Here is a 144,179-nt window from a genome sequence, read left to right on the forward strand (position 1 = left end):
AACTACAAATTACTACAACAATACTACAGTCTACAATTTTCACAATCAGAAGAATCCAAGGGACGATCCTGGCAGGGTCGCCACGTGCATGGGGGCTTAATTAATTATAATTGAAAATACTTTTTAAATTTTTTGTTTTTGGTAGCTGTATGTCCGATTACGCTGTGTCTCTTAATCGGTTGGCCCTGACTAGAATTATTACGCTATCTGACTGCAACAAACAAAGTAAGAAAATTTTCGTAAACAGAGTTAATTAATTAAGTCCCCAGCAACTATAAAACCTACAAAACCAATAAGCACAAAAGCAGCTGTTCTGTATGTGGGAGTGTGACTCAACGTCCACATCTGGCACGGTTCTTCTCCAGCAAGACAAGAATTTTTAAATACCAACTATACTGACGTGACAAAAGAAATTTAGAAAAACTATAATTACGCAAGAAAACCAGAATTCACTCTAATACAAGAACACAAGCCAGATGCTTTGTTGACTGAACCTGTAGTTACGCATTATTTCAGACACACAAATAATAAAAGAACATTATGGTTTTTACCTTCATATATATTCACGAAATGCACTCTGATCATTACAACAACATCTGCTATCTCTTCCATCCAAATAACTGCATAAAACATGGAACAACACTCTTTACTACAACATATCGCTCCGACTTCACGACAAGCACTGCCCACTAGCACATCTCGGTACGAACTCTTAACACACACTGTCCTCTACGAGCTCTCTGCTAGCACTGACTTCTACGATCTCTTAACACGCACTGTGGAGGCGGCTTAATAGTACTCTTTGGCGCAATCTCTGGCGCAGTGGCTCAGTGTAGCCACCTTTCAATGTGTAGAATACAAGAAATGTTCAAAGGAGGCGACTGTTTGTATCAACATGACAATCCATCCTGTGATGAAGCAGCAACATTGAGGGAATGATTTGTTAGCAATAACATTCGTGAAATGGACTGGCATACCCAGAGTCGTGGAACGCCTTCGGGATGAGTTAGATCGTCGACTTCGCCGCAAACCCCTGCGTCCCGTCCAATATCACTATCCTCTCAGGTTTCGGCTCTTAAGGAAGAATGTGCTGTCTTTCCTCCATAGATTATAGGACTGAACACTGTTCTTCTACACATTAAACTTACATAGATTATATTGTGCATAATTAGTAATCTTTGCACTCAAATATTGTAATTAACATTTTACATACACTACTGGCCATTAAAATTTGCTACACCAAGAAGAAATGCAGATCATAAACGGGTATTCATTGGACAAATATATTATACTTGAACTGACATGTGTTTACATTTTCACGCAATTTGGGTGCATAGATCCTGAGAAATCAGTACCCAGAACAACCACATCTGGCCGTAATAACGGCCTTGATACGCCTGGGCATTGAATCAAACAGAGCTTGGATAGCGTGTGCAGCTTCAACACGATACCACAGTTCATCAGGAGTAGTGACTGGCGTATTGTGATCAGCCAGTTGCTCGGCCACCATGGACCAGACGTTTTTCAATTGGTAAGAGATCTGGAGAATGTGCTGGCCAGGGCAGCAGTCGAACATTTTCTGTATCCAGAAACTCCCGTATAGGACCTGCAACATGCGGTCGTGCATTATCCTGCTGAAATGTAGGGATTCGCAGGGATCCAATGAAGGGTAGAGTCACGGTTCGTAACACATCTGAAATGTAACGTCCACTGTTCAAAGTGCCGTCAATACGAACAAGAGGTGACCGAGACGTGTAACCAGTGGCATCCCATACCATCACGCCGGGTGATACGCCAGTATGGCGATGACGAATACACGCTTCCGATGTGCGTTCACCTCGATGTCGCCAAACACGGATGCGACCATCATGATGCTGTAAACAGAACCTGGATTCATCCGAAAAAATGACGTTTTGCCATTCGTGCATCTAGGTTCGTCGTTGAGTACACCATCGCAGGCTCTCCTGTCTGTGATGCAGCGTCAAGGGTAACCGCAGCCATGGTCCCCGAGCTGATAGTCCATGCTGCTGCAAACGTCATCGAACTGTTCGTGCAGACGGTTGTTGTCTTGCAAGCGTCCCCATCTGTTGACTCAGGGATCGACACTTGGCTGCACGATCCGTTACAACCATGCGCATAAGATGCCTGTCATCTCGACTGCTAGTGATAATGATGCCGTTGGGATCCAGCACGGCATTCCGTATTACCCTCCTGAACCCACTGATTCCATATTCTGCTAACAGTCATAGGATCTAGACCAACGCGAGCAGCAATGTCGCCATACGACAAACCGCAATCGCGATAGGCTACAATCCGTTCTTTATCAAAGTCGGAAGCGTGATGGTACGCATTTCTCCCCCTTACACGAGGCATCACAACAACGTTTCACCAGGCAACGTCGTTCAACTGCTGTTTGTGTATGAGGAATCGGTTGGAAAGTTCCTTCATGTCAGCACGTTGTAGGTGTCGCCACCGGCGCCAACCTTGTGTGAATACTCTGAAAAGCTAATCATTTGCATATGACAGCATCTTCTTCCTGTCGGTTAAATTTCGCGTCTGTAGCACGTCATCTTCGTGGTGTAATCATTTTTAAGGGCCAGTAGTGTAATAATAATACACATGAGAAAAATTTATGCCGCCTATGCTGCCAGTATCGAGCTCAATATAATATTTCGCATCGAGATAAAAGCTCTCGTTCGTATTGAATTTATTAAATTTTTTTTCAATATTTTCACTGGGGACAGCACAGTGTTCATCTGTGAGTGGGCGCTGGGCTGACTAATTTTTTTTATCCAGTGAGCTTACGTTCATTAACGTTGAAACTAATCGTGTACACGTCTCCTATTAAATGATTCGTTCCTTAGTATTTCCACAAAATATCGGACGAGCTAACTAAGTAACTAACGTATGCCTTTGGACACCCTTTTGGTTTATTTACAAGGCACTACGGGTGACGTAAGCAGGCTAAGCACGCTAGTGTCTAAAATTAAAGCAACAAATTTTGCACGGTTGCGTTTATTTTCCAGCAAAACAGTATAAACAGTTGATAGGAAAGTAGAAACACTGTAAAGAATACAGGACATAAATAACTGCAAGATACACAACGGTAGACACAAATGTTCTTCGTTTTTCTCCAGCTTAATAGATTTGCCTTCATTCCGACAACTGGTTAATATGCTCAGTATGTGGAGTGAACACTTATGGCAGCAATACAGGCCTGACAACGACGGGGCATGCTGTGAATGATGTCATCAGTCTAATGATGAATCAATAACGTCCATTGTTTCTGCAGAACTGCTCGCAAGTCTTGGAGAGTGTTTAGTGGATTCTGACGTGATGCAACCCGCCTCTCTAGTGCATCCCAGACATGCTCTATGGCTTTCAAATCGGGAGAGCGGGCAGGCCACACCATGCGTGCAGTATCTTCCATTCCCAAGAAAACGTCAACCACCCGTACTCTATGAGGGCAAGCATTATCGTCCATTAATACGATATCTGGGCCCACAACACCATGCAACAACTGCACATTGCTGGCCGCTGTGGCCGAGCGGTTCTAGGCGCTTCAGTTCGGAACCGCGCTGCTGCTACGGTCGCAGGTTCGAATCCTGTCTCCGGCATGGATGTGTGTGATATTCTTAGGTAGGTTTAAGTAGTTCTAAGTTCTAGGGGAATGATGACCTCAGATGTTAAGTCCCATAGTGCTCAGAGCCATTCGAACCAGCTGCACATTAGGTCCCAAGATCTCGTGACGACACCTGGCAGCAGTTATACCTTGCCGATTCACCTGTAAAATTTCATGAAGAGATGTTCGAGTGGTCAACATAACCCCTGCCCACACCATTAGGGATCCTCCTCTACATCGGCCTCTTTCCACAATCTTCGGGTCCCGAAATCGTGTTCCACCTTCCCTCCAGATGCGAATTAGTCGAGAGTCACTCTCCAGACCAAATCGAGACCCATCCGTGAAAAGAACGTTTTCCCACTTTTCGACCGTCCAGCATAATCAATGTATTAGTCCAATCTTTACTTAGTTATAACATATAACAGATATAATAAGCTCTTGCTCCGAAGAACTTTTCTCTCCTTCAGTAATTCACTTTACCCTCTGTATCTGAATCTCTCTCTCACTGCTTCCATTGTCCCTCTCACTTTTTCATTGGATTAATTTATTTATTTTCTCTCTGCCTCCATCCTCCATCCTCCCATACATATTTTCCATGAATTAAGGTTTCATTTGCATGTTTCCTTTGATATTTTCCAAATGGACAATACTTTGCCAAGCTCAAAAAATTCAATAGATTAATCCAAATAAAACCAACATTTTGTATCCATGTCAGAGTGATATTGCATATATCTGTTTACATCATTAAGAGCATGTTGACGATTCCACTCTAGACGTTCCTTCCTGTGACGAAGCCGCATGGTCTCAGGCGCCTTCTCACGGTTCGTGCGGCTCCCTCCGTCGGAGGTTCGAGTCCTCCCTCGAGCATGTGTGTGTGTGTTGTCCTTAGCGTAAGTTAGTTTAAGTTAGATTAAGTATTGTGTAAGCCTAGGGACCGAGGACCTCAGCAGCTTGATCCGATTGGAACTTACTACCAGCACCATTATTCTCCGAAGACGTTGTAATGTCTCTTGCAGCGGTCTCTCCGCGATATTTTCAGAAATTTTATAAATTATATAACTCAGTACATATCACGAAATATCTCTTCTTATCTTACCGATTATCAATGCAAAGTAGTTTCAAGCCCAATTATTCCATGGAGCGTCCATTTACTCCATGGAATAGCTTCTCTGCTATCTATGTTTTCTCTTGGGAAAAGAATGGAGGTCTTCTTGCCGATTAGTCGTGAGAGAAGGAGGATGTATATGTATGTATTGTTGGGCTAGTCGCCATCTTGATGAGATTCTGTATGAGAAGGAATTTAATACATGAACTAAGCTAAAGTAAGTGTGTTCGCGTATTATTTAACTGATTATTATTGACAGTGTCTGCTTACTACGCTGTGTTGCACGGGATCAGTGGGGAACGTCTGATTTACACTGGACGAACCTGCCGTTTTGTATGCTCAAGATTTCCAGTTACTTCAAATAAATAGGCTAACACGGTCTTACCAGCAGATCTCCGGTCTTCCCCATGTGATCACCGAAAGTTAATAATTATTACAAATGTTTCCAGGAGATCGACTGACAATTTTCGTCGCACCGAGACTTCGAAATTGCTTCACTGCCTTATGGAATTTAAGTTAAGCTCAATTTAACCAGGGTAGAACAGTACTGAACTGTGTGAATGTGATAAGCCTGCTTTGTGAATGAAAATCCCATTAATATACGCATGTTTTTACAATCCTGATCAGTGAAGCTAAATCAGGCCGGTGTGAGAGAGTTTTAAAATTTTTAGATTAAAAAAAAATATATTAAAACGTGTCAGATGTAGACACACAGCAGATCTCCGATAGTAAAGGCCACTCTCTCGAAGCCTTTTGTACACCGTTTGCGTCGATACAACACGTCCGTGCAGTACTAAAGCGGTACTGTTACGGTGTTACAGCCAAATAACGGCCGTTTCTTTCTCATGTCAGACGTGGTCGGCTCTGCCCTGGTCTTCGGGATACTGTCGCCACATCCGAGAAGCAATAGAACGATTCACATGAAGCCATAAGGCCGCATCAGTTTGCTACGGTCCTGCTTCCATTCTTCCTATGGCGCTCCACCGCAGAATCTGGTAGGAATGTTTCTGTGCTATACTTCACTGACTGTGACTGTGTAAACAGCGACTGCGGATCTGGGACTACCCGCCAAACAATACCCCCTCTGATAAATGTCCTGGTGTCATCGGTGGCGTAGTTGTCCGTTGACTGGAATGCCATCTTCTGGGAGGAATACAACTGTACGGACATATGTTTGTATGATTATATCGTGAATTAGACACAGGACAGGAAAATAGCGCTTTGTTGGTTTAATTTTGGACACCAGTGTATATTGTCCGATGGGAAGTTCATTCACGAGAATATTCCAGAAAAATCTCACAATCTTACTATTAACATCTCTCAGAGAAGTCGAAACAGGCTGAAAGTAGGAGAATGCAGAATAACACAACAGAAAAACTGTGTAATGTATCAGGAAATTTGGCGCTAGAGTCAAAGATGCCATTAAACAACGACTTACATCCGATGTATATATTCCATGCCACTTGGGACGGGAAAATAGCGCTTTGTTGGTTTATTTTGGACACCAGTGTATATTGTCCGATGGGAAGTTCATTCACGAGAATATTCCAGAAAAATCTCACAATCTTACTATTAACATCTCTCAGAGAAGTCGAAACAGGCTGGAAGGAGGAGAATACAGAACAACATAACAGAAAAACTGTGTAATGTATCAGATAATTTGTTGCTAGAGTCAAAGATGCCATAAACAACGACTTACGTTAGATGCATATATTCCATGCCACTTACTATCTAAACAAGAAGTCATACCGAGAGAAACAACAAGGTCACTGTTATCAGTCGCCGGCCGAAGTGGCCGTGCGGTTAAAGGCGCTGCAGTCTGGAACCGCAAGACCGCTACGGTCGCAGGTTCGAATCCTGCCTCGGGCATGGATGTTTGTGATGTCCTTAGGTTAGTTAGGTTTAACTAGTTCTAAGTTCTAGGGGACTAATGACCTCAGCAGTTGAGTCCCATAGTGCTCAGAGCCATTTGAACCATTTTTTTGTTATCAGTCACTGTTTATTTATGTGCACAACGCGTTTCAAAGGTTTGAACCTGCATCGTCAGGTAGATTTATGTGTGTTAATACGACATGTGTGTGCTGTGTTACGACTTTAGTGTAACCTGTGGCATTGTCTAGTGGAGGAACAAAGCGCTGTCTCAGAACACGGTTTTCGAGAAGGTTTTGATTAAAAATTAGGCGCAAATGTAAATGTGAAAATAAAACAACCAAAATAGAATATCTCCAGTGGTTTCGGACTCCTTTCTCTGTTGTAATATTTCACATATAAGGTCACACTCTATGTAAATGAAGATGGTATCTGGAAACTAGCAGGTGCAAAGATCATATAACAAAAACAGCAACATTATATCAAAGTGCAAAGAACATATAGCAAAACAGCACTACTATATCAGAGTAAGTTTTAAGATTTGATGAATACATATGTTAGAGGAAATACTTCAAGTGAGATACAAATCCTTTTCTATGAAGACTATATGCCTCAGATTTCGCAAGCGTTTATGTAATCAGGTGACGTGTTGCGAACCCTAAGCGCAATAATTATGTTGCCAACAGTGCTAAAATTATACATAAATAACAATTTTGGCTGCGATTCAGAGACAGAGGATGAAAGGACTGCGAGAAAGAGCTAAGATTTGGACATGCTACAGCTGTAGGTTTGTTAAATGTACATCTGCTACATGTTATAACTAAGTAAATGCTAAAGTAATACATTGATACCGAATTAAAGATACGCAGATAGATATACACTCGATGATGTAAACAGATATATGTAATATCAGGCTGACATGGATACAAACTGTAGGTTTCATTTGGATTAATCTACTGAATTTTCTAAGAGAAAATATTGTCCATTTGGAAAATATCAAAGGAAACTTGGGAAGGATACAATAATTCATGAAAAATATGCATGGAAGGATGGAGTGATGGAGGCAGAGAGAAAATAAACAGCAAAATTCAATGCAAAAGTGAGAGGGAGAATGGAGGCAATGAGAGAGAGGGTGAAATGAATGATTGAAGGAGAGATAAGTTTTCCGGAGCAAGAGCCTAATAAGATTATATCCGTTACAGGTTATAACTAAGTGAAGGATGGAGTAATACATTTGTTATGCTTTAAAAATGTGCAGTAGCTATACTATTTATTCTATTAATTGCTGTACATATAATCCCAAGCTGACAGGGGAGCAAGCTGTTGGTGTATTGGTATATTTGTAAAGTATCAAAGTAATCATTTCAGTCACGATTTGTTGATTAAATCGCTGTGCGTTTCAGGAAATAAATCGCCGCCTTTGGGCGATGAAACCCTCAAATCAAGTAATACACTGCCAACAGTTCAAACCCACGATTTTCTAACGCAGAAGGCTGTGCAAGTATTTCGCGCTTACGTTTATTGTCAACACATGCACCCTACCGCTATCTCCGCCGAGTAACGTGAGCCGCGTATCGCAAGAGCAGCTGACCGCGTTTCTCGCATTACACGAAACACAGACGAAACCCATTATTAATGCTGGACGTTAACGCAATCAGTCGCGCTTGCGTTAAACATCAGTAGGTCTGCAGTTCGTTAAAACACTTTTGGCATATATTATGATCACAATCAAGAGCTGTTAGATTAAGATTGTGACGAAATCGCTATCGGAAAAAATTTGTGAGATACGTGCTAAAAGAATCAGAAATAGTTAACTTGACACTAGAAGGAGCCACGGAGGAAATAGTGTAGGGCGAGACAGAAATTTGGAGACATTAAAAAGAATTTCAAAAATACTATAAAAAGTTGAGACGTACACATGAAAATCTTAGCACAGGACAGGAGGAAATGGAGGAGATATCCACCTGTCAAAAACATAATGACGTAAGAGAAGAAGGTAATAGATTTTTCAGTTCTCGAATTTACTTCCACGTATACAAAAATGCAATAGAAAAAAATGAAAGGTACAAAAAGAAGTGGAGTCCTTGCTCGCCGCACTTGCTTGGCGATCATCACAAAAAGTTCTATTGTCAACTCTGCGAAAAGGGTTAGTATTTCCATCGAAGGATCGTAGGATGCGGGTCTATGATTTTGTCCATACGTCAGGTTGCCATCACCCATTAATACGGTACCATCTTGAGGAGAGAGCACATAAACATTTGAAAGGTAACATTTTAGAACTGGGGGGGGGGGGGGGGGTTAGCAGTGCCACGGCGAGCCTTGGGAAAAAAAACCTCTGCAACTGTCTCGACGCGTGCTGGGGCTGTTGGCGGACTTGGACAGCGACAGTTCGTGCAGGGTGCTAATAGCATTATTAGTAGCAGGGAAGTTACGGTTGTTGCTATGCATCACCGTTGTCTCTTGGGCCAATTTCAGCGGTCTCGATCCTGTAAAACACCAAAGTCATTGTGGTGATTAATTTGATTATGAAATAAGCCGTTCATTGTAATGTATCACCTGAGATTTGTTTAAGATTCCATTGTTGTTAGCTTCCCTGTTACAACTGTTGGTTTGGCTGCATTGATTGCATAGCCAATCAGACACGCTGTGGTACGGGTGTGGTCGAGCTAGTGTTGTGCATGTTTTAAAGTTTCAACTACCCTTAACAGTTCAGTATTCCCTGTTAAAGAGCGTCTTTGGTCTGTTACGCATACACTTATAGTGGTCAGCTAAATAATGCAAGCTGCATAATGCTCGGTACTTACAGTGGTGTGACGCAATTCTGCAGTGTAATATAGAGATTCAGTCACGAAATACATGACAGACGGCTTTTGGAACGTAGAAATCGAAAATAAAACTCCTACCATACAGAGACGATGTTTAACTGTTAGTGCAGAATACTAAATAATGGCAAAATGTTTTAATGTATCCAACACAGGCTGCTCTGTGCAATTCCGCGAACAGCGAGATGCAGCCAGACATCAAAACAACAACAGTAGACGTCAGTCTACGGTCGTCTTCCTCCTCCAGACTTTTAAATAAAGTAATTTCAACATCCAAACGCGACAATAATGTCTTTTAAATATTTAGATTATAAAATTCAATATCTTGGCAACTTCGCTAATCAATTTTTTTATTTTTTTATTTATTGTTCCGTGGGACCACATTTAGGAGAAGTCTCCATGGTCATGGAACGAGTCAATACATGAAATTATAACACGATTGTAGAAACAGATAAAATGAAATATAAGAAACATATTCAGGCGACAAGTCGTTAGTTTAAATAAAGAAAATCAAGAATGTAACACCGGAATTTGCTTAATTTTTTAGCTCTTCCAGGAGCTCCTCGACAGAATAGAAGGAGTGAGCCATGAGGAAACTCTTCAGTTTAGACTTAAAAGTGTTTGGGCTACTGCTAAGATTTTTGAGTTCTTGTGGTAGCTTATTGAAAATGGATGCAGCAGAATACTGCACTCCTTTCTGCACAAGAGTCAAGGAAGTGCATTCCACATGCAGATTTGATTTCTGCCTAGTATTAACTGAGTGAAAGCTGCTAACTCTTGGGAATAAGCTAATATTGCTAACAACAAACGACATTAAAGAAAATACATACTGTGAGGGCAATGTCAAAATTCCCAGACTATTGAATAGGGGTCGACAAGAGGTTTTCGAACTTACACCATACATAGCTCGAACAGCCCGTTTTTGAGCCAAAAATACCCTTTTTGAATCAGAAGAATTACCCCAAAAAATAATACCATATGACATAAGCGTATGAAAATATGCGAAGTATACTACTTTTTGTGTTGAAATGTCACTTATTTCATATACTGTTCTAATGGTAAATAAAGGGGCATTTAGTTTCTGAACAAGATCCTGAACATGGGCTTTCCACAACAGCTTACTATCTATCCGTATGCCTAGGAACTTGAACTGTTCCGTCTCGCTTATAACATGCCCATTCTGTCTGATTAAAATGTCAGTTCTTGTTGAATTGTGGGTTAGAAACTGTAAAAACTGAGTCTTACTGTGATTTAGCATCAAATTATTTTCCACAAGCCACGAACTTATATCATGAACTACATTATTTGATAATGTTTCAATATTACACACAAGATCCTTCACTACCAAGGTGGTGTCATCAGCAAACAGAAATATTTTTGAATCACCTGTAATACTAGAAGGCATATCATTTACATAAATAAGAAACAGCAGTGGCCCCAGCACCGACCCTTGGGGAACGCCCCATTTAACAGTGCCCCATTGGGACTGAACATCATTACCACTCTCAATATTGCGGAGGATTACCTTCTGCTTTCTGTTCTTAAAATAGGAGGCGAACCAATTGCAAGCTACTCCCCTTACTCCATAATGTTCCAACTTCTGCAGTAATATTTTGTGGTCAACACAGTCAAAAGCCTTCGTTAAATCAAAGAAAACACCTAACGTTCGCAACCTTTTATTTAATCCGTCCAAAACCTCACAGAGAAAAGAGACTATAGCATTTTCAGTTGTTAAGCCATTTCTAAAACCGAACTGTACATTTGACAGCAAATTATGTGAATTTAAATGCTGCAGTAACCTTGTATATACAACCCTCTCGATAACTTTAGCAAACACCGATGGCATAGAAATAGGTCTATAATTGTCAACATTATCCCTGTCTCCCTTTTTATAAAGTGGCTTCACTACCGAGTACTTTAATCGGTCAGGAAACCGACCACTCCTAAAGGAAAAGTTACAGATATGGCTAAGTACTGAGCTAACATACGTGGAACAATACTTCAGTATTCTGCTAGATACCCCGTCATATCCATGAGAGTTCTTGGTCTTTAGTGATTTAATTATTAACTCAATCTCCCTCTTGTCAGTATCATCGAGGAGCATTTCAGGTAACAGTCTCGGAACACTTTTTTCTAAGAGCGCTATATGATTCCCTGTTGGGACTAGGTTTCTATTTAGTTCACCTGCTATACTGAGAAAGTGATTATTAAGTACTGTACATATTTGCGACTTATCAGTAACACGGACATCCCCACTACGCACTGATTCTATATTCTCGACCTGTCTCTGCAGACCAGCCACTTCCTTTACGACTGACCATATGGTTTTAATTTTATCCTGAGACTTAGCTATTCTATCTGCATACCACATACTTTTTGCCTTCCTAATAACTTTTTTAAGCACCTTACAATACTGTTTGTAATGGGCTGCTGCATTTAGATTTTGACTGTTTCTAACGTTTTGATATAATTGCCACTTTGTTCTACAAGATATTCTTATCCCTTTAGTCAGCCACCCAGGCTGCCTGTTTGTGCTAGTACCCTGTTTTGAACGTTCTAACGGAAAGCAACTTTCAAAGAGCACGAGAAAAGTCTTGAGGAAAGCGTTATATTTATCGTCTACTGTATCAGCACTATAAACATCTTGCCACTCTTGTTCCTTGATAAGGTTTACAATTTTAATAAAATATTATGTGGCAGGGACACTAACTTTTATAATCTAATCCGATGGAAAGGGCACTGGTCTCCCCAAGGGGTACTAACAGCCTTATTTCGCGGCCTAAATTTTTTATCTGATTGTGAACCCTAGCTATGAAAAGACACTCAGCAATTGGAGGTAAGGTGGTTTTGTGACCCACAACTTTTTGTGTACCATGTTTCGTTCATTTATTGCTAGGCCTGGATGTGATTTATGCTGTCTGGATAAATGGTGTGCCTGCAGCCTGTAATACAAATTTTTTGTCATATTTATTGAACACTAGAGTTTTACCAGCAATTACAAACTCATTTCTAGTTCACTCTTAACACGTCTCGCCTTGTACCTCATTCTCACAACAGTATTTGATAGTACTGTCAAAGCTTGTTTGACAGCATTAAAAGGTGTTCTTGATAATACGGTACTTCGTACTAGGGTAATAGCTCACGCGCAGTGGTTGAATCGTACGTGAAACCGCCTGTATTATTAAATATCTTCAATAATCATTATCTTCCTGCGGAATTATGCTTGCTATAAAGTTCCTAAGGGATGAAATGCATTGAAAAAAGAAAAAAATCTGCGCTAAGTTATCTACTATTATAGTGGATACGTTAATGAAGTAACTTTGCAACTGCAATTTTTTTAAGCTTTCGTTTTGGTTATGATACTTCTTCCCAAAGTTTTTCACCAACATTCTAACATTTCTGATGACCGTAGTCACTTATTTTCCGATTGTTGTTGTTGTGGTCTTCAGTCCTGAGACTGGTTTGATGCAGCTCTCCATGCTACTCTATCCTGTGCAAGCTTCTTCATCTCCCAGTACCTACTGCAACCTACATCCTTCTGAATCTGCTTAGTGTATTCATCTCTTGGTCTCCCTCTACGATTTTTACCCTCCACGGTGCCCTCCAATGCTAAATTTGTGATCCCTTGATGCCTCAAAACATGTCCTACCAAACCATCCCTTCTTCTAGTCAAGTTGTGCCACAAACTTCTCTTCTCCCCAATTCTACTCAATACCTCCTCATTAGTTACGTGATCTACCCACCTTATCTTCAGCATTCTTCTGTAGCACCACATTTCGAAAGCTTCTATTCTCTTCTTGTCCAAACTAGTTATCGTCCATGTTTCACTTCCATACATGGCTACACTCCATACAAATACTTTCAGAAACGACTTCCTGACACTTAAATCTATACTCGATGTTAACAAATTTCTCTTCTTGAGAAGCGCTTTCCTTGCCATTGTCAGTCTACATTTTATATCCTCTCTACTTCGATCATCATCAGTTATTTTACTCCCTAAATAGCAAAACTCCTTTACTACTTTAAGTGTCTCATTTCCTAATCTAATTGCCTCAGCATCACCCGATTTAATTTGACTACATTCCATTATTCTCGTTTTGCTTTTGTTGATGTTCATCTTATATCCTCCTTTCAAGACACTGTCCATTCCGTTCAACTGCTCTTCCAAGTCCTTTGCTGTCTCTGACAGAATTACAATGTCATCGGCGAACCTCAAAGTTTTTACTTCTTCTCCATGAATTTTAATACCTACTCCGAATTTTTCTTTTGTTTCCTTTACTGCTTGCTCAATATACAGATTGAATAACATCGGGGACAGGCTACAACCCTGTCTCACTCCTTTCCCAACCACTGCTTCCCTTTCATGCCCCTCGACTCTTATAACTGCCATCTGGTTTCTGTACAAATTGTAAATAGCCTTTCGCTCCATGTATTTTACCCCTGCCACCTTCAGAATTTGAAAGAGAGTATTCCAGTTAACATTGTCAAAAGCTTTCTCTAAGTCTACAAATGCTAGAACCGTTGGTTTGCCTTTTCTTAATCTTTCTTCTAAGATAAGTCGTAAGGTTAGTATTGCCTCACGTGTTCCAACATTTCTACGGAATCCAAACTGATCTTCCCCGAGGTTGGCTTCTACCAGTTTTTCCATTCGTCTGTAAAGAATTCGCGTTAGTATTTTGCAGCTGTGACTTATTAAACTGATAGTTCGGTAATTTTCACATCTGTCAACACCTGCTTTCTTTGGGATTGGAATTATTATATTCTTCTTGAAGTCTGAGGGTATTTCGCCTGTCTCATGCATCGTGCTCACCAGATGGTAGAGTTTTGTCATGGCTGGCTCTCCCGAGGCCATCAGTAGTTCTAATGGAATGTTGTCTACTCCCGGGGCCTTGTTTCGACTCAGGTCTTTCAGTGCTCTGTCAAAGTCTTCACGCAATATCTTATCTCCCATTTCGTCTTCATCTACATCCTCTTCCATTTCTATAATATTGTCCTCAAGTACATCGCCCTTTTTTCGATAATGACTTTAATAAACTCTATGGGCCACTGTTTATCCCGTCGTGCGCGGTCCACAGTTTTCGTGATTTGGAAATTTGTTTCTAACTTTGCGATTGGGTGCCCTTCGTGTCATCAGAATCGCCAGTTAACCTAAGGCAGCGAAGTCATGCGAACCATCTGAATTCTGTAAGCTTTGTGCCCTGTGTTGTCAAATATTAACTATTTATGCATTGCTTTTTTCTGAGAGGGTGATTTGGGACCATTTGCCCAAACGAGCGTGCGAAATCCCCTGAAAACCACTCTCAGGGAGGTAGGCGCACCAGACCAAAGGCCATTAACTGGCCGCTAGGAATCGACCAGAGATCTGACTCACCTCCCGATCTCGCAAGCTATCGTGCTACGCGATAAGCTACATAAGTACTCCGACGACTGCGACTGTCAGTTGCGAAATTATGTACAGTGGAACATCCGCCGTGTAAATTTATGAAATATAAGGAGCTATTAAAAAATTTCATTTCGAAGGCAGTACAGTCCAGAATCGGCATGCTAATCAGGCAAAATCGCCGTTAGATTTGAGACAATCATCCCACAGAAGCATCAGGCTGTAGATACCCGTTTCGTAAAACACCTTGTCGTGCTGCGTGAGGAAGTCCGCAACTACCTGCTGCATATCCGCGCCCGAAAGCAATCGCCGATCCTTCAAGGCCTTTTTTTAAGGGACGAAGGCGTAAGAATAGCATGGGGAAAGGTCAGGACAACAGGGTGGCTGTTCGAGTGTCTCCACTTGAGTCGGCGTAACTTCTGCGTGACGACATTTGCGATACGGACACGTGCGTGACAACGAAACAGCAGCACCATTCCACAACGGTTGTTCTCGATAGACATGCTGCCTCGTACGCATTCTTCATTGTACGATGGAGATCTACCGGTGTTGGTCCTGTATGGATGCGTTTGGTAATAACGTCGCCATAGTTCACGTTTCGGCATTTACCACAAGCGCTTTGGAAAGACACGAATCCCACATTAATCTCTTGCCTACTTTTTGATTACATACCCTTATCGGAGTCACGCTACGTTGTGTGTACTCTGCAGCAGCGCCCTCAAACGGAAATTTTCACTATTAATTTTTACAAAAATGTGCAAATGTATGTGAAATCTTATGGGACTTAACTGCTAAAGTCATCAGTCCCTAAGCTTACCCACTACTTAACTTAAATTACCCTAAGGACAAACACACACACAACCACGCCCAAGGGAGGAATCGAACCTCCGTCGGGACCAGCCGCACATAATGTTTACAACTTCAGGCACTTTTTACTCGTATGTTTTAGCACGATGAGTTTCGGCAACGTGCTACCATCATCAGGTCCCTGCGTCCGCAGCTCGCGGTCTAGTGGCTTGCGTTGGTGCCTCTGAATCACGGGGTCCCGGGTTCGATTCTCAGCCGGGTTGGAGATTTTCTCTGCCCGGGGACTGGGTGTTTGTGTTGTACTCGCCATTTCATCAGTAGCAGCAGCGGCATTCGTGACAGTGGCTAGACTGTATTGTGTAAAAAATTTGACTGTGTAAAAATTGGAACTTTGTACGGGCGCTGATGTCCGCGCAGTTGAGCGCCGCACAAACGAAACATCATCGTCATCATCAGGTCCGTCTTGACAAACGAGTCGTGCTAAAAAAATATTAGGGAAAAGTAGCTCAAGCAATAAAAATTAATTCATAAATTTATTATACAGTCGCTTATCTCGACCACTTCCATAGAACATGGATAAATTGACGTTCACAATGTAAGTTTCTTTATTTGTAACGTTCTGTCTGAACTGCAGTTGCTATAGAGAAACAGCTACAGCTATAAACACCGCGAAACAGACGCGATGCATTAGATACAAGCTTCATTACGTATGCAGCTCGTTTGCGTCGATAAGACTCTAGGACACGAGAAGAAACGCCCGAGAAGGAGTGACAAAGACATATCCCAGACGGCGGTAGCACTCTATCCGTGGAAGTCGAAATGTTTCAGCCACCATGGTTTGGCACGCATCCAAGTGATATCCTCATACGTAGGCCTCAGGAAATACAATTTCTGGCAACGTGCCTCGGTGCTAGCGTAATTAGCTTGTTTTTGTTGACGATAAATGTCAGCAAGTTTTTCTCGATTGCAGAATATCTCGCGCTTTATCATCGGCAGGCGAACTGATTTCGGGAAAGAGGCAGCCTTACATAAAACGCTGACCGCCGCGCACATACGTCACGGGCGGCCCGTTGGACAGTCGCGGCCGACGGCCGGCGTGGAGGGGTCAGTCTCCAGTCTCCGTGGCGCCGGGACACCTCGCGGAAGCGACCGCAGCCACCAACCACCAACCACCAACCACCATGGTCGCCAGCGGCGTCACCAAGCAGTATGCTGCCGCACTGGCCGGTAACTCTCCTCTCTCATTAATTACTCCATGGATAGGCCAACGTGTACTGTGCTATATAACTAACCAGTTACTACTCTCTCTGTGTAACTGGTCCGAGGCTCAACCAGTGTGCACTTTGCACCATTGCGGAAGAGCGTAATCTGTGTTACTAAACGGCTAAGATCAGCTGATGCCAATGTCAGGCTGCCTGCTTAAGGAACTCTAGCGGCAACAAAACTTTGATTTTCAGTACTTCATATAACTGTTCACCGGACTTAGAAATTTAAAAAATGCCGTCTAACCTTTCCATTAAGAGGCATAATCTAACGTTAAAGGTTCAACGCAATAAGTCAAGTGTTAAACTCAGTAACCGTCTACGTGTCTTTAGGCAGTGAAATTCACGGCGCGCACATTAAAGAGACTATATTCATTCAGTACCTGAGAAGACGGGCACTTAGCAATGCCCAACAAATTACACACATGATTTTAAACCTTTTCGAAATTTTTCAAACCATCACGCCCCACAAAACAAGAGAAAGTGAAACGTTTTCCAGTTACTACATTGTCGCTGTTCATAGAAGTAGAACTTCAGCATCAGAAACAACGTTATAGTTTAATATTCACATCACTGACGTCAATTTGCTGTAGGATTTTGACACACATACTGTGTTCGAACATTATGTATTACTTCGAATAAAACGGTCTGTTGACGCATAGTCGAAACGGATTCAGAAACATACTTCTTGTGAAACACAATTAACTCTTCATTCGCAGGACGTAATGAATGATATAGACAGGGAACCTCAAATTGATTTCATATTTTTAGGTTTCCCGAAAGCTTTTGACGCTGTTTCTCACAAGAAATTTCTCCTCAAACTGCGTGCCAATACAGCATCGCGACTGCATTCGTGATTCCCTAACAGGAAGGTCATCTAACGTAGTAATCGACGGAAAATTTTTGAATAAAACAGAAGTGATGTCTGGCGTTCCCCCAAGGAAGTTTTATAGAACCTCTGCTGTTCCTAATCTATATGTACGATCTAGGAAATAATATGTGTAGTCCTCTAACTTGTTTGCAGACGACGCTGTCATTTGCCGTCTACTAAAGTTATGAGAAGGTCAAAAACAATTGCAGAATGATTCAGACACGGTATTTTTATGGTGCGAAAAGTTGAAATTGTTTTTGAATAAGAAAAATTGTGATGACATTCATATGGGTACGAAAAGCAAATTCTGGTTACGCGAGATCGAAAAGCCCATCAATTCACCTAAATACCTAGGAATCACAATTACGAATAACTTAAGTTGCAACTATTGTTCTACTTAAGAGACTGCCTACACTATGATTATCCCTCCTCTACTAGAGTATTGCTGTACGGCGTGGGATCCTTAACACACAGAATTGACGGAAGGTTTCGAAGAAGTCCAAAGAAGTGCAGCTCGTTTTGTATTATCGTGAATTAGCAGACAGAGCGTCAAGCATTGGTAATCACTTTTTAACAATAGTGTTTTTCGTTGCGGTGAGACCTTTTCAGGAAATTACGATCACCAAAGTTCTCCTCCCTCCTAATTGAAAATATTTTATTTTTGCCAGCCTACTTAGGCAGAAATTATCATTGTTATAAAATAAGAGAAATCATAGCTCGTACAGAGAGATTTTACTGTTCATTTTTCCCATGCGCTTTTAGAGAGCGGGACAGTAGAAAAATAGTCTGAAATTGGTTGGAAGAACCCACAGTCAGCCACTTAAGTATTCGTTGCAAAGTAGTCATGTAGTTCTGGATGTAAATGTACTTCTTTACTACTAACTCTGTTCTCAACACGTTTTCCAGATGGTATCCACGTATACCACTAAACGTTCCTGCAAAATTATATCAGTGTACGACACAAAGTCCAGGAGATATAACGTCGTAAACATTGAGATGTTTGAAAAACTAGCTATTCTTAAAATGATGCACAAATAATCCCGATTTTACGCAGTATTTGATAATGAGAGCACTTCGCGACTTCCAAATTCAAAAAATGATTTCAAACATTTTCTAAAACGTTCTCGATTGCCGGCCGCGGTGGTCTCGCGGTTCTAGGCGCGCAGTCCGGAACCGTGCGACTGCTACGGTCGCAGGTTCGAATCCTGCCTCGGGCATGGATGTGTGTGATGTCCTTAGGTTAGTTAGGTTTAAGTAGTTCTAAGTTCTAGGGGACTAATGACCACAGCAGTTGAGTCCCATAGTGCTCAGAACCATTTGAACGTTCTCGATTACAGGCCTTCGATACTGTGTGATATATGGGAGCTCGGTTCTTTAAAGAATCTGGAGTCAGGTTTTTGGTAAGAACAAACCCATGTCTCCGTAAGTAATGACAAAAGCGCTTCAGTTGGTAGGTCTCTCTCTCTCTCTCTCTCTCTCTCTCTCTGTCTATCTATCTATCTATCTGTCTATCGCTCTCACTTTGAAATCATCATGGACTGTTATATATTGATAGTTCTGGGGCACTCTAGATTTTTTCTAATCACCTAGAATTGGTGTAACACAATAATAGCGATTTCGTCTAGGTATTGCCATCTTCAAATTTGTTACATACTAAAGGGATGGCGCAATTTAATCGTATTCGCGAGGACATCTGTTCAGATACCCATCCGACAGTCCAGATTTGAGGTTCCATCAGTTTTCACAAACAGATTTTGTTGAAAAGGAAAGGTCTGTTTCCTTTCCCGTCCGCCCTCAATCCGAACTTACGTTCCCTCTCCAATGACCTTGTAATCGAGGAGAGTTTAAACACTACACTTCTTTCCTTCCTTTTATGGGTTAATTGTGAAGCTCATCATTAAGTCCACTTGAACGTTACAAGTTTCGTTAGGCTGTTTAAACAGCCACTAACGCGTTGCACTCCTAACTCATAACATTGCAGGTACGAAACTGGATGTACCAGCCCGAAAAAAGGTTATTATATAAGATTCCGATATAGACAGCTAGTAAAATCATTACAAAAAGCTTCTTTTAAAAAAAACCAATCTAGTTTTCCACAACGTAACAGGAGTGGCACTTTTCCTTTTTTGGCAGCAGCTGGATAGATTTATAAGATTTCATATATTTCATTGCTGTTTTTTCATATGATTTTACACACTCGTAAAAACATTCAGTACGAAACTCTCAGGAAGAAAGATCTAAGGTAACTGCAACCAAAGATAAGGGGGCACTACAAAAATTCCTGACTAGATAGAGTGCATCACCAGTTGTACAACTGCATGACGTTAGTTCGAATAAAATCAGAATTCAATTGCGTAGTGCATAAACAGTATGCGCAGCTTCTACAAACGAAAGTGTCCTGCTGTTTCGCTTGAAGGTTGTCATTAGCTACATAATTTGGCGTCTTAAATGCACAAGGTTATTCGGGAAGTAAGATATGATACAAGGCGGTAAATATTCCCAGACAGAAATAAGAAATGTGTTTGTTATTCATATAAGTAAATCAACATCTCTGCTGTTCGTAGCTGTGTAATATCCAAGGCACGAACTGGACAAGTTGGATCAGTATCAGCTGGACTCACATTTCTCAAAACCAAGCTTCAAAACTGCTTGCACTCTTTTAGATTCTGGTTTGGCTTGATTTCCCTAAATTACTTAAGACAAATACTTATATGGCTCCTCCGATGAAGTCCCTTTGTGGACGAAGCCCATACACCCATGTTACAGTTGGTACTAGAAAGGGACCAAAAGGCGTAGGCCTGTAAACAAATTCCATCCAGAAAACTTTTTTAAATAGCTTTCAGCGCCTTTTTAGATGCATTTCTTCCAGAGCATGCCACTGCGTTTACGCAATTGAACAAGTTTTATTTTCGGTAGACTCCCAGACCTAACATTTTCAAATCTAAGTTAAAATATTCCAGTATGATTTGTCTTCACTGCGATTTACAACAGATAATTAAGGATCTTCAGAGCTTGGACAGATAGAAAAATCTGAAAAAAGACAAACAAGAGAGCAGTGCAGTTAAAGTAACGTGGGGTTACACTGCCTGGGACGTGTAATGTGTTGCAACATTTGTACGGTATATTAATTTTTAATTATTTTAATTTTATTCTACATTGCAGTTCATTGCAGTAACTTAGAACTTTATACTGTACCGTATTACTAACTTGTAAAAAAACTGCAGATATTTTATTAGATTTTTGTTCAGTACGTCTAAAACCGCAGCAAAAGAACCAAAACCCGTGTTACTGCTGTCAGCAGTGCGATTACATAAAGTAGTATTTTAACGAAAAACTGCTAGTTATTGTAAGATGCACACGTCAATAATTTTCTCAACTAACAGCTATGTGCCTATCTTTGCGCTATGTTTATAGTTTTTCAAGGTCACATTATTTATTAGTGTAATCATCAAGCGTCATGCGTCGTCTGCGTCACCCAGCATTGTCAAGAACGTGGCTATTGCGACCTGTACAGTAATGATATATTTTTTTCTACCAATATCAATTTTTAAGCGAATCATCTTCACAGAAGAAGAGGCAGAAGAGAAAATTCCTAATGTCATAAAAATAAAAAAACATACAGAATGTAAAAGAATTAAAAATTAATATACCGTACAAATGTTGCAACACATTACACGTCCCACGCAGAGTAACCCCACGTAACTATAACTGCTCTTCTCTGTTGTTTGTCTTTTTGTAGATTTTTCCATCTGTCCAAGTTCTGAAGATGCTTAGTTATCTGAATTGTAAAATACAGTCAAGACAAATCAGATTTTTAATGAATATTGAGATCACGTGCGCAAACCAGACTATGTCAAACTTCATGAGATAGAGGTACCCTCACACTGCCATACGTCGCACCCAAAATTCCTTAATTGCCGCTTTAAGTCTTATTTCTCATGGTAAAAAAATCACCGTCGATCACTCCGGTCTCGAAAAAGGACACAAAAATTACGATTTAATGACGTCCCTAGAACGATAAAGTTTTGTGCCCGGAGGACAATACGAAGTCAGGACGCACAGCTCGTATGAAACACAAGTGGTCACACGTTATATCTCGCACGTCATTGGCGCAGCGAACAAGCTGATTTCACGTGCTGCGATCTCCGAAAGGCTTTCGAAACCATTGACTGATAATAAAGATACAATCATACGCAACGCCTCGACAAGTGTGTAGCTGGCTCGATATCATTACGAAGCGATATGAAATGAAACGTGCATATCAAGTAATTGCTGATAAGGAAAAATAAATGACATCAGTTTATTGCGAGAATTTTTTAAATGTATAGTGAAAAACATGATTCCTATCCAACTTTCGTTTTAACACGGCTCAAGTGAGTGAGATCATTTCGTGGTCGGTTCCAAGTAGAATATTGAAGAAACATTGAGGCATCCTGTTGGGTTTGTATTTCTTTTATAGCAGATGACCAAAATGTCATCCGCTGTGATGTACATAAATTGTGGTCTACTCATAGGAAACTGTCGTACAAATACAGGTTTCCAAGGGAAATTCTTACAATTCTTTGGCGTCTGCGATCAGCGCACTGACTCCAAGTGATCGATAAATGGCTGTGGTGAACTCTATAGGACGTCAGTAGCAAATTGTCGGATTGTAAGACATCAGATCCTTGCATCAAAATACATGACGTCCTGGAACGGTAACTCTAGGTTTATCGAAAGAAATCATACTAAACTCTCCGTCGGTGGCAACCTTTTCGTAAATTCGTTCGGTCGCAATGTGCCAAATAAGTAAACAATTTCAAACTGAAATAAAAAAAGGGTTCAAATGGCTCTGAGCACTGTGGGACTTACCTTCTGAGGTCATCAGTCCCGTAGAACTTAGAACTACTTAAACCTAAGTAAGTTAAGGACATATCACATATCCATGCCCGAGGCAGAATTCGAACCTGCGACCGTAGCTGTCGCGCGGTTCCAGACTGTAGCGCCTAGAACCGCTCAGCCACACAGGGCGGCCTGAAATAACACCCACCACCTTTTAGTTCTAGCGAAGTTTCCTTCGTATTTACCTTCTTTAGGATCGAGATTAACGAATTAATAAAGTAATTGAAAGGAAAAGTTTTTATTACCCAAAACACACGATTCTGAAAATAACCATATTTCAGCTCTCCATTGTACTTGATTTAAAATTTTGAATGAATTGTGACCTAAACGTTAAAAGAAATCATAAAAAAAACATGAAGGCGCTTCAGTCTGGTTCTAGTGAGCTCAGTCCTCAGATTTGCTGGATTTAGGCTCCTCACGAAAAGTTGGAAGGATGGCAACTTTGCGCTCACTGGCACGAGACAGACATCTCGAAACCGTAAGCCTCCTGAGACCAGCTTAAGTCGGGCTGGGAATACTCCTTTGCCTCTTGAAGGGTGGTTCGACCTTATGATCGTAGTTACCAAAATGCCTTGTGGGGCCGAACTTCTTCAGGCAGATTTAGACGCTGGAGGGGATTCCATGGCTCTTCTGGCTCCTTCTCTGCAGCTCTGGAAGAGCAAGCCCATAGACTAACTTTTTGAAGAATGCCCTCTTGCGCAATGGTTCGAAATCATTGCCAAGATAGATGAACAGGGAGTTGAACCCAGTCCCATTCATCGTCGAATAAAAGATTACCACTGGCCAACGCATGTTGTTTCTGTACACATGTGCTGAAGACATTTAGGCTGCAGTGTCCACTCCACCCTCTGCAGAGTTGTAGAATGCTATGATCTCTCGCCTTTTGGCCTTTCCAGATGAAGTCTCAATAGTATCGTCATTATGAAGCGAAGAAAAGAGGATCACATTTTCTGCTCTCTGGGGCAGTATGAGACCACTGTTTTCCCATTGTTGACCCGAACATACAGACACGTACACAAAAGCTGGTGGCTACTGTTTCTTGTTTTCCTTTAGCATAGCAAAGTGGGTGAAATTATGCTTTTTGAGTTCATCAACAGGAGTAAAGTCGGTAAACAAGTTGTCTGACGTGTTATTTTGTCCACTTTCCATTAAGGGGCTCCGGAACGCCCTATACTTGCAATGTTAAAATAACGCTTATAAATTACATCTTTCCTCACAAAGTATTTGAGGTAGGAAGTTGAACTTTTTACAGATTATTTATTGGAATATGGGCTACAACTTAACACAGGGATTTTACAGAATTTTAGTTCAGTTATTAAAGATGATTTTTTTCAATTGTAATGAAAATTCACAACATTTTTTTGCTATTTTTTATTTATATATTCTAAAATATACAGTTTTTTGGAAAAAGGCTGTGTTAAATTATGCAGAAGGTACTGTGTAAAATTTACTGAAAGTTTGAAACAAATATGTTTGGAAGATCCTTAGAAAACATGTAATTAGTATGAGATAATAAAAGTTTTGGGAATCGAGCGACAAAGATTGGATTAACTTTTTAGTGCATTCCAGGTCCATAGGATGGATTATCTTCGTCCTCTGAAAACTCCTCCTCCAGCTTCCTCTTGTTCCTCCTCCTGTTTACTCTTGCTTGTATTTCTAGACTCTTTACAGCCATGTCTGCAGCCCGAAGGCGTTCCTTGTCTAAAGCAAGCATCGCTCGTTGCTGTGTTCGTAGATTTTGCTACCATTTTCTTCAGTTGTAGTTACTGCAACACTGTTCCAAAAGGTGGTCATGTATGAACACTTATCACATTTCAGTTGTATTTCACTAGCAGGTCCTACGTGCTTTATTATGGAGAGTTCCAGACCAACTTCACTACAATGAATACATCTTACACAGTTTGAAAAAATTCCTTTGAGAACTGACATATCAAATATTTCATTCACATCCGATTCGCCCATAAAACATTCATAGTTTTCACTCATTGAACCAAGCTTCTTCTGTGAAGTATTTTCTTTCCCACTTTGACTGCTATGGGCTGGTGTACTTGAGAGGTTAGGTTCACTCACTTGGTTATCGTCTTTATTGTTTACAGTAATAACACATACCTTTGGCTTTCCAACATTTCTCCTTTTCTTGAAAGCCTTCAGAGGATTTCTAATAACTTTGCTTTTACTCATTATTATACTTCAACAAAACAGAGACTCAAGAAACAGAATTAATTACGAATATTTTCGAGATAACGACAGAGTAAATAAACATGAAACAATCGACAATCACACCAGCGATATATATTGAACCATCACAGGTTAGCCACAACACATACTTTATCTCACATCACTAAAATGTATCTGATGAACACGGACGTTAATAATAACACCCTTTGACAGAAGTTTAACAGCGCCACAGTGGGTCACGCCCATGTAGAACACATTTCAAAAACAATTTAAAAATAGTTGTAGTCTTCGGAATTGAATAAATTATATATCTATTAAAAGGTAATAGTCTGCAGATTCAGAAAACGCAAAAAACTAAAAATTGAACTTTTCATGATTTTGAGCCTTTCCGGAGCCCCTTAAGGGTACAACCATTCATTTGACAAAATCAGGTGGTTTGTTGCTCACTCTGCAAGGATCCTCAGGCTGTGTGTCAGTATCCAGGGTGGTCCATTGATAGTGACCGGGCCAACTATCTCACGAAATAAGCATCAAACGAAAAAACTACAAACAACGAAACTCGTCTAGCTTGAAGGGGGAAACCAGATGGCGCTGTGGTTCGCCCGCTAGACGGCGCTGCCATAGGTCAAACGGATATCAACTGCGTTCTTTTAAATAGGAACCCCCATTTTTATTACTTATTCGTGTAGTACGTAAAGAAATATCAATGTTTTACTTGGACCACATTTTTCGCTTTGTAGTAGATGGCGCTGTAAGAGTCACAACCGTATAAGTACGTGGTATCACGTAACATTCCACCAGTGTGGACGGTATTTGCTTCGTGATACATTACCCATGTCAAAATGGACAGTTTACCAATTGCGGAAAAGGTCGATACCGTGTTGATGTATGGCTATTGTGCTCAAAATGCCCAACGGACGTGTGCTATGTATGCTGCTCGGTATCCTAGACGACATCATCCAAGTGTCCGGACCGTTCGTCGGATAGTTACGTTATTTAAGGAAACAGGAAGTGTTCAGCCACAAGTGAAACGCCAACCACGACTTGCAACAAATGATGAAGCCCAAGTAGGTGTTTTAGCTGCTGTCGCGGCTAATCCGCACATCAGCAGCAGACAAATTGCGCGAGAATCGGGAATCTCAAAAACGTCGGTGTTGAGAATGCTACATCAACATCGATTGCATCTCTACCATATTTCTATGCACCAGGAATTGCATGGCGACGACCTTGAATGTCATGTACAGTTCTGCCACTGGGCACGAGAGAAATTACAGGACGATGACAGATTTTTTACACGCGTTCTATTTAGCGACGAAGCGTCATTCACCAACAGCGGTAACGTAAACCGGAACAATATGCGCTATTGGGCAACGGAAAATCCACGATGGCTGTGACAAGTGGAACATCAGCGACCTTGGCGGGTTAATGTATGGTGCGGCATTATGGGAGGAAGGACAATTGGCCCCCATTTTATCGATGGAAATCTAAATGGTGCGATGTATGCTGATTTGCTACGTAATGTTCTACCGATGCTACTACAACATGTTTCACTGCATGATGGAATGTCGATGTACTTTCAACATGATGGATGTCCGGCACATAGTTCACGTGCGGCTGAAGCGGTACTGAGTAGCATATTTCATGGCAGGTGGATTGGTCGTCGAAGCACCATACCATGGTCCGCACGTTCACCGGCTCTGACGTCCCCGGATTTCTTTCTGTGGGGAAAGTTGAAGGATATTTGCCATCGTGATCCACCGACGACGCCTGACAACATGAGTCAGCGCATTCTCAATGGACGTGCGAACATTACAGAAGGCGAACTACTCGCTGTTGAGAGGAATGTCGTTACACGTATTGCCAAATGCACTGAGGTTGACGGACATCATTTTGAGCATTTATAGCATTAATGTGGTATTTACAGGTAATCACGCTGTAACAGCATGCGTTCTCAGAAATGATAAGTATCACATCGGAACAACCGAAATAAAATGTTCAAACATACCTATGTTCTGTATTTTAATTTAAAAAACCTACCTGTTTACCAGCTGTTCGTCTAAAATTGTGAGCCATATGTTTGTGACTATTACAGCGCCATCTATCACAAAGCGAAAAAAGTGGTCCAACTAAAACATTCATATTCCTTTACGTACTACACGAATATGTAATAAAAAATGAGGGTTCCTATATAAGAAAACACAGTTTATATCCGTTTGACCTATGGCAGCGCCATCTAGCGGGTCAACCATAGCGCCATCTGGTTTCCCCCTTCAAGCTAGACAAGTTTCGTTCTTTGTAGTTTTTTCGTTTGACGCTCATTTCGTGAGATATTTGGCTCGGTCACTATCAATGGACCACCCTGTACACTTCCAAGCTGTGGGTGTAGGTCGTCTTTGCAGCCGTGAGGGTTAACAGTTTGATATCATTCTTGTTGGGTTTTGAGGGAATGACTGACAGAAAGGGTGTCTTCCTCTGAAACCTGCGAACATTTCTCCGATGGTGACTTTCTCTCCAACAGAATAGTTATTTTGAGAATTCTCGACAAAAATTTCGAAGATTTTACGAGTATAACGTAGCCAGTCATACACTTTCCTTCGCTGTCTGGAATTGCAATCGTCGAAACGAAGGCACCTGAACTAGGTTTTAAAGCGTCTTAGGTTCATGACCGGGCCAAATTTTTCAACTTCATTGTTCTCACGACCCCAGAGCTCTTCCAAACTTTTACGATTTTCTTTATAGGCTCCTGCAAGGTACTGTAAACCACTAAACGCCAGAACTCCAGTCACATTTATTGGCCTGATGTTTCTCACTCGTGCAGCAGTCCCGCTGATGCTCTTCATATATTGACTGATGTTTTTCACCATTATTTCTAGCATAGTATCAGTGAAAAAGTGATTCCAACACTCAGCTGTGATTTTGCTCGGTCTAGCTCCTCCTAGAACCCCTGGAAGATGAGTGATAATATTTTCTGGTCCTCTGTGTTTACCCCTATTCCAGGGGCGGGCAAACGTTGCACGCGGCTCACGAGCGCACAGCGCTGCACGTGTGCTGCTCGCGAGCAATCGTCGAATGGGGCAGTGGCGACAGCCAGCAGGTTGCGGCAGTGTAGTACCAGGCTAAGCTGCGGACGTTGATGCGAAGCGAGCACTATGTAGTGAACGCTGAATTTCAAGAAACGGAGAAGTGAAGATTTGCTATCTTTTAAAAAGTAATGGGAGAATCTATTTTTCTTTGTGCAAAAACGTGAAAATTCGAAATGTTTAATATGTGGCAGTATTCTCGCTGGTCAACGGAAGTTCAGTATTGAAGGCCATTGTAATAAATTTTACAAGGACGAGTACAATTTATTGTCGGATTCTGAGCGGATGGGGAATTGACTGAGCTTAAGAAGAGCGATCTGACGATACCAGATGAATCTGTCGTAGTTGCTGTTGTCACGAGAGATCTGCGACTTTCTCTCGTCATGTCTCTCATCTATCTGATTTAACATTTTATGGAGCACTGTTTTCAAGTTTTCAGGACGACAACAATAATAGCCCAGCGGTATGTGCAAGTTATAAGACTGCGCTCAATATAGCGAGAGCTGGAAAACCATTTGCTGAATTAATAAGTCTCGGTTAAGAGCAAACATCAGTGATGAAAATTTACGTAACTGTTTGTGTTTGTCTGCATGTAGAAATTTTGTTCCAGATATTAAACGTGTTGTAAACTCCACCTGTGATAATTAAATAAAACGTATCGTAGGTAATAGGTACTCTTTCAAACCATGATTTCTTTCAAGCACTCCTACTAATCTTATTCCTTCATTCGATAAAGCAAGCTAGGAAACAAAACGCATTACAGAGGAAGGAGCGAGCAGAAGGTTGGGAGATAAGCGGGTGGCCAGCTTGCCCCTGTGTGCACGCAGAACACCAGTTAATTGCACGCGTGCAAGTGCACCGCACACGTGCAGGATTCCTGCCCGCCCCTGCCCTATTCGGTGGCTTCCTGGTCCATTTGGTCTTTCTATCCTTCCCTAGAGCGAAGGGTGTATCTTCTTCCCCAGTATCACAAACCTCTTCATCGTCAGAATCAATTCACTATACTGTTGTTCAGTAGACATATCATTTTCTTCTTCATCCCCATATTTTGACGAAATATAGCTTTCTTCATCTAAATCTTCTTTGAGCACTGCATCCTCATCATCATCAGCTGTCAAAAGTCTTGTTATCTCCTTGACATCCTCCTCGTTACTCAAATTGAGCGCGCTCTTCGCCATATTATCCAAAAACCTGGAACAAAGGACATACGAATTAAATAGTTTCACCATAACGGGTTCATTTGCAGTGGGAAAATCATGTACACGTCATTAAAGCACCCTTTTGTTCTATAAATCCAAAAAAATAACCTTATAAACTGGTGAAATATAACCAGGCTCCTTTCCCTGTGACGACGCGACGTAGCGATGACGGAGCGGTGGAAGGTGGGGAGGCTGCCGGGGAGGGGGGCGCCACCTGTCGCAGGGGAGCCAACCGAAAAGCTGCAGCTGTGCATTTTTTCAAGGGTGCGACCGACGGAGGGTTAACTGTCCAGAGTTTATCAAACTCTTGGAACACATACCTGTCAGCCGGTACATATTTGAATGGGGTAAATGGAAATGTCGTGTGGCTAGGGCCTCCCGTCGGGTAGACCGTTCGCCTGGTGCAGGTCTTTCGAATTGACGCCACTTCGGCGACCTGCGCGTCGATGGGGATGAAATGATGATGATTAGGACAACACAACACCCAGTCCCTGAGCGGAGAAAATCTCCGACCCAGCCAGGAATCGAGCCCGGGAACTTAGGATTGACAGTCTGTCACGCTGACCACTCAGCTACCGGGGCGGACATTTGAATGGGGTGGTGAATGGCAAAGTATAGCAGAAGGCGTGTGACTGGGATGCGTAGCGCCTTTACACACGAAAGGAGCCATAATTGCTTGTTGGTGGTCTGTAGAAATTCTTCTTCGAAATGTAAGACATGGACAATGTGGGCGTGCCGACAAGAGCATTGTTTCCCATTGGAGAGACCTTACTGTGTACGGCTTATGACTGCGCTAGGAAAACAAATGCTTTCGCTAAACTCACACCTCCGTGAGAAACATTATGAGGAAAATCTTCTTCCATGTGCGTGGCCACCCTGAAGTCATGAAGCCACCTGAAGGCTTCGCGAGTGGATAAGCTCGTTTCCGACACGCCGCAAGCCGGACAAAACCGCGAAAACGCTTTCTGGACTCGGGTGCCTGAAAGTCTGGTCAGCTTTTAGCAGAAAAGTTGCCAGCCTGGAACAGGAATCAAAGAGAATTCCTCAGGGTCCATCGTCTATCGGCTAGCACTGCTATATAGTCAGCCAATGATAATATGTGTGATTCTTCGGCTTCTGCTGGCGTATTTGTTGATCAAACGGTCCATGCGTGTACTGCCGGTCACTAGTGGCAATTGACACAATATTTCGGCGATCAGGCATGTCACCATCTACGTGTGTTGAGAAATGAGCTCCCGAGGGCACGCGGTCGACTTATATCCCTATCCACCGCAGGCAGTTTCCTCCGCTGTTACCGCCCGAGGGAGAGTGTCGGCAATAACAAAGACGCTTCCGTCGGAGCCTGTGGTAGCGTCGATGTAGTCCCTAAGTACGCCCTGGTCGCCAGGCGACTGCCAAGGCCAGCTTTCGTAACGTACCTGATGATCATACATTGAAGGCTTTCACGACCGGATGGTACTGTTGTTGATAATTCTTCCGGGTTATACGGCCGTGGTCCATGGAATACTTCTATTCCTAACGTTTCGTCCAATACTACGTTGGACATCCTCAGAGGTATGGCTGGTCCTCAGTCGGCAGGACTCAACAGGACCAGCTATACCTCTGAGGATGTCCAACGTAGTATTGGACGAAACGTTAGGAATAGAAATATTCCATGGACCACGGCCATATAACCCGGAAGAATTATCAACAACAGTACTTGATGATAGCGACATGTTTGATACCCAAAATATTATGCCCGTTGTCCACTTGGATAGATGGTACGCCTGAGGACTGTTTGATCAATGATAATATGTGTCGACAACCAGAGAGCTGGGGAGCTGGGGACTTTTTCTTTAGTAGAGTGATGAGATTCGGTATTCGGTGAACTTTTTCAGTGGAGACGCTCAGTGATGAGAGACCTCGTAATGATTCTTTCGAAAACTTTGTGTTGAGACTTCATCTCAAGACTTTGCCCTTGCTGCTGATCCGATCCCATGATGGCTTCAGCAATTTGCATTTTGTTTTGATTCCCACTCCAGTTTTTGCTGGATTTCATTCCAAGCTGATGCATATTCTCACGAGAATTCGATTACGTTTCCTTCTTTGGAAGTAGTCTTCCGTCCCTCAACTAAAGCTGCTTTTGTTACAATCCGATTGCGGTGCTGATCCGAGTGTTGACATTGTTGCCAACGAGCCGTTCTCATGACCACCGTCTTCCAGTTCAAATCTGATTCCTCGGATGCCACCTTCGTAATGCAACCGCAGGTAAAACTTCACCGTGGTCGGTCAGAGGGCAGACCTCCTCAACGCAGCCAAGCGAGCTCTCGGCAGTGTAACCCTCCCCAGTGGACGGCGGTGTTAACCCTCTCAGTCTGCACAAAGGGAACAGCCCAGTCAACAGCCAGCACTTGTCAGCTATCTACCTCGCACTGTCCACTAGCGAAGTTGAAAGGCAAGACTGCAGCCCAAGACACAGGCCGAAACAGATCGACGCCCGTTGACAGCCAACACTACACTGTCGACGTCGAATTCAAGACTTAAATGATGAGATCTAACTGACGAGCCATCTCCCCAGAAAGTCCAATTGTGCAGTTTCTGCCCAGTGCAAGCACCCTAAGACCCTGTATTTAATGATTATTTGTTTTGTTTTTTGTTGTTTTAACTTATTGTTTCAGTATTATTATATGTTTAGACCTCTCAGTCATGCCGATGTTCCACACACATCCAGTGAAGAAATGACTTTTGGTTTGCCAGCCGGGGTGGCCGAGCAGTTCTAGGCGCTACAGTCTGGAACCGCGCGACCGCTACGGTCGCAGGTTCGAATCCTGCCTCGGGCATGGATGTGTGTGGTGTCCTTAGGTAAGTTAGATTTAAGTAGTTCTAAGTTCTAGGGGACTGATGACCTCAGTAGTTAAGTCCCACAGTGCTCAGAGCCATTTGAACCATTTGACTTTTGGTTTCACTAATGTTGGTTAAGTCAGGCGCCCAGAAAACAAGAAATCAACTTTTTTTTCCTGTAGCCCCACTAAAATTTCCCGTTCACCCAGGACTTAATTTCGGTTGTAACGCACCAGAACGGCGTTCCAGCATTTTTTTGAAATTTCTGGAGTAAGTGGACACCGGAGACTTAAAACAGTACGCGTATATTAAATCGCATCGTAATTGCAATTTGCCGCTGCGCCGGCACGAGTAAACGTGACAGTGGGTGAGTAACGTGATGCGATAGGCAAGGAGGTGGGGCAGGATATTGCGTGTGTGTCTGAATCATATCCAAGATAAGTTGAGCTTTGCTCGGGAGCAGCGATCAGTCCGTATCGATAACGTTCGTGTCGATTGTCTTTGTTTATGACAGCCAGAAACCTCAGAGATTTACAGTATAACCAATTAACCTCAGCTTTGTTCCCAAGTTGCTTAATTGTAGAAGTGAATATGAACATAAATCAACTCAATTGTCCTGCACCACAATGACATTTAATGCATTTATTAAACATATAACTCAGAGTCTCGTGACACGTCGTATTCTGTTTTTCCTAACTCTTCGGGAAGTCGGAACTGTATGTGACTCCGACGGGCCAGAAATATTCTCATCGTCATTCATCGCTACATTCTTCATTAATTAATACTGGACACGAGTTTAACGAGCAGCTACAGCGCAACTGTTTGAAAGTTTCGGGTGGCAGCAGTTGAAAAATGACGCCATAGGCAAGAGACTAAGGACTTCTGCCGATATGTGTCGAGTAGAACTAGGGAACAAAGTGAAACTGCTACGAGAACAAGTGAGTTTATCGTTTATATTAAATCTTATAGTTCTATTGTTTTGATTGTAAGTAATCAAGTTTTAGAAACCAGAATTTCAGAACAGTGTACTGCAGAAAGTAATTTCTCATTGTGAGTTTTATCACAAGTTTTCAAAATTCGAAACTTTTGATTTTTGTAGCTGGGAGGTAAAGAGGGATGGTAAGAGGAGTTTATGGTTCAAAGGCGCGTTTCGGCACCTAAAATTTTGGAAATTAAGCATTTTTAGTATCCATCATGAGTTTGATATAAGGCTTGAAAGTCTCTTCGGGTTTGTGGCCAGATCCTAAAATCAACTCGATTCGATGTTTCGGCGATCCAACTGTTCGCCATCTTCAGGAGATCGCTGCTGTTGCTGAGTCCTTTCTCAGCGGGACTCAGCAGCGTTCTCCTGAAGAAGATGGCGAACAGCTGGATCGCCGAGATACGGAATTGAGTTGATTTTATGATCCAGCAGCAAACCAAAAGAGGCTTTCAAGACTTATTACTCCGGGAAGGCCTACGAAGGCACATTGATATAAGGTTGTTTATCACATTTTTGGCGCCAACGAGGGCCCCGGTGTTAAGCGAATTAACACATCTTGGGCCCACCATCGAACTCGATATCACGCGAATTACCACAGTGGTAAACCATGTAAGAGAGAAAACTTTCGTGTCAGCAAAAACAAACGTGTGATATAATGTGTGCAGTCTCTCGGATACCTGGGTGACAACCTCAAAGTATCTATGTCTTTCTGTGCATAGAGACTGGATGTGTAGCTATCACATAGACTGCGAGCCAAAACGTTATGACCACCGCAGATTACCAGACTGGTTGCGTTGCAGGCACTGTAGCGATGATGTGGGTCACAAATAGGGGAATCCGCTGACATAAGCGATTTTGACAAAGAGCAAATTGCACGGCCCATCGTCTGGGAATGAGTCTTTGGAAATGGTGAATCTGAACGCCTGTTTGCGTGGTACTGCACTCACCATCTATACAAACTGGCAGAATGGCGGTGAAACCATAGAACGCGACAAAGTGTTGGACGTCCACACCTCATCACAGAAAGGTCAGTAAAGTAGGATAGGCGGCGATTTGTGGGACCTATAACCACAGACTGACTCAGGCACAAGTGTTCTGGAGCACATTGTCGAACATGGCTCCGCAGCAGATGACCCCTACGTGTTATCATGTTGAACCAATTACTTTGTCAATTACGATTGCTGTGTGCACATCATAGCGATTAACGGTGGATCAATGGAAACGTGCCACATAGTCGGGTGAATAACATTTCCTTTTACGCCGGGCCGATGGCCGTGTCTGGACACTCTACCATCCAGGCGAACGGCTATTCGAAACATGCACCATGCTACAAGCTCACGTATTTTGTTATGGAGGAAATTCACGTGGGCCTTGCGACATACTAATTCCTGACGTACTCTCCTCGTGCAAAAGTGTTAACTAAGTGCATGTCAGGGTTTTGAAAGCTTGTTGGCTTCATAGGTGTGTAAGGTACGACCACATAACTGTCGAACTATCCTGTTATTATTCTACTAATGTCTTATAACTGGACTAAACTTCCAACAGGATTCTGGTTGGGGGACGTGGACGAAGTCCTAAAATTGCTGGATACTGTTCAGTAATCCTCTGTTTATTGAATCGTTGCTTAAAATTGTGATTGCAATGACTGATTGATTCACGAGCTCGCCACATATCTGTTCAGAGTTCACCGTTCTACTTTTCAGAGTTAGATCGTTAAGTTCTTAAACTCTTGCAGAAATTCTGCAAGTTCCCGGAGTTGTCGCTGGAAAAATTTCAAACACTGTAATCGAGATTGGCAGACCGCCAAAGAGAGCACGTTTTGTCTCATCTAGTGATTAAAATAAGTGAGGCAAAATGTGGCAGCTCGAGGAAACACTGTGTGTGACTGTGTCCTGTGCTGAATGAGCTACGGACTGGTCGTGGAGCAAAACCAGCCTGTTGCACAGCTTCCCGCGACGCCAACATCTTATTAAGCAGATGGTCATACTGTTTTCGTTCATCAGTGTATTTGCTTCACAGTGTCGAAGATGAAGAAGTGCTGGTAACTCTTGAGGTATGCATTTTAGAGCCCATGTCAAATAGACGTCTTTGCTTCTAATGATCGTTCCTGTCACATCCCTGAATAGTGACTTCTCTTCATGCGACAACTTGTATAAATTACTGAAGTTAAAATCTTCTGGGTTATTAGGCCGCGTCATGTTTCTTCTAAAATGTTCGACGTTTCGACCCCTCTGCTGGGATCTTCCTCGGGATCTTTTGGTGTCCACTACTGCTAGAACACTGTCAGAGACGAGTGTCGCGTCCACTTATAAAGGAGGCATTTTCTGGCGTTCGTGCTGGAGAAGTGATAGTATTGGTTAAAATTCATATGGCTACCTGCCATAGTCATAGGCTAATACAGAAGAAGGGGCGTTGGTAGCTCATCTCCTGTGGGTACCATTGGTGGTCAACGTCATGGGATAGAAAGGCACTATTCCACACTTATGCTGGAGAAGGGTTATTGGTTGAAATGCCCGCTACCGCTATTGGTAGGTGGTCATCAGTGGCTAGTTTCGAAACGGACAGAGCAAGAGAGGGGGAATGTTTACCCAAAATATTATTGGCCGCCGAGGTGACTTGCAGCGCGTAGTTTATGCCGCTCACACACCGCGGACGCGCATTTACTTCCTTGATGGCGGGGAATCACGATGTCGGAAGCCTATAGCCGTCCTCTCTATTGAAATTAGATGCATTCTTAGAAATTTCAACCGCTTCTCGGACCTTTCTTCTATAAATGTTTGTTTCTTTAGCCAGTACACGTACGTTATTGAAATCGATGTCACAGCTACAATTCTCGTGATGTTCCGCTACTGCCGATTTTACACTTTGTTTTAGCCGCATGTGCCGTTCGTGTTCCTTAATGCGTTCTTTAACAGTTCTTCCCGTTTCGCCTATATACACTTTGCCGCAGCCACATGACACTTGATAGACGCCTGCATTGTGGAGGTAATCGGACGCATCTGTTTTCCGTCGGAAAAAGTGTTTTATTTTGTTTTGACAAATGAAGATGTCTGAATACCATTTTTCATTAAAATTCTGCTTATGCGGTCAGTGACCCCAGAAACGAACGGTAACCTGACGGATGAGAAGGCGGTTCCTTGTCATTCTTATTAGCGGTATAAATATTCCGCCTAAAAGCCTTGTCGATTGAATAACAATAATACCCATTTGCCTTCAATGTCCTCTTTAAAAAATTCAACTCCGATTCTAAGTTGTCGTCATCGCTGATACGGAAGGCACGTGAAGACAGAGTGTTGAGTACTGCTTGCTTCTGGGCTGGGTGTTGCTGCGAAGTGGCATCTAAATACCTGTTTGTGTTAGTCTACTTTCTGTTCACTCTGTGACCTAGAGTGTTATCAGATCTTCTGTATACCAACACACCTAGGAACGGGAGACCGACCTCACTCTCAACCTCCAAGGTGAATTTGATTTTGGGGTGAATTCCATTTAAGAAATTGTGGAACGCATGAAGTTCTTCTCCGCCGTGTGGCCATATAACAAATGCATCGCCCACATAGCGGAGTCAGCAAGAAGGCTTCAAAGGAGCATTACTTAACGCTTTTTGCTCAAAATGTTCCATAAAAACGCCAGCTGCAACTGGCGAAACGGGTGAGCCAATGACAAGGCCGTCAGCCTGTTCTTAGAATTCACCATTGTTGTAAGATGTCAGGCATATCCAACACCTTCCATGAAAACCCTGACATGACAGCAAATCCGGCAGTATGTCACATAGCTCCGAATAAATCCTGACATTAAATTAACCAAAGTAAGACGATCAACGAGTGAGCAGATGGAATACCACAGACTAACACAACAACGCCTAAATGCATGTCATACCTTCCCACCGATGCAACAGACGCAGTTCCGAGGGGAAAAACGAGAACAGAAGCCGAGAGCAGAGTCGTGTAGGCTAGTAGCCCCTACGATAAGGGACGCACACGCACATCGCCCGCCGATGGCCAAGACCACCCCCCAGCCCATATTAAAAGATAGTCCTCCAGAAGAACAGTATAGATCTTACGATAACACTAAAAGGGCCACACCAGCTGCAAGTTTTAGCGTGAGACTATACGTGTCTCTGTTACGTAGCAAACATTATAAACATTGCCCCACCATGAAAAGTATAGCACTTCTCATTGGATAGACAGAATTTTTGTAGGCGGAGCTTAAGGTTAACATTGAGACCCTGATTGGTCAGTTGAAAACACAGCCAGATGCCAACTTCGATAAATTGTAGTAAAGAGAAATTCGAGAGAGTTGCTTCCGAGACGGCGAGGTGTGTGGAGCTGCGCCGCCCGCCGCCCCCTGGCGCTCACTAACCACCGACACGGTAATGAAAGCACGCGATGCCGCATAAGAGCGCATAAGGCTTCACTCATAACTGCAGAAGTCTCATCTATTACATCCCCTTTTTGTGTAATACTAGTGTCGATTGTCAATTAAAGCTCAAGGTATTCACATTTGCTACTTGAAGTTAAAATCTGAAACACGATGGTTTTTCTGTTATATAATTATTGAGAAGCCACGTCACCCATTGGAATTTACGACAAGCTAAATAAGTAATGAAAGATAATTGAGGGTCACTGTAGAGCATTTTTGATAGTTTTCTCTTTTATGAAACTTAACTTAAACCTAGATTATGGATGTGATATGGCATAGGTCATCCTTCGATCCATTATAGAACTTGGAAACCCATTCAGGGAATATTCGTTCACATTTTTCTTGAACGCAGTTGGTTTTTATCACAGTCGTAAACTTAACTGTTTTTTGGACGTTATTTTACCAGGCAACTAAAAACAGTAAAGGCTTGAACCCCTTCCACTAAATTTAGTTAGTATTAAGATTCTTTCACAGGGAGTGCAGTCGAGCTGACGCTGAAATCATTAAATATTTGATTATATCATCGCTGTTGTTGTTGTGGTCTTCAGTCCTGAGACTGGTTTGATGCAGCTCTCCATGCTACTCTATCCTGTGCAAGCTTCTTCATCTCCCAGTACCTACTGCAACCTACATCCTTCTGAATCTGCTTAGTGTATTCATCTCTTGGTCTCGCTCTACGATTTTTACCCTCCACGCTGCCCTCCAATACTAAATTGGTGATCCCTCGATGTCTCAGAACATGTCCTACCTACCGATCCCTTCTTCTAGTCAAGTTGTGCCACAAGCTCCTATTCTCCCCAATCCTATTCAATACCTCGTCATTAGTTATGTGATCTAACCATCTAATCTTCAGCATTCTTCTGTAGCACCACATTTCGAAAGCTTCTATTCTCTTCTTGTCTAAACTATTTATCGTCCATGTTTCACTTCCATACATGGCTACACTCCATACAAATACTTTCAGAAGCGACTTCCTGACATTTAAATCTATAGACGATGTTAACAAATTTTTCTTCTTCAGAAATGCTTTCCTTGCCATTGCCAGTCTACATTTTATATCCTCTCTACTTCGACCGTCATCAGTTATTTTGCTCCCCAAATAGCAAAACTCCTTTACTACTTTAAGTGTCTCATTTCCTACTCTAATTACCTCAGCATCACCCAACTTAATTCGACTACATTCCATTATCCTAGTTCATCTTATAGCCTCCTTTCAAGACACTGTCCATTCCGTTCAACTGCTGTTCCAAGTCCTTCGCTGTCTCTGACAGAATTCATCATCGCTAATCTCACTGAACTCTTCCGAACTCTACATGTCATGTGCGGTCTGGCGCCTCCTTACCAGCAACAGGTCCCACGTTCAAACTAGTCAATTCCCTAAAAAACACGCTCAGGTTGTCGTTGCGCGAAAGTGGTAGGGAGACGCGACTTAGAACAAACAGAAACCACGCAGAATGTTATATTGTATAAATTAAATCCTCAAACTCCATGTAGAACTGTTTGTTGCGTGCTGCCTTCATGGTGGTGCAATCATAATGGTGGGCTGTGGAAATCTGTCTCGGCCCTTCGAGTGGTGACGGCGTGTGCTCCCACTGTGCAGGCAACCTGGCGGCGATGATGAGCGGCATGGTGATGAGCTGGTCGTCGCCGGCGCTGGGGAAGCTGGGCCTGTGGAGCTCCGAGGAGGAGTCGTGGGCGGGGTCTCTGGCGGCGCTGGGGGCGGCGTTCGGCCCCTGGGTGGGCGGCTGGGGCGCCGACCGGCTGGGGCGGCGCGGCGTGCTGCTGTGGAGCGCCGTGCCAGCCACGCTGGGCTGGGCCATGCTCATGGCGGCCGAGCACCCCGACCTGCCGCACGACGGCAAGATCGGCCTGCTCTACGCCGCCCGCCTCATCAGCGGAGCCGCCGTCGGCGCCGTCTACGTTGCGCTGCCCATGTACATCGGCGAGATGTCGCAGGTAAACGGAGGCCGGCCGCGCCACCCTAGAGCTGACCATTTGCAGCCCGTCAGGGTTGGCAGACCTGTGCAACCCGACCTGACGTCACGTTCTTGGTCGACGACTCCACAGTCTGGTCTGCCGTCCGCATCTTGTCTGTTAAGGCCCCAATACAAAACCGAGCGAGGTGGCGCAGTGGTTAGACACTGGATTCGCATTCGGGAGGGCGACGGTTCAATCCCGCGTCCGGGCATCCTCATTTACGTTTTCCGTGATTTCCCTAAATCGCTCCAGGCAAATGCCGGGATGGTTCCTTTGAAAGGGCACGGCCGACTTCCTTCCCCGTCCTTCCCTAATCCAACGAGACCGATGACTTTGCTGTCTGGTCTCCTTCCCCAAACAACCCAACCCCAACCAACCCAACCCAACCCAACCCGGCCCCAATACAAAGGTGGACCAGTCCGCAGAACTACGCCTCCGGCCACATTGGCTCTGCGGCCGTGATGTTTACGACCCTTTTGTAGGTGCTGCAGGTATCGTGGGACTTCCGACCAACCTATTTCGACCCGTGGCTAGAGCATCCGCGACTACTACCTTATGGGAGCCGTTCACCAGCACTGGTCGTGATTTCTGCCAACAGCCTTCGTGTCTGTATAATTTTTTAGGTCTTACCTACTTGAGTTCTATACACTCTTTGTAAAGAAAATAATTACAACAACGAGAGGGAAGCTGTCCCTGGCGTAGGCCTCGCGACACACGAGCGGTTTCCTTACCGACTTCAGTCAGTATTACGAACGCAACTACCTCCAGAAGTCCCGTTACACAATATGACCTATTACACTACTGGCTATTAAAATTGCTACACCACGAAGATGATGTCCCACAAACGCGAAATTTAACCGTCAGGAAGAAGATGCTGTGATATGCAAATGATTAGCTTTTCACAGCATTCACACAAGGTTTGCGCAGGTGGCGACACCTACAACGTGCTGCCATGAGGAAAGTTTCCAACCGATTTCTCATACACAAACAGCAGTTGACCGGCGTTGCCTGGTGAAACGTTATTGTGATGCCTCGTGTAAGGAGTAGAAATGCGTACCATCAAGTTTCCTACTTTGATAAAGGTCGGATTGTAGCCTATCGCGATTGCGGTTTATCGTATCGCGAGCGCGCGTTGGTCGAGATCCAATGACTGTTAGCAGAATATGGAATCGGTGGGTTCAGGAGGGTAATACGGAACGCCGTGCTGGATCCCAACAGCTTCGCATCACTAGCAGTCGAGATGACAGGCATCTTATCCGCATGGCTGTAACGGATTGTGCAGCCACGTCTTGATCCCTGAGCCAACAGATGGGGACGTTTGCGAGACAACGACCATCTGCACGAACAGTTCGACGACGTTTTCAGCAGCGTGGACTATCAGTTCGGAGACCGTGGCTACGGTTACCCTTGACCCTGCATCACAGACAGCAGCGTTTGCGATGGTGTACTCAACAACGAACCTGGGTGCACGAATGGCAAAACGCCATATTTTTCGGATGAATCCAGGTTCTGCTTACAACATCATGATGGTGACATCCGTGTTTGGCGACATCGGGCTGGCTCTGAGCACTATGGGACTCAACATCTTAGGTCATAAGTCCCCCTAGAACTTGTGAACGCACATTGGAAGCGTGTATTCGTCGTCCCCATACTGGCGTATCACCCGTCGTGATGGTATGCGGTGCCACTGATTACACGTCTCGGTCACCTGTTGTCCGCATTGACGGCTATTTGAACAGTGGACGTTACATTTCAGATGTGTTACGACCCGTTGCTCTACCCTTCGATCCCTGCGAAACCCTACATTTCAGCAGGATAATGCACGACCACATATTGCAGGTCCTGTACGGGCCTTTCTGGATACAGAAAATGTTCGACTGCTGCCCTGGCCACCACATTCTCTAGATCTCTCGCCAACTGGAAACGTCTGGACAATGGTGGCCGAGCAACTGGCTCGTCACAATACGCCAGTCACTACTCTTGATGAACTGTGATATCGTGTTGAAGCTGCACGGGCAGCTGTACCTGTACACGCCATCCAAGCTCTGTTTGACTCAATACCCAGGCGTGTCATGGCCGTTATTACGGCCAGAGGTGGTTGTTCTGGGTACTGATTTCTCAGGATCTATGCACCCAAATTGCGTGAAAATATAGTGACATGTCAGTTGTAGTATAACATATTTGCCTAATGAATACCCATTTATCATATGCATTTCTTCTTGGTGTAGCAATTTTAATGGCCAGTAGTGTATATAAGGTGATTCACGAAGATATGAAAATATTTTAATATATTATTCTACAAGTAAAGCGAAAGGGAAAAGTTCATAACAACATGTTTAGTTACGGAGATACGGCTAATAAAAGATTTTGCCTGAAATTTAGCAACTTCGCTAATATGAAGCCATCGCAAAACTGTACGAGGTTAAAGTAAAGCAGATTTCCGTTTATTTTGTTGATATTGGTCTGGTGAATCTAATTAAATATGTCCCAGACATGTATCTGGAGTAGTTTTCCAGAGCATCCAGAGAAGCAAGGAAGTAATTTCGTAAAATTAATTTACTAACAACGTGGTTCATTTTGTTTTTTGAATTATACATAATTGCACAAAGTTTTTTACAGAAGTTTGTAAAGAATTAATTTTGGAAAAATGATGGTAATAACGTTAACAGATACTGTATGAATGTGTCAGATAATCTGCTGTTATTAATACCATAGCACACATGAATTCATGTTACACCGGAAAAAACGAAGGTCAGTAATAAGGAAGTTGTACATTGTACATAAAATTTCACAGTACATTCACAATAAAGGAAACGTCTGAAACAACTGACTAACGGTTGCCAACAATGACGTAAACGTTTCTACATTCTTAATGGAAAGTAGACAAATTTACTTGTATAATATTTTTGCTTTTCTGGATGTTCTAGAAAACTACTGGAGATACACGCCTGGGACATGTTTTATTAGATTCACCAGACCGATAACAACCAAATAAATGGAACTCGTGCTTTACTTTAACCTCGTACAGTTTTGCGACGGCTTCATATTAGCGAAGTTGCTAAATTTCAGGCAAAATCTTTTATTAGCCGTAAGTCCATAATTAAACATTTTCGGACATATGTTTATATGAACTTTTTTTTAGTTTCACTTGTAGAATAACATATTAAAATATTTCCATATCTTCGTAAATCACCCTGTATATAGCAAGAGTGGCAGTTAATATTTAACATCCTTCAAAACTGCCAGACATGAAATAATTCCAGTTTCTTCTTCTCGAGGTATGTGCTCGGCCAAGTTTCATACGCACTGTTTCAAGAACGTTTCCTCAGTTTCCTGTCATCAGTTAATACCTGTTTGTCTCTCTGCTTGATGAGAGCCTTCTTCCTCTCCACCAATCTATTTCTGACGTCTTCCTTGCTTAGCGCTTTTCCCGTAATAGTCTAATCTCTCCATTTTCCGTCACAGATCTCACTGGGTGCCTCTCATGTTTGTTTGACTAGCTTGTGTTCCTAATGCTCTCAATACTACTATTGGTTGAAAGCAAGTGTCACATGAGGCGATACGTTATCTGAGGCTTTCGCAGTACTCTGTGATTTATATTGCACAGCTTTTGATTCATACTGCAGACTTTTTCACTGTTGTGGAGATATTACCACAGAGGCAAAGATATCAGGAGTAACAAACCAAATCGAATTACATTGTCACTCTGTAACGACCCATCGGAGACCTTGGGTCCATCATGCTGAATCATCCTTCAACAACCTTTGAAATTTTGTCCGTCGAGTTCGAATTAATCATTATAGTTGCTTTCCAGTGACGCTTTGCTAGTACCTTCATAGTATAGACGTGTGTTCAATTGTTGAACACGTTAATTTAGCAAAAAATAAAATATAAAACATTGCTACTTAAAATCTGTGGAACACAGAAAACATTACCTTTTTCATTAACGCCAAGTGAGTCGTGTACAGGTTTCCAATCAGTAACTCTCAAATACATCATAAAGGTCGCAGTTCGTTTTTTGTTTATTAGCGTTGTAGTGTAACTTGAAGTATTTTCATAATGGTTTTAGAAGCACGATGTGTCTATAGAAATGTGTTCAGTAGCAGCACTGCTACCTTCCGTAACTCTTGTTGCCAGTTGTAAGAGGGAGAGTTACATTGCATGGAATGACAAGTGACTATAGTGTAGCTATTGGACTAGGTGTGCTTTTAACACTCTGAATTAAAATATCGACTTGATATTATCTCATTTCAAGCAGAGGTTGAAAACTTTAATAATGCTTCAGACTGTTTCATAAATGACTCAAAACTACTATCTGAAATCCAGTATATCGTGACTACTGTGAACGTCCCATGAATTTATACCTCTACAGCACACTCTTCAAAATGCTGATGAGTGCAGAATCCGAAAGGCTTTAATGTCAATTTCCTTGCGTAACTGACTAATCTCCACCTTCTCCACCTCCACCTCCTCCTCCTTCTTCCAAAACTGTTGCAAGATGCGTTTCTCAAACAAGGAACACCTGTCTACGTTCTCATCAGTTGTGATTATTAACATTCTTGATTTTTTTTCCCCACCCTGTTAGTAACATGCTTTCTCTTTTGCTGCTTTAGTTTCTAACGTTAGTCGTAGAAGACGAGTGCTTTATAACAACCGAGTTGACGGTGTATCCATTATTTCCGCAGCCGAGCATCCGCGGCGCCCTGGGGACGCTGATGCAGCTGATCATCTCGCTGGGGATGATGGTGATGTACGGCGCCGGGCCGTACATCTCGACGCTGGCTCTGGGCGGCATCAGCCTGGTAGTGCCGCTGCTGTTCGCCGCGGCCTTCTTCTGGATGCCCGAGACGCCCTACCAGTTCCTCCAGAAGGACGACGTCGCCGGCGCCGACAAGGCGCTACAGTGGTTCCGCGACGAGGGCGCAGACACTTCCGGCGAGCTCAAAGTCATGCAGGTACCGAACCGCCCTACTACCCTCTACTCCGAGAGTGTGCACTTAGAAGGAAGGAAGATCGGGTTTAACCGCCCGTCGACATCGAGGTCATTACGGACTGAGCTGAAGCTCGGATTGGGTCAAGGGTGGGGAAGGAAATCGGCCGTGCCCTTTCAGTGGAACCATATCGGCATTTGCCTGGAGCGATTTTGGGGAAAGCGCGGAAAACGTAGATCTTGATGGCCAGACGCGAGTTTGAACCGTCGTCCTCCCGAATGCGTCTGCTAATCACTGCTCCACCTCGCTCGGTGTGTACTTTTCGATAGCACGGTAATTCAGGAGGAGGAGGAGGAAATAAGTTTTTAACGTCCCGTCGACAACGAGGTCATTAGAGACTGAGCTGCAACTCGGATTGTGTCAAGGGTGGGGAAAGAAATCGGCCGTGCCCTTTCAGGGTAACCATACCGGCATTTACCTGGAGCGATTTTAGGGAAATCACGGAAAACCCAAATCAGGATGGCCGGATGCGGGTTTGAACCATCGTTCTCCCAAATGTGAGTTCAGTGTGCTAACCACTGCGCCACTTCGCTCGATGATAGTTCAGTAATCTAGCGCTGTACGAGATAGCCGTGAAAATGCAAGGTTCAGGCAGCTCCATACCCCAAACGGCCGTAAAAAAAGCGATACTAAACATAAAGTTTTTTCTATTGAACTACAGTTACGGATCTTAACAGTTAAAAAAAATGGAAAATGTTGAAATGTGTGTGAAATCTTATGGGACTTAACTGCTAAGGACATCACTCCATAAGCTTACACACTACTTAACCTAAACTATCCTAAGGACACACACACACACACACACCCATGCCCGAGGGAGGACTCGAACCTCCACCGGGACCAAAAAAAATGAAATAGGAAAGAAATAAATCTCGATGCTCGAGTGATCTCAAACATCACTTCATACAGCAAAAAAAGCACACACAAAAATTCCATAAATAACATATGTATAGGCATATGACAGTTAAATCAATACCCTAAGGTGTCGACAGGCGTTGATATACATCAACGGGGACATAAAAAAATTTGTGCTTCGACGGGGAATCGAACTCGGGATCTTCTCCTTACATGGCAGGCGCTCAATCCATCTTTTTTTTTTTAGATATAGTTCGTTGCGTTTGGTCTGGCCGGACGTCGCAGGACATCCGTTCAAGTTGATCGTTGATTCCTTGACTCAGTTTTTTTTATTACAGAGAGCACGCAGTCCTCTGACCGAACACGCTGAGCTACCGTGCCGGCTCCATCTGAGCCACCGAGGGCACAGAGGACAGTGCAACTGCAAGGATGAATCCCTTGCACGCTCCCCGTGAGACCCACATTCCCAACTTAATGTGCACGCACTACATTCGTAGTGCCCCTGCCCATTACACTCATTACTCGCGGCAGACAATCTTACCGAGTCCCGTAAGAGCTCGGGCAATGCGTGTGCATCCGCACAGAAGAAGGTCAATAGCAACACCATCTTCATAAAGTTTTAATTTTTGCCTGTGACAGTGTCCTTAAAACAGTTCCAAGCCCCCAGGCCCGAGGTCTTCTTCAGGTTTTCTTCGATCATCAGGCGGCTTCTGGAACTGGAAGTCGTAAAGTCCCCTCTAAAATCTTTCCATCCTGAATTCCCTTTCCCCACTCCCGGCCTGCTGGGTCATTTCGCCAAAAAATAAGGGAACTGGGAAAAAAATGTTTTCATTCCTTATCGTGCAGACGAACGCCTGTATAAACAGTTGCCTACATAAACAATCGGGAATCTTGGCTAATCAACTAGAGCATACGATCCAACAAAAAAAGGTAGTATTGTTCCGAAAACGACACCTTACTAATTTCCAAACACACAAACCAGACAAATTAAATATCCGTCCCTGGGGGCAAGAAATAATCCCACTGTAAGACAAAAAAGAAAGTACCGCGATGGAGCTATGCAAATTGGTCACATATTGACATTCATACAGGGGTCAACGCAAAATGCATAATTCTAGTCATGTCGAACGATGGATGATTGTGACGCTGCAGCGTAATTTCAACGTGTTGCTGGCAAGAATAACAAACTGGGGACATGCCGATACAAAGGTGTAAAGCGTTTGCCAATTTCCTTCCTCGTACTCAGTTGGGCAGTAACGATGCCTCGCAGACAGAAGAGTGAACAATATACGCACATGTGTTGTTGGGCTCAAAGACGCCGGTTGGAGAAATCGGCTACTCGATCGACACTTGAATAGGAGCGATGCCACTTCTCGATGAAGTCTGTAGGATTGGGTTTACAAAGGCCGAACACGGCGTCAAGAAGGAAGTGGTCGACCTAGGGAGACGACAGAACGTGAGGACTAAGCAATCGTCAGCAAGGCTCTCAGAGCCCCAAATTCATCAATATCTGTGCTCCGACGCGCAACTGGCGCTTCAGTCTCCACAAGGATCCTTGAAAAGCGGCTCACACTAAGAGGACTGAGTCCATGGCATTCCTTGCGCCGACTATCATGGACCTCCGTACAGCAACAAGCCCATTTGCAGTGGTATCGGGCGCTCTTGGCCTGGGATCTCACTGACTGCAATAGAATTGTCTTCAGTGATGACTCCCGCTTCGAACTGAGATCAGGTGAACAGCGGAGACTTCTCTGGAGACGTCCCAGGCAGCAGCGGGACACCAACTCGACTGTCGCTCGCCATACGGCCGGAAAACCAGAGCTGATGGTCTAGGTTGCCGTTTCTTTTCGTAACAGGACCCCTTTTGGTTGTCATCCACGACACCCTGACAGTGCAGCGGTACATCGATGATATTCTACGTCCCTTTTGTTGCCCTTCATGGTAGGCCATCGTAGCCTTACATTTGAGCAGGATAATGCCAGCCTGCACACAATGAGAGTTTCTACTATCTGTCTTCGTACTTGCCAAACCCTATCTTGGTCAGTAAGATAGCCACATCCCTCCCTAGCTGAGAACGTTTGGAGCATTATGGGCTGGGCCATTCAACCAACTCGGGATTTTGGCGATATAACGCGCCAGTCGGACAGAATCTGGCACGATAGCCCTCGGAAGGACGTTCAGCAACTCTGTCAACCAGTTTCAAACTAAATACCTGCTTGCATAAGGACCAGAGATGGACCAATGACTGCAGTCCGGAACCGCGGGACTGCTACGGTCGCAGGTTCGAATCCTGCCTCGGGCATGGGTGTGTGTGATGTCCTTAGGTTAGTTAGATTTAAGTAGTTCTAAGTTCTAGGGGACTGATGACCATAGATGTTAAGTCCCATAGTGCTCAGAGCCATTTGAACCATTTTTTTGGACCAATGAGTTTTCCATTTGCTCCACTTTCTGAAGCTCTTGCTCTTGAATAAATCATCGATTTTTTCTGAAATTGCAATCATATCCCTCATGAGGACACTCAACAACTCTATGAATCAACGCCAAGCAGAGTAACTGCTTGCTTAAGGGCCAGACTTGCAAGAACGCATTACTGATTTGCTCAACAAGTGAAGCTCTTTATCTTTAATAAATCATCCAGAAAATGACCGAGTATTTTCAAGATTCTATCATAATAGACAATGTGGATTTCAAGGGTAAAAACAATCACTGGTAACCTCCCTTTATTATATTTAATTTATGAAATGAAGAATTTAGTTTTTCTTATTTTCACTTTAGCTACCTAACAATTAGTACCAACAAAGTACTGCATTTTGATCGTGGGGGTTTCTGAAATAATAAGTTGACTATGTAACTGCGTTCTGCTCTCACTGAAACATGAATTATCTGTCTGCGCTGGAATACAATGCCGTACGACTGAATTCCCACGTCTATCAGAATACAGTTATCTCTGCACGTTTCCAGCTGTCGAGCGCTTTAAACTGACTCCTCGGGAATTTTACTGTTCTCTTTTACAATCGACAAAGCAGCTGATAAAATCAGTCCTTGTGGAAATGCCTATGACTGGTATTTGATGATTGCGTAGCAACCGTTAATCTTTCAAGAGGAGAGGTCTTCCGTGAAATATGGAAGATTACAAAGATACAATCAATTCTCCACGTACTTCTCAGCGTTTTGGGATATACGTTCCAGAAATCAAAGTGCGTGTACAATCGACAACAGCCGCTACTTATAACCGAGTTGTGTGTTTCTTCTGACAACGGAAACCATTGAAAGGAAATTATATTCAGGCAGAATTTGTTTATAAACCGAATGTATTATTGCATTAACTACAGCCAATGAAGACGATCTAACTGTGCTACTTACAATGACCTTCAGCGCTGATGAAGGAATAAGCAGTAAAATTTTAGCTGTGGAAGCCAAACGGACAGACTTGAAGGAGCGAAAGGGGGAAATTGGATGTATCTATACTCCGCAAGCTATATTGTTGTGTGTGACGCCCGCATCTCGTGGTCGTGCGGTAGCGTTCTCGCTTCCCACGCCCGGGTTCCCGGGTTCGATTCCCGGCGGGGTCAGGGATTTTCTCTGCCTCGTGATGGCTGGGTGTTGTGTGCTGTCCTTAGGTTAGTTAGGTTTAAGTAGTTCTAAGTTCTAGGGGACTTATGACTACAGCAGTTGAGTCCCATAGTGCTCAGAGCCATTTGAACCATTTGTGTGTGACGGAGACTACTTTTGGTACTGTACAAACCTGTGAAGACTGCACGACAGGAGTGTAGCAATAATGAGAATCCCGACATTAACAGCCAATGAGAGGGCTTACTAACCAGTCAGTTAACTATGATGGATGAGCCGCAGTGTTCCCATGGCGACAACTGGTAGGCCACGACAATGACTACACAGCACACTAAGGACTTATAGCTTGAGGTACTATTACCCTATGGAAGTGAGGACGTTTCATTTAGCCACAACAATGTATGTGCTGTCCACATTTGAAGATAAGAGCGACTACAACCGTCGTTCACAAACTGTGGCAATTGGCAGTTAATGTACATGACATATTGAACGTTCACTGATCGTGACATAATTCATACTGAAACTGCATTAAGACAATGGCAGTCAGAAATATACTGCGAGGTGAAATTACCATTGAACCCACAGGGATAACTACACATGCATACGAGTATCTACACCGTGAGCAACAAGTGCAAGAAACACGTTTTGCATCCCTGTAAAGCCTTGGACCTACGTGGATAGTCGTTTTACAACAGGAAGGATTATCAGCACGGGAAATTGCCTACTGAATTATTGTTCACCAGTGGGAGCTGACTGGAACATTAAACCGGTATCGTGAGTCACAGAAAAAATAACTTATAATTTGGTAACTGAACATAAATAGAGAAACAAAATCATTGTTAAACTGTAGGTTATAATGCAAAAAAAATTAACATATTTTTAATTTAGGTATTTAGGTGCTAAAACTCAACCGCGCACACGAAATAAGGATAGAAGTGCTTAGACTTTCACGGTCAGTGTCAACTTGAATAGAGTCCTTACCAAGTGAGATGGGGCAGTGATTAGCGCACTGGACTCGCACTCGGAAGGACCGCGGTTCAAACCTGCGTCCGACCATCCTGATTTAGGTTTTCCATGATTTCCCTAAATCGCTTCAGGTAAATGCCAGAATGGTTCCTCTGACAGGACACGGCCGACTTAATTCCCCATCCTCCCCGATGGGACCGATATCCTCGCTGTTTGCTCCCCTCCTCACAACCAATCAATATAATCCTTTTATGCATTATGATCGCTCGTTATCAAACAAGAGAAACGATAATAAAACCCATGTTTCGGTGGGTTTGTGGCGATTTTGGTATTTCAGTAGTTTCACCCTTCACTTCCCAGCGCTAACTTTACATATAATGTCAGTTCTGCTAATTTAGCTGCAGTGAACCAGCCATAATAGGGCCTAACATAAAAATCCGATAGCAAAAGTTCCTCCGCCCCAAATTTGTAATAACGAAAAGATTATTCCGCAACAATCAAGCAATAATGCTCTGTCCAGTCGTGGCAGTGTGACCACCTGTCAGAAACGTGAATAATCACCCGCTATCGTTGACATTAAGGAAAGGCAAACCTACATTTCTAGCATTTGTCGACTTAGAGAGGGCTTTTGACAATGTTGACTGGAATACTCTCTTTCAAATTCTGAAGGTGGAAGGGGTAAAATACAGGGAGCGAAAGGCTATTTACAATTTGTATAGAAACCAGATGGCAGTTATAAGAGTCGAGGGGCATGAAAGGGAAGCAGCGGTTGGGAAGGGAGTGAGACAGGGTTGTAGCCTGTCCCCGATGTTATTCAATCTGTATATTGAGCAAGCAGTAAAGGAAACAAAAGAAAAACTCGGAGTAGGTATTAAAGCCCATGGAGAAGAAATAAAAACGTTGAGGTTCGCCGATGACATTGTAATTCTGTCAGAGACTGCAAAGGACTTGGAAGAGCAGTTGAACGGAATGGACAGTGTCTTGAAAGGAGGATATAAGATGAACATCAACAAACACAAAACGAGGATAATGGAATGTAATCGAATTAAGTCGGGTGATGCTGAGGGAATTAGATGAGGAAAAGAGACTTAAAGTAGTAAAGGAGTTTTGCTATTTGGGGAGCAAAATAACAGATGATGGTCGAAGTAGAGAGGATATAAAATGTAGACAGACAATGGCAAGGAAAGCGTTTCTGAAGAAGAGAAATTTGTTAACATCGAGTATAGATTTAGATGTCAGGAAGTTGTTTCTGAAAGTATTTGTATGGAGTGCAGTCATGTATGGAAGTGAAACATGGACGATAAATAGTTTGGACAAGAAGAGAATAGAAGCTTCCGAAATGTGGTGCTACAGAAGAATGCTGAAGATTAGATGGGTAGATCACATAACTAATGAGGAGGTATTGAATAGAATTGGGGAGAATAGGAGCTTGTGGCACAACTTGACAAAAAGAAGGGACCGTTTAGTAGGACATGTTCTGAGGCATCAAGGGATCACAAATTTAGCATTGGAGGGCAGCGTGGAGGGTAAAAATCGTAGAGGGAGACCAAGAGATGAATACACTAAGCAGATTCAGAAGGATGTAGGTTGCAGTAAGTACTGGGAGATGAAGTGGCTTGTACAGGATAGAGTAGCATGGAGAGCTGCATCAACCCAGTCTCAGGACTGAAGACAACAACAACAACAATCGTTGACAGACGTGCGAGGAAAAGGCTCAGTGAGGTTCTGGAAGGTACCGACCGGGATGTTGGAGTCTTGGCGACTCCAGTGTGGTGTCCATCTGCGCTTGCTTTCTCGACAGAAACCATGGCACGAACAGCCCGATCGAGGTGATCCCACAAATTCTCCATTGGGCATAAGTCCTAAGAGTTTGCCGACCAGGAGAGGACGGTAGACTCGCTCTGGTGCCTTTTGAACCACGCACATAGACTGTGAACTATGTGACATTTAGAATTGTCCTGCTGGTAGATGCCATCGTGCAGAGAGAAAACAAGCTGCATGTAGAGGTGGACGTGGTCCCCAAGGATAGATGCCTGATTGTGTTGATCCATTGTGCCTCCTAGAATGACCATATCATCCAGGCAACGCCACGGAAACATTTTGCATCTACATCTACATCTGCATGGATACTCTGCAAATCATATTTGAGTGCCTGGCAGAGGGTTCATCGAACCACCTTCACAATTCTCTATTATTCCAGTCTCGTACAGCACGCGGAAAGAATGAACACCTATATCTTTCCGTACTAGCTCTGATTTCCCTTATTTTATCGTGGTGGTCGTTTCTCCCTATGTAGGTCGGTGTCAACAACATGAAGGAGAAAGTTGGTGATTGGAATTTCGTGAGATGATTCCGTCGCAACAAAAAGCGCTTTTTTTTAAATTATGTCCAGCCCAAATCCCGTATCATTTCAGTGACACTCTCTCCCATATTTCACGGTAATACAAAACGTGCTGCCCTTCTTTGAACTTTTTCGATGTACTCCGTCAGTGCTATCTGGTGAGGATCCCACACCGCGCAGCAGTATTCTAAAAAGAGGATGGACAAGCAAAGTGTAGGCAGTCTCCTTAGCAGGTCTGTTACATTTTCTAAGTGTCGTGACAATAAAACGCAATCTTTGGTTAGCCCTCCACACAACATTTTCTTTGTGTTCCTTCCAATTTAAGTCGTTCGTAATTGTGATACCTAGGTATTTAGTTGAATTTACGGCTTTTAGATTAGACTGATTTATCGTGTGACCGTAGTTTAACGGATTCCTTTTAGGACTCATGTCGATGACCTCACACTTTTCGTTATTTAGGGTCAACTGCCAATTATCGAGCCTAAATCGTTTTGCAATTTGTTTTTATCTTCTGATGACTTTATTAGTCGATAAACGACAGCGTCATCTGCAAACAACCTAAGACGGCTGCTCAGATTGTCTCCCAAATCGCTTATGTAGATAAGGAACAGCAAAGGGCTGCTCATAGCGCTGCCTCCTCCGTGCTGGGCCCCTTTACTTTCAGACGTTTCACGCCGGTCATGCCAATGGCCATCTGTCCGATGGAGCATAAAACGAGATTCTTCTGAAAAGGCCACAAGTCTCCGCTTAGTGGACGTCCAGCTGGGTCGATTGTTGAATGTTAACCGGAGACCTAGAAATGACGGAGAGGCTCCGCCCCCGCCGCGGCCGCAGTGGTCCACAACCCCACTACGACTACCGCAGTCCACTTCACCCCTCCGCCTCCCCACACCGAACCCAGGCTTATTGTGTGGTTCGGCCCCCGGTGGACCCCCCCCCCCCCCCCCCCTCAGCGAACGTCTCACACCAGACGAGTGTAACCCCTATGTTTGCGTGGTAGAGTAATGGTGGTGTACGCGTACGTGGAGAACTTGTTTGCGCAGCAATCGCCGACATAATGTAGCTAAGGCGGAATAATGGGAACCATTCCGCATTTGCCGAGGCAGGTGGAAAACCGCCTAAAAACCATCCACAGACTGGCAGGCTCACCGGACCTCGACGCAAGTCCGCCGGGCGGATTCATGCCGGGGACCGGGCGCTCCTTCCCGCTCCGGAAAGACGTGCGTTAGACCGCTCGGCCAACCGGGTCGGCCTGTCCAGCTGGGCACTGGCGTACAAATGCCAGCCTTCATTGCCGATGAAGCGCAGTCAGTACGGGTACATGAATCAGGCGTCTGTTGCAGAGGCCGATACACAGCGACGTTCGTTGAACAGTCGTTGAGGACACACTTTTGGTTGCCCCTTGGTCCATCTGGACGGTCGGTTGCTGAACATTTACATATCTCCTCGCCTGTACGCATATGCACAGCCGTAGTTCACCCCTGTCATCTATGGCCTGTGGTGCACCACAGTTGTCTCTGCACCAGTTCTGGATACCATCATTTGTCATGCACGGTAGACTTTAACCACTTTAACCACAGCTACACGCAAGTAGTTTATAAACTTATCCGTTTCGAAAATGATGCCATCCTTGTCCCAAAATCCAATTTCTGTGCCCTTTTGAACGTCTGAAGAGTCGCGCAGTTTCCGCCGCATTGCGACAACGACGTGACTATTCCCCCCCCCCCCCCTCCGCCCCTCCCCCCCTCCTCTCCGCTGCCAGCGCTGCCACCTGCCCTCTGTAAGTCGGTTCAAGTGGCTCTGAGCACTGTGGGACTTAACATCTGAGGTCATCAGTCCCCTAGAACCTAACCAACCTAAGGACATCACACACATCTATGCCCGAGGCAGGATTCGAACCTGCGACCGTAGCACCAGCGCGGTTCCACACTGTAGCGCCTATAACCGCTCGGCCACCCCGGCCAGCCCTCTGTAAGTACACGTAGACGTCGAACATAGGCGGTGATCAGATTACTGTAACTGCACCATGTATTATCACTCCTTACTTCTCGTAACATTCATTAATTAAAAAGGTTGGTTGGTTGGTTGGTTGCTCCGGGGGAGGGGGCCAAATTCGAGGTCATCGGGGCCCTTCTTGGGTTAGGCAGCGATGGGAAAGCAAGCCGGCCATACCCCTTCAAAGGAACCATCCTGGCATTGGCCTGAAGCGATTTAGGGAAATCACGGAAAACCTAAATCAGGATGGCCGGACGCAGGTTTGAACCGTCGTCCTCCCGAATGCGAGTCCAGTGCGCAAACCATTGCGCCACCTCACTCGGTGATTAAACAGATAAAGCCTCACTGCACGTACTAAGCTGAAAAGCAGTCATCACACACACTCGCAACTTTCAAACTTGTAAAAGAGAAACAATGATTCGCTGAACCCAAAATAGCCCACGTATTCTTCCAGACCAATGCACATTGAGTGGGCCTCATAACAACTAAGTATCTTTCAATAAATTCGTTCAACATTAACGTTAAGTAACCTGGCCTGAAGCAGTGAGAGATTAATGTCAGTCTAAAACTTACAGAATACAATGACTGCGTTTTTTACGAAGCTATTTGAAGACTACTTTTAGCTCGGCAACAGCAGCTGTAGATTCCGCGGTGTGTGGCACATTACTACACCACTGGCCATTAAAATTGCTACACCAAGAAGAAATGCAGATGATAAACGGGTATTCGTTGGACAAATATATCACACTAGAACTGACATGTAATTACATTTTCACGCTATTTGGGTGTCTAGGTCCTGAGAAATCAGTATCCAGAACAACCACCTCTGGCCGTAATAACGGCCTTAATACGCCTGGGAATTGAGGCAAACAGAGCTTGGATGGCGTATACAGGTACAGCTGCGAATGCAGCTTTAACACGATACCACAGTTCATCAAGAGTAGTGACTGGCGTAATGTGTCGAGCCAGTTGCTCGGCCACCATTGACCAGATGTTTTCAGTTGGTGAGAGATCTGGAGAATGTGCTGGCCAGGGAAGCAGTCGAACAATTTCTGTATTCAGAAAGGCCCATACAGGACTTGCAACATGCGGTCGTGCATTATCCTGCTGAAATGTGGAGTTTCGTAGGGATCGAATGAAGGGTAGAGCCACGGGTCGTAACACATCTGAAATGTAACGTCCACTGTTCAAAGTGCCATCAATGCGAACAAGAGGTGACCGAGACGTGTAACCAATGGCACCCCATACCATCACGCCGGGTGACGAATACACGCTTCCAATGCGCGTTCACCGCGATGTCGCCAAACACGGATGCGACCATCATGATGCTGTAAACAGAACCTGGATTCATCCGAAAAATGACGTTTTGCCATTCGTGCACCCAGGTTCGTCGTTGAGTACACAATCACAGGTGCTCCTGTCCGTGATGCAGCGTCAAGGGTAACACCAGCCATGGTCTCCGAGCTGATAGTCCATGCTGCTGCAAACGTCGTCGAACTGTTCGTGCAGATGGTTGTTGTCTTACAAACGTCCCCATCTGTTGACTCAGGGATCGAGACGTGGCTGCACGGTCCGTTACAGCCATGCGGATAAGATGCCTGTCATCTCGACTGCTAGTGATACGAGGCTGTTGGGATCCAGCAATGCGTTCCGTATTACCCTTCTGAACCCACCGATTCCATGTTCTGCTAACAGTCATTGGATATCGATAGGCTCCAATCCGACTTTCATCAAAGTCGGAAACGTGATGGTCTGCATTTCTCCTCCTTACACGCGCATCAGAACAACATTTCACCAGACAACGCCGGTCACCTGCTGTTTGCGTATGAAAAACCGGATGGAAACTTTCCTCATGTCAGCACGTTGTAGGTGTCGCCACCGGTGCCAACCGTGTGTGAATGCTCTGAAAAGCTAATCATTTGCATATCACAGCATCTTCTTCCTGTTGGTTAAATTTCGCGTGTGTAGCACGTCATCTTCGTGGTGTAGCAATTTTGATGGCCAGTAGTGTATTAAAATGAAGAAATCTCTCCAGCTGTGTTTAAGGTGTCGATTTTATTTTGGCAACTAGTTTCAACGTTGTAACAACGTCATCTTCAGGCCCAAACACTTGTTGAGTTACTAACCACCTCCCACACGGAGCACGTCCGTATCTCACCACTGACTGCTGGTATCAGCCGCAAGCAGTTGACGACAACAAGTGTATGGGCCTGACGATGACGTCGTTACAACGTTGAAACTAGTTGCCAAAATAAAATTGACTCCTGAAATACAGCTGAAGGAATTTCTTCATTTTTAATATAAATTTATACCAGCTGACGTCCCACTGTCCTCCATTTCAGCTATAGATGTACGAAGAGCATAGAGAGTTGTTTCACACGACGTTCCTCTCTGACAATGAAGGCGATATGACATCAATGGTTTCCGGCCACAGAAGCAAGTACTTGAACTCTGAATATCCAGCTAAAAGGAAATGGAAAGAAACAGTAGTGAAAATTAATGAGCCTACATGAAGACCACTATCTCAACGAGCGGTCTGGCGTCATTTTTAATCTGTTTACTGTTCTAATGACAAACTGACATTACTTTAACACAATCTCGCTTGAAACTTCAGTATGCCTACTGCAAGATAAGAATGACATCTGATACCAGTGCAATATGAATTGTCATGTCAGAAGCACAGAACTTAATAGCACCTCTAATCACACAGATAGTAACTGGCTATCTGTAGTAAAGAAATATTTGGTATATGGTCGGTCTTTGATAATGTGCACCACGTTAAATCTGTATGCCGGAGAGAGGCCGTGAAGCCATTACTCGTGATTAGCGCGCACTTCGCAAACAATTTGCTCTGCCCGAGCACGCCTGGGGCACCGAAACAAGCCTTCAGCTTATTGCAGACTGCGACGCCTTGTCCTCCTACACTCCGAAGAGCTTCTCTCACCCCCTTGGTGAAACAGCGAACGTGTTTGTTGCCTTGGTGTGTTCAAATGGTTCTGAGCACTATTGGACCTAACATCTGAGGTCATGAGTCCCCTAGACTTCGAACTACTTAAACCTATGTAACCTAAGGACATCACACATATCCATGCCCGAGGTATGATTCGAACCTGCGACCGTAGCGGTCGCGCAGTTACAGACTGATGCGCCTGGTACCGCTCGGCCACAACGGCCGGCCCTTGGGGCGTCTCAAAGGTCACCTACCTCAAAACAAAAAAAAATGGCTCTGAGCACTATGGGACTCAACTGCTGAGGTCATTAGTCCCCTAGAACTTAGAACTAGTTAAACCTAACTAACCTAAGGACATCACAAACATCCATGCCCGAGGCAGAATTCGAACCTGCGACCGTAGCGGTCTTGCGGTTCCAGACTGCAGCGCCTTTAACCGCACGGCCACTTCGGCCGGCGACCTCAAAACATTGGTGCATTTCGTTTGTATATAGCCATGCACACTCCACGTTTACCATTGACAGCAAAAATATCAGTCCGCGAGAAAGTCGAGTTCATACTGTGGCTGAAAGATATTTATGAAGTGTTGGGACCCCAATGTAGCGGTCGCGCGGTTCCAGACTGAAGCGCCTGGAACCGCTCGGCCACAACGGACGGCCCTTGGGGTGTCTCAAAGGTCACCTACCTCAAAACATTGGTGCATTTCGTTTGTATATAGCCATGTACACTCCGCGTTTACCATTGACAGCAAAAATATCAGTCCGCGAGAAAGTCGAGTTCATACTACATCTACATCTACATCTACATCCATACTCCGCAAGCCACCTGACGGTGTGTGGCGGAGGGTACCTTGAGTACCTCTATCGGTTCTCCCTTCTATTCCATTCTCGTATCGTTCGTGGAAAGAAGGATTGTCGGTATGCCTCTGTGCGGGCTCTAATCTCTCTGATTTTATCCTCATGGTCTCTTCGCGAGATATACGTACGAGGGAGCAATATACTGCTTGACTCTTCGGTGAAGGTATGTTCTCGAAACTTTGACAAAAGCCCGTACCGAGCTACTGAGCGTCTCTCCTGCAGTCTTCCACTGGAGTTTATCTATCATCTCCGTAACGCTTTCGCGATTACTAAATGATCCTGTAACGAAGCGCGCTGCTCTCCGTTGGATCTTCTCTATATCTTCTATCAACCCTATCTGGTACGGATCCCACACTGCTGAGCAGTATTCAAGCAGTGGGCGAACAAGCGTACTGTAACCTACTTCCTTTGTTTTCGGATTGCATTTCCTTAGGATTCTTCCAATGAATCTCAGTCTGGCATCTGCTTTACCGACGATCAACATTATATGATCATTCCATTTTAAATCACTCCTAATGCGTACTCCCAGATAATTTATGGTATTAACTGCTTCCAGTTGCTGACCTGCTATTTTGTAGCTAAATGATAAGGATCTATCTTTCTGTGTATTCGCAGCACATTACACTTGTCTACATTGAGATTCAATTGCCATTCCCTGCACCATGCGTCAATTCGCTGCAGATCATCCTGCATTTCAGTACAATTTTCCATTGTTACAACCTCTCGATACACCACAGCATCATCCGCAAAAAGCATACTGTGGCTGAAAGATATTTATGAAGTGTTGGGACCCCAATGTGTATCTCAGCTTGTGGCTATTCAGCTTGTGATATAATTCTATTCAACTCGCCGCTCTTTTCACAAATCAGAGATCGACTGCGACCAGTCGATATGTCCCAAATAGATAGCTACATCGTGGCTCAATTGAGCGGGACGCTTCACTGAAGGCAATTCTGCTCCAGACAATGAGATTCCAAGCTGAAGACGTATCTGGAGACAACATGGATAGCGGTGGGATATCAATGGGAATGTCGCCCGCCGTTACACTCGACAGCCAGAAGTGGTGGCCTGGGGTGCCACTTGGTTTCATAGCAGGACTCCTTAGGTTATCATCCGCGGCATTTTTACATCACAGCAGTTGCTGTTGTTGTTGTGGTCTTCAGTCCAGAGACTGGTTTGATGCATCTCTCCATGCTACTCTATCCTGTGCAAGCTTCTTCATCTCCCAGTACCTACTGCAACATACATCCTTCTGAATCTGTTTAGTGTATTCTACTCTTGGCTTCCCTCTACGATTTTTACCCTCCCCACTGCCCTCCAATACTAAATTGGTGATCCCTTGATGCCTCAGAATTTGCCCTACCAACCGATCCCTTCCTGTAGTCAAGTTGTGCCACAAATTTCTCGTCTCTCCAATTCTGTTCAATACCTCCTCATTAGTTGTGTGATCTAATCTTCAGCATTCATCTGTGGCACCGCATTTCGAAAGCTTCAATTCTCTTCTTGTCTCAACTATTTATCGTCCACGTTTCACTTACATACATGGCTACACTCCATACAAATACTTTCAGAAACGACTTCCTGACACTTAAATCTATACTCGATGTCAACAAATTTCTCTTCTTCAGAAACGCTTTCCTTGCCATCGCCAGTCTACATTTTATATCCTCTCTACTTCGACCATCATCAGTTACCTTGCTCGCTAAATAGCAGAACTCATTTACTACTTTAAGCGTCTCATTTCCTAATCTAATTCCGCAGCATCACTCGATTTAATTCGATTACATTCCATTATCCTCGTTTTGCTTTTGTTGATGTTCATCTTATATCCTCCTTTCAAGACACTGTCCATTCCGTTCAACAGCTCTTCCAAGTCCTTTGCTGTCTCTGACAGAATTACAATGTCATCGGTGAACCTCAAAGTTTTTATTTCTTCTCCATGGATTTTAATTCCTACTCCGAATTAATCTTTTGTTTCCTTTACTCCTTGTTCAATATACAGATTGAATAACATCGGGGATAGGCTACAACCCTGTCTCACTCGCTTCCCAACCACTGCTTCCCTTTCATGCCCCTCGACTCTCATAACTGCCATCTGTTTTCTGTACAAATTGTAAATAGCTTCTCGCTCCCTGTATTTTACCCCTGCCACCTTCGGAATTTGAAAGAGAGTATTCTAGTCAACATTGTCCAAAGTTTTCTCTACGTCTACAAATGCTAGAAACGTAGGTTTGCCTTAATCTATTTTCTAAGATAAGTCGTAGGGTCAGTATTGCCTCGCGTGTTCCAACATTTCTACGGAATCCAAACTGATCTTCCTCGAGGTCAGCTTCTACCAATTTTTCCATTCGTCTGTAAAGAATTCGTGTTAGTATTTTGCAGCCGTGACTTATTAAACTGATAGTTCGGTAATTTTCACATCTGTCAACACCTGCTTTCTTTGGGATTGGAATGTCAATGATATACTATGCCCCGTTTTGTAGCCCTTCATGGGAAGCCATCCTGCCCTTACTTTCCAGCAAGATAGTGCCCGCCCACTTACGGCGAGTTTATACTGCTTCTCTTCGTGCTGGCCAAACCCTATCTAAGCCATCAAGGTCATCTGATCTCTTCCCAATTGAGAACGCTTGGAGCATAATGGACAGCAGCCTCCAACTAACTCCGGTTTTTGGTGATCTATCACGCCAATTGGACAGACTTCGGCGCGATTTCCCCCAGGAGAACATTCAACATATCTATCAATCAGTGCCAGGCCGAATAATTGCTTTCTTACGGGCCAGATGTGGACCAACACATTACCGACTTGCTCAGTTTGTGAAACTCTTTCTCCTGAATAAATAATCCAATTTTTCTCAAGTTCTAATCATTTGTTTGTCTGTACATGTACGTCACATCTACCGATTTCCGTCCAATTTGGATAATTCCTTCGTGGAGCGTCACTTTTCTTGTCTTAAGGCGTATTTCCGTTTGTGAAAATGTTAAGGATTCTCTTTTCCAGCCGCGCGGAGTGGCCGCACGGTTTAAGGCGTCTTGTCACGGGATGCGCGGCCACTCAACGCGAAGGTTCGAGTCCTCTCTCGGGCATGGGTGTGTGTGTTGTTCTTAGCATAAGTTAGTTTAACTTAGTTTAAGTAGTGTGTAAGACTAGGGACCAATGACCTATGCAGTTTGGTCCCTTAGGAATTCACACACACACACACACACACACACACACTTTTCCATTCAAGAAGAAGGAGAACCGTTTTTCAGTGAAAATAGGTTACTGACAGAGCTTTTAAGTTCATGACGAATGAAGAGGCCTTTTTATTTATTTTTTACTATTTACATTAAGAATTTTAGTTTTTTTAAAAAGAAGTGTTTCAATTCAGTCACTCCAAATGCGTCGATGTTTGCAACAATTCACTTTACAGTACAAAAGTGCACTCTCATTGTACCGCTGTTTTCTTGTCACGAAGATGTACTACGAATTCTAGGTTCGTTTAGACAGTACTTACAACGCAACAGCTATTTTTATGTCTGCGAGGATACTTTGTTGTACATCGGAGAAGAAACCATACTTTCAGGAGAACTTAAGTGCAACCATGCCAGACAGAATCCAGTCCAAAGAAGACATTTATGGCGAGCAGAAAGGAATGACAGGGGCGAAGAAACGAAAACAAGAAAAAACAAAATATAAACAACGAAATAAAAAACGTGGAAATAAAAGGGCCGTTGGCTCTGGCAGACGTTAAGTTTCTGAAGCGGCGTCCAATTGCAAAGCTTGTACCAGACCGTTTGGTCACACAACGATATTATTATTACTGAAACAAAATCATTTAAAAAGGCAATTAAAAAGTACCTGTTAACAATAAGCTCTATATAGTATAGGAGTATTTGGGTAACATTTCACACCAAACTTTCACACTATCATACTTTTCTTTTTCTTTGCCCGAAAACCTTCCTCCAAAGCTATACAGTGGATAATATTAATATTTTGTCCCCCTTCCGAGCTCAACCTCTCTCTCAATATGGAGATGCAATGGTCCTGGTGTCAGTTGATAGTGTGTGCAGTGTCGCATTATGAAACAGTGTAGTGTCGTGTTTGAGACTTTCCCGACGTAGTGGCTGCTTCACTAGTTCACGAGCTTCGCGTCGGATAATGTGGAAGCTGCACAATATTTCAACGACGCAGTTGCTCGGCGTCTTCAGGTGCTTATTGGCGTGTTGCTGCAATGAGTCGCCAGTATATACGCACTGGCCGAGACAGACGGAGTAACAGGGAAGTAACCGATTTTGTGACTTTTGCCGGCCGCTGTGACCGAGCTGTTCTACTTGCTTCAGTCCGAAACCACGCGGCTGCTACGGTCGCAGGCTCGAATCCTGCCTTGGGCATGGATGTGTGTGATGTCCTTATGTTAGTTAGGTTTACGTAGTTCTATGTCTAGGGGACTGATGACCTCAGATGTTAAGTCCCATAGTGCTCAGAGCCATTTGAACCATGGCTGGTGTTACCCTTGACGCTGCATCACAGACAGGAGCGCCTGCGATGGTGTACTCAACGACGAACCTGGATGCACGAATGGCAAAATGTCATTTTTTCGGATGAATCCAGGTTCTGTTTACAGCATCATGATGGTCGCATCCGTGTTTGGCGACATCGCGGTGAACGCACATTGGAAGCGTGTATTCGTCATCGCCATACTGGCGTATCACCCGGCGTGATGGTATGGGGGGTGCCATTGGTTACACGTCTCGGTCACCTCTTGTTCCCACTGACGGCACTTTGAACAGTGGACGTTACATTTCAGATGTGTTACGACCCGTGACTCTACCCTTCATTCGATCCCTGCGAAACCCTACATTTCAGCAGCATAATGCACGACCGCATGTTACAGGTCCTGTACGGGCCTTTCTGTATACAGAAAAAGTTCGGCTGCTGCCTAGCCTGCACTTTCTCCAGATCTCTCACCAATTGAAAACGTCTGGTCATTGGTGGCCGAGCAACTGGCTCGTCACAATACGCCAGTCACTTCTCTTGATGAACTGTGATATCGTGGTGAAGCTGCATGGGCGGCTGTACCTGTACACGCCATCCAAGCTCTGTTTGACTCAATGCCCAGGCGCATTAAGGCCGTTATTACGGCCAGAGGTGGTTGTTCTGGGTACTGATTTCTCAGGATCTATGCACCCAAATTGCGTGAAAATGTAATCACATGTCAGTTCTAGTATAATATATTTGTCCAATGAATACCCGTTTATCATCTGCATTTCTTCTTGGTGTAGCAATTTTAATGCCCAGTAGTGCACATTCAACAAGTAACTGAGGACGTAGGGTGGAGAAGAGGAATTCGTGGTAACTCGCATCTAACCAGTCAAAATACTGATGACTCTAAGTATATAGTATATAAAGGCAATGGTTTTGATACGGCAGTTGTTGGTGGTCATTTGGATGGCGGTGGCCGTTAGAGAAACCCCTTGGTTTGAAGAAGAACATCAGTAACTTAGGGTCACATTCCTGTTAGAACCAGCCAGGTAATGGCAATCACATAGTTCTGAAAGTTCCCCCATAACTTTCTGGTAAGACAGACATACCCTTTTGTAGGCAGGGCCATTTAGGTTGGCGACAGAAAATACTGCCTACCCTGACAGTCTAGTGGGACCGAAATTTCAAATACGACCCAGCAGGGTCACTCAGACTCACTTTTTTCGTTTTTCTGGAGCAGACAGCGCGTAGCGAACGTGACGATCACTAAGGACCCCGTGGACAACCGACAGACGCAGTTGCCACAAGAGCGTAAGATCATATCGCCTACAAGCTGGGTAACGCACTAGCATGTTACACTGTTGGTCCTATTTCCTAACATTTCTCTTTCTTACTCGTGTCAAACTAATAGGGGCTTCATTGACTAAACTTCTGTAATTTTCATTTTATCTGATGCTTCATATCGTGTGAATACTTGTGCACCCTCTTCTCCCAATTTCGTCTTCTTTTGCCTTATAAATCTGAACTTCTGTATACATAGCAAATAAGGAGTCAAATTTCGGCTCTTCCGATTGTTATGATTTCGGAACTTCTCTTCCTGTTCACCTACATCCCCATGTTCAGCACAGACAAACAAGCTGTTAAGCAGGTGGTCATAATGTTTTGGATCATCAGTGAATATTTTGTGCAGGCGAAGCATCTTAAATGTCCAGGTTAACTTTAAAGATTGTATTAACTGGTGTGTGCATAGAGTGGTTGCTCTGTGCTGCTACTAGCCAAGGGGAACAGTAAATTGCAACTAGAAATGAATGTGACAGTGCCACTTGACACAGATAAGGGATGGCGCAGAGTAAATAAACTTGTTACATTTCTCACAAGTATACATATGTTATGTTATCCTGAAACCAGACTAAATGATGTGCCTATGTGCAGTAGCCTCAGTTGTTACTTGTGGTTCATCTAGATGAGAAATCAAGCTTTAATACACACACAATTGTACCATGCTTAAAAATTGGGGTATTGTTGACAAAATTGGTAGTAATGCATAGTTAATTATTCATCTCTTACACGGAGGCAGGACTAGCAATCATAGTGGACTATGGTCTGAACTTAAGGATGCATAGAGTAAGGCTGCTGAAAGAGGAACTACCGTACCAGATGCATTAGGTACAGTAAATTGTGCACTGTAAGTTGTATTTGGGGTCCTTAGTGTTGATCTGTATGTATGAGTGAGAACAACTATGTGCTGGGTGAAATGCTAAGTACTCAAGTAGACATGCACATGTCAATCAGGAAGCATATTACGGATTTATGACAAGAAATATGGGACACCTCTGTCACTGGGAAGTGAATATATTGTTTCATTTCAGATGACTGCTAGAGACTCCAAATCCTTCATTCAGCCAACAGCTGTTCTTGTTGACTGCTTAAAAGGGCACAATCCCTACCCGGAATATCATTGTAGCATTATAAGAACTGTCAAATCAAATGAGGGGGAAATAGGTCCAGAAATTTCCAAACTGTCTTCAAATCCAAATCTGAGTGTAAAAGGGAGAGCAGGTCTTGAATAACAGATGAATAGCGCGACTACAGGGACTTATCCCTTGCACGCTTCCCGTGAGACCCACATTCCCAACTGTCCACAATCCACATACGTAATGTACCTAATTGATATTTGCCTATCCACTCATTACTCGCGCACACTAAGGTGACGATTCCCGTAAGAGTTCGGGCAACCTGTGCGCTTTCGCACAGACGAAGGTCAGTGGCTGGGTAACCTTTAACTATATATATATGAAGATAGTAACTGTCCTCGAAAGAACAGCTTTCAGCTGTCCCCAACGAGGTATATCAACAACACCTGTCGGCACCTGAGGGTTTCAATTAATTATCATTTATTCTAGAGAAGCTGCACAGTCATCAATGGTATCTGTTCTTTTGAGAACAGTAACTATCTTCTTATATACCGGATGTTACAAAAAAGTACGGCTAAACTTTCAGGAAACATTCCTCACACACAAATAAAGAAAAGATGTTATGTGGACATGTGTCCAAAAACGCTTAATTTCCATGTCAGAGCTCATTTTAGTTTTGTCAGTATGTACTGTACTTCCTCGATTCACCGCCAGTTGGCCCAAGTGAAGGAAGGTAATGTTGACTTCGGTGCTTGTGTGGACATGCGACTCATTGCTCTACAGTACTAGCATCAAGCACATGAGTACGTAGCATCAACAGGTTAGAGTTCATCACGAACGTGGTTTTGCAGTCAGTGCAATGTTTACAAATGCAGAGTTGGCATTTGCCCATTTGATGTACGGATTAGCACGGGGCAATAGCCGTGGCGCGGTACGTTTGTATAGAGACAGATTTCCAGAACGAAAGTGTCCCGACAGGAAGACGTTCGAAGCAATTGATCGGCGTCTTAGGGAGCACGGAACATTCCAGCCTATGACTCGCGACTGGGGAAGACCTAGAACGACGAGGACACTTGCAATTGACGAGGCAATTCTTCGTGCAGTTGACGATAACCCTAATGTCAGCGTCAGAGATGTTGCTGCTGTACAAGGTAACGTTGACCACGTCACTGTATGGAGAGTGCTACGGGAGAACCAGTTATTTCCGTACCATGTACAGCGTGTGCAGGCACTATCAGCAGCTGATTGGCCTCCACGGGTACACTTCTGCGAATCGTTCATCCAACATTGTGTCAATCCTCATTTCGGTGCAAATGTTCTCTTTACGGATGAGGCTTCATCCGAACGTGATCAAATTGTAAATTTTCACAATCAACATGTGTGGGCTGACGAGAATCCGCACGCAATTGTGCAATCACATCATCAACACAGATTTTCTGTGAACGTCTGGGCAAGCATTGTTGGTGATGTCTTGATTGGGCCCCATGTTCTTCCACCTACGCTCAATGGAGCACGTTATCATGATTTTCTACGGGATACTCTACCTGTGCTGCTAGAACATTTGCCTTTACAAGTACGACACAACATGTGGTTCATGCACGATGGAGCTCCTGCACATTTAAGTCGAAGTGTTCGTACGCTTCTCAACAACAGATTCGGTGACCGATGGATTGTTGGAGGCGGACCAATTCCATGACCTCCACGCTCTCCTGACCTCAACCCTCTTGACTTTCATTTACGGGACATTTGAAAGCTCTTGTGTACGCAACCCCGGTACCAAATGTAGAGACTCTTCGTGCTCGTATTGTGGACGGCTGTGATACAATACGCAATTCTCCAGGGCTGCATCAGCGCATCAGGGATTCCATGCGACGGAGGGTGGATGCATGTATCCTCACTAACGGAGGACACTTTGAACATTTCCTGTAACAAAGTGTTTGAAGTCACGCTGTTACGTTCTGTTGCTGTGTGTTTCCATTCCAGGATTAATGTGATTTGAAGAGAAGTAATAAAATGAGCTCTAACTTGGAAAGTAAGCGTTTCCGGACACATGTCCACATAACATATTTTCTTTCTTCGTGTGTGGTGAATGTTTCCTGAAAGTTTGGCCGTACCTTTTTGTAGCACCCTGTATATATGAAGATAGTAACGTTCTGGAAAGCCGGCCGGTGTGGCCAAGCGGTTCTAGGCGCTTAAGTCGGGAACCGCGCGACCGATACGGTCGCAGATTCGAATCCTGCCTCGGGCATGGATGTGTGTGATGTCCTTAGGTTAGTTAGGTTTAAGTAGTTCTAAGTTCTAGGGGACTGATGACCTCAGATGTTAAGTCCCATAGTGCTCAGAGCCATTTGGACCATTTTTTCTCGAAAGAACAGCTTTCAGCTGTCCCCATCGAGGTATATCAACAACACCTGTCGGCAGCTGTGGGTTTTGAATTAATTATCATTTATTCTAGAGAAGCTGCACAGTCATCAATGGTATTTGTTCTTTTGAGAACTGTTACTATCTTCACATATATAACACCAGTGTTATGATGTCTCAGAGAATACATTACCGATATTGAAACATCGATTTGTGAAATCCCGATACCGATAACATGTGACGGTGTGTGTTGTCGGCAGGAAGCGGCGGAGGAGCTGCGGCGGAACAAGGCGTCGATGGGCGACCTGTTCAAGGTGCGCGGCAACGTGCTGGCGCTGTGCCTGTCCCTGGGGCTGGTGCTGTTCCAGCAGCTGTCGGGCATCAACGCGGTGCTCTTCTACGGCCAGGACATCTTCCAGCAGGCCAACACCGGCCTCGGGGCGGAGGTGTCGCAGATCGTGGTGGGCGCCGTCATGATCGTGGCCTCGTGCATCACGCCGCTCGCCGCAGACCGGCTGGGCCGCAAGCCGCTGCTGCTCATCTCCGCCGTGGGCATGGCCATCGCTGACGTAAGCAGTACCAGGCGAGATCCCTCAAGTATCTCCATCTCGTCACCACATGCAACCACATCCCAATTTAAAATGATTAACAAAGTAAATTGTTGGCCGTTAAGCTTGCAACACTAGGAAAGATACGCACGTCAGTAGTCGAGGACGCTAAGACTCGACTGTACAGCAGCACCGGACTCGGAAGTAAGCCGGTTCGAATCCTGCTGGTGGATGAAATTTTCACTGCTGGTACACTTGTGTCCAAAATTAAAGCAACAAACCGCTATTTCCCCTTTATGTGTCTAATTCATGATATACAAACTGTCAACAGATGTCCGTACTACAGTGTTCTAAAGATGGCATTCTAGTTCAAGAGACAACCACGCCAGTAATGACGTCAGGGCACCAATCAAACGAGGTAGTGTTTGCTGGGTAGTCCCACTTCCACCATCGCTGTGTACACAGTCAAGACGGCGCAGTATGGCATATGGGAGATGCCCACCAGACATTCTGCGGTGCAGGGCCGTAGGAAGAATGGAGCAAGGACAGTCTGAAACTGTTGTGGCCCGATGAGTTAATGTGGATCGTTCTGTTGTTTCTCGAATGTGGCGACAGTTTATAGAGACCAAAACTGTATCCCGAAAATCAGGACCTGCCATGTGGGACATCAGAAAGAGAAGAATTTTATTTGGCTGTAAGGGCACGACGGTACTGCCTTAGCACTGCATGACACTGGCACCCGACCTCGCATCCTCCACTCAACGTGTTGCATCAAGGCAACCGGCGTACAGAAGGCTTCAGAAGGGTGGCCTTTATTGTCGTAGACCTGCTGTATGTGTGCCTCTGACACGTCTTCACGAGAAGGGAAAGTCTATAGTGGAGCCGTCAACATGCCACCTGGGCGGTCGAACAGTGGGACAACGTTCTTTCCACAGATGAGTCGCGATTTGGTCTGGAGTGCGATTCTCGACGGATTCGCATTTAACACAACTTCAGGATCCAGACATTGCGGGAAGTATTCCAGTTCGAGGAGGGTCCCTGACAGTGTGAGCAAGGATAATTTTGACCACTCGAACACCTCTTCATGGAATTGTGCGGTTGAATCGGCAAAGTTTAACTGCTGTCAGGTATCGAGATCTTGGGACCTCATGAGAGGGTGACGCGAGGTGCTGTGGGCATAGACTTAGTATTGATGGACGACAATGCTCGGCCTCATAGGGCACAGGTGGTTGATGTTTTCTTGGAAGAATTTGCATGCATGGCGTGGCCTGCTCGCTCTCCCGATTTGAATCCCACAGAGCACGCCTGGGGACACGGGTTTTATCACGTCAGCGTCCACCAACCACTCTCCAAGACTTGCGAGCAGCTCTGCGGGAAGAGTGGGAGTTATTGCTTCAACATGAGATTAATGACATCGTTCACAGTATGTCCCATCGTTGTCAGGTCTGTATTGTTGGCAGAGGTGGCCACACCCAATACTGAGCACATCACCCAATTGTCAGAATGTGTATGTAAATCCGTTAAGTTGGAAAAAGGGAAGAACATCTTTCACTACCGTTACGCATATTGTAGTTGTTTAAGTTCTTTACATTGTTTCTACTTAACTATCACCTGTTTGTATTGCTTTGTGGCAAAATAAACGGAACCTGGCAAAATTTCCGTTTGCTCCTTTAATTTTGGACACGAGCTTATTTGGCCAGAGTAAGGGAAGGAGAGGTGGTGGCGCCCGGGTTCCCGGGTTCGATTCCCGGCGGGGTCAGGGATTTTCTCTGCCTCGTGATGACTGGATGTTGTGTGATGTCCTTAGGTTAGTTAGGTTTAAGTAGTTGTGAGTTCTAGGGGACTGATGACCATAGATGTTAAGTCCCATAGTGCTCAGAGCTATTTGAACCATTTTTGAGAGGTGGTGGCGTAAACTTTTTGACCACAAGTATCTGCGCCAAAGTCCTGGATTAAATTCCAGACTTATTAGCAGTGTGAAATGAACTGAGGACAAGTGACACCCTATCTATCAGCTATCGAGGTCCATCTGCTTCGATGGGCATTCAACCTCTACTGCGCCGAATACCTGAACCCTCCCCCCCCCCCCCCCTCAAGCGCGTATGCGCGGAAGCGCCCCAGACTGTGCTGCGAAGGGGGGGGGGGGGGCGTGCAAAGAAGGTGTGGTAACGGCTTGGACCCGTCCGAAATATAGCATGCACTTCCGTGCGAGATGCTTTCAATAATTTTCAATTTTCACAACGAAACTCTGTCTCGGAATCTCGCAGAAAATCCAGAGAGATTCTGGTCATACATAAAGCACACCAGACGCAATCAATACCTTCACTACACGATAGCAACGGTGAAGTCACTGATGACAGTGCCACTAAAGCAGAGTTATTAAACACGGTTTTCCGAAACTCCTTCACCAAAGAAGACGAAGTAAATATTCCTTAATTCCAATCAAGAACAACCGACAAGATGATAAACATAGAAGTACATACCCTCTGCGTAGCAAAGCAGCGTAAATCATTTAATAAACGCAAGGCCTCCGATCCAGATTGTATATCATTCACGTTCATTCCAGAGTATGCTGATACGATAGCTCCATATTTAGCAATTATATACAACCGCTTGCTCACAGAAATATCCGTACCTAAAGACTGGAAAATTGCTCAAGTCACACCAATACCCTAAAAGGGAAGTAGGAGTAATCCGCTGAATTACAGGCCCATATCACTAACGTCGATTTGCAGTAGGGTTTTGGAACATATACTGTGTTCGAACATTATGAGTTACCTCGAAGAAAACGATTTATTGACAGTCAGCACGGATTCAGAAAATATCGCTCTTGTGAAACACAACTAGGTCATTATACTCATGAAGTAATGAGTGCTATCGACAGGGGGTGTCAAATTGATTCCATATTTTTACATTTTTCAGAAGGCTTTTGACACCGTTCCTCACCAAGCGTCTTCTAACAAAACTGCCAGCCTATGGAATATCGCTTCAGTTATGCGAGTGGATTCGTGATTTCCTGTCAGAAAAGTCACAGTTCGTAGTAATAGACGCAAAGTTATCGACTAAAACAGAAATAATACTCGGCGTTCCCCAAGGAAGTGTTATAGGCCCTGTATTGTTCCTGATCTACACTCCTGGAAATGGAAAAAAGAACACATTGACACCGGTGTGTCAGACCCACCATACTTGCTCCGGACACTGCGAGAGGGCTGTACAAGCAATGATCACACGCACGGCACAGCGGACACACCAGGAACCGCGGTGTTGGCCGTCGAATGGCGCTAGCTGCGCAGCATTTGTGCACCACCGCCGTCAGTGTCAGCCAGTTTGCCGTGTCATACGGAGCTCCATCGCAGTCTTTAACACTGGTAGCATGCCGCGACAACGTGGACGTGAACCGTATGTGCAGTTGACGGACTTTGAGCGAGGGCGTATAGTGGGCATGCGGGAGGCCGGGTGGACGTACCGCCGAATTGCTCAACACGTGGGGCGTGAGGTCTCCACAGTACATCGATGTTGTCGCCAGTGGTCGGCGGAAGGTGCACGTGCCCGTCGACCTGGGACCGGACCGCAGCGACGCACGGATGCACGCCAAGACCGTAGGATCCTACGCAGTGCCGTAGGGGACCGCACCGCCACTTCCCAGCAAATTAGGGACACTGTTGCTCCTGGGGTATCGGCGAGGACCATTCGCAACCGTCTCCATGAAGCTGGGCTACGGTCCCGCACACCGTTAGGCCGTCTTCCGCTCACGCCCCAACATCGTGCAGCCCGCCTCCAGTGGTGTCGCGACAGGCGTGAATGGAGGGACGAATGGAGACGTGTCGTCTTCAGCGATGAGAGTCGCTTCTGCCTTGGTGCCAATGATGGTCGTATGCGTGTTTGGCGCCGTGCAGGTGAGCGCCACAATCAGGACTGCATATGACCGAGGCACACAGGGCCAACACCCGGCATCATGGTGTGGGGAGCGATCTCCTACACTGGCCGTACACCACTGGTGATCGTCGAGGGGACACTGAATAGTGCACGGTACATCCAAACCGTCATCGAACCCATCGTTCTACCATTCCTAGACCGGCAAGGGAACTTGCTGTTCCAACAGGACAATGCACGTCCGCATGTATCCCGTGCCACCCAACGTGTTCTAGAAGGTGTAAGTCAACTACCCTGGCCAGCAAGATCTCCGGATCTGTCCCCCATTGAGCATGTTTGGGACTGGATGAAGCGTCGTCTCACGCGGTCTGCACGTCCAGCACGAACGCTGGTCCAACTGAGGCGCCAGGTGGAAATGGCATGGCAAGCCGTTCCATAGGACTACATCCAGCATCTCTACGATCGTCTCCATGGGAGAATAGCAGCCTGCATTGCTGCGAAAGGTGGATATACACTGTATTAGTGCCGACATTGTGCATGCTCTGTTGCCTGTGTCTATGTGCCTGTGGTTCTGTCAGTGTGATCATGTGACGTATCTGACCCCAGGAATGTGTCAATAAAGTTTCCCCTTCCTGGGACAATGAATTCACGGTGTTCTTATTTCAATTTCCAGGAGTGTATATTAACGACATAGGAGACGATCTGAGTAGCCGTCTTAGATTGTTTTCAGATGATGCTATCTTTTACGGTCTTGTTAAGTCATCAGATGACCAAAACTAATTGCAAAATCTTTTAGATAAGATATCTGTATGGTGCGAAAAGTGGAAATCCACTCTGAATTAAGAAAAATGTGTAGTTATTCGTATGCGTACTAAAAGAAATCCGATAAATTTTTATTGCGCAATAAGCCACACAAGTCTGAAGGCTGTAAATTCAACTAAATATTTAGGGATTACTGCTACAAATAACCTTAATTGAAATGATCACATAGATAATATTGTGGGTAGAGCAAAACAAAGACTGTGATTCATTGGCAGAACACTTAGAAGGTGCAACAGGTCTACTAAAGAGACTGCTTACACCACGCTTGTCGGCCCTATTCTGGAGTATTGCTGTGCAGTGTGCGATCCGCATCAGGTGGGATTGACGGGTGACATAGAAAAGGTTCAAAGAAGGGCAACTCGTTTTGTATTACCGCAAAATAGGGGAGATAGTGCCACAGACATGGTACGTGAATTGGAGTGGCAATCATTAAAACAACGGCGTTTTTCGTTGCGACGGGATCTTCTCAAGAAATTTCAATCACCAGTTTTCTCCTCCGATTGTTAAAACATTCTGGTGGAACCCACCTACATAGGGAGAAATCATCATCACGATAAGTGCTCGTTTTCCCAGTGCGCCTTTCGAGAGTGGAAAGGTAGAAAGAGACAGCTTGAAGGTAGTTCACTGAACCCTCTGCCAGATACTTTATTGTGAATAGCAGAGTAATCACGTAGATGTGGATGTAGACTGCCAGATGGGTAAAGGGATAGTGATCAGTGGTGAGGGCACCGGAGGGTTCCTCCGATTCCCACAGAAGCAGAAGGCGGTGCTGGAGCGCCTATAGAGAGTTGCAGGCAGTTGCAAATGGCAACAGCCCCATGATCACTGAAATACGGAGTGATAGGGGAAGGGGTGGTGATGGGTGTTCCATCCGAGCTCGAGGTCGGAGCTGGTTGTGGTGGCGGTGGCACTCAGGCCCCTTCTGTGTCTGGACAGATGTAACCCAACACACATTAAGGTTGTTGGCGTTCAAGCCGCAGGACTTCCAGAGGAGTGGGCCCTCACAGTTGCACTGGGTGTGTAACGCCACGACGGCCTAGAGCGGGTTGCGGGAGGGTCAGTATCATAAAATGAAGAAGTGTCTGTGGTTTCTGTCCGTTGTGCAGCTTGGCAGGGATACGAACACCAATTGGCATGGAGTGGCAAGTGCTCAAAAACAGGGTGAGGGTTAAGGTAGTGGCAGAGGATTCATCAGCCTTCTTCATTATTGCATGATGGCGTGAAGGTCTGAAAGAGACCTTCTGCTTCACCGTTTGAGAAAGGATGGAATGGAACACTGAGAATGTGTTCTATGCCATTGGCCACACAGAACTCTTTGAAAGCAGACACCATAAATTGGAGGCCATTACAGAAACTAAAGAATGGGGTAACCCTTCGATGGCCAAAACCTGGGCTGGGGCGGTGAAGGTGATATCGGTTGTGGTGGACATCGTGCATACCACTTAGTGGTATTTCGAGTAGGCATCCACAATGAGCAACCACATCAATCCCAAATATGTGCCTGCAAAATTAGGTGGATACTGTCCTAGGGGTAGCAGGGTATAGGCCAGGGTGCAAATGACTGTTGAGGTTCTGCTTGGTGCTGTAGACACTATGAAGAATTCACTTGACATCACTATTGATACATGCGTCGGCGAGCCAAAGCGCTCATGTGAGACATCCCCAACAGTACTGGGTGGGATCGTAGTGTGTGGTGGCGGTGACACATGCGGCTGTAAAGAGAAAACCATCAAATATATGCTGCCATGCAGCATCAGCGTGAAAACAGAACACCTCCTGTTTGTCAAAATCAAGGTCAAGGTCATGTCCAGCGGGTACATGCGACAAGGTGTCAGCATTAGAATGTTTTACCATGGTCTTAAACACTATGGTACAATTATAAGCACTCAGGAATAATGCCCAGCACTGTAAGCGTTGGGCTACTCACTCTAGAAGGTTTGACCGAGGGGGAGAAGGAGGGAACCAAGGGCTTGTGATATGCGACAAGAGAGAATTTCTCGCCAAAAAGGTAGACATGAGATTTTTTTAAGGCAAACTCTATTGCTAATGCGTTATATTGGATCTGTAAGTAGGTCTCATGAGCAACTGGTTGTTCAAAGCCATCCTCATTCCTGTGCACCAGAACCGCCCTATGCCATAGTCTGATGCGTTGACTGCCACAAGCATCAGACGTCCAGAAGGAAAAGGTGTGAGACCGGGGGCGGATTTCAGCACAGCTTTTAATAGGCTAAAAGCCTGATCACAGGCAGGAGTTCAGTTGTAGGGCACTCCTTTCTTATGCAAATGATTGAGGTGTTGCGAAACGTGGGCTGCCTGAGGGAGGAACTTGGAATAATAGTTGACTTTAGCAGAAAACACCTGCAGTTCTGTTAGGTTATTTGGGTGGAGATGAGACTCGATGGTGCCGACATTTCGATCAGTAGACCTGATTCCATCTTTGGTGACCAGTGCCCCAAATTACTTCTGGTTGAAAAAATCGACACATCTCCAAAAGACAACGCAGACCTTCGTCCTGCAGGGTGGTACAGAGGGTGTGGACATTTTTCAAATTCTCCTCATGAGAGGGTCCCTGTAACAATAAAATCGTCAAGATAATTCACAAAAGATGGAATACTCTGCAGTAGTTGTTTCAGATACCTTTGGAAAATTGATGGCACCAAGGCAATGCCAAATGGGAGTTGTGTGTACTTATTGAATCCGAAGAGAGTGTTGACAACAATGTTCTGACATTCCTCGTCTAAAGGCAACTGAAGATAAGCATTAGTAAGGTCGATCTTTGATTAGCTTTCCCCAGCAATAAGTTTGGTAATGAGGTCTACTGTCTCGAGCACAGGCTAAGTTTCAACCAGCGATGGTAGCCTAGAATAATCAAAGAGAACCATTGGTCCATTGGGCTTCTTCAGTTCGACGGAGAGGGGGGGGGGGTGGATCATGTGCTAGTTTCCACAGGTTCGATAACTCCAGCAGCCTGGAGACAATCAAGCTCCTGCCTCACCACAGTATGCAGTATGTAAGACTACTGGAACGGTCCTGACAGGATGAAAACGAGGCGTGGCGTCTGGCTAAAGGGTGATGTGGGCCTAAAAACCCAATATGCAACCCAAATCCGATTTAAATAGCTATGAAAACGCCGAGCAAAGATCGTGCAGTTCCTGGAAAAGGACGGCAGTGGCTACAACTTTGACTTCGTTTAAGATACAGAACCCAAACAATGGAAAGACATCGAGGCAAAAATGTTAGTAGCCGATGTTGATCAACAACGAATAGCGTAATGAGCAGCGTAAGATGTTTGTAGGCTGCCGTGACCAAGAACAGAACTATCCCCGTACGCCCCCAAACGGAGTAAGCGGGAGACAACTCAAGCGAGTTCAGTCGTGCATACTTTGCTAGCTTGATCAGAGAAATGGTGGTCCCAGTATCCACCTGGAAACTGACGTTCTCGTCATAAAGGTGGAGTGTGAGAAATAACTTCTGTATGAAAGTGGCGTCCAGTACAACTACAGACTGCAAGGCATGTACAGTGTCGTCATGGGGCAGGATGGGAGTGGGTGTCCTTCCTTGCCACAAAGCATGCAGCCCCCCCCCCCCACCCCCCAAAAAAAAAATCTGGACAGCCCACCCAGGAGGGTGTCGAAAAACACCGTGGGCACGAAGAGAGCGGCCCTCGTGATCTACGACGAGGCATGACTGGGGGCTCAGAAGGCATAGAGATCACAGCGGTGCTGCCTGGGAGCTGGCCGGCCAGAGTGGCCGAGCAGTTCTAGGCGCTACAGTCTGGAACTGCGCGACCACTACGGTCGCAGGTTCGAATCCTGCCTGGGGCATGGATGTGTGTCATGTCCTTAGGTTAGTTAGGTTTAAGTAGTTCTAAGTTCTAAGGGACTGATGACCTCAGAAGTTAAGTCCCATAGTGCTCAGAGCAATTTGAACCATTTTATGAACCGAAAGTGCAATTTGTTTTTAAAAGGGCTCTTACGGTGGAAGGGTGGCAACTTTATAAAAATGACTATTTAAATAAAACCCATGAAATTCAGACTTACATAAAGTGTACCACATGCTCTATACATATACATATACCGCCTCGCAAGATGATAGGCAAGATAAAAACATATTTCAGGAATTCGGCCTTTACCTTAATTCTATAAATTCGTTAACACCGAATCCGACAAACATGACAGAGCCAGCGTAAAATGTTTGTAGGCTGCCGTGACCAAGAACAGAACTATCCTCGTACGCCCCCAAACGGAGTAAGCGAGAGACAACTCAAGCGAGTTGTATGGCACACCGACAGACAGACAGACCTACACTAACTGCCTAACAAATGCGGACTAGAGACAAACGAGCAAGCTGGGGACGAGAGACTGAACAACAAACAAGTAGAATTTAACAAGTAAATGGCACAACATATCTCCAGTCACTTAACTTCTAATAAACTGAGATTTCTGGCGAAGACCTAGTGCAGCACCCCGAAATCGCTCTCCCGAACCGTCCACCTCCAGGCGCTTCAACGGACGCAGGAAGACGCAGACGCGCCCATCTCCCGACTCACGGCGTCGCAGCTAGCGCCGGCCAGACCGATGTCGTGGGTTGACTCCTGTTGCTCTCGTGTCGGCCGCGAAGCCACTACTCCTCGCTATACGGCGCGGCCCACTGGACTCACGTGGCGACCTCACATGCGCCGACGCTCAAGACGGACGAGTTATCTTGTGCCTCAGTGCGCGACAGACCGACCGATCGATCCAACCGGCCTTAAAGTCGATCCGAACGACAGACATCCTCGCACTCCAGACGGCAGCCCGACATTGACTAAGCGCTCACTCAGTCAGACTCACCCCTGCAGAGGAAACATGCCCTCAGGCTACCCGACATCCCTTCCCCGGGAAGAGACCGACCTACCCATCAATCCAACCGCCAATATCCATTGCCTGAGCAAACTCGAGCAGACTGGAGGCCTAACACATACTAGAACTCCGGACGACAGATAGACACTGACTGCCGCACACTGACCCGGCTGACCAACCGATTAGACTCAGCTCGACTGGCCGACTCAGACTGACTGACTGACAGACTCGCCGAGACTGAACGACTGACGCAGACTGACTGACCCCTTGCAGAGCTGCTCATAGCTCCCCTTAAATGCACGTGAACAGGCAACTTTTCCCTTTTCCCACCAGATGGTGACACCAAAGCTGCGATTGCCACAGCGGCGCCACCGCCAGCAACGGAGGGGACTGCTTTACACTACGCGCTGCGGCGCGCTTTTCAAAACAGCAATTTTTACTACGGCTCAATTAGGATTATGTGATATTCGTTGTAGTAAAATAAACCGATAACTGTTACAGAAGTTATTGGCACAATTACGAGATGTATTTCATTGTTAACTGTAAATAATAATGTGAAATTAGTAGGAAATTAATCATAATATACGTGTCGTTTTTTCAGGTTGCTCTGGGTACATACTTCTATGTGTTGGAATACCAGGATGCATCGTCGCTTGGTTGGCTGCCAGTCACGTCGCTCGTCGTCTACATCTTCGTCTACTCGCCAGGTGAGCGGCCGGCCAGCAACAGTTTCTAGGGAGTCATGTTTATCCGAAAAAATTAGTCGCTATGCCTTCCCGCAATCCTTGACTCTACTCTCGCTGTTTTTATATGCGTGCATGTGTGTGTGTGTGTTTGTGTGTGTGAATGAGTGAGTGTAAAGGGCAGTCAAATGAAAAGGAGACAGATAGGAAAACAATAATAAACTGTTTATTATTTCAAAAGTAAGCGCCAAAACTGTTAAAACATTTATTCCACTGTGAGACAAGACGGTTAGTACCTTCATGGAAAAATGCTTGCGGTTCCCTATTTAACCATGCAGGAGTGCACCTCTTTGTCAAAAACCTTCCTCCAGCGGTCAAAAAATATAGAAAACGTACGGGATGAGATTTGGACCGTATGCAGGATGCGTGAACACTTTCCAAAAATTGAAGCGCGAAATTACGCCCAAACGTTCAGGAATCTTGATGGACGGCATCATTCTTTTGTACGATAACGCCCGCCTACACCTTGCAAAGTTGTTTCGACTACGGTGCAAAAGTGCATTACTGATCCTGCATAGAATCTTGACGCCCGCCCATGCGATTTCGATATTTTTGGAGCCGTGAAGAAACGCATTTGCGGCCGTCGATTTTCTTCGAATGAAGAGATCCACGCCTGGGTACAATCATGGTTCCATAGGCAATTGCAAACATTTTTAGACGGTCGCATTGACCGACTTGTCTCACAAAGGGGATAATGTATTAACAATTACGGCTATTACTTATGAAATAATAATAGTTTACTTACGTTTTTCCGTCTATCTCGTTTTCATTTGACTGCCCCTTCTAGATTGCAGACGTGAAACACACTTTCCTAGTCTACGAGACGTTACACTCCAAAGTTGTGACAGCGGAAAACTGGCGAATAGTTTTCAGTTTATACAAGTGTATACGACGCGTGACCGTAACGTAATGAGACTGATGAGAAAAAAAATGTTGCTTACCGTTTTAGTCAAGTTTAGTGATGTCTCCTTCAAATTAGTTCCCTTCTTACTGCACACACTTTTTCCAGAGCTTCTGCCATTGATGATAACATTTCTGGAACTCATCTTTTGTCGTATCCTCCAAAACCGTCGTCACAGCTTTTTGGACATCTTGTGTTGCTTCAAAATGGTGTCCCTTGACCGCCGTTTTACTCTTGGAAATAGAAAAAAGTCGCACGGAGCGATATCTGGTGAATAAGGTGGCTGTGGTAGTACTGAAATTTGTTGTGAGGTTAAAAATTACTGTTGTGGTGTGAAATTTTTGGGAACCATTTTTGCACAAATCTTTCTCGTACCAAGATCTTCAGTTATTATCAGACGAACCGTTTCTCTATTGATGTTCAGTTCTTCTGCAATCATTTTCACGGATAATCTTCGATCAGATCGTACGAGTTCACGCACCCTGGCCAAGGTGACATCGGTCCGTGAAGTTGATGGTCGTCCACTGCAGTCTTCATCTGCAACATTCGTTCTGCCTTCACTAAATATTTTATGCCAACGAAAAACATGAGCGCTTGACATAACCTCATCTCCAAAAGCCTTCTGAAGCCTACCATAAGTTGTCTTCGTGTTTTCACCCAATTTAATCCAAAAGGAAATGGCATACCATTGCGCAGTGTTATGCGGTTCCATTTCCGTGACGAGAGACACAAACACGTGTTAACTTATTACAGCACAACTCATGACAGAGCAGTTGCATCGATGTCCCGCTTGGACTAGAAGCAGCTTATAGACCAAGGTCAAAGATAATGTGCCTACGCAAGCCTGCAGGGTTGCCACATCTTACAAAGAAAATCAGTCTCATTACTTTATTGTCGCACCTCGTATTAGAGCAGAGAAGTGTGATACGTTAGCGTCATGGGAGTGACAAGTATTAATTTTATTATTATTCTGAATAGGTCCGTTACTCTTGCTACTATTCAAGTAAAATATATATGCAATGCCTGATAAAGAAAGAGAAGCATGCAGAAGAGTAGGAGAAAACGAAACTTCACTGGTTGAGAGGGTATGTGATGTTATTTCAGTGATTACAAAATCGAGTCAAATTTGCAAAGTACTTGGAAGCATAGGCCCTCTTATCAGTATGACGATGCACGCCATCTAACCAGCAAGCCTGCACTGATTCGGTTGGGAATTGTGTCATAAATCTGTTGTCGCTGTTCTAAGACAAGCGGCTGCACAACTGTTGCAACTGGTCCTTGATATCCTGGTTACTCGCTTTGGGACAGCGGTGACATCCCGGCTGGTCCCACACACGTCCTATCGGAGGCAGATCTGGGAATCTTGCTGCCCACTGGAGTATCTCAACATCATGTAGACACTTCATAGAGACACGTGTCATGTGTGGAGCAGCGTGTTGCCCTGTCGAAAAATGCACTCATCCTCATAAATTAAGGATAATTGCAGAATGTGGTGTCACACAACGTGGTACTGCACAAAATTGGCGCTAATAGCTTAGGCACATAGGGAACACACACGACACAGATCTGTAAGTCCACGGTATTGGTGATAAGTTGAGAAAACCGTCCCGAAACACGTGTGCTACAAAATGCCTCTGTTTCCTGCACATGTACCCCGACATCATTATGAGATATGATCACCATGCACATGCACACAGGCCACACCACGGGTTGGCATACTCTGGATCAGGTCGTCAAGCAGCTGCTAGGGTACAGCCTTCCATTCTTGCACCAATGCCTGTCGGTGCTCCTGAAGTGTCGTAGGGGTTTGAAGATGTGCAGCGATACGTCGACCGAGAGCATTCCAGACGTGCTCGATGGGGTTTAGGTCTGGAGAACAGGCAGGCCTGATATCTTCTGTTTCGAGGTACTCCTCCACGATGGCAGCTCGGTGGGGCCGTGCGTTATCATCCATCAGGAGGAAGGTGGGACCCATTGCACCCCTGAAAAGGTGGACATACTGGTGCAAAATGACGTCCAGATACACCTGACCTGTTACTGTTCGTCTGCCAAAGACATGCAGGGGTCTATGTGCACCAATCGTAATCCCACCCCACACCATCAAACCACAACCTCAATACAAGTCCCTTTCAAGGATATTAAGGGCTTGGTATCTGGTTCCTGGTTCACGCCTGAGGAAAACCGGCGAGAATCACTGTTCAGACTATACCTAAACTCGTCCATGAACATAACCTGGGACCATTGTTCCAATGACCATGTGCTGTATTCTTGACACCACGCCTTACGGGCCCTCCTGTGACCAGGAGTCAGTGGAATGCACCTTGCAAGTCTCCAGGCGAATAAACCATGTCTGTTAAATCGTCTGTGGACTGTGTGTCTGGAGACAACTGTCCCAGTGGCTGCAGTAAGGTCCCGAGCAAGGCTACCTGCAGTACTCCGTGGCCCTCTGCGAGCACTGATGGTGAGATATCGGTCTTCTTGTGGTGTTGTACACTGTGGACGACCGAGCGAGGTGGCGCAGTGGTTAGCACACTGGACTCGCATTCGGGAGGACGACGGTTCAATCCCGTCTCCGCCCATCCTGATTTAGGTTTTCCGTGATTTCCCTAAATCGCTTCAGGCAAATGCCGGGATGGTTCCTTTGAAAGGGCACGGCCGATTTCCTTCCCCATCCTGCCCTCACCCGAGCTTGCGCTCCGTCTCTAATGACCTCGTTGTCGACGGGACGTTAAACACTAATCTCCTCCTCCTCCTCCACTGTGGACGTCCCATACTGTAGCGCCTGGACACGTTTCCTGCCTGCTGGAATCGTTGCCATAACCTTCACACTTTGTAGCACACGGAGGGCCCGTGCTACGACCTGCTATGTTTGGCAGCCTCCAGTTGCCTTAGTATTCTACCCCTCATAACGTCATCAAAATGTGTCCTATGAGCCATTTTTCAACACACAGTCACCATTAGCACGTCTTAAAACGTCTACACACTTACTCGCTGCACCGTACTCTGCCCGCATCTCGTGGTCGTGCGGTAGCGTTCTCGCTTCCCACACCCGGGTTCCCGGGTTCGATTCCCGGCGGGGTCAGGGATTTTCTCTGCCTCGTGATGGCTGGGTGTTGTGTGCTGTCTTTAGGTTAGTTAGGTTTAAGTAGTTCTAAGTTCTAGGGGACTTATGACCACAGCAGTTGAGTCCCATAGTGCTCAGAGCCATTTGATTTTTTTTGCACCGTACTCTGACATATACCAACACTCCTCTACGTATGTGGACTGCTGCGAGCGCCACCGTGCGACGACCGCAGGTCAAATGCAACGCATGGTCATACCTCGAGGTGATTTAAACCCGCAAACCGCCCACCAGAGCGTCGTTTCACCATGCATCAGCATTATCCTTAATTTATGAGCATGAGTGTAGCACCATGAGAGGTAACACATGAAGACGAGACGCTGTATGTCCGTGACGTACTGATGTGACGTCAGAGTTCTCTGATACACTCCCAGTCGTGACCTGAAGTAATATGCGATAGCTCCCGACTCCATGACGCCAAGGCTGGCGCTGCTGTGCCTCCTCAGAACATTGGAAGAATGGGACTTCTCTCCAGATCTCCGCCATGCTCACCTATGATGGTCATTGAGGGCAGGGCAGAATCTTAATTGGTCACTGAACGCGATGCGACGCCATTCATTAGCAGTCCGTGCTTCCCGGTCAAAGACTCCCGTTTGTGTTATGGTCTCAGCATAAGACAGACATTCCCTAGTCTTGTTGCAGCTAGCTTCCGACCAGTGATGTTGAATAACACAGAATATTACAGAGAGCCCATACTCGTTCTCGGATCGCAGATGTAGACGTGAAGGCGTTGCGATGTGGTTGGTGCCCAACACCTCGATACCTTGTGGTAGTCAGACGTGGTCGATAGGAACACTGACGATGAGTATGACAGCCCTCGCGTTCCATGCAGTCCAACATGGGGCCACTGTTGCATCCGAACGCGCGACAAATCCAGATACTGAACGACTCCACCAGCCGGTGGTACAGACATGCACAGTGAGACCCCTTTGAAACTCAGTCAGGTGCTGATAACGCTTTCTCAGAGGAGTACCCGGCGTCTCCGTGTACTTCGCAGCAATCACTCAATATCTGAGGCTGTCCAAGCCCCTTACATACCCGACCGGGCCTGACAGCACCTCCAAATACGACGAGAACTAATGCTCTCTGGCTAAAGTTCTACTTGTTACCGAGAATAGCAACCTTAATCATTTGCATTCCCGCCGTTGGTGCACGTTTACGAAATTATATTGACGTCAGACATGTCTTCTGTGTGCATCGCTTTTTGTCGAGCCATGTAGTTAACAAAACCATTCTATGTTAACACTAAACTCACGCAGAACTAAATAATATATGTTCGAGTCATCGAGAAAAGTGGAGGGAAAGAAATCTCGAGTACATCTGAGATGGAGATATTGAACGTTTCGCACATATAGATGATGTTATCATAAGCGTCGTCAGGTGCACTGTCTCTGGTGTTTGAAAGGGTATTGGCAATTTCGTTTTTGCATTGCGTAGCTGGAGCCAGCTCAAACATATAGTGCGCACATTGCGTCTTTCATGTGAAACCCGGTGCAGGCGGAAAGTGTAGCTTTCTTTCCCCGTACAAATAAAATGATTTTTACGGCGGAATTTTATGTTCCCATTCGATAGAGCGGTCCCATATTAGTGCTACATTTGTTTTATCGATATGTATTCGCAGGGCCAGTACTCCTGTAGCAACAACACTGCACTGGCCCGCACTGAATCCCACCGCCAAACATGCAGCGCTACCCAGTCGTTCCTGGGTTGCTGTTTATTCTTCCTATTTTACTCTCCCTGTTGATGCATACCGATAAAATAAATATCGCACTAGACTAATCCGAGACCGCTCCATCCAATGGGCACGAAAATTCCGCTTCAAGAATCATTATGTTTGTAAACGGTAAAAAATCGACGCTTTCTGTTGACGCTGGGACTGGCATTAAACGCGTGAGGAGCAGTAATTGTTGGACTGCCTCCAGCTACACAATGCAAAAAAGGAAATTGTAAATATCTGCCAAAACGTCTCTTAGGAGACACACTCGGTAGAAAAAAGCAGTACTTTAGAATGAAATACTTTCTTACTGTTAGACCTACTCATTGTTGACTATTACGGGGGACTTATAAAAAGATTTTTCCTTCTTACCGATAATTTTCTTTGAGACCTTTTCATTAATTTTTTTTCATTTATTATACTCTAGTGTCCAGAATTAAAACAACAAACTGCTATTTCTCCGTTCCGTGTCTAATTCACGAGGTAATAATATAAAGTGTCAACAGATGTCCGTACAATCATTTGCTGCTCGGAAGACGGCATTCTAGACAACCGACAACCACACCAACGATGACGTTGTAGCACCTACCAAACGGGGTAGTGTTTGCCCACGTCCACCATTGCTGCGTACACAGTCCAGACGGCGCAGTATGGCATAGGGAAGATGCCTACCAGATTCTCTGCGGTGCAGGACCATAGGAAGAATGAAACCAGAACAGCCGGAAACTGATGTGGCTAAAAAATGGTTCAAACGGTTCTAGGCATTATGGGACTGAATCCGTGAGGTCATCAGTCCCCTAGACTTAGAACTACTTAAACCTAACTACATCTACATCTACATGACTACTCTGCAATTCACATTTAAGTGCTTGGCAGAGGGTTCGTCGAACCACAATCATACTATCTCTCTACCATTCCACTCCCGAACAGCGCGCGGGAAAAACGAACACCTAAACCTTTCTGTTCGAGCTCTGATTTCTCTTATTTTATTTTGATGATCATTCCTACCTATGTAGGTTGGGCTCAACAAAATATTTTCGCATTCGGAAGAGAAAGTTGGTGAGTGAAATTTCGTAAATAGATCTCGCCGCGACGAAAAACGTCTTTGCTGTAATGACTTCCATCCAAATTCGCGTATCATATCTGCCACACTCTCTCCCCTACTACGTGATAATACAAAACGAGCTGCCCTTTTTTGCACCCTTTCGATGTCCTCCGTCAATCCCACCTGGTAAGGATCCCACACCGCGCAGCAATATTCTAACAGAGGACGAACGAGTGTAGTGTAAGCTGTCTCTTTAGTGGACTTGTTGCATCTTCTAAGTGTCCTGCCAATGAAACGCAACCGTTGGCTCGCCTTCCCCACAATATTATCTGTGTGGTCTTTCCAACTGAAGTTGTTCGTAATTTTAACACCCAGGTACTTAGTTGAATTGACAGCCTTGAGAATTGTACTATTTATCGAGTAATCGAATTCCAACGGATTTCTTTTGGAAGTCATGTGGATCACCTCACACTTTTCGTTATTTAGCGTCAACTGCCACCTGCCACACCGTACAGCAATCTTTTCTAAATCGCTTTGCAACTGATACTGGTCTTCGGATGACCTTACTAGACGGTAAATTACAGCATCATCTGCGAACAACCTAAGAGAACTGCTCAGATTGGCACCCAGGTCATTTATATACACTCCTGGAAATTGAAATAAGAACACCGTGAATTCATTGTCCCAGGAAGGGGAAACTTTATTGACACATTCCTGGGGTCAGATACATCACATGATCACACTGACAGAACCACAGGCACATAGACACAGGCAACAAAGCATGCACAATGTCGGCACTAGTACAGTGTATATCCACCTTTCGCAGCAATGCAGGCTGCTATTCTCCCATGGAGACGATCGTAGAGATGCTGGATGTAGTCCTGTGGAACGGCTTGCCATGCCATTTCCACCTGGCGCCTCAGTTGGACCAGCGTTCGTGCTGGACGTGCAGACCGCGTGAGACGACGCTTCATCCAGTTCCAAACATGCTCAATGAGGGACAGATCCGGAGATCTTGCTGGCCAGGGTAGTTGACTTACACCTTCTAGAGCACGTTGGGTGGCACGGGATACATGCGGACGTGCATTGTCCTGTTGGAACAGCAAGTTCCCTTGCCGGTCTAGGAATGGTAGAACGATGGGTTCGATGACGGTTTGGATGTACCGTGCACTATTCAGTGTCCCCTCGACGATCACCAGTGGTGTACGGCCAGTGTAGGAGATCGCTCCCCACACCATGATGCCGGGTGTTGGCCCTGTGTGCCTCCGTCGTATGCAGTCCTGATTGTGGCGCTCACCTGCACGGCGCCAAACACGCATACGACCATCATTGGCACCAAGGCAGAAGCGACTCTCATCGCTGAAGACGACACGTCTCCATTCGTCCCTCCATTCACGCCTGTCGCGACACCACTGGAGGCGGGCTGCACGATGTTGGGGCGTGAGCGGAAGACGGCCTAACGGTGTGCGGGACCGTAGCCCAGCTTCATGGAGACGGTTGCGAATGGTCCTCGCCGATACCCCAGGAGCAACAGTGTCCCTAATTTGCTGGGAAGTGGCGGTGCGGTCCCCTACGGCACTGCGTAGGATCCTACGGTCTTGGCGTGCATCCGTGCGTCGCTGCGGTCTGGTCCCAGGTCCACGGGCACGTGCACCTTCCGCCGACCACTGGCGACAACATCGATGTACTGTGGAGACCTCACGCCCCACGTGTTGAGCAATTCGGCGGTACGTCCACCCGGCCTCCCGCATGCCCACTATACGCCCTCGCTCAAAGTCCGTCAACTGCACATATGGTCCACGTCCACGCTATCGCGGCATGCTACCAGTGTTAAAGACTGCGATGGAGCTCCGTATGCCACGGCAAACTGGCTGACACTGACGGCGGCGGTGCACAAATGCTGCGCAGCTAGCGCCATTCGACGGCCAACACCGCGGTTCCTGGTGTGTCCGCTGTGCCGTGCGTGGGATCATTGCTTGTACAGCCCTCTCGCAGTGTCCGGAGCAAGTATGGTGGGTCTGACACACCGGTGTCAATGTGTTCTTTTTTCCATTTCCAGGAGTGTAGATCAGGAACAGCAGAGGTCCCAGGACGCTTCCCTGGGGAACACCTGATATCACTTTAGTTTTACTCGACGATTTGCCGTCTATTACTACGAACTGCGACCTTCCTGACAGGAAATCACGAATCCAGTCGCACAACCGAGACGATACCCCATAGGCCCGCACCTAAGGGCGTCACACACATCCATGTCCGAGGCAGGATTCGAACCTGCGACCGTAGCAGCAGCGTGGTTCCGGACTGAGGCGCCTAGAACCGCTCGGCCACAGTGGCCGGCTACTGATGTGGCCCGATGGCTTAACGTGAATCGTTCTGTTGTTTGTCGAATGTGGTGACAGTTTATAGAGATCCAAACTGTATCCCGAAAACCAGGACCGACCACGTGTGATACAGAAAGAGAGGAACTTTATTTGGCTAAGAGCACGACGGTAATCCCTTGGCAATGCACGGCAGCTGGCGTTCGACCTAGCAGCCTACACTGGACAAGTTGTATCGAGGCATACTGTGTACAAAAGGCTTCGGCAGAGCGGCCTTTATTGTCAGAGACCCTCTGTATGCGTACCTCTGACGCGTCTTCACAGGAGGGAACGCCTAGAGTGGAGTCGTCAACATGGCACCTGACGGTCGAACACTGGGTCAATGTTCTTTTCACAGATGAGTCCCGATATGGTCTTGGCAGTGATTCTCGACGTATCTGGAGGGAATGTGGCACACGATTTCGGGACCCAAAAATTGTGGAAAGAGACCGATATCGAGGAGAATCTCTAATGGCTCTGAGCACTATGGGACTTAACATCTGTGGTCATCAGTCCCCTAGAACTTAGAACTACTTAAACCTAACTAACCTAAGGACAGCACACAACACCCAGCCATCACGAGGCAGAGAAAATCCCTGACCCCGCCGGGAATCGAACCCGGGAACCCGAGCGTGGGAAGCGAGAACGCTACCGCACAACCACGAGATGCGGGCTGAGAATCTCTAATGGCAGGGATCATGTCGACCACTCGAAAACCTCTTCACGAAATTGAAAGGTTGAATCGACAAGGTTGGACTGCTATCAAGTATAGTGACGAGATCTTGGGACGTCAAGTGCAGTTGTTGCGAGGTGCTGTGGGCTTAGATCTCTTATTGCTAGACGATAATGCTCGACCTCAAAGAGCACGGGTGGTTGATGTTTTCCTGGAAACGGCAGATAATGCACACATGGCAGCTCGCTCTCCCGATCTGAATCCTATAGAATACGTCGGGGATGCAGTAGGGACACGGGAAGCTCAACAAGAGATTGATGACATCTTTCGGGGCATGCTCCGTCGTTTTCAGGCCTGTATTGCTGACAGAGATGGTCACACCCCATACTGAGCACGTAAGTCAGTTGTCGGAATGTGTGTGCAAATACGTTAAATTGTAAAAAAAACGAACAACATTTTTGTCTGCCGTTAAGCATGTTGCAAGTCTTTACGTTATATTCTTTACATTGTTTCTACTTTACTATTATCTGTTTATATTGTTTTGTGGCAAAATAGACGCAACGTTGCAACATTTCCATTTGTTGCTTTAATTTTGGACACCAGTGTAGTTAATACAGCCTTTATGCTTCTAAGAGCCTTACAACGTTTTTAACTACGCCAATTTCAGGTGCAAATTCATATCGTCTTAGAAATCTCCGTATTTCTACACAAAATACACGCTTTTTTTCTCAAGAGATGACTTTCGAAGGACTGCGATAATTGGATTCCGATGACAGCTACATACACTCCTGGAAATGGAAAAAAGAACACATTGACACCGGTGTGTCAGACCCACCATACTTGCTCCGGACACTGCGAGAGGGCTGTACAAGCAATGATCACACGCACGGCACAGCGGACACACCAGGAACCGCGGTGTTGGCCGTCGAATGGCGCTAGCTGCGCAGCATTTGTGCACCGCCGCCGTCAGTGTCAGCCAGTTTGCCGTGGCATACGGAGCTCCATCGCAGTCTTTAACACTGGTAGCATGCCGCGACAGCGTGGACGTGAACCGTATGTGCAGTTGACGGACTTTGAGCGAGGGCGTATAGTGGGCATGCGGGAGGCCGGGTGGACGTACCGCCAAATTGCTCAACACGTGGGGCGTGAGGTCTCCACAGTACATCGATGTTGTCGCCAGTGGTCGGCGGAAGGTGCACGTGCCCGTCGACCTGGGACCGGACCGCAGCGACGCACGGATGCACGCCAAGACCGTAGGATCCTACGCAGTGCCGTAGGGGACCGCACCGCCACTTCCCAGCAAATTAGGGACACTGTTGCTCCTGGGGTATCGGCGAGGACCATTTGCAACCGTCTCCATGAAGCTGGGCTACGGTCCCGCACACCGTTAGGCCGTCTTCCGCTCACGCCCCAACATCGTGCAGCCCGCCTCCAGTGGTGTCGCGACAGGCGTGAATGGAGGGACGAATGGAGACGTGTCGTCTTCAGCGATGAGAGTCGCTTCTGCCTTGGTGCCAATGATGGTCGTATGCGTGTTTGGCGCCGTGCAGGTGAGCGCCACAATCAGGACTGCATACGACCGAAGCACACAGGGCCAACACCCGGCATCATGGTGTGGGGAGCGATCTCCTACACTGGCCGTACACCACTGGTGATCGTCGAGGGGACACTGAATAGTGCACGGTACATCCAAACCGTCATCGAACCCATCGTTCTACCATTCCTAGACCGGCAAGGGAACTTGCTGTTCCAACAGGACAATGCACGTCCGCATGTATCCCGTGCCACCCAACGTGCTCTAGAAGGTGGAAGTCAACTACCCTGGCCAGCAAGATCTCCGGATCTGTCCCCCATTGAGCATGTTTGGGACTGGATGAAGCGTCGTCTCACGCGGTCTGCACGTCCAGCACGAACGCTGGTCCAACTGAGGCGCCAGGTGGAAATGGCATGGCAAGCCATTCCACAGGACTACATGGGAGAATAGCAGCCTGCATTGCTGCGAAAGGTGGATACACACTGTACTAGTGCCGACATTGTGCATGCTCTGTTGCCTGTGTCTATGCGCCTGTGGTTCTGTCAGTGTGATCATGTGATGTATCTGACCCCAGGAATGTGTCAATAAAGTTTCCCCTTCCTGGGACAATGAATTCACGGTGATCTTATTTCAATTTCCAGGAGTGTATTATACTAGCGGAAACAGTGCGAGAATATCATTTTATGCTTATCTTTCCACTCTATAAACACATCTGTTAAACCTTTTGTGTCCGTAGCTCGTGGTCGTGCGGTAGCGCTCTCGCTTCCCGCGCCCGGGTTCCCGGGTTCGATTCCCGGCGGGGTTAGGGATTTTCTCTGCCTCGTGATGTCCTTAGGTTAGTTAGGTTTAAGTAGTTCTAAGTTCTAGGGGACTGATGACCATAGATGTTAAGTCCCATGGTGCTCTGAGCCATTTGCACCATTTGAAACCTGTTGTTTTTGCGGGTCACGTAAAGATTACGAGAAATGTTTGTAATTTTGCGACTCAGACATATGCTTCACAGACAAAAAATTGAAATATCAGTATTGCACAAACGTTTCTGATTCTTTCGACGGTCTCCCACAGCAATATTTCGACCTATTTGACACTGCGAGATCCTTCACTAGTTACAACTGTCACAACAACTTGGCCAAAAACAAAACAAACAAGAAAATACTCCATGAAATCTGGAAGATTCCCAATATTCAAATACTATTCGAACCATCAAAAGAGATGCATCCGGGGAATGTGTCTCAACAGTCTGTGATGCTACAATGTGCAGCTAAAGCTAATATTTTCGATGACGCCTCCATGCAGTGCTGTTTTAGCAAAAGGAACGGCGTCCCAACTTAAGAAGCCGGATTATTCCTGTTATCAGCTTCCAGAACGTTTCGAATGCTGCCAATGAACCGAAACGTATCATCTCCTTTACTAATCATAGATTCTTGTGATCATTGCATTAGATAACCCTACTAATTATTATTGTTGTTGTTGTTGTTGCTGTGGTCTTCAGTCCGAAGACTGGTTTGATGCAGCTGTCCGTGCTACTCTATCCTGTTCAAGCCTCTTCATCTCTAAGTAACTACTGCAACCTACATCCCCCTGAATCTGCTTACTGTATTCATCTCTTGGTCTCCCTCTACTATTTTTATCCCACACGCTTCCCTCCAGTGCTAAAACGGTGATCCTCTGACGTCTCATATTGTGTCCTTGCAACCGATCCCTTCTTTTCGTCAGGTTGTACCACAAATTTCTCTTCTCCCCAATTCTGTTCAGTACCTTCTCATTATTACGTGATCTACCCATCTAATCATAAACAGTCTTCTGTTGCACCACATTTCTAAAGCTTCTATTCTCTTCTTGTCTGAACTATTTATCGCCTATGTTTCACCTCCATACATGGCTACACTCCATACAAATACTTTCAGAAAGGACTTCCTTACAGTTAAATCTATACTCGACGTTAACAAATTTCTCTTCTTCAGAAATCCTTTTCTTGCCATTGCCAGTCTGCATTTTATATCCTCCCTACTTCGACCATCATCATTTTGCTTTCCCATAACTCCCTTAGCATCACCTGATTTAATTCGACTACATTCCATTATCCCCGTTTTGCTTTTGTTGATGTTCATCTTATAACCTCCTTTCGGGATACTGTCCATTCCGTTACAGGTAGCTGTTTGAGTTGACTGATTGACATTATAGTTATAGGATACTAAGTTTGTGCAGTTTGTGAATTGAAGTTTTATTTTTCTGAACGTTTGAAGAAAGCTTCCAATCTTTACACTACTTCGAAATTTTGTGGAGATTCTACTGGATATTTATGCAATTTTCAGGTCGTACTCCATCATAGGTAACTAGTTCACCTACAGTTTTTGTACCGCTCAATAGCGATGTTAAGTCTTTTGACTAGACGAGGCGTAGGGGAAATTTCTAATGTTCTACCCTTTATCTTTCTTGAACTTTATCAGCTTAGTAATACTGCAGAATCAATCTAATGTGAAATGTTACTTCTACCCGTTTATTTAGTTTTTACGATACAACACCAACAGTAATGTGCCCTTGCTTAAGGACAGCGCAAGAGTATTGTTAACACATAACATATATGCGAACAGTTGCGCTAAGCCCTTTTATAATCTGGTTGTAATTGTATGAATGTATAATTGACCGATAGTGCCAGGCGTTTTTGATCCCCAGATAAATGACTAGGAAGCTATGAGATCAAGAAAAACAGCTGTAACTAGATACCTGACACGAATCTGCTAAAAAAAACCTGTTGTCTTTTTAAAATCAGAGCTTCATATAACAATTACTGTCAGAGGTATTATGTGACTGAGGCTCAAAAAAATATAAATGGTTCAAATGGCTCTGAGCACTATGGGACTTAACATCTGTGGTCATCAGTCCAGTAGAACTTAGAACTACTACCTAACTAACCTAAGGACATCACACACATCCATGCCCGACGCAGGATTCGAACCTGCGACTGTAGTGGTCACGCGGTTCCAGACTGAAGCGCCTAGAACCGCACGGCCACACCGGCCGGCTTGATGCTCAAGCGCAGCTAAATAATTACTCTTTATTTTTGCACTACAAGCTCAAAATTCTTTAGAACAGCGATTTTGCCTTTATTCTCAAGTTACTCGCAGTTTCGTTTGTCGTCCTTCTATAGCAAACAATCATTGTCTAATTCGTAATGATATATTAATTATAAACATATGGCATTTAATAAATGAATAAATAAATAATATGTCAATAAATAAAAGTCAAATCGCAATTTAGTAAACGAACCATCAAATAAATGTCAAAACGTATTCAGTACATTTATAATTAATATACGTCATGGAATCGCTACGATACTGACAGTGACAGTTTCCTAATGATGCAATATGGACATCAAATCATACTAGGCTTTACTTGAGAATGGCAATAAGGCCGAAACAGTTATCGTAGAGAACATTAAACTTATTCCAGCTAGTCTGGACCTTTCCTCTTCCAGACTTCAAATTGGCATGCACTGTGCTGCGTGCCCAAGCGAACAAAAAAAGTTCTGTGGTGTGCCATTCTTCTCCAGTGATCGGAAGATATTACAATAAACTGATGCTCCTTTAGTACTGATTTTTCTTTGTCCCATCCTAGCACAATGATTGAAACCACAAGCAAAGGTTATTTGACATCTTGTCAGTATGAACTAAATTCTACTTTAACTGTATTCTTTGGGGCAACGGTTACTAATATCTAACCAAAGAACTAGATAAGCTGAACTTTTTTTTCCAACTGGATTTGGCTGTACGATTTTTTGCAGTTCAAGAAGACAAGAAACGCAAGATCTCGCGCTACAGATCAGGAGACTGCAGTTGTATTTAATCTGAATTCTAGCTTATTATTCTCTTTTATTACACACGAAGGGAATTGGCTACTGTTACCAGCAGTTTAAGTCCTAAGCAGTATAGCCATTCTAAACCCTAGCCAGCTCCGATGAAAGCAAAATAAAAGAATAAGTAAATATTCCGTTGACTAATTGCCACTACATTTCAAAATTAATGCTAAAAAAGAAAGAAGCTTTCCGAATTCTTGCTGTATTTTCTCCTCCAGTGTCCTTTTAACTGCATGTTATGGCTAATTTCAGGAACTACTGTAAGGATTTTAACATGGTTTTCACTAATAAATAAAGTGATTCACGAGGAAAGTTTATGTATATCATTATATACTGTAAAAAAGTACTCAGGACATAGATACTTACTGTTAGTGCTATCCGTAAGAAACTGCTTCGGGTTGCTAGCGTAGCTAAATGCTATATACACAGAAATAATCACTTTACGTTGTATCCAGTGCCAACCTGGCCAAAAAAAGGAAGCTAAATAAAACGGAGACTCTAGACAGTCTAAAAATGATCTCGCTCGTATAAAATACCGACAATGGTGTTGCTCCCGTGCTCCTTTCTTGTCCAGATGTGGTCGAATATATCTTGGATGACCTCTCCTGGCGATGCTCCACGGTGGTCAGCTGCATAGCTCACAGATGGCTCTGCCCACCAACCGCAAATGCCACGTACGCTGTACTCAGTATGCCGTGAGTCGCTTTTTTGATGCGAACATATTAATACTTTTTTAAGTACGCAACATTTTCGCCTTAATGACCGACTTGGTACTGCTGGATCTAGGCGTGTTCCGTTTTCTATATTTTTTTTTCAATCATGATCGTTTAACAGCTCTTACAGCCTCTTAAACGGCCTCCGTCTTTAATTCGGACGATTCTTTCGAGACAATTCTGACAAACGTTAGCCTATTAGGCAGGGAACTACTTCTTGCTGCACACTATTTTCACGGAAGCAGCCATGTTATTCATAAAATAATGGAGATTAATAAATATCATCTTGCTGGGTTTGAAAACTGCTGTCGACGTTTTTTTCTGTGTTTGCAAATTAAATTGGGTTTTCAAGCTCCGCCTTCTGCAAAACGCAGTGTATTTCTTTTTTCTATTTTTCCAAACATGTTTCGACATCTGTGTGTTTATCTTCATACTGTAGAGACAAGGACTAGAAGTTCATAAGGCACAGACAACACAGTACAGAATAATCTCAACGTCGACAACATCCCAACAGGCAAATTTAAGAAAGTTGGAATTTCTCAGATAACTTGCAGTTCATGCCAATCTGTATACATAGGTCGATATGCAGGAACTTCAAAACTAGTTATTCTGAGTTTCTCAGTCTTAAAAAGTGACAATACACGCACTAATTTAACAGATCGTCTCATAGGCACAATCCAAATACTATTGAAACTGATCTCAAGATCCTCAGACAATAAAACAGTCTTTACCGAAAACTTCATTAGTGGAGAACTACCTCATACAAAAAACGATAACATAAGAAAAGAAAGTATGAAACGAATACGTAACACTATGCAATTAAACACCCGTTTGCACAGCTTAACACTTCATGAATTATAGAAAAACGCACCCACAAAGAAAATACAGCATAACAAACAAACAAACATCCTCGATTATCCAACAAGATCTCCTCAATTTAGTCTTTCACCCACTATCTCCCTCCCTCTCTCTCTCTCTCTCTCTCTCTCTCTCTCTCTCACACACACACACACACACACACACACACGCACGCACGCACGCACACACACACACACACACATCAAATACGTTTCTCCCTAAGCGGACGCATCACACAAACTCGCACCAAACATTCAGAATTAGCGGCCACAATGGACAAAAAGAAAACAATGAACAATTGAAAAACGAAAATAACATGGCATCTCTCGGCGAATATGAATAACCTTACTCCCAAATCTCGTTTTGTGTGTGAAAAAGCGTGAGACAATGTCAGGGCGAAGTGCGGTAGGTGAGAATAACAGCGTATGTAACTACAGCCAAAAAGAAAACAAGCCCACGACGGAAAAAGAACGGAAAACTTAAGGACATATACCACTAGTACTCTTGCAAAAATATTTCAAAATCAAAAACTCCTTACGCAATTTCTTGCGACTACTTTGAAGATGACGTGCTGACAAGCCGTAAAAAGGCATCAATCAAGCCGACATGTACAAATCCACTTTCTCCATTAATGTAATTCAGGTGCCTGATCACAACATAAATAAATACGTAAATAAATGGAGCCATACATGTTATAAAAATGGATTTACGTAAATATGAATTTATGTATGTTACACATCTCCTCCTAAACCACAGAACCAATCTCAACCAAACTTGTTACACATATCACACACTGTCTGGAAACCATCGCTGTGGGAGTAAAATGAACTGGTTATCAAAGAGCTGCGGGTGGGGGCGGAAAAGCAGTTATCCCACGATGAGCGAATGCCGATACTTTGGTGATCCAGTATTTGAGCATTAGGGTACTTGAAGACTTACAACAAACTTTAAACATAATTTCAAAACCTTTAAGAAACATTTCCTCTGTGATGATCCCCACTAAATGATGAAAGGAAAAAAGTTTATCGTTTACTTCATTTTCGCTCTTCACGTCGCAAGACTGCGGCATCAAGCATGAAGTTTTAATTTATTGCTTCTTTACTACTAACTTTTCTCGCGACACATTTTGCAGACAGTATTCACATACACCGCTGAATCTAACAGAACAAATATATCATTCTACGACATATAATTCAGGAGATTTGGCGCTATAAAAATTGAGCTGCGTAGAAATGAAACTGCACGGCGAAATTCGCCAGAAATTGAGGTGAAATGAGTATACAAAAATGGATGAAATAATGTTAAATAGATATCCAATATATTTTACATGAGCATAGGCGGGCAAAGCAACGGGTATAAAAGTTCATTCTAAATCACGATTTTAACCAAACTTGGTACACATGTTTGTTACAGTCTGAAAAGAAGACAGAAACAGGGGGAGGAAGATGTAGGCAGAGAGAGAGCGAGGAGGAGATGAAAAGACAAAGTGCCTGGAGGGTGTGGGCAGATAAAGGGAAGAGGAGGTGACGGACAGAGAGAGGAGGAGATGGACAGAGAAAGGAAAGAGGAAGAGATGAACAGAGAGAGGGGAGGAGGAGAGATGGACAGAAAGGGGGAGGAGAAGATGGACAGAGATGGGTGAGGTGTAGATGAGCAAAGAGAGGTTGGAAGAGGAGATGAACAAAGAGATAGGGGAAGAGGAAATGGAATTAGATGAGAGAGGTGGAGTTGGGCAGAGGGGGAAGGAGCATATGGACAGAGGGGGGGGGGGGGGGGGAAGGAAACGAAGAGGGGATAAGAAATGTACGAGAGAGGTGGAGGACATGGACAAATAGAGAGGGTGGAAGATCTAACAATACCACCACTTGCAAAGTAGGTTAGAAATCAGATTAATAATGTTGCTCACGCAGCATATGTTCGCTTTATCGGGCAACAACAAAGTTATTGACTGTGGATGTTATCGTCAGAATGGAAATAATGAAGTCGCTGTAAAAAGTCATTAATTTTGGCACTTATCTTGAATGGATTCCCACGTAGATTTCGTCGAAGTTGTTATGGCTCATCTTGTTGATACTAGGGTGATTCCACTTTGACTGCTAGAAGGTCCAGATCTGTATTTTAGCAATATTTGAAGACCTAACAAATGCGATTTTCAGAAAATTCTTAATGATCAAACAATCCCAGATCAGAACAATGATATGGTAGAAATAATTTTTGACTTGGTGTTCACGATCCACATTTTTAATAACTTCTTGTAAATTCACATATACTTCTTCTTAACTGTCACATCATCAAGAAAACAGTTTTGTATCAATCTTCATACATTTAACTTCCTCTTTAACTAAACACAAGACTTGACTGTTCTTTTACAAAGCGAAATAACAACTTAACTTCTGCAAAGTGAAACAAAGACTGCTCTGTGCGCATTCGCGCCAAAACTGTTACAAGTAAGTCAAAGATTATGACAGTCTCACAGAAATGAATACACACAAGAACCATATCACTGTAATATATCGATACATCGGAGTACCTACACATTAATAAAAACAAATGTGAATATTGTCAAAAAATTTGTCTGTTACTTCGCAGAACAGTAGTACGATATTACTGGTATCGAGAACTGGGGTTGGAGTGTCATAATGGTCACGTAAATAAAGAACCATTACAAAGAGACGGACAGAAGGGGGGTGAAGGACGAGATGAACAAAGGAAGGGGAAAGAAGGAGATGAGCTAATAGAAGATTATAATAAATATATACCAGGGTGATAACAAGTTCTCAGCTAGTAAATAAATAAACAATAAAAAACCAACATTTCGTAGTTTTGGTCTAAAATAACTACCAATTCTGTGTAATATTTGTAAAGAAATAAACCAGGACCCTCTGAAGTTAAGACAGGTGTCGAAACACGCTTTGGTAAACAGGAAAAGTAAAATAAGTTGTGTTTTCCGGAAGGAAGAGATTAAAAACGCAAACGTGATAAATGTCGCCGGCTGCTGTGCCCGAGCGGTTCTAGGCGCTTCAGTCCGGAACCGCGCTGCTCCTACGGTCGCAGGTTCGAATCCTGCCTTGGGCACGGATGTGTGTGATGTCCTTAGGTTAGTTAGGTTTAAGTACACTACTGGCCATTAAAATTGCTACACCACGAAGATGACGTGCTACAGATGCTACAGACGCGAAATTTAACCGACAGCAAGACGATGCTGTGATACGCAAATGATTAGCTTTTCGGAGCATTCACAAAAGGTTGGCTCCGGTGGCGACACCTACAACGTGCTGACATGAAGAAAGTTTTCAACCAATTTCTCATACACAAACAGCAGTCGACCGGCGTTGCCTGATGAAACGTTGTTGTGATGCCTCGTGTAAAGGAGGAGAAATGCGTACCATCACGTTTCCCACTTTGACAAAGGTCGGATTGTAGTCTATCGCGATTGCGGTTTATCGTACCGCGACATTGCTGCTCGCGTTGGTCCAGATCCAATGACTGTTAGCAGAATATGGAATCGGTAGGTTCAGGAGGGTAATACGGAATGCCGTGCTGGGTCCCAACGGCCTCGTATCACTAGCAGTCGAGATGACAGGCATGTTATTCGCATGGCTGTAACGGATCGTGCAGCCACGTCTCGATCCCTGAGTCAACAGATGGGGACGTTTGCAACACAACAACCGTCTACACGAACAGTTCCACGACGTTTGCAGCAGCATGGACTATAAGCTCGGAGACCATGGCTGCGGTTACCCTTGTCGCTGCATCACAGACAGCAGCGCCTGCGATGGTGTACTAACGACGAACCAGAGTGCACGAATGGCAAAACATCATTTTTCGGATGAATCCAGGTTCTGTTTACAGCGTCATGATGGTCGCATCCGTGTTTGGCGACATCACGGTGAACGCACATTGGAAGTGTGTATTCGTCATCGCCATACTGGCGTATCACCCGGCGTGATGGTGTGGGGTGCCATTGGTTACACGTCTTAGTGACCTCTTGTTCGCATTGACGGCACTTTGAACAGTGGACGTTACATTTCAGATGTGTTACGATCCGTGGCTGTACCCTTCATTCGATCCCTGCGAAACCCTACATTTCAGCAGGGTAATGCACGACCGCATGTTGCAGGTCCTGTACGCGCCTTTCTGGATACAGAAAATGTTCGACTGCTGCCCTGGCCAGCACATTCTCCAGATCTCTCACCAGTTGGAAACGTCTGGTCAAAGGTGCCGAGCAACTGGCTCGTCACAATACACCAGTCACTACTCTTGATGAACTGTGGAATCGTGTTGAAGCTGCATGGGCAGGTGTGCCTGTACACGCCATCGAAGCACTATTTGGCTCCATGCCCAGGCGTATCAAGACCGTTATTACGGCCAGAGGTGGTTGTTCTCGATACAGCTTTCTAAGGATCAATGCATCCAAATTGCGTGAAAATGTCCAATGAATACCCGTTTACCATCTGCATTTCTTCTTGGTGTAGCAACTTTAATGGCCAGTAGAGTAGTTCTAAGTCTAGGGGACTGATGACCTCAGATGTTAAGTCCCATAGTGCTCAGAGCCGTTTTTATGATAAATGTCGTTGCTGACCTCCGGTCAGATCAGGAGCTCCCGTATTGACATGCCGCCTTTTCTTTTCCAGGATTTGGGGCGCTGCCTTGGGCCGTCATGGGGGAGATCTTCCCGACCAACGTGAAGGCGCTGGCGTCGTCGCTGACGGCGTCCTTCTGCTGGCTGGTGGCCTTCCTCATCACCAAGTTCTTCAGCCAGATCTCGAGCTCTCTGGGCGCCTACACGCCCTTCTGGTTCTTCTCCGTCTGCTGCATCGCCGCCGCGCTTTTCGTCGTCTTCCTGCTGCCGGAGACGAAGGGCCGCCGGCTCGAGGAGATCCAGGCCATCCTCAACAAGCGGTGACCGCCTCACCGGCGCACAGCCCACCTGCCGACACTTCTGTGTCTCGCTGGACGCCTGTCGTACTATTTTCTGCGTCTCAAGGGTACTCGACAAGCCCAGTCTACATCACTGGAAAGCCACCACAAAGCTTCTTACGTCGTGGTGCTATTCGCCCGCGTAACAGCCGAATAAAGAACAGTAAAGAGGCAAAGTGCTTGCCAGTTAAGCTAAGATACATTGGAAACAAGTGCTGTGATTTTTCTTGTAGCTATTAAGTTCATTACGTGTGAAACTATTGTTAATAAATCGTGCTGGAATGTTTCCAGGACTACCTCTGAAAATATATGTTAAACACTGATTTCTTCTGTACCATATTGTTTCCATAACAGCACCTGCTCATCTGCCCAATAAAATACTGAAACTTTTCCATGCAGTACTAGTATGTAAGTCATTCCAGTGAAGCAACTGTACCAAATACTTAGTATTAGGAAAACAGTCTTAATCGCGTTTTTTTTATTTATTTAATGCCGACAGGTTCAGCCCATCGCAAGGGCCATGTTCAGGGCGAACATACTGTGAAATTACAATATATATCTTAGACAAAACTAATGCCAACCATGACTAATGACAACCATTACGTAAATATAATGTTTTACCCACAGGTCGACTGCTTCTGGCGTCACGTCTATCAAGGTGTGGCAGGAGAGGACACTGGTGTTTACGTCCCGTCGACAACGACGTCATTAGAGACGGAGCACAAGCTCGGATTAGGAAAGGATGGGGAAGGAAGTCGGCCGTGCCCTCTCAAAGAAACCATCCCGGCATTTGCCTGGAGTGATCTAGGGAAATCACGGAAAACCTAAATCAGGATGGCCGGACGCGGGATTGAACCGTCGTCCTCCCAAATGTGAGCCCAGTGTGCTAACCACTGCGCCACCTCGCTCGGTGTGGCAGGAGACTTTAAGGAATCTACCTTATGCCTGGGTTTATATAGCAAGCTATGAGCACGTGAGAATAAGCAACGCCTCCAGCGGTGACCAATGGTAGACGTCTAGACTTAAAAACTGGAGTATAAATGCAATTTGTGTTAAGTTTGCAATATAAATCCAGGCTATATAAACACAGCCATAAGGTAAATTCCTTACAGTCTTCTGCCACACCTTGGCAGACAAGACGCCACCAGCAGTCGAAAAGTGGGTAAAACATTATATTTACATAATGGTTGTCATTAGTTTTGTCTAAGATATATATTGCAATTTCACATTACCTTCACCCTGAAGATGGCGCCTGCGATGGGCTGAAACAGGTCGCATCAAATAAATTTAAAAAACGAGATTAAGGCTGTTTTCTTAATACTAAGTTCATTTTATATCAATCGCTGTTACTCCACAACCATGTTGTCCAAACATCTGTACCAAATACGCTGTCTGCCAAGAAAAGTGAAGCACAAAGAAAGGAAGGTGGAAATGAAACTTTACAGCTTGAGAGAATATGTGACGTTATTTCAGTGATTACAAAATCGAGTCAAATCTACATGAACCTGGCACTATCAGCCCTCTAATCAGTACGATGCTGCATTCCCTCTGACCTGGATGCATGAACTGATTCGGTTGGACAGGTTGACATACAGCCACTGCATTCTCTTCTGACGCAGTCTGTTCCACAACTGTTGTAACTGGTCCTAGATACCCTAAATACTCGGACAGGGATGACGTCAACCACGCTTAGCTTGTCCAACACATGTTCTGCTGCAGGAAGATCTGGGGTGCTGAACACTGGGCTACCTCAAAACCGTGCAGAAAGTTCATAGAGGTACGTGCCATATGTGGACGAGCACTGTCCTGTTGAAAAATGGCACCACGACCATGTTTCACGATACGTAACGCGTGACAACGGAGGGAGTACGTGACATGCTATTCTGCCGTCAGAGCTCCATTGATCACTACCAGCCGTGACCAGAAGTCATACACGATGCCTCTCTACACCATGAAACAACTCTGTGTCTTTCCAAAACATTGGAAGGTTGGGACATATCTCCAGGTTTCCTGGAGAGATGTCATCCTGGATAGTGCAGAATTGTGATTCATCCCTGAAAACAGTGTAACGCCGCCATTCACCAGCCGTTTGCGTTGTGGCGTTGAAGGCGCCCTACGCGTGGAACAGTGAAGATGATGTTGGGTTTGTTGGGAGTTCAACTGCAAAAAAATGGTTCAAATGGCTCTGAGCACTATGGTATTTAACATCTGAGGTCATCAGTCCCCTAGAACTTAGAACTACTTAAACCTAACTAACCTAAGGACATCACACACATCCATGCCCGAGGCAGGATTCGAACCTGCGACCGTAGCTGTCGCGCGGTTCCAGACTGTAGCGCCTAGAACCGCTCAGCCACACCGGCCGGCTTAGCTCAATTGCACATTCATCAGTGCCTGTACAAAGTCCCAATTTTTACACAGTCCAATTTTTTCACAATCCAATGTAGCCACTGTCACGAATGACGATGTTGATGGCGGAATGATGAGGACAACACAAACACCGTGTCCCCGGGCAGAGAAAATCCCCAGCCCAGCCGGGAATCGAACCCGGGACCCCGTGATCTAAGGTCAGCAACGCTAGCCACTAGCCCATGAGCTGCGGACGCATGGGACATAATTTCCTAGTCTGGTTGCTGGTGATCTCCGACCAATGCTGCGACACAACACAGTCATTACGTGTCCTCAGCTGGCAGGCTACGATATCCTTGTTGCACAGTACGGGGATCTTCCCTTGTGGTGGTCAGGCGTGGTTCTCCAGAATCTTGACGACGAGAATGCCTGCCTTCACACTGCCGTGCAGTCCAACCTCGCGTCACTGTCACATCCGAATGCTAGAGAAATCTGGATGCTGCACAGTACCACCAGCTGGCACTTTCTAAACTCCGTCAGTTGCTCATAACGATGTCTTCATCTACATCTACATAGATACTCCGCAATCCACCGCACGGCCTGTGGCGGAGTGTACCCCGTAGGGCTGCTGATATAATATCGATATATATAGACATTTTTTCGAAAGACTGCCCGTATATACACTACTGGCCATTAAAATTGCTGCACCACGAAGATGACGTGCTACAGACGCGAAATTAAACCGACAGGAAGAAGATGCATTTATATGCACATGATTGGATTTTCAGAGCATTCACACAAGGTTGGCGCCGGTGGCGACACCTACAACGTGGTTACATGAGAAAAGTTTCCAACCAATTTCTCATACACAAACAGCAGTTGACAGGCGTTGCCTGGTGAAACGTTGTTGTGATGCATCGTGTAAGGAGGAGAAATGCGTACCATCACGTTTCCGACTTTGATAAAGGTCGGATTGTAGCCTATCGCGATTGCGGTTTATCGTATCGCGACATTGCTGCTCGCGTTGGTCGAGATCCAATGACTGTTAGCAGAATATAGAATCGGTAGGTTCGGGCCTTGTATCACTAGTAGTCGAGATTACAGACATCTTATCCGCATGGCTGTAACGGATCGTGCAGCCACGTCTCGATCCCTGACTCAACAGATGGGGACGTTTGCGAGACAACAACCATCTGCACGAACAGTTCGATGACGTTTGCAGCAGCTTGGACTATCGCCTCGAAAACCATGTCTGCGGTTACCCTTGCCGCTGCATCACAGACAGGAGCGCCTGCGATGGTCTACTCTACGACGAATCTGGGTGCACGTCATTTTTTCGAATGAATCCAGGTTCTGTTTACAGCATCATTATGGTCGCATCCGTGTTTGGCGACATCGCGGTGAACGCACATTAGAAGCGTGTATTCGTCATCGAGATACGGGCGTATCACCTGGCGTGATGGTATGGGATGCCATTGGTTACACGTCTCAGTCACCTCTTGTTCGCATTGACGGCACTTTGAACAGCGGACGTTACATTTCAGATTTGTTATGACCCGTGGCTCTACCCTTGATTCGATCCCTGCGAAACCCTATATTTCAGCAGGATAATGCACGACCGCATGTTGCAGCTCCTGTACAGGCCTTTCTGGATACAGAAAACGTTCGACTGCTGCCCTGGCCAGCACATTCTCCAGATCTCTCACCAATTGACAACGTCTGGTCAATGGTGGCCGAGCAACTGGCTCGTCAAAATACACCAGTCACTACTCTTGATGAACTGTGGTATTGTGTTGAAGCTGCATGGGCAGCTGTACCTGTACACGCCATCCAAGCTCTGTTCGACTCAATGCCCAGACGTATCAAGGCCGTTATTCCGGCCAGAGGTGGTTGTTGTGGGTACTGATTTCTCAGGATCTGCGCACACAAATTGCGTGAAAATGTAATCACATGTCAGTTCTAGTATATTCGTCCAATGAATACCCGTTTATCATCTGCATTTGTTCTTGGCGTAGCAATTTTAATGGTCATTAGTGTATATGCTATACTTTTTCTCCCGATATACACTACCGCTCATTAATTTCAACACACCCAATAAATGACATCTAGTTCGCTGTACATAAGGGTAAGGTTGAGGAAGCAAAGGAATAGTACAATAGTTGTACACATGTCATGATTTTTGTTTGTGATCATCGAGATACAATAGTATCCAACAAACGATTTTGTGTACAAAAACGTTGTGTATCTATCTGACATATTTGTTTACCTATTTGCCGACAGACGCCGCATTTGGTGCACCTGTGCTGTTCCCTGTAGGGATGTGATGTCCGCAGCGAATGGCAACCATTGCTACGATACCTAACATATGGTTCATGCCCGTCAGTTCCTTCGTGACTTTGCAGTGTTCACGTCGCTAGTATGGTTCCACGAGTGGAGACATCCATAGAAAAACGTGCTGTAATTGTAGCACTCAGCCAGGCAGATTTATCTATTCGCAAATTGCGAAACAGTCAATGTGTCTATAGGAGGAGTACAATACACCCTTCACCGCCAGAAGACAACAGGTAGCAATAAGGACATACCACGACCAGGACGAGCTCGTAAACAATTAAAAGTGATGTTAAATATATCAGAATTACCAGTAAGAGAAATAGATTCAAAACAGTACCTCAAATTCGTGCAGAACTGGTAGAAATGAACACAACAACAATATCTGTTGCAACAGTAAGAAGGAGACTGACTGAATCTGGCTTGAAAGGATATGTCACAGTAAGAGAACCCCTTCTAAGGCCCATAAATAAACAGAAGAGATTTTAATCGTGATTAGACATCGGAAGAGTGGACGAAGGTGTTACTCACCGATTAATCGATGTTCGAGATTTTTGGAACCAGAAGGAGAATATTGGTTCCCGCTTTCATGCCTTATGACCGACCCCAATTGAACAGCTCTGTCAGGAGGGTCAATATAGGGCTAAATCAGCTGCTTCGGCCGGTTACTTTGTCAGGCATAGGTTTGATTCCTGTTGATGGTATTGGTAGGTAAGACTTCACAAGACATGGCCTGCATCTCAGTAGGAAAGGGAAGGGTAAATTGGCTGGAATGATAGCAAAATCTTCAAAGGAGGGAGGGGGCACTGAAACCCATTGGAGTACTTATTTAGGCTAAGATCAGTGTCCAATCATCCTACATTGATTGACATCAAGCTTAATGAAAAGTTTAGACAGGCAGGTACTAGAGGTGTGAAAATATCACAAGATTCTCATAACAGTTCAGTGAAAAATAACGTCAATATATTGCATCAGAATATCACGGGATTAAAAAACAAAGTAAATGAGCTTCTTGTTTGTTAGAAGATTTAGAAACTGAGGGTGGAATAGATGTACTATGCCTGTCTGAACATCATATAGTCGCTGGTATGGAATTGATAAATGAAGAGGAATATAAGCTTTCAGCTCATGTAAGTAGAGACACTATATGGTAAAGTCAGTCATAGTTTGAAAAATGTGGAAACTAAAAAATTTTGTGTAGAGCGATATATAGAAGCATGTGCATGTGAGCTTAAACTAAATAATGGCACATTTATAACTGTAGCCATTTATAGGTCCCTATTGGGATATTTTCTACTATTTATGAAAAATTTAGATTCTTTGTTGTGCTACCTGTCAGACAAAGGAAAGCAAATTATTGTATGTGGGGATTTCAACATAGATTTTCTGAAAGAGTCCGATAGAAAACTTGACCTTGAAGTATTACTTGGTTCTTTCTATTTGACATCAGTTATTGATTTTCCTTCTTGGGTGGTACAGGAAAGCAGCACACTGATAGATAACGTTTTCATAGACCAAGATAAATTTCATCAAATAAAAACTTTTCCTGTTAAGAATGGTCTGTCTGATCATGATGCACAACTAGTTACAGTATAAGATATAGCTCCCTACAGTAATGCAAAACAGTCATGCAAAATAGTGCATTCCATCAACGATTTAACAATTTAAAAATTTAGGGAAAGCTTGCAACAGTTAGATGGGGATGTAAGAAACCATGTAAAAAGCCTTGGCTTAGTAAAGGGATAAAAATATGTTGTAAACAGAAAAGGGAAATATATCTTATAGCTAAGAGGAGTAATGATCCCAAAACAGTGAAACATTATAAAAACTTTGAACTGTATTAAGAAAAGTTATTAAAAATTCCAGAAGTATGTACATTATGTCTGAGATTAGCACATCTAATAATAAAATTTAAACAATTTGGAATATTGTGAAAAGGGAAACAGGGCAACTGAGAGTACAGGAAGACTGTGTTTCTCTCAAACACAATGGTAAGTTTGTTAACAAGAAGTCAGAAGTATAAAACTATTTAATAATAATTTTTTAAGTGTTGTAGAAAAAATAGTATCCAGCTATTCCTTAGAAAATGCAAGGCAGTATATGAAAGAGGCAGTACCTATGCAATTTGATAAAATTGAAATTCAACCAACCTCTCCTACTGAAATTAGGAAAATAATAAATTCACTCAAAAGTGAAAGCTCATATTGAATTGATTTCCAACAGAGTATGTAAAGTTTGTTGCCAACAAATAAGTATGATTCTCAGCCACATATGTAGTAGCTCACTGGAACAGGGAATTTTTCCAGATAGAATGAAATATGCTATTGTTAAACCATTGCATAAAAAATGGGGTAGATCTGATGCTAACAACTACCGCTCAATCTCACTTCTGACAGCTTTATCCAAAATTCTAGAAAAAGTAGCATCACATATTTGTAAAAATGATGTACTAACAAAATGTCAGTTTGGTTTTCAGAAATCTTTTCAACAGAAAATGCTGTATATGCTTTCACTGATCAAATATTAAATGCATTGCATAACCGAACATCACCCATTGGGATATTTTGCGATCTAAGGCTTTTGAATCTGTGTGTCATGAAATTCTTCTATATAAGCTTAATATATATGAGTGGGACATTGCACAAATTGTTTAATTCATATTTAACTGGAAGACTGAAGAAGGTTGAAATTAACAGCACAGATAGTCTGCAAAAACCAGCAGAGTCGTCTAACTGGGGAGGTATCAAGAATGGTGTCCCACAGGGATCAGTCTTGGGTCCCTTATTGTTCTTAATATATGTTCACGAGTTGCCACTCTATATTCATGAAGATGCAGAGTTAGTTCTTTTTGCTGATGATACAAGTGTAGTAATCACACCCAAGAAGCAAGAATCACCTGAGGAAATTGCAAATAATGTCTTTCAGAAAATTATTAAGTGGTTCTCTGCAAATGGACTGTCACTAAATTTTGAGAAAAGACAGTTTATACAATTCCGTGCAGTAAATGGTATAAACCATTGATAAATATAGACTACGAATGGAATACTCAAAATTTCTGGGTTGTTGCATTGATGAGAAACTGAATTGGAAGAAACACATCGACAATCTGCTGAAACGGTTAGGTTCAGCTACTTATTCTATTAGGGTTATGGCAAATTTTGGTGATAAACATATCAGTAAGTTAGTCTACTACGCATATTTTCATTCACTGCTTTCAAATGGCATCATATTTTGGGGGAATTCGTCACTAAGAGAGAAAGTATTCATTGCAAAAAACCGTGTAATCAGAATAATAGATGGAGCCCACCCAAGATCACCTTGCAGACATCTATTGAAGGAACTCGGGGTATTCACAGGTCCTTCGCAATACATACATTCAGTTATGAAATTTGTCATTAATAACCCTTCCCAATTCAAAAATAACAGCGAAGTGCATAGTTACAACACTAGAAGAAAGGATGACATTGACTACTCTAGACTAAATCTCACTTTGGCACAGAAAGGGGCGTATTATGCTGCCAAAAAGAGTTTTGGTCATTTGCCAAATAGTATTAAAAGTCTGACAGTTAGCCAACCAACATTTAAAAGCAAATTAAAAGAATTTCTGAATGACAACTCCTTCAACACAATAGATGAATTCCTAGATATGGAGTAGTAACAGTAAAAAAATTAATTAATTACTTTGTGTAAAGAAAACTTATGTTAAAGTAACACATTCCACATCATTGCGAAATGTCGTATTCATGATCTGTGAAACAGGGATTAATGTAATGTAATGTATTTGTAATGTATTTGTAGCCCAACAGTGTGTTGTACCTACAGTTAAACATGGTGGAAGTTCTATTGTAACCTCCCCACAAAATAATTCACCGCAACCTCTCAACAGAAAATATTAACATAAATAATATTCACGTTTAGTGTAACCTCAAAACAAAAAATTCCTAAACCTCTCAACAGTAAAAAATTATATTATGTCGTTCACATTCAGTGTAACGTCCCAACAAAAAAAAAATTCAGTAACCTGGTGATAATACAATGTAACTAACCTCTCAATTAAATTGTCATTCACTTATAACTTTTCAATAATTGACTGTGAACTTAACCTGGTAAATTTTGGACATCAGCAGTGCTGCGTCATGGCCCTGAAAGATCATTCTGAATAAAAAAGAGAAAAATTGTTACCTCAATGAAGTCGCCGGATAACACATATATATCTGCTCTTAAAATAATGATTTCTGGCACAGCCCTGTGCAATGCTGGCCGATAGATTTGTCAATTATGAAAGGAAGCAACTAATTTTTCTTTTGCAACAATCGGGATGATCATGGATGGGAGAAATTAGTAAATTCTTTAAATTGAAATCAATGGTTGTTGAAAGTTACTTTTTATGAGAAAGATTATTATTACTAGATTTTTAAAACATTTACATGGGACTGGAGATGACATTACTACATATGCGTGAGGTTGCTTTTTACCTTATGCAATAACACTCAGGCTCCGGCATCGCTGCACCGCGACCGGCCCGGCCAACACGATACACCAGACCAGACCAGAGCAGACTGCAGACTAGCAACAACTTACTGCTACAGCTACACAGTTCGTACTGCAGTGAACACTGCTCTCTGGTCAGAGATTCTCTTATCCCTTGCATATCGCAGGCAGCGCATGAGCAATAAATCGAAATTACATCTGCTCAGACCTCTTACATAACCCTCCACTGGGGGGGCAAAAATTTGGCAGCGATGGTGAGTCAATTGGACAAATTTTTCTATAATCTACTTAATTAACTAAGTCTACAGTTACAGAGTATATACATATATATATAAGTGCAGAACATGAAATGAAATAGAGTGCACATGCACTGAGTACAGAACATATCAAGAAATGACAAAATGTATACGCAATGAGCACAAAACATATTAACAAATGACATAAAGTGCACACGCACTGTATATATTTTTAACCATTTTACAAGAACTAGGATAGGAAAGGGAAGAATTGCATCATGGTTGTAGCACAGTAGGTTGCATGTAGTGGCACTGAAAGTCCATATCTTTCTACAGAAACACAACACCATGTGAGACAATCTGAAGTTCTCTTCCCTGAAGTATTAATCAGTGTAGCCAAGACACTGAAATGTCGTATTAATATTCAATGTTATCATTTTGGTAGTACATTAGGTACACCGAACAATGGGACCATAATAACATCTCCATCGTTCAAGGTTATGGACAGCATGATGTGTCAACACCACATTCTTGTAGAATCCATACTTTTTCACCAACATAGAATTAGTGCAAAAACCAAATATAGTGCTCCATGATCATGAGGATAGACAGGACAAACGGATATTGCAGTAATTTCTGGTAATTAGGTCAGAAGGTGAAGGATATTAAGTCTTATGCTAGTCATCATTGAGAATTACACTAGTCTATCAACCGATTTGAGTAATTGTTGGCACTCATTTCCTAGTTACTGAATATTTCTGTACTATGTATGGAGTATTACAGAACATTATTCATAAGTCATCTGATGACAGTAAATATTGGCACTCATTGGCCAGTTACAAACCATTTTTTATGCAATATTCAGAAGTGATCATTCAAAACAAGAGTTAATTAATGGCATGGAATTTACATAATCCATCTAATTATGGTAATCATTGGCATTCATTGGCCAGTTACAAACCATTTTTATGCATAATTCAGAAGTCATCATTCAAAACAGGAGCTAATGAGTGTAGCATCAAGCTACTGGTATTCATATATGATATCATGTGAGTACCTTAAAACAAATTTAAAATATAAGAAACAGTGGCATTCATTGGCCAGTTACAAACCATATAGCAAGTATTGAATGTTACAAAACATTTATCATCTTTCAACTGACATACAAACATATTATTGGCACTCATTGGCCAGTTACAAAGTATTCATATCGTTTTATAAAACATTATTCAGTATTATTCAGAAGTCATCATTCAAGTGTCATAACAAAAATATTATTTACAGAAATTATTGGTATAGCATTTATGCATTATTACAAAATATCATTCAGTATTACTCAGAACCCATCATTCAAGTGACATAGGACATTTAAAATGTAACACACTGTAACTATTACTCAAGGTCTGTGGTTAGAAAACATGATTCAGTGTTACTCAGAACTCATCATTCAAGTGACATAACAAAAATATTATTTACAGAAATTATTGGCATAGCATTTATGCATTATTACAAAACATCATTCAGTATACACTCAGAACTCATCATTCAAGTGACATAGGACATATTTAAAATGTAACACACTGTAACTATTACTCAAGGTCTGTAGTCCAATAATACATAGATATAATGGATTCAATACATCTGACAAATTTGCATTATATTTAGAACTAGAAATATCTCTTAAACTAGTAGCATTATTTGGTTGTATACTGGTAATAGCTGGGGTCATTCGGCATGAGTCAGCTGTAGCAAGGTTATGAAACAAGTAGAGTATATGTGATCACACTCATGAATGACACACACATATGGGTAAAAAAATGCAAGTACTAGAACAGGTTTAATGACTGACTGCTTATAGCACATTAATTTCATGAATAGCTTCTCCTAGAAAAAATACAAAATGGATTATTGAGCTGAAAGAAGAAATGCATATTATGCTGAAAAGTAGTGAACTTCGAATTAACAGGTAATGAAACGTGTACTCAATATGTATGTACTCTAGCTGTCCTTTCCAAAACATTCAGTCATTATACCATGTGACATAAGACATACTGTCAAAACCAACTAACAAATACTTAAATAACTACATAGCGTTTCTTAACTAACAGTAAATATATAAACTTCATCATGATCCTCATCTGCAAAGACAAACTTCATTATTCATATTACCATAACTTCATTACTATCATCACCTGCAAAGAAAAACTTCATTATTCATATTAGTATATTCTTCATATAATTATTCATCACCATTTATTATCATCTGCAAAAAAGACACTTCATTATTCGTTATTCATATTACCATTTACTTCATACAACTATTCATAGTATAGAGTTTCTTATTTCTAGCATATTTCATCACTAAAACTAAGATGTGTAGTTCTGTCTGACAGCCTGCATCAATCGCCTCGTATTCTGAAACAAAAATAATTAGTTAAGACTGCTATCATACGATGTGTATAGTACATTCTTGTTAATGCTTGTTAATTCTGGTCCATGTGCTCTTCATCACAAGGTATTGCATTTTCTTTCGTTCATTCCGAAGGTGAAATTCCCATTTCATAGCAATCCACTGTGGTTTGTTTAAGTTATTTCTTTTACATGTTATTGCTTTCTGAAAATGATGAATAAGGATTAATATCTTGCATTTACATCATATACTCATTAAATAAAAACTTGTTTCTAGTGATATAATTAAGCATACAGCATAGCATGACAGAAAACGTATAGTCAAAAACATAGACAGTTTTCAAGTGCAAAAAAAAATGTAACACAGAGTATCATAAAGTAGTAGCAAAAAATATGTAAAGTAGTCAAGATATTGAGATATCATAAGGAAAAATGTCAAAGTCAACTGGTGTTTGTTACATCTTAAACATTTCATAGTGCATACAGACAAAACAGGAAAACAATCATACATACACGAAAAATGGAAAATGTGCATGGTCTGATATATAACGACAAGAAAAGCGACCTGCTAACCTTACCTTGCCGGGCACTTGCCGAGAAAAAATATGACAATCATCAGTAAGTAATCACATAGATAGAATTGCATAATTGGTCATAAAATATGTAAGTTTATCTGGAAAAATGTGCACGGTCTGATGTGTAACGACAAGAAAAGCGGCCTGCTAACCTTACCTTGCCAGGCACTTGCCAAGAAAAAATATGATAATCATCAGTAAGTGTTCATATAAATATAATTGCATAAGTGGTCATATAAAAATCAGGAAATCGCATTACAGTGTGATATATCGTAAAGTATGTTCATTCAATAAAGGGTTTGATATTGGAGACATGGTGATTGCCCTTGCTTTTTCTGGTTCTCAAAGTTTCGACGTGTACTACATTGGGGTGAGGAATGCTGCGAATTCGATATGGACCTGCGTATAGAAGCTCAAATTTACTACATCTACTCTTTCTTCTGTTGGATAAATAATGTGTGCGTACTAATATCTTCTGTCCAATGTTAAAGTCACGGCGTGTACAAACCTGCTTTTGCTGTCTTCTTCGGCGCTCTGCGGCACGTTTGATGTTGTTGAGTGCAATGTCAATTATTTCATGTTGTCGTAGTCGACGAGTGGTAGGAAAGGATACTAATTCTTTAATTTTGTTAGGTGGTTCAACACTTTTCAGTATAACAGTCAGAGATAGCATAGTAGAATCATTTGGTATGGAGTTGATTACATCCTGGAATGAGAGTATGGGTGTGTCCCAATCAATATGTTTTTTATGGCAGTATATTCTACATAGTTTACCAATTTCTTTCATTAGACGTTCAGAAGGGTTTGAAGAAGCGTGGTACCTGGATATATAGATCGGAGAAATGTTTCTTGCTCGTAACATACGTGTCCATATAGCAGATCGAAACTGTGGTCCATTGTCGGAAATTACTTTCAATACATGCCCTACATGAAACGAAAAACGTTTTACAAATGCATTCGAAATCGATTTAGCAGTAGCTTTGCATAACGAAGTGAAGGTTGCAAATTTTGAAGTGAGTTCAACAGCGACAAAGATGTAGCAAAAACCTCTATTAGTTCTGGGAATCCGACCAAAAATGTCTACAGCGACCATGTGTCTCAATTTAACAGGTACAATGGGATGTAACGGAGGAATATGTGAAGTCGTGTCTGACTTAGCTTTCTGGCAGATTTTACATGACGCTAAAACTCGTCGAATATGTTTCTCCATGTTGGCAAAATAACAGTTCTGTCTCAGTATAAGAAAACACTTTCTGGCTCCGTAACGTGCGTAACTTAAATGAGTATACCAAATTAATTTGTTAACAAGCTCGTCAGGAATACATAATAACCAGTTGTTGCTGTCAGGGTGAGAGCGGCGAAACAGAATATTATTGCATACAGTGTAATGGTTTCTGATGGTAACATTATTTCTATCTTGCCAAAGGTGTTTAATTTCTTTCCACACGTTGTCTTTACTCTGCTCTTGTGCTATATCTCGTAATGATGCCGAAATAAGATTTTCGAATGCAACTTGTTGAATATACATGACGCTAGAATTTGCTTGGCAGAAGTTGGTTGCGATGTCTTACTGATTGTTGCTGAGAGAACGGGATAGTGCGTCTGCTACAATATTTTGTGTACTGGGAATGTGAACAATTGTAAAATTAAATTCCTGTAAATAAAGTTTCCATTTGCTTGACCTGTCATGTGTAAATTTTGCTGAAAGTAAAAACTGTATCGCTCTATGATCTGTGTAAACGGTCTTTCATAAAGAAAATGCCTAAATCTCGTAAATGCCTATACAACACATAATGTTTCAAGTTCTGTAACAGAATAATTGCGTTCAGCAGGTGACAGAATGCGACTCGCAAAGGCGATGTTTTTAATTACTGTATTACCGTCTTCTTCAATTTCCTGAAAAATATGTACGCCTAAAGTTGTGTTAGAACTGTCGGTGGCAATGGAAAAATTTCTAGTAAGATCTGGATGTGATAAAAGTGGTGCATTCAACAAAGCTTGTTTCAGATTAGCAAAATTAAGACTATTGGTTTTTCATGTAAAAGTGTGTCTCAGATGTCGTCAAAAGTAATAACATTTTCATGAACAAGATTCTCTGTGTCAAAAGTATTGCTTGCGTTGCTGGAAGATTTATTCTGCACTGTATCTAGTCAAATTCTTTCTGACGTGCTGTTATTTTCGGGAGGATGCTGTGGCATTTCAACTATTTGTACTGTTCTGTTATTTCTTCCTGACGTATTACGTTCAGGATGATATCTACTGTCTGGTTCATTCATGATAATCTGTTGTTGCGGATGATTTTGCTGCTGGTAAGACCGACTGTTATTAAATGTACGCTGAAAATTGTGCTCATTACTTTTACGTCTGTCATAATAATCATTGCTATACGGCGCGTTGCGATAGGAATTTAAATGATGTGTCCTCCGTACATAGTGATTTCCTTATTGCTGTGCATTGCTATTTGGCGGAGCCGACGCTATACGTGTAGGCGGTGAAACATTAAAGCTTGGTTGACCTTGCACATTACATTGTTGGTTAGGTATGCTAACCGGCTGGTTTTGTTGCTGTTGTGGGGAAAACCTCTATTGTTACCAAAATGTGGTTCCTGTTGCTGAGCCGGCCGCGGTGGTCTCGCGGTTCTAGGCGTGAAGTCCGGAACCGCGCGACTGCTATGGTCGCAGGTTCGAATCCTGCCTCTGGCATGGATGTGTGTGATGTCCTTAGGTTAGTTAGGTTTAAGTAGTTCTAAGTTCTAGGGGACTGATGACCACAGCTGTTAAGTCCCGTAGTGCTCAGAGCCATTTAAACCATTTGAACCTGTTGCTGATAATTTTGATGATACTGATAACTAAAATTTTATCTGTTATTGAAGTTCTCATGGTTGTCATTTCTGGAGCGTATAATGATAACTGTCACTTTCAGGGAAAACTTGTCGTATCAGGTTTCTTTACTAATTCCTAATTGTAGATAGGTCGATAGTCGAAGAGCTCTTTTGATAGATATAAAGGATAGTAGAAGAGAAGGCAGCAGTGCAGAAGACTAAAGATGAAATAGCACGGCTCGGGGCCCTGTGCACGCTACGGCACATATTCATTGAAGTATAATGAATCCCTTGAGGTCTATTACGCGCTACAAATAAATTTTAGTTTCTGCGTTACAGGTAATGCCGGTGAAAATTCAAAAGCAAGTTATTGTATCCAATCCAAGGGGTGAATCTGTGTTCCGTCATTTTTAAATACCTTAAATTATCTCATGGATAGAAAGTGCTTGTAATCAAAATTATCGTCTCTGTATGTCTGAACAGGTTCAGGATTGTATGAGAATCTATTTGTCTGTGACTGTTCGGAATCTAAGTCGCGTACTCTCTGTAAATTACCTAAATTATACTGGCTGTGTGAGTCTGACAAATGTTCGGAAAGTGGCGTATGCTGTGATGTGTTAAAGGCTGAAATATTTTTCATCTCCGTCACTTCTTGCTGTAAAGATGACAATTTTCTACGTAATGTATTACTGGACGAACCTATCTCACTGATCGTCTGCTGTAAATTTTGAAATTCGGGTGTTTGATTAAACGAAACAGGTGACGTATCGTCTGATTTGGTGTCATTATTACTTTCGATAACGTCAATACGTCTGGCCAATTCATCATATTTTTCAGTCAGTGCTTTTACGTGATCGTCGTTTTTAGTGTCACAAGCATTAATTTGTTTTTGTATTTTACGTGTGGTTTTGTTCAATTTCTTAACATCTGCTTTGATGGCATCGGGATCCTGTATTAGTTCCAACTTTTCAAGTCTGTTGGTCATTCTCTGAAAGTCTAATGTATGTGTGTCTGTTTTTGTATTAAGATCGGAGATTTCATGATGTAATTCGGTGTTCAACTGTTTGATTTCGTCCGATACTGTAGCAATATTGTTGTCTACGTATGTTTTCGCTTTCGTAAACAATTTACGCTTATCTTCCTGTCTCTGTGCAGTAATTGTTTCCATGACTTGTTGCTTTACTTTATTCTGTTCCTGTATAAATTTACGGTAACGCGTTTCACTGCTTTGTAAGTGGTGGTTAAAACGTTCGTCAATTTGTCTGTTGTGTTGGACAAATTTCGGGTCTACTTTCGCATCCAGTGTGTGTGAAAGTTCTGCTGACATTAATTTAAAGTCGTCGCGTAACTGTCTTGCGTTTTCGGAACATTGTTTAGCGACTGCACTAATTTCGTCTGTAAGTAATTTAGTTGTGGCTGCATGTGTAATACTTAATTCTTGTGCCACAGATCTAATTTCTTCACTGCTATTCCTAGCACAAGCCTTAATTTCCTCGCGTAATTGTTCATTAGTATCATGACATTGCGCGGCAACGGCTGCAATCTGTTCACTAAGTTGTTTGTTCTGTTCATTAAGGTTGTCTTGTTTTTCATTAAGTTGTTTGAAATTGTCGTCTTGTTCTTTCTTAGACTGTTTGAGATTTTCATAGATTTGTTTGTAATTGTTGTTTTGTTTTTCGTTATTTTCATTAATTTGTTGTTTGAGATTTTCATTAAGTTGTAGCATTAATGCTATAACTCGATCCATACCAAAATTAGCTACTGTATTCTCTGTGCTGTGTGATGATGTATCTGTATGTGTCACGTTTTGTATAACCATTTGGTCATTCTGGGAATCTCGAAAAGGTTTGCCAATCGGATGTGCACTGTTGGCCACTACATCGGAATCAAACAAATCTGACGTACTTTGAGTACATTGTTCACCTTCGTTAAAAACAATTATCTGTTCACAATTCAAATTTTGCAAACCGGGTGTGTCAAACTGAGCAGCGTTCATTGTAATGGAACGTGCCGCGTCATCAGTTGTTACATTTACTGTGGACATAGTTGAATTTGTTTGCTCATCATTAGAACTAAAATCATTACTAGTGATCGGTACGCACCGATTATCAGTAATTAGAGGATTAACGCTATTACACTGAGTGTCGCAAGTATTATCGGTCAAATTATTCGAATCGGCTATTTCACTCATTGCACATCGCGATGTACTGTTAACAGTTTTTCGCGGCATTTTTCACAAATCAAAAATAAGCACAAAAATGAAACAAAGACAAAGTAAAAATGGAACAAATACAATTACAACAAAGAGCAATAAATTGCCGATGATCTGTGAAAGAAAGAGTAACAAATTAGTAAATGCGTTGCGCCAGATGCAAACTACATTTAAGTAAATAAGAGCAGATATATGACTACTTCTCAGAAATTCACAAAGAAATACGATCCTGGCCGATTGTCGCCAAGTGTAATCTCCCCACAAAATAATTCACCGCAACCTCTCAACAGAAAATATTAACATAAATAATATTCACGTTTAGTGTAACCTCAAAACAGAAAAATTCCTAAACCTCTCAACAGTAAAAAATTATCATTATGTCGTTCACATTCAGTGTAATGTCCCAACAAAAAAAAAAATTCAGTAACCTGGTGATAATACAATGCAACTAACCTCTCAATTAAATTGTCATTCACTTATAACTTTTCAATAATTGACTGTGAATTTAACCTGGTAAGTTTTGGACGTCAGCAGTGCTGCGTCATGGCCCTGAAAGATCATTCTGAATAAAAAAGAGAAAAATTGTTACCTCAATGAAGTCGCCGGATAACACATATATATCTGCTCTTAAAATAATGATTTCTGGCACAGCCCTGTGCAATGCTGACCGATAGATTTGTCATTTATGAAAGGAAGCAACAGATTTTTCTTTGGTAAACATTTTTGGAAAATAGTGATCAACTAATTGTTATATTTTGACTAAAGTTCAGTCTTGATCACATCATTTATGTTTTAATGATATAGGTAACCGGTTTCGGTTCTTTTTACAAAACCATCATCAGACCTGTGGATAAATTTTAAGAAATACTAGATACCAATCTTTAAATAAAATGAAAGTGTCTAATGATGTCAAAATGTAACAAGATTTTTCTTTTGCAACAATCGGGATGGTCATGGATGGGAGAAATTAGTAAATTCTTTAAACTGAAATGAATGGTTGTTAAAAGTTACTTTTTATGAGAAAGATTATTATTACGAGATTTTAAAAACATTTACATGGGACTTGAGATGACACTACATATGTGCGAGGCTGCTTTTTACCTTATACAATAATACTCAGGCTCCGGCATCGCTGCACCGCGACCGGCCCAGCCAACATGATACACCAGACCAGACCAGAGCAGACTGCAGACTAGCAACAACTTACTGCTACAGCTACACAGTTCCTACTGCAGACAACACTGCTCTCTGGTCAGAGATTCTCTTATCCCTTGCATATCGCAGGCAGCGTATGAGCAATACATCGAAATTACATCTGCTCGTACCTCTTACACTATTATGGTTTGGGGATGTTTTGCCGGAGATAGAGTTGGCGACATCGTGAAAATAGAAAGATGTATGGATCAGAAGCAGTACTACTGCATACTTCAGTATCATGCAATACGAAGTGGATTGCGCTTCATAGGGAAAGGGTTCTCCTTACAGCATTACAGCAGGATAATGATCCAAAGCATCAGTCGGCATACTGTACGAACTATATTGCACCAAAGGAAAAACAGAAAGCACTGAATGATATGGAATGGCCGTTCCGAAGCCTCGATTGTAATCCCTTGATAATGGCCTGGGATGAAATGGACAGATGTGTGAGGGAACTTAATATATCCAGCAAGGAACAACTCTGTTAATGAATGTGTTTGAATTATAGATGTGGAAGTTAATATAATTATATTTTGAGAGGAATAACGTTTGATTTGTGTTGTTAATCTGAAATACCAGGGTGTATTGAAAATAATGAGCGATAGTGTATCGATATCAAATGGCAATCTCGAGTATCGATTTTTTTTATATTATATTTTTTTCACAACTTTCGGTAAATATTTCAAGTAGTTGTTTTGAAATTGTAGTAAGAGATAATGTTACTTTCACTGGGTGAAGGAGTATTACTATTTGTTGAGCTTTCATCACGTCCAATCTTTCTCTTTGAATGTGAGAAGCAAGTGTAAGTGTTACGAAAGAAGAAGTCCAATTGTACTGGTGGGTGACGGTGTGAATGGAATAACAAGATTTCCTATGTGAAGAACTAGCTCACCAGATGCGATGCGTTACATAGCCAATTTTTAACGCAGCTAGTGTGCTATTTCTTCACAGCTTCTCAACAGTTTCTGTAAATGAAGAACAAAAATCTGTGTGACAAGACTGGTCTTTGCGGTGGGCGGAGACGTGTGAGGGGAAATGCTGACGTAATCGGCGCTCGGCGGTACCAACATAAACTGCAACCTTTAGCTTCACCACGCAATTTTGACAGTAAAACTGGTAGATCGCTGGCGTTGGCAGAAATGAAGGAAACAGAGGAGTCGACATGAAGTGTTCCGAACAGATGTGATATGTGAAGAAACCGAACTACGGACCCATCGTACACCTTTCATTTATCCACTGACAAGCAGTTGTCGTTGTTAGCAAACTGGTTATCGCCAGGGGTGAACATGTATCGTTTTTATTTCAATTCTTTCTCTAAGGGGGGATAAGCAGACTGCTGACAGGTTGATGTACAGAGTATCTAATAACATATCAATACTTAAATAAACAACTCTAAAAAAGGCAGTATATTTACAATGTGTAGCCGATATTTTTATAGGCTGTTACGTCGATATTTTCTTCCGTCAATATACCGATAATTTTTTCGATACATCTAGAGCCGGTAATGATATTTTTCTAAATATCGATGTATCGGATATTTTTGAAAATATCAGCGATCCTGCTACCCTGTAGCACTACAAGTCATTTCCTTTTCTGTTCCACACAAAAATACAGCGATGTAAAAACGATTATCTATACGTCTCCGTACGAGCGCTAGTTTCTCGCATCTTATCTTCGTGGTCCTTACGTGCAATATACACTATGTGATCAAAAGCATCCGGACATCTGGCTGAAAATGACTTAAAAGTTCGTAGCGCCCTCCGTTGGTAATGCTGGAATTCAATATGATGTTGGCCCACCTTTATCCTTGATGACAGCTGCCACTCTCGCAGGCATACGTTCAGTCAGATTTCTTGGGGAATGGCAGCCCATTCTTCACGCAGTGCTGCACTCAGCACAGGTATCGATGTCGGTCGGGGAGGCATGGCACGAATTCGGCGTTCCAAAACATTCCAAAGGTGTTCTATAGGATTCAGGTCAGGACTCTGAGCAGGCCAGTCCATTACAGGGATGTTATTGTCCTGTAACCACTCCGCCACAGGCCGCGCATTATGAACAGGCGCTCCGATCGTGTTGAAAGATGCAGTCTCCGTCCCCGAATCGCTCTTCAACAGTGGGAAGCAATAAGGTGCTTAAAACATCAACGTAGGCCTTTGCTGTGATAGTGCCACGCAAAATAACAAGGGTTGCAAGTCCCCTGCATGAAAAACACGACCACATCATAACACCACCGCCTCCGAATTTTCCTGTTGGCATTACACCCGCTGGCAGATGATGTTCACCGGGTATTCGCCATACCCACACCCTGCCACACTGTGTACCGTGATTCATCACTTCCACACTACGTTTTTCCACTGTTAAGTCGTCCAATGTTTACGGTCCTTACACCACGCAAGGTGTCGTTTGGCATTTGCCCTCGTGATGTGTGGCTTATGACTAGTCGCTCGAGCATGGAATCCACGTTTTCTCATCTCGCGCCTAACTGTCATAGTACTTGCAGTGGATCCTGATGCAGTTTGGAATTCCTGTGAGATGGTGGATAGACGTCTGCCTATTACACATTACGACCCTCTTCAACTGTCGGCCGTCTCTGTCAGTCAACAGACAGTCGGTCTTTACACTTTTGTGCTGTACGTACCCCTACACGTTTCCACTTCACTATCACATCGGAAACAGTGGACCTATGGATATTTAGGAGTGTGGAAATCTCGCGTGCCGACGTATGATACAAGCGACATCCAATCACCTGACCACGTTCGAAGTTCGTGAGTTCCGCAGAGCGCCCCATTCTGCTCTCTCACGATGTCTAATGACTACTCAGGCTGGTGATATGGAGTATGTGGCAGCAGGTGGCAGCACAATGCACCTAATATGAAAAACGTAGGTTTTTTTGTGGGTGTCCGGATACTTTTGATCACATAGTGTATGTTGGCGGCAGTACAATCGTGTGGCAGTCGGCTTCATATGCCGCCTCTATAAATTTTCTCAATAGCGTTTCTCGAAAAGAACCTGGCCTTCCCTCCAGGAATTCCCCGTCCGAATCCCCGAAGCATCTCCATAACACTTACGTGTTGTTGGAAGCCAGCGGCAACAAATCTAGCAGGCCGCCTCTGAATTGCTTCGATGTCTTTTTTTCAGTCCGACCTGCTACGGATCCCAAACACTCGAGCAATACTCAAGAACAGGTGGCACCAGCGTCCTACATGCGGCGTCATTTACAGGTGAATCACTCTTTCCTAAAATTCTCCCAATAAACCGAAGTCGAACATTCGCCTTTTCTTCCAATGTCCTCACACGATCGTTCCATTTCATATTGCTCTGCTACGCCCAGATATTTAAGCGACTCGACTGCGTCACGCAGGGCATCAGTAATACTGTATCCGAACATTACAAGTTTGTTCTTCCTACTCATCCGCATCACAGCGATCACTCAACATATTACGCTCTTCACGCACTTTATGCACCGTGCCAGGCTTGGTAATAACAGTAAACACGAGCAACATCAACGCTCTCTGGTAGGCGCTCTATCTGTCACAGATTATTGCAAACTTTAATCATTTACGCACGTTCATCAAGTTACACTGACATTCTGCCACATCTTCTAGGTGTTCCACACATTATTTTTTCCAAGCATTGTACATGGAATACAGCGCATCACATCTTCGTTCCCCCCATGAACCATGGACCTTGCCATTGGTGGGGAGGCTTGCGTGTCTCAGCGATACAGATGGCCGTACCCTAGGTGGAACCACAATGGAGGGGTATCTGTTGAGAGGCCAGACAAACATGTGGCTCCTGAAGAGGGGCATCAGCCTTTTCAGTAGTTGCAGGGGCAACAGTCTGGATGATTGACTGATCTGGCCTTGTAACATTAACCAAAACGGCCTTGCTGTGCTGGTACTGCGAACGGCTGAAAGAAAGGGGAAACTACAGCTGTATTTTTTCCCGAGGACATGCAGCTTTACTGTATGATTAAATTATGATGGCGTCCTCTTGGGTAAAATATTCCGGAGGAAAAATAGTCCCCCATTCGCATCTCCGGGCGGGGACTACTCAAGAGGACGTTGTTATCAGGAGAAAGAAAACTGGCGTTCTACGGATCGGAGCGTGGAATGGCAGATCCCTTAATCGGGCAGGTAGGTTAGAAAATGTAAAAAGGGAAATGGATAGGTTAAAGTTAGTGGGAATTATTGAAGTTCGGTGAGCAGGAGGAACAAGACTTTTGGTCTGGTGATTACAGGGTTATAAATACAAAATCAAATAGGGGTAATGCAGAAGTAGGTTTAATAATGAATAAAAAAAATAGGAGTGCGGGTTAGCTACTACAAACAGCATAGTGAACGCATTATTGTGGCCAAGATAGACACAAAGCCCATGCCTACTACAGTAGTACAAGTTTATACGCCAACTAGCTCTGCAGATGATGAAGAAATAGATGAAATGTATGACGAGGTAAAAGAAATTATTCAGGTAGTGAAGGGAGACGAAAATTTAATAGTCATGGGTGACTGGAATTCGTCAGTAGGAAAAGGGAGAGAAGGACACATAGTAGGTGAATATGGATTGGGGGGAAGAAATGAAAGAGGAAGCCGCCTGGTAGAATTTTGCACAGAGCATAACTTAATCATAACTAACACTTGGTTCAAGAATCATAAAAGAAGGTTGTATACCTGGAAGAATCCTGGAGATACTAAAAGGTATCAGTTAGATTATATAATGGTAAGACAGAGATTTAGGAACCAGGTTTTAAATTGTAAGACATTTCCAGGGGCAGATGTGGATTCTGAACACAATCTATTGGTTATGAACTGCAGATTGAAACTGAAGAAACTGCAAAAAGGCGGGAATTTAAGGAGATGGGACCTGGATAAACTGAAAGAACCAGAGGTTGTAGAGAGTTTCAGTGAGAGCATAAGGGAACAATTGACAGGAATGGGGGAAAGAAATACAGTAGAAAAAGAATGGGTAGCTCTGAGGGATGAAGTAGTGAAGGCAGCAGAGGATCAAGTAGGTAAAAAGACGAGGGCTAATAGAAATCCTTGGGTAACAGAAGAAATATTGAATTTAATTGATGAAAGGAGAAAATATAAAAATGCAGTAAATGAAGCAAGCAAAAAGGAATACAAACGTCTCAAAAATGAGATCGACAGGAAGTGCAAAATGGCTAAGCAGGGATGGCTAGAGGACAAATGTAAGGTTGTAGAGGCTTGTCCCACTAGGGGTAAGATAGATACTGCCTACAAGAAAATTAAAGAGACCTTTGGAGAGAAGAGAACCATTTGTATGAATATCAAGAGCTCAGATGGAAACCCAATTCTAAGCAAAGAAAGGAAAGCAGAAAGGTGGAAGGAGTATATAGAGGGTTTATACAAGGGCAATGTACTTGAGGACAATATTATGGAAATGGAAGAGGATGTAGAAGAAGACGAAATGGGAGATAAGATACTGCGTGAAGAGTTTGACAGAACACTGAAAGACCTGAGTCGAAACAAGGCCCCGGGAGTAGACAACATTCCATTAGAACTACTGATGGCCTTGGGAGAGCCAGTCATGACAAAACTGTACCATCTGGTGAGCAAGATGTATGAGACAGGCGAAATACCCTCAGACTTCAAGAAGAATATAATAATTCCAATCCCAAAGAAAGCAGGTGTTGACAGATGTGAAAATTACCGAACTATCAGTTTAATAAGTCACAGCTGCAAAATACTAACGCGAATTCTTTACAGACGAATGGAAAAACTGGTAGAAGCGGACCTCGGGGAAGATCAGTTTGGATTCCGTAGAAATGTTGGAACACGTGAGGCAATACTAACCTTACGATTTATCTTAGAAGGAAGATTAAGAAAAGGCAAACCTACGTTTCTAGCATTTGTAGACTTAGAGAAAGCTTTTGACAATGTTAACTGGAATACTCTCTCTCAAATTCTGAAGGTGGCAGGGGTAAAATACAGGGAGCGAAAGGCTATTTACAATTTGTACAGAAACCAGATGGCAGTTATAAGAGTCGAGGGGCATGAAAGGGAAGCAGTGGTTGGGAAAGGAGTGAGACAGGGTTGTAGCCTCTCCCCGATGTTATTCAGTCTGTATATTGAGCAAGCAGTAAAGGAAACAAAAGAAAAATTCGGAGTAGGTATTGAAATTCATGGAGAAGAAGTAAATACTTTGAGGTTCGCCGATGACATTGTAATTCTGTCAGAGACAGCAAAGGACTTGGAAGAGCTGTTGAACGGAATGGACAGGAGATGAAGAAGCTTGCACAGGATAGAGTAGCATGGAGAGCTGCATCAAACCAGTCTCAGGACTGAAGACCACAACAACAACAACATCTTCGTTCACCAGCTAAAGTAACGGAATCATGGAATCACGTACAGCAAATGGAGCAAAGTCATAACAGCAATGCACGATCAAATTGCAAAGAATCTGCAGTTCTGTTATTGCCCAACGACCATCGTATCTCGCTGCGATGACCTCGTCCGCCGTCCGTGTCCATCCTGATGTCGCCGTGCTGTTGCAGCCAGATTAAACCAGACAGACCCGGATTTTCACAGTCAGTCTTCACGCTTAATTCGTAATAACAGTATTGGCTAGGACGTTTACGTAGTGCGCAGAACACTACACACAGCATGTGATACGAGTACGAAAAGCCGCCATATGCGACGGAAATAAGCATCTAGTGTCCTTCCTTCACCCGCTGCATAAACACTGCAGTACAAAAGAGTGTTCTTTTGTCCTTAAACGCACATTACTCGCTTACAATGAAGTAGGAAAGAGTGTTCTTTCGTACTTACCCGTTTGAAGTCAGGCAGGACACGGAAGGTAAGTTGACACAGGATGTGATCACAGAATCGCTGCAGCCCGCTGCCTTGATAAGCAAACTAGACGAAAACGTAGTCCCCCTCCCCCAACCCACGTCCTCTCCCCCTCCCCCTCAGAAGACCACACATTAATACCGTGCAGCAAGGCATCTCGCCTGGATAAATGACAATTCGGATAGAAACAGACTCTGCAAGTTTCTTCTGGTATGGCACATTCAGCTGACGCCACTCATTGTAGGTCCCGTACAACTACCAAAAACCAGGTATGTTGATCTGTATATATCGCCCCCTGGGACAACTGAGGACCGTTTTCACAAAACTCAACAACTACAAAATTTGAGTTATATATATATATATATATATATATTATTATTCACGTTTGGGCCCTACTGGACCACGCGAAGTACAATCACGGGGCATTCAGTTATTTTCTTTTAGACTTTCTCTCTGCCCAAATTGTTTTCATTCTCTCGGAATGAGCTCTTTTCCTTTCATCAGACCATGTGGTTCCAGTTTTCTTTGGTTTTTCAGCTTGACCAACTACCCAGTCATGAATTTTTTGCCCAAATAATTTTCTGTCTTGAATTTCATCTTGTTTTATATCTGCCTCTTTCATGTCCTCTTTTATAGCAGCAATCCATATATATATATATATATATATATATATATATATATATATATATATATATACCTGTAGTTCCTGTATCTACGTTCATCCTGTGTTTCATAGAATAATGCTAGGCTTTTTCAACATGACTTACAGTTTTGCAAACTTTAATCTGAAAATTTCAACAGACTCATTTTGAATTTTCGGTGACATATAAGTAAGTGAAATTTGTCGGCCCACTTTACTCTTACGAAATCGTCTTGACGCACTGGGTCATATTTGGCCAGTAGATGCAACAGTTCTACAAAATTGCTTCTACTGGCACTATCGTCATTTTGCTTTTTTTTTTGTCATCAGTCTACTGACTAGTTTGATGCGGCCCGCCACGAATTCCTTTCCTGTGCTAACCTCTTCATCTCAGAGTAGCACTTGCAACCTACGTCCTCAATTATTTGCTTGACGTATTCCAATCTCTGTCTTCCTCTACAGTTTTTGCCCTCTACAGCTCCCTCTAGTACCATGGAAGTCATTCCCTCATGTCTTAGCAGATGTCCTATCATCCTGTCCCTTCTCCTTATCAGTGTTTTCCACATATTCCTTTCCTCTCCGATTCAGCGTAGAACCTCCTCATTCCTTACCTTATCAGTCCACCTAATTTTCAACATTCGTCTATAGCACCACATCTCAAATGCTTCGATTCTCTTCTGTTCCGGTTTTCCCACAGTCCATGTTTCACTACCATACAATGCTGTACTCCAGACGTATATCCTCAGAAATTTCTTCCTCAAATTAAGGCTGGTATTTGATATTAGTAGACTTCTCTTGGCCAGAAATGCCTTTTTTGCCATAGCGAGTCTGCTTTTGATGTCCTCCTTGCTCCGTCCGTCATTGGTTATTTTACTGCCTAGGTAGCAGAATTCCTTAACTTCATTGACTTCGTGACCATCAATCGTGATGTTAAGTTTCTCTCTGTTCTCATTTCTACTACTTCTCGTTACCTTCGTCTTTCTCCGATTTACTCTCAAACCATAATGTGTACTCATTAGACCATTCCGTTCAGCAGATCATTTAATTCTTCTTCACTTTCACTCAGGATAGCAATGTCATTAGCGAATCGTATCATTGATATCCTTTCACCTTGTATTTTAATTCCACTCCTGAACCATTCTTTTATTTCCATCATTGCTTCCTCGATGTACAGATTGAAGAGTAGGGGCGAAAGGCTACAGCCTTGTCTTACACTCTTCTTAATACGAGCACTTCGTTCTTGATTGTCCACTCTTATTATTCCCTCTTGGTTGTTGTACATATTGTATATGACCCGTCTCTCCCTATAGCTTACCCCTACTTTTTTCAGAATCTCGAACAGCTTGCACCATTTTATATGGTCGAACGCTTTTTCCAGGTCGACAAATCCTATGAAAGTGTCTTGATTTTTCTTTAGCCTTGCTTCCATTCTTAGCCGTAACGTCAGAATTGCCTCCCTCGTCCCTTTACTTTTCCTAAACCCAAACTGATCGTCACCTAGCGCATTCTCAATTTTCTTTTCCATTCTTCTGTATATTATTCTTGTAAGCAGCTTCGATGCACGAGCTGTTAAGCTGATTGTGCGATAATTCTCGCACTTGTCAGCTCCTGCCGTCTTCGGAATTGTGTGAATGATGCTTTTCCGAAAGTCAGATGGTATATCACCAGACTCATATATTCTATACACCAACGTGAATAGTCGTTTTGTTGCCACTTCCCCCAATGATTTTAGAAATTCTGATGGAATGTTATCTATCCCTTCTGCCTTATTTGACCGTAAGTCCTCCAAAGCTCTTTTAAATTCCGATTCTAATACTGGATCCCCTATCTCTTCTAAATCGACTCCTGTTTCTTCTTCTATCACATCAGACAAATCTTCACCCTCATAGAGGCTTTCAATGTATTCTTTCCACCTATCTGCTCTCTCCTCTACATTTGACAGTGGAATTCCCGTTGCACTCTTAATGTTACCACCGTTGCTTTTAATGTCACCAAAGGTTGTTTTGACTTTCCTGTATGCTGAGTCTGTCCTTCCGACAATCATATCTTTTTCGATGTCTTCACATTCTTCCTGCAGCCATTTCGTCTTAGCTTCCCTGCACTTCAGATTTATTTCATTCCTCTGCGACTTGTATTTCTGTATTCCCGATTTTCCCGGAACATGTTTGTACTTCCTTCTTTCATCAATCAACTGTTCTGTTCTTCTGTTAGCCATGGTTTCTTCGCAGCTACCTTTTTTGTACCTGTGTTTTCCTTCCCAACTTCTGTGATGGTCCTTTTTAGAGATGTCCATTCCTCTTCAACTGTACTGCCTACTGCGCTATTCCTTATTACTGTATCTATAGCGTTAGAGAACTTCAAACGTATCTCGTCATTCCTTAGTACTTTCATATCCCACTTCTTTGCGTATTGATTCTTCCTGACTAATGTCTTGAACTTCAGCCTACTCTTCATCACTACTATATTGTGATCTGAGTCTATATCTGCTCCTGGGTACGCCTTACAATCCAGTATCTGATTTCGGAATCTCTGTCTGACCATGATGTAATCTAATCGAAATCTTCTCGTATCTCCCGGCCTTTTCCAAGTATACCTCCTCCTCTTGTGATTCTTGAACAGGGTATTCGCTATTACTAGCTGAAACTACAACTGCATTCCAGTCGCCCATGACTATTAGATTTTCGTCCCCCTTTACATACTGCATTACCCTTTCAATATCCTCATACACTTTCTCTATCTGTTCAGCTTGCGACGTCGGCATGTATACCTGAACTATCGTTGTCGGTGTTGGTCTGCTGTCGATTCTGATTAGAACAACCCGGTCACTGAACTGTTCACAGTAGCACACCCTCTGCCCTACCTTCCAATTCATAACGAATCCTACACCTGTTATACCATTTTCTGCAGCTGTTGATATTACCCGATACTCATCTGACCAGAAATCCTTGTCTTCCTTCCACTTCACTTCACTGAACCCTACTATATCTAGATTGAGCCTTTGCATTTCCCTTTTCAGATTTTCTAGTTTCCCTATCACGTTCAAGCTTCTGACATTCCACGCCCCGACTCGTAGAACGTTATCCTTTCGTTGATTATTCAATCTTTTTCTCATGGTAACCTCCCCCTTTGCAGTCCCCTCCTGGAGATCCGAATGGGGGACTATTCCGGAATCTTTTGCCAATGGAGACATCATCATGACACTTCTTCAATTACAGGCCACATGTCCTGTGGATACACGTTACGTGTCTTTAATACAGTGGTTTCCATTGCCTTCTGCATCCTCATGTCGTTGATCATTGCTGATTCTTCCGCCTTTAGGGGCAATTTCCCACCCCTAGGACAAGAGAGTGCCCTGAACCTCTATCCACTCCTCCGCCCTCTTTGACAAGGCTGTTGGCAGAATGAGGCTGACTTCTTATACCGGAAGTCTTCGGTCGCCAATGCTGATTATTTATCAATATTTAGGCAGTGGCGGGGATCGAACCCGGGACCGAAGACGTTTCGATTATGAGTCAAAGACGCTACCCCTAGACCACGGGTACCTGTTCATCAGTCTTTCCCAAATAATATAGTACTGTCCTCCATCAAAATAATACGAGTGTTATTCGGAAAGTAAGGAGCGATCGGTCGAGAAATGGAAAGCACAGTGAAAATCCGATGAAGTTTTGCACAGGTGTGTTGGGCAGTGTCTCTAGTATACCCGTCGATGACATTACGTCGTTCTATTTAGTTCTAGCACATAGGGAGCACATAAAGATACATAGAACAATAGTGTTGAGACGCCCGCTAAACCCGCTGGGCAGAACAGGTGATTAGGATTGTAGAAAGGACCAAGTAAGATGTCGGTCAGTTTCACCTCAAAATTGTAATTTATTGTAGTTTAATAATACATTTACAACCAAAAGCGGCACATAGCCCAACTTTTACAGCTTCGAGTTTCAAACTCCAAATCTTTCACGGCTGAAGGCCTCCAAACCAGAAATCTTAAAAATCAACAAGGTAAATTTCAAGTGACTGAAGACACACAGTTACAATTACAAATAAAATTATATATATATATATATATATATATATATATATATATATATATATATATACAAACGGCTGAAGGTCCACAGTAAAAATTTTTTTAAAGAAATTACCATAACCTTTCAAACGCAGAAGGCCGCAATGTTTTTGCTTAGAGGGTAATTTTAAGCGTAAGGTTTTAAGCGGCTGAAGGCCCACAATTGATTTTCCAAAAATTCAAAAATACCACAAACCTTTTTGGGCAGAAGGCCGCAATGTTTAAGCTTGAAATGTAATTTTATGAATAAGGTTCCAAGCCGCAATGTATAGCTTGAAAGGTAATTTTAAGAATAAGGTTCCAAGCGGCTGAAGGCCCACAATTAATTTTCCAAAATTTAAAAAAAATATATAACCATAAGCCTTAAGTTTTAAGTAGCTGAAGCTGCACTAAAAGAAAAGACAACACAACGGCAATAACTTTTCACCAAATATCCACTTGCCGGAATTTAAACTTACTTATACGCGGGTGAAGACCTTTAATTTACATAAAACACAGTAAAACCAAGAATTTTTTAAATCATTGGCTATGATAGGTTATAGACAGACAATTAAACGCCGGTGAGAAAGACAGTAAAGACAACGGCACTCAGAAGCCTCCAGGGGGTCGGTCTGCTCTCGTTCACTTAGGTGACACAGGTGGTGAGCCCAACTACACTTCATCCGTCGGAATCCAACCAAGAGACACCCACGGACCGACCGACAGAACGACTTGCTTTCCACCAATTGGTACATGAGAACTCAAACACATAATGTTACGGACGTAATTATCCACAATCAAATATGTATATACATTAAGCTGTCAAAACTACACACCGTGTTGGACAGCGACAACAGGTGAGGAAAGGACACTGCCTGGAATTACGTCACTGGCCAGGGCAGGTAACCAGAACAAACAAGGCAGAAAAATCACATGTCCGAAAGAACAGATGCCATCTTCATATCGTTCAAGGCTAACCGGCTGATGACCTTCTTCAGTGCGGATGGACACGATTTGCCTGAACTCGTACGGGACTCGGTGGATTCTCTGCGGCGAGTAATGGGTATAATGGCAGGGGCACTACGATTGTAGTGTGTGAACTATAAGTTGAGAATGTGGGGCTCACGGGGAGCGTGCCAGCGATAAATCCCTGCATTCGCACTATCCTCTGTGCCCTCGGTGGCTCAGAAGGACCAGCCATCACGGTAGCTCAGCGTGGTCGGTCAGAGGGTTAGCTACCCTCTGTAATAAAAAAACTGAGTGAACGGATCCACGAACAATCTGAACGGCTGTCATGAGACGTCCTCCCCGAACATATACAACGAACAAAATAGACCAAATGAGATCAACAAAGAATTGAAAAAGAAGATGGATAGAGCGTCTGCCATGTAAGCAGGAGATCCCGGGTTCGAGTCCCTGTCGGGACACACATTTTCAACTGCACCCGTTGATGTATGTCAGCGCCCATCAGCAGCTAATGGTATTGATTTCATTGTAATTTCATTCTCGAGAGCTGCACGGTCACCAATGGCATCTGTTCTTTCGGACGTGTCTGAAATAACAGATGCCATCTTCATATAGAGTATTAGTAAGTTATAAAGAAAATGTATCTAAGCAACGTGCTGCGCTGACCGCACAACCGAGGCGGACGCACACCTCCCTTCATTAGTTGTAGCTGCCTTGGCCGGGAATGATTAATCCTGTTTTGACGTTGGCGATGTTTTAATAGAACGCTATCGGTGGTTATACGAAAGTTTTCGCTCCGCTTTGCAGCTGCTGTCACCTTACGCGATGTACTAATGTGTGGCGCTGCAGTAGTCATTACTCAGCGAACTGTTAGTTGTTATTGTCGCTTTGTTGGGCATTACGTTAAATGATAGGCATCGTGATCTGAAGAAAGCTTACTTCTGAAACCAGAGTGTGCATATTACAACGAGCCGATTCTTGAGTGCTATAACTGTGACTTGAAATTTAACTTCATTGTGTGACTTGTACGACTCTGTGTTTAAGTTAGCCATGAAAAGATTTTTAAGCCAGGATGCATTAAAAAGTCTAAAACGACATGTAACAGCAAGTATCAAGGAGCCTACTTACAGTTCGGCGTCACAGTATAGGCTGATACAAAAACCAGAGACAACTCAATTCCCCAATGTGTAGTATGCTTCGAGATGCTTTCAAATCAAAGCATGGATCCCTCCTTATTAAAGCGTCATTGAAGTTCTAAGCATCCAGAGTATTTGGTAAATCTATTGACATTTTTTAAGGGAATCTGGATTTTGTAAAAAAGATTCCAAATGCATGGCAAATTTCATAAACAGTGATACTAACAGGTAAGTTGATAAAAACCTCATACCTCGCTAATATTAGGATTGCAAAAGGAGGAAAACTTCGTACAATTGGTGACTCCCTCTTATTGCCCGCGGCTAGAGACATGATCCAAAGAGTTTTGGGGGAAAAGGTGCCAAAGAAATACAAAAATTTCCATTATTCAACAACAAGGTTATTACAATTGCAATAGTGCACTTAGTTCGTTCTTGAAAAATACTATAGCAGAGATGTCACAAATACGGCGCAGTTATTCGTTTTTGTACGTTTTGACCACCATGAACATACAAGAGAAGAGTTTTTATTTTCAAACGCTATAGCAGAAAACATTTTCAATATGATTTATTTGTTTGAAGTGGGTATTCCTTGACAAAAATGTGTTGGTATTTGTATAGACGGAGACAAGTCAATCTATAGTCACTTAACAGGTCTGGCAGCAAAAGTGAAGAAAGTTGAACCTGATAGTTTTGAAGCACAGAGAAGCATTGGCTTCTAAGTATATGTCCGAAGCCCCAAACTCGTTCTATTGTTTTGACAGACTCTGTAAAGATTAAGAACTTCATCAACGCAAGGGCATTAAACTCACAGCTATTCAAGCTGAATATGTGAGGCCGCGCGGAGTGGCCGTGTGGTTTGAGACGCCAGGTCACGGATTGCGTGACCTCTCCCGCCGGAGGTTCGAGTCCTCCCCCAGGCATGTATGTGTGTGTTGTTCTTAGCATAAATTAGTTTAAGTAGTGTGTACGTCTAGGGTTTGGTTCCTTAGGAATTCAAACACATTTGAAGATATGGGAGATAAATTTAAAAGTTTGCTCTTACATACTGAAGGAAAACGGCTTTCTCGCGGAAAGCTTTTAAACAGAACATTTGAACTGAGGTCCGAGGTTTTCACGTTTCTTTGTTACAAAACCACTGATATACTGTGTGAAGAATTTTTTCGCTGATGATCAATGGCGTATTTCGATGATATTTTTGACAGGCTTCATATTTTGAGTGCGAAGAAGGCACAAAAGCTTTCTTAGCACCTAAAAAAAATATCGTTTTTCAAAAGAAAGATAACTCTTTTTGGTTCAAAAGTGTTGAACAATAACATTTTCGCATTATCTACTCTTAAATAATTTTTGGAAGATAATGAACTAGCTGCCGTGGAAAACATTATTACACATTTAGAAGTCTTTCAAAAAAGCTACGAAAAGTACTTTCCCGGAGATTATACAAAAGATGGCTGAGTAAAACCTTCATTATCAGGAAAAGTACCAGAGGAAGTAATCACTAAAGTATGTTTCATCGACGCAACGCGACAGTTCAGCGAAAGGTGGTTTCGAAAAGAAAACTCTGCTTTCTTTTTGGATGAGGACGAAAACCCAATACGGCATCCTTCTCTTCTGAAACAAGCAATCCGATTTTTGGTGCCGTTTGTTACTACTTACTTGTGTGAAGGTGGGTTTTCTAAGTTGATGAACATTAAAACATAAATTCAGAAAAAGCGTTCGCGCTAAAGAAGACGTGTGAGTAAAAGTTGAGCTCAATCGAACGAGAGTTTGAAGCTCTGATTAAAGATATACAGCAACATGCTTCCAACTGAAACATGTAGACGTTCTTTCATCAGAATCCGAATTTGGAAACTGAAGTCTTGTTTAGCGAGGTTTGGTTTCGACCGGTTTTTTTTTTTTTTTTTTTACGGTTTGCTATGCTCAATGTTCAGTTTATCACTCTCTTCCATAACTGGTTTATATTATTTGTGATCCAAAAGTTAAATACATTGTTGAATTTTTTTCCTCACTTACTCATTGAATATTTGCATCAGAGCAGGCACAAATAAGTGCCACATGTGAGCATGAACGACTCTGTCACATTTCTATTACACACAGTAGCTAGTCGCCACGACACAAAAACCGTACGTCTGTTATCCCTGTTACAGTGATCGATCAACCTTTCGCACCCATCCACCCCCACCCCCTCCCTCTCCCACCCCTGGGTTCGTTATAAAGTGGTACACCCGAATTTCTAAAAAATGTAGTCTGGGACGCAGGCAAAAAGTCTGGGAACTCCTGTTCTGGAAGATTACCAAAGCCAGTCTGGAATTTTTAAACATTTTGTTCTACGTAATTTCTCACTTTTCATATTACACATTAGGAAACATATATTCTAGAAAATCGCCACACTTAGACTACTTACATTCTTTTCTTTTAAAACACAGCATTTATGATTATTTTAGCTCTACAATGCCACATTTCAACACCGGAAATTTCGCATGTTCATTACCTCTTTTTAGGAACTATCGTGGAGTCAACAGTTCAAAAAAGAAACTTCGCAACGACAAATTAAATCATTTTTTTCAAATTAAAGTAGCAGAACTGGAATCACTTAGTGGAGACCATAAAGAAAGTGGTGAAATATTAAAAATACACCAAAATAGTTCTAGTTTCACTTCTTGTACTCAGTCTGATATAGTCAGTTCAGAAGATAGGTACGATTGTGATAACGTTTCTCCATTTCCAACTCCAGCTGTACAAAGCCACATTTCTTCGTTTGTTGACAGAAGTAACTTGAGCTTTGCTGACAGATTTGAAATATCAAATAATACATGGGGATCTATGCTGAGAAAGAAATCATTTGTAATGAACTGTCGCATAACATGCAGTCTACAGAAGCTAAGTACTAGCGATTTACGAAAGCCGGCCGGTATGGCCGTGCGCTTCTAGGCGCGTCAGTATGGAACCGCGTGACCGCTATGGTCGCAGGTTCGAAATCTGCCTCGGGCATGGATGTGTGTGATGTCCTTGTTCCTAAACGTTGGAACAATTAAATGACAGTTCAGCTGCTAATATTTTCGATTGGAATTCTGACTTGAAGGAACATCTTGTACCTGAAAAGAATTTAACCACTCCCCTGCCACCTCCCCCCTCGCCCCCCCCACACAAGAAGTAAGAATTATCCACGCCACTGTCCAGAAAGCTTTTTAAGTGCCGGAAATCTGTTGGGTGTGGTTGTCCTTAATGTTCTCAATCTCTTCTTTTAGCAGACAAATGTCGGCCTCTGAAACTGTGTGACCAAGGTGTGTTACACGTTTCTGGCGCAGAATACATTTTGCTTCATTTACTACTAAACCAAATTTACGTATTCTGCCGAGCACTGCACTGAGGTGCTCCTCACATAATGGTGTCGTTTGGAAAAATGTCAGGATATCGTCGAGATAGATGAAATCGAAATTCAGCCCTCTTAGCATCTCGTCTACAAAACTCTACTGTGACTAGGTGGCATTTTTAAACAAAATAGTATGTGTACATACTCAAAAAGAACAAACGGTGTTTTTACTGCGGTCTTGGGGATGTCCTCTTCCGCTACTTGGACCTGGTGGTAAATCTTTTAGGAGTCGATCAAGCTGAAGGTCGTAGCTTCAGCTAGTAAATTCGAGAAACTCTTACATTAGGAACTGGTTAGCAGTTCGGGATGTTGAGTGCGTTTTAGGTGTGGTAATCTCCACAATACCTCCAGGTGGCGACCTTCTTTTTTACTACGTGCTTTGGTTATGACCATGGGCTAACCAGTCTGTATGTGAAGCCACTTTCCAATATCTCTTAAAAATTCTGCCTTTTGTCCAGATAAACGGTCTGGTACTAACCTCAGTGGTCACTGAGAGAGAGATTGTCCAAGTGTTGTCTTAATATGGTGCACTGTGTTATGCAGCACCTAATTGCTGGTCTAATCGAGCTCTGGGATGAGGCGATGCTATTTGTACTGCCGCTATGTGATCACCTCATTGTTCATCTTAATCTGTGCTGCACTAAGATTTATCTCCAGCTTTTTGTGAAGGATAAAATCTCACAACATCGACTCGATCACATTCGCCTGCACAAACTTTCACTTGAACTACATATTGAAACTCAGGTCAACTCTCACCTCGCGATGACCGTGTGGTATTATGGGTGAGCTGTTGGCTGCCATAAGGTGCAGAGGCATAACCACCATTGCGTCCTCGCTCTGTCTGAATCGTAGCGTACTTACATCAGAACCCGAGTCACTCAGCAACGGTCTGTTTTCTTACCCTTTACATACTAACGGCGCCTTACCTAACCAAGCATGAGTGGCTCACTGCACGTGTGATCGGGCTGTCGTTGGTAACTAGTCTAATCTTGACTACTGTGACTTGATCAACTTTGGCTGCGGAGTCAGATGTTACTTTCAGCACCCATTCCTTTCCCTTTGTTTATAATTTGGCGCTTTTGTGGATACTCGCGACCTGATGCGCCTATTGCAGGCCGTAGAGGCCGCCCGGCAACGCGCTGGGGGCAAAGCATCTTGTGACCCGATCACAAAAACGCCTGCGATACCAGGTCGGTTACTTCTCTATTTCCGTATGTCTGCCTGCTTGATTCTGATGCTACCTCCGTGTCTTCTCCTTTTTAAATGGCGCGAGTCCGCTTAACAATTGTCAGTGCCGACAACTGCTGCTGCAGTGCCTGTATTTCGCGCTTTAAACTTCGTAGCTGTTCTTTAATGTTCATCGGCCGCTCCTTTTGTCTAACAGCGGTCTCTTCCCGAACTGGCACTGTTAGTTATTTGAGGTATTCGCTTGCTCTGCCACCGCACACACTTTCTCTACAGAGTTAAAGTCACTTCTCTCACACGCCGCCATGGCTGACTTCACTGGTAATGGTAGCTGCATCACCCACACTTGATGTAGTCCCTGTATGTCCATCTATTCAGAGGTGCTTGCGGGACTTTAGCTGTTCAGTACAGAACAGATAGCTATCGGGTTGACCTCTAGTAAGCACACTACTGGTCATTAAAATTGTTACACCACGAAGATGACGTGCTACAGACGCGAAATTTAACCAACAAGAAGAAGATGCTGTGATATGCAAATCATTAGCTTTTCAGAGCATTCACACGAGGTTAGAGCAGGCTACGACACCCATAACGTGCTGACATGAGGAAAGTTTCCAACCGATTTCTCATACACAAACAGCAGTTGACCGGCGTTGGCTGGTGAAACGTTGTTGTGATGCCTCGTGTAAGGAGGAAAAATGCGTACCATGACGTTTCCGACTTTGATAAAGCTCGGATTGTAGCCTATAGCGATTGCGGTTTATCGTATCGCGACATTGCTGCTCGAGTTGGTGGAGAACCAATGACTGTTAGCATAATATGGAATCGGTGGGTTCAGGAGGGTAATACGGAACGCCTTGCTGGATCCCAACGGCCTTGTATCACTAGCACTCGAGATGACAGGCATCTTATCTGCATGGCTATAACGGATCGTGCAGCCACGTCTCGATCACTGAGTCAACACCTGGGGACTTTTGCAAGACAACAACCATCTGCACGAACAGTTCGACGACGTTTGCAGCAGCATGGACTATCAGCTCGGAGACCATGGCTGCGGTTACCCTTGACGCTGCATCACAGACAGGAGCGCCTGCGATGGTTTACTAACTACGAACCTGGGTGCACGAATGGCAAAACGTCATTTTTTCGGATGAATCCAGGCTCTGTTTACAGCATCATAATGGTCGCATCTGTGTTTGGCGACATCGCGGTGAACGAGCATTGGAAGCGTGTATTCGTCATTGGCATACTGGCGTATCACCCGGCATGATGGTATGGGGTGCCATTGGTTACACGTCTCGATCACCTCTTGTTCACATTGACGGCACTTTGAACAGTGAACGTTACATTTCAAATGTGTTACGACCCGTGGCTCTACCCTTCATTCGATCCCTGAGAAACCCTACATTTCAGCAGCATAATGCACGACCGCAAGTTGCAGGTCCTGCACGGGCCTTTCTGGATACAGAAAAAGTTCAACTGCTGTCCTGGCCAGCACATTCTCCAGATCTCTCACCAATTGAAAACGTCTGGTCAATGGTGGCCGAGCAACTGTCTCGTCGCAATACGCCAATCACTACTCTTGATGAACTGTGGTATCGTGTTGAAGCTGCATGGGCAGCTGTACCTGTACACGCCATCCAAGCTCTGTCTGACTCAATGCCCAGGCGTATCAAGGCCATTATTATTGCCAGAGGTGGTTCTGGGTACTGATTTCTCAGGATCTATGCGCCAAATTGCGTGAAAATGTAACCATATGTCAGTTCGAATATAATATATTTGTCCAATGAATACCCGTTTATCATCTGCATTTCTTCGTGGTGTAGCAGTTTTAATGGCCAGTAGTGTAGCTTATGGTTTGCTAGTATAACATGTAATCAAATGTTTTACCTTCAGACTGTACTCATCAGTATATGAGTATACTTATGCCCTTCGTTTCACAGGCATTATATTAGCATTACACCGTAATTATCTATGCATAATATGCAATATTGACCTCCGTTCAGTAGGTTCTTTTTACTTTTATATATATTTTGCTCCTTGGTTTTTATCAATACAGTGTGCAACTCTTCTCTTATTTTATTCTTTAATTTATGTATAACTTTGGCACTGTTTTGTTTTTGCATATTAACATTCTATATAAGACATCCACCATCAACTTTTGTTATCTCTCTCATATTGTTACCATTGTTCTTTGCACATAGGAGCCTGAAGATGGTCAATACATAGCCAAAACTGGTAGCCCAACGAAATAACAATTTGGAAAGTCAGACGGTTGAAAGCGTTTGATTTGACATTCTCTACGCATGATGTAGCGGGGCGTTATACATTGCTTCTCCTTCGCCAATAGTCCTTAGGTGGCGCGAAAGCGGGAGTGCTAGCGCCATCTAAGGAGCGTTCTATGACCGGTACAATCACGCTTTAATATCTACTTCTTGCGCTGGGCCAACGATTTGCACATCCGACTGATTAGGAGTTTTCCTCAAATGGAGATATTACTGCTGCCAGAGACGCTTCAATATATACACATCCAAAAAGTTTTGCATCACCTCTGTTCCAAGAGTTCCAGAACCTGTACAGAAAATTGTAATAGACATCAACGTAAACATCATTTCCGCCCTTTTTATTGTTCATGGAAACGACACATTGTATGTTGCATCCACAAGTGAGACCTTCAGAGGTGGTGGTCCAGATTTCTGTACACACCGGTATCTGTAATATACAGTAGCACGTCCTCTTGCATTGAGCCGGTCGCGGTGGTCGAGCGATTTAAGGGGCTTGAGTCCGGAACCGCGCGACTGCTGCGGTCGCAGTTTCGAATCCTGCCTCGGGCATGGATGTGTGTGATGTCCTTAGGTTGGTTAGGTTTAAGTAGTTCTAAGTTCTAGGGGACTGATGACCTCAGATGTTAAGTCCCATAGTGCTCAGAGCCATTTGAACCATTTTTCTTGCATTGATACATGCCTATATTCGTCAAGGCATACTACCCACAAGTTCATCAAGGCACTGTTGGTCCAGATTGTCCCACTCCTCAACGGCCATTCGGCGTAGGTCCTTCAGAGTGGTTGGTGGGTCACGTCGTCCATAAACAGACCTTTTCAATCTATCCCAGGCATGTTAGATAGGGTTCATGTCTGGAGAACATGCTGGCCACCCTAGTCGAGCGATCTCGTTAAGCTGAAGGCAGTCATCCACAAGACGTGCAAGATGGGGGCGCGAATTGTCATCCATGAAGACGGATGATTCGTCAATATGCGGACGATATGGTTGCACTATTGGTCGGAGGATGGCATTCATGTATCACACAGTCGTTACGGCGCCTTCCATGACCAACAGCGGCGTACGTCGGCCCCACATGATGCCACCCAAAACAGCAGGGAACCTCCACCATGCTGTACTCGCTGGACAGTTGTGTGTAAGGCGTTCAGCCTGACCGGGTTGCCTCCAAACACGTCTCCGACGATTGTGTGGTTGAAGGCATATGCGACACTCATCGGTGAAGAGAACATGATGCAAATCCTGAGCGGTCCATTCGGCAAGTTGTATGTTGTAGCACCTCACTGCATTGTGTCGTGGTTGGAAAGATGGACCTCGCCATGGACGTTGGGAGTGAAGTTGCGCGTCATGCAGCCTATGGTGCACAGTTTGAGTCGTAACGCGACGTCCTGTAGCTGCAAGGAAAGCATTATTGAACATCGTGGTGTTGCTTCAGGGTTCCTCCTAACCATAATCCGCAGGTAGCGGTCATCCACTGCAGTAGTAGCCCTTGGGCGGCCTGAGCTAAGCATGTCATTGACAGTTCCTGTCTCTCTGTATCTCCTCCATGTCCGAACAACATCGCTTTGATTCACTCTGAGACGCCTGGGCATTTCCCTCGTTGAGAGCCCTTACTGGCACAAAGTAGCAATACGGACGCGATCGAACTGCGGTATTGACCGTCTAGGCATGTTTGAACTTCAGACAACATGAGCCGTGTACCTCCTTCCTGGTGGAATTACTGGAACTGATCGGCTTTCGGACTCCCTCCGTCTAATAGGCGCTGCTCTTGTGTGGTTGTTCACATCTTTGGGCGGGTTTAGTGACATATCTGAACAGTCAAAGTGACTGTGTCTGTGAAAAAATATCCACAGTCAACCTCTGCCTTCAGGAGTTCTGGGAACCGGAATGAAGCATTACTTTTTTATGTTTGTAGTATCTGAAACCATTGTGACCATTCGGGTACCTAAGCTGCCACAGAAAAATTATGTGTGATCCCTGGTAACGTTGTTTCACATAAACGCCGAAGGCACTATGGCGAACCATAGTACCAGATTTTACATTTGCGGACTCTAAACAGTGGGTAAACTGTTTGTCACACTTTCAGCTTGTCTCGTCATTTCCGAGGATAACTTCATGTTATATCGTGCCACGATTCGAGTTTGAAGAACGTCAATTTGTTTTCCCACATCCTCTTGGACTTGTTAAAGCTGTGTCTCCACCTGGATCCGTTTGCGTCGTGACGCGAAGTCACCATTTGACGTCGTAAGTTTTCTGGTCTCTGTTCTCTTTCCTTTTTCTCTCGTCACCAGTCTACAGAATATTTCAATAATTCACAGGCAAGTAAGTCAGTGGTTCAGCAGTATCTGAATTAAATTGTTTTTACTCTCACAGTTAGGAAAATGCAACTTGGCTACTGTAAGTAAACACAGAACCGTCAAACTCCAAGCAAAGAGAAAACATCAGCATATAATATCGAAAGTCCGAAGTCATATTTTTAAGCTATATCACATATTTCCGCTTTCCACACGAATTTCATTCCATTGTTACGCAAAAAAGACAAAATTTATTTGCTGTGATTAACGTAGGGGAGGAGAGATATTTTTTAGGGGCAAGAAACGTGATGAACGAAGCGTATCAATGGATCTTAAAAAGAAATTTGCACCCTAGAGCTTTCTTACGCTTTTAGAATGGTAAATGTGATGAAGTATAGTAATAGATCTTGAACTTGAATCATAGAGTTTTACCATCCCTTTAGTAATTCAGCCTAAAGTATTAGAACAAAAACCAATAAAGTATCACAGGTCTTACAGCCTGAAAGCAAGGACGTTACAGCAGCATACGGCTTCTTACGAACACTGCTGTTATAAATCGCTAGGGTCAAAGGATCGTTTGACAAACTGCTTGAGGAATTTTTAGACGTCTGTGCAATATAGGCCAATCAAGTTTATTGACCTTAACAAATGATTGAACACTGTGAAGAAGAGAAGGGGAAAAGAGAAACTAGAGTTGAGGGATGAGGTGTGGCCGGTCGCTGTGGCCGAGCGGTTCTAGGCGCATCAGTCCGGAACCGCGCTGCTGCTACGGTCGCTGGTTCGAATCCTGCCTCGGGCATGGATGTGTGTGATTTCCTTAGGTTAGTTAGGTTTAAGTAGCTCTAAGTCTACGGGACTGATGACCTCAGATGTTAAGTCCCATAGTGCTTGGAGCCATTTGAACCATTTGGTGAGGTGTGGGTGACATTTTGTTGAAATGAGAAAGAGATAAGCGATAGCTGTGGAGGAAAGGAGAGATACGGGCTCCAGTTCAAGTACTCGCACTCCGCCCTTGCTGGCCTTTTGAGTAACCTTCAGAAATTTTCTCCTGTTGATTCTCCTTCATTTTCGGACTAGTAGTCTGCACAATTTCTTTTCCTCTTGCGACTATAGTCTCACATACCATACTTTAGGAACTATAAGACTCACTTTTTTCTTCGAAAAATTGCCTCCGAAAATTAGGTGCGTCTTATACTCGACATTAATATAAAAATGTTCAGTGTTTGACTTAAAATTCCCACCAGTCTTAAAAATGACCATGTATTCTATGCTGCGGGAAATCTGCCTCTGTCTGGCAAAACTGGATTCAGCTGGCAGCGGCAGTGCACCGACGTGACAAACGTAAGTTGGGACGAGTCACAAGCTTGCTAACACTGCTTCTCTTCGGCCCCGCCATCACAAACCCAGAACACTGTCTAGTCTATGACGCGTCAATGCAGTGAACTTGAAGTGAAAGCGATTTGTGTTGCTGATATTGGTACAATATTTTTGTTAGTAGCCATGAGAGAGGAATGGAACACATGGGTAATGGATGAAACTCAACATGAATGCAGGCTGAAGGGATACTTAAAACGACCTACGATCAAACAAGTGTGATAAAACAGTCGTGGTCTAGAGTGAGAGAAGACATGATCGTTAAATCTTTCAAGAAGTGGGGCATAAGCAACGCTCTCGATGGCAATGAGGATCATCCTATACATGAAGAGGACAACGATTACGACGAAGAGGAAGAAGAAGTAGAAGAAAGTTCAGATGACGATTTTCAGGGATTTTAAAGATTGGTTGGGTTTTATAAACCACAAATTTTTTCAGCCTTGTCTTGCAATCTAGTAATAAAATAGGTGAAAAATTTATTTAAAAAAATGCTTAAAAGTTAAGGAGCGTCTAATAATCCGTAGCGTCTTTATTCCGTAAAGCACGGTACAGCAAGGTGGTTGCAGACGCGCGACAACCCAAGTCACGCTTCTCGTTCCTCACGTGGCTGAGTTGCGGCCTTCGAGAGGAGGGATCGAAGGTCGGGAGCAACGTCTGCTTATCTCGACTTGGCGGGCAGAGAAAAAAAAAAGTCCGTGTATCGGCAAAGACAGTGAAATCCTACGACAGGAGATGCTCATCCTGGCTGAAGCACGAGAATTCGCCGATTTGCGTCATCGATACTGTGGCTGTCAAGCGCTCGACGTAAGATCGGTTCATAGAAACTTGCGTCTTCGGCGTCGGAGCGCAAATCTTTGCCGTTTATGAATGGACTGGCACCACTGCATGGCGAAGCCGTCGTCCTTTTACTCGTTATTCAATTGTTTTTCTTCAGTTTCGAGTTTTATTGCTGCGAACAGGAACTTGAGATGCTGCCAACAGCTTGTTTTGGTCATTTTCAAGGCTAATCGATACGGAGTGTCAAGTAGAGAAGTTTGAACACTTCCGACACATTTTACACATCGAGTTTAATCGAGGATCTAGTGCTGCAGAAAGTACGAGAAGAATTTCTGGTGAACATGGAGGGAAGCATTTGCTGAGAGAACGGAACGGATATTGTTTTCCCGTTTCCGAGAAGGAAATGTGATGAAGCGCGATTTGGATGCCCTTTTCTTCTTGATGAAAACCACCTAAATCAGTTGGTTAAAAATAACCCTAGCTGAAGAACGCGGGAACTGGCAAACTTATAGCAATGTGATCACACGACCATTGTGTAGAGATGTCATAATTTCTGTATGACAAACCGGGATATTTCTCTTAAAACTGACAAAAAAATGATCGTAATTTGGCTTTCGGGGAAAGGGACGAACAGGGACACTTCTCTTAAGCTTAAGAGAGGGAAGATAGCGAACAAGTTGCCCCTTTTAGAAGGGAGACTGTGAACCGTTACCGCCAAACACCATTAATAAAACCGACAAACTGCAGGGATGAATTGCTGACTGGAAATGGAGGAAAAAAATATCCTGCAACCATGTGTCCGGGCATGCATCTACGCCAAGGTAGATGACGCTGACGAAAGAAAGTTCCTCTGACAGAGTGGCGTAAGTTCCTTGCATGTTTGCAGGCTGCATGAGGGACGCAGCATACTATGAGAAGCAGAATGGTCCGGTGTTCATGACGGGAACAAGTCGAGATGGTGTCTGAGTACGGCCAAACAGTTGGAAACATTTGAGATGTAGCACATCAAAACAAGTATCCTCACATGCAGCAACAACATCACGCAACATTTCAAGGCCTCTCTTGTATCTTTGTGCGCAGGGTACATGGATGATTTATCCTTAATATATGCTCTTGGCCCATGTGCAGTG

General features: G+C 43.6%; 1 protein-coding gene across 1 annotated transcript; it reads left to right on the forward strand.

Annotated features, from left to right (window-relative positions):
* Positions 1-16,667: 16,667 nt before the first annotated feature.
* Positions 16,668-99,878, forward strand: LOC126474892 (facilitated trehalose transporter Tret1-like). The gene is made up of 6 exons (XM_050102384.1): positions 16,668-16,832; positions 38,898-39,253; positions 43,960-44,229; positions 67,297-67,605; positions 77,722-77,827; positions 99,270-99,878. The coding sequence occupies exons 1-6, from the start codon at positions 16,787-16,789 to the stop codon at positions 99,539-99,541; spliced, it is 1,359 nt and encodes a 452-aa protein (XP_049958341.1). The 5' UTR covers positions 16,668-16,786; the 3' UTR covers positions 99,542-99,878.
* The last annotated feature ends 44,301 nt before the right edge of the window (positions 99,879-144,179 follow it).

The sequence above is a fragment of the Schistocerca serialis genome, chromosome 4 (assembly GCF_023864345.2).
Source record: "Schistocerca serialis cubense isolate TAMUIC-IGC-003099 chromosome 4, iqSchSeri2.2, whole genome shotgun sequence".
Classification (NCBI taxonomy): domain Eukaryota; kingdom Metazoa; phylum Arthropoda; class Insecta; order Orthoptera; family Acrididae; genus Schistocerca; species Schistocerca serialis.

Excerpts from the sequence above, each read along its gene's own strand:
- LOC126474892 (XM_050102384.1), top strand. The coding sequence starts at position 16,787 with ATGGTCGCCAGCGGCGTCACCAAGCAGTATGCTGCCGCACTGGCCG. Across the intron at positions 39,254-43,959 it reads ACATCGGCGAGATGTCGCAG|CCGAGCATCCGCGGCGCCCT; the intron begins GTAAACGGAGGC and ends TTATTTCCGCAG. Across the intron at positions 44,230-67,296 it reads GCGAGCTCAAAGTCATGCAG|GAAGCGGCGGAGGAGCTGCG; the intron begins GTACCGAACCGC and ends TGTTGTCGGCAG.